Here is a 144,179-nt window from a genome sequence, read left to right as displayed (position 1 = left end):
ATTAATTATTGATATTGATGTCTATGCCACTCCGCCTGCAGTTTTCTTGGGTGGATCGAGTAACTCGACAGAACTGTTGTCGGTTCCAAGCCTAGATAAAGGAGGAGGGGATTTCTATGAGCTGTATGAAATCATACAGCTCATAGAAACAAGATTATGCCTCGAACAGGAATGATTTCATTACGACGACTAACGCGAGAAAGAGGAAAACGACTTTATGGAAAACGAGAAATATACTTCGCATCGGTACTTGTAACGTAAAGTCTCTAAACACAAGAGAGCAGGAAATTACAAAAGAGCTTGTAGAAAAAAATATAGACATATATGCACTACAAGAGACGAAGAAAAAATAATTTACTATATAATGATTTACAGTGGTATTGCGAAGAAAACCAGAGCCAAAGAAGGAGTCACCTAGTTAGTACACAGAAAATTTTTACTCCAAGTACAAGAATTTAAATATACCACTGAAAGAACAGTAAGTATAAAAGTTAAACTGGATGTCAAACCTCTGAATGTGATAGCAATCTATGCACCAGAGAACAACAGAGATACCACCACAAGGGAAAATTTCTAGGAACACCTTCAGACTGTAATAAACGAGATCCCAAATAGTAAATACATAATTATTATGGGTGATTTTAACTTCAGTGTTGGTAATGCTTTAGTTTCACAAATAAAACAGCGATATAATGAAAATGTCAGACATGAAAACGGAAACCTTCTGACGGACCTCTACTTTTTTTTCTTTGAGTGCCTCTCCTATCGGAGATTGGATATCATTAGGGCAATTTTAATTTTATTTACTGCTGTTTTGAATAATTTGTTAGTGGTACAGCCAAACCTCTCTCTCTCCAATGGCGCTACAGCCCAAATCGGGCCTTGGCCTCCTCTAAACTATGACTCCAACCTTGTCGGTCCCGCGCCGATCTTCTCCAAGTTCTCACGTCTAGCAAATTTTGCGCGTCCGCTGCCACTTCATCCTCCCGTCTTTTTCGTGGCCTTCCTTTTGGTCTTGCGCCCTGCATTTTACTATCAAGAGCTCTTTTCGGCAATCTTTCTGTCTCCGTTCTTACTACATGACCAGCCCAGCGAAGTCTCTGAAGTTTAACGAATTCTGAGATCGGTGTCTCTTTGAACAGTTGGTAGAGTTCATGGTTATACCTGGATCTCCATATTCCGTTTTCGTTAATAGGTCCAAATATCTTTCTTAGGACTTTTCTTTCGAAGACTTCCAGTTTTCTTTTTGTCTCTTCTGTCATCAACCATGTCTCGCATCCATAACATACCATTGGTCTGATAATAGTTTTGTAGAACCTGTTTTTGGATCTCCAGTGTGTGTTTTTGGAGCGAAACACATGATCGAGTGAAAAATAAGCTTTGTTTCCCTTTACTATTCTTTTTTGGATTTCTGGTTCTTCTGTTCCATCCGTGTTTAATGTAACTCCTACATATGTGAAACTTTCTACCGTTTCAATATCGTCCCCTAATTCAACTGTGAGTCTATTTCCCCTAACTCTTACCTGTGTTAACTTTTTTGTCTTTTGAATATTTATTTCTAGTCCGGTCTCTTTTGCCTTTGATTTTAATTGTGAATATATTTCTGCCGCCTCTTCTGTTCTGTGAGACATGATGCTGATATCATCGGCATAGGCGGCAATCTGTATTGATTTATTTGTTAGGAGATTACCTCTTCCTATATTCAGCTGTTTTATCACATATTCCAAGGTCAGGAATAGTGTCGGTGCCAGCCCGTCTCCTTGATTTAATCCTTGGGCTATCGTAAAGTTTTCAGTGAGCTCATTTTGGACTCTGACAGTTACTATTGACGAATCCATTGTTGTTTTTTATCAATCGGATGTATTTTTGGAGGATATTAAAGCTCTGCAATATTTGATATAACTTTATCTATTCTGTAAAATTCATTTCTATAATTTTGCATTAGAAATTCAAGAAATCTACTGCGAAGGAGTGTAAATGGGACCAGATCTTAGCACATTTTTCTTCCGTTTGTCAATCAGTGAGTGCATGTTGTCCCCTTCATTTTGCGTATGATTAACAACCAAAAACTTTAAAGTGATTGAAGGAATATTGAGTTTGCTTTCTGCATAAATAAGTAACGAGGTTATAAATTTGTTTTTGTTTTGACCATAGCAATTGTCGCAGTATAACACAAGAGGAAGGCCTTTAGAGCGTTCATTTTTAAGAAATGAGTATAAACATGATCCTATATCGTTAGATCCACGGTTACCTTCTTCTTTATACCAAACGTAGTAGAAACCATTCAATAAGGCTAACTCAAATATAGTAAAGTTATACCTGCTTAACTTTGACTTATAGTAAAAGGAGTTGATGTTCGCACAAGGTGTCTGGAGAACTGCCTGTAAATCAAAACAGACAGTAATACACTCACGTACTTTACTTCTTTTCTTATATTTATCTTTTTTAATACGTGACAGGTCTTTTTCCTTTAAATGACGATCGTAATTTTCCTGTAAATGGACCTTACTCTTTCTTAGGATGTTCCGCACTGATCTTTCTTAGGATGGAAAAATGAGATATTAAAATCATTCATACAAATTCGTGAGCATATGGTGACATTCTCATAACATTTATTTTCTTCCATACAAATTGTTTTATAATCTCTATAGATGTCAGCTATTTGCTGACAGCTATCTCGATAAATGTATTTTGACTGATTTTTCTACTATAAATTCACAAAAACCACATTTTTTACAAACAGGAAACACACACAACGTGGCTTTCAGGATAATGTGACAGTGTTGTTGTCAAGACCTACCGTTATTAGTAAATAATAGTAGTATAGCACACTTAATTTGAAAAAACTATATATCTAAATGTTACTGCAACACTGTCATAAGTGAGTTGTTACACTGTTGCTGAATAGTTCTACAAAAATACTTATGGATATAATAGACATAAGTGGCCATCTAGCGCTTATATGACAAAGTATCTTTTCGGCAGTGATGTTGACGAAAGTTTAACAAAATACCCATTTAATGCAACAAAAATAAAAAAAACACTGAATTTCGACTTGTGACAGTGTTGTTGCCGATGTGCGATATAGACCAAGCGAATACAAAATCAACCGTACACAGTTTGGTTTTCGGAAAGCAGTGGGTACAAGAGAGGCTCTCTTTAGCATACAAGTGCTATTTTAACGATGTAGAAAGGTAAATTATGATATTTATGCATGCTTCATTGATTACCATAAAGCATTTGATATAGTAAAACACGACAGGCTGATAGAGATATTAACAAATATTGGAATAAACACCCTGTCATTTAAGAATTTTTAGCAATCTTTACTGGAATCAAACATTATCTATCCGTACAAAGGCAGGAGAATCGATAATATCAAAATCAAACTTGGGGTCCGACAGGGATGTGTATGTTATTGAATACTATTTGTATAAAACACCTTTGCTGTTTAACATATACTCTGAGGAAATCTTTTAAGAAGCAGTAGAAGATGTTGAAGCCGGAATTTGAATTAACGAAGAATGTATCGTAGAATATAACGGAGAATTAACATCAGATATCGTATGACACGGTGGTATTCGCTAACAGCTATGAAGCCCTCCAGGATTTAATGAATAGAATCACAGAAGTAAGTCAGAGATATGGACTTTCACTGAACATTAAGAAAATAAATTGTATGATGATCTCTAAGAAGGAACAGCACATTGAAAGAATCAGTGTGAATGGTCAATGAATAGAAAGAGTAAAAACATACACCAACAAAAAAGTGATGATGTAGGCTTTCAAAATGTGGCTTATCGTAGAATCCTAAAGATTACCTATACCGACCACGTTACTAAACAGGACGTTTTATTAGCAATGCAAAAAGGAAAAGAGAAGCAGAGTATCCTCCGGTTGGGAGCACCCCCTCCACTCCCAATCTGACGTCACAAGATGGCGGCTGCCAGCTGTCAACTGTCATATCAACTGTCATGTCAACTGTCTTCTTTTCGTTTGTCATCCCTCAAACGTGAAGATGGCGTCAATTCTTCTTCTTTTCGTTTGTCATCCCTCAAATGTGAAATGGCGTCAATTCTTCTTCTTTTCGTCTCTCATCCCTCAAACGTGAAGACACCGTCAATTCTTCTTCTTTTCAGCCATCGGTTCTTATAATATAATACAGGATGTATACGTAGACAGAGAAAAAACATGGCGGCATTGCCAAAAGTACACTAAGCTTGTAACGTCTAAATGGCTCAGCGTACAACAACATCCAAGGTATCAATATGAAGGGGAGGGGCCAACGAATACGTTAACACAAAAAACAAAGATGGTGGCATTGCCAAAAGAACACTAAGCTTGTAACGTCTAAACGGCGCAACGCACAACAACGCTCAAGGTATCCATGGAAAAGAGAGGGGCCAAAAAATAAGCACACAGAAAAAAAACATGGTGGCGTATTGCCAAAAGGACACCAAGTTTGTAACGTCCAAACGGCTCAACGTTCAACAATGTGCAAGGTATCGATGGAAAGGGGAGTTGGTAATGAATATGTTAGGATAAAAAACAAACGCATTTTCCTCTAACTAACCACAATAAAAACAGCCAAAATTGGATACCTTGGTCACATCATAAGGAACAGCGAAATATATGGGTTTCTATAATTAATTCTTCAAGGAATAGTAGAAGAAAAACGGGGACCAGGAAGTCGAAGAATTTCTTTGCTGAAAAATCTACGTACGTGTTTCAACACAACAACTACAAATCTTTTCAGAGCAGCAGTTTGCAAAATACAGATTGTCATGATGGGCGCCAACATTCGAAACGGATAGGGACTAAAAGAAGAAGAGGAATTTGATACTGTTAGTCCAAGTACCAACAACTGTTGGATACTTTGGAGGAACTTGCAATCGGAGGTGGTACCACACTTTTTACTACAAAGTTACCTAAATAATAAAACGCAAATGGTCAAAATTAATGACAAACTAAGTACCGAAAAAATATTAAATAAAAATGTATTACTGTTGTAACATTTTTCGTGGAAGTAAATAAATATTATTATTTTATATTACTTACACACTCTATTAGGATCAACAAAATAGCCCAAACTGGAGTATTCTTTTCCTTAAATAACATATCATGTATCAAGGAGTCGGCTACAAAGAGAACGTCATCCAGATTGATTGCGAATAGCCCGAACAGAAATTTCCAAGAAATTTCATTAAACATCTCAACAGCCTCATAGCCATTTGTGTGTACCATCTTAATATCATTAATTTGTTTAAACAAGATTTTAGATGATTTAGTTTCTGTAAAGGTTGTTCGCGTTAAAGTAGTAACTTCCAAAAAAACGTGATATAAATGGTCCGTTATTATCAGAGTGAAGATAACCAAGAAGAACACTCTAAACATAACGAAAGTAAAGAAGAATGTACCGATATTTTGTATAGCTGTAGACTTAATTGTTATTTTGTTTATGAAATAAAAGGTATTCCAGACACTAGTTGAGATCAAAAATAAGAAGAGGGTTAACTGAGCAGTGGTTACTTTTTTCTTGTACTGTCCCAGCTTGTTTGTGACTTGTTTAAAACATTTCTCCAGACCGTACAAATATTTTTGACCTGTAGCAACAGTGTACCAACTGGAAAATTCAATGGACATGTACCCTAGTACTGAAATTTCTCTTAAAAGTGTGTTACTAGCTACATGGTATGTAAAAATTACCATACCAGCTATACTACTAGTGTAAAATATATTATAGATCCATCTGTGAACAAAAAACCATTTGTCTTCTCGTGAAATACCTGGAAAAACTCCTATGAAGTAGCCAAATTTTAACACTATCTGCGATATACTTGTAAAATATTTTACTGTTACACACGACACCATTTTACTTTTATTGCTTAATAACAATAACTAGATGAAATATCTAATCGAAATATCATTAATCTAATGGAAAAATTAAGTGCAGAAATATATTTTGTTACTGACTTTTAATATCAATTAATACACTTAACAAACAAAACAATTTTTTAATTAACTTCATGTATTGTCTTGAAATATTTTTGAAACGAAGCTTCTGTACTGGCGTTTTATTTTACACTACTCTCGATTAATTCGTTTCTAGTCATCATATATTTACTCTAAGCAGGTTTAAAGGTTAAACTAAGTATATTGACGTTTCAATTTCCACTTCGTCAAATTGAAATTGAAACGTTAATAAACTTACTTTAACCTTTAATTGTGCCCTATTCCCATTTAACTAGTAATTACTTTAAAATGTCACAAGAAAATATCTTCAGAACAATATTCAGAATTAAGTTTAGGCAACAAATGTGAAGCATTTAAAATATGCCTAAAAACGCTAAATTTGAACTCTCACATTGCAAGCAATCTAAAACGTTTAAAACTGCTACTTTTTGATTACAAAAGTACGTCTTTTTTCAAAATGAGTTAACTTCAGCTACAAATTCCATCTAATACGGTTTTCGTGAAAGCACTTCCCGTGACGTGCGATTGTTTGTTTTAAAAATGTTTAAATTTAGCGAATTTTTGGCATATTTTAAATGCCTCACATTTGTTGCCAAATCTCAAAGTTGATATTTCAGGCTATATGTTTTAAAGAGATATTTTGGAGTAGGATTCATAGTGTCTGAGAAAGTAAACAAAGCAGTTGTAAATTTTCAACCAATAACAGACAGAATATGTTACTTGGGAGTAAGAGGAAAGTATAGGAAGATAAGTATCATTAATGTACATGCGCCCACTGAAGATAAAGACTTAGAAACCAAAACAGAGTTCTAAGAAAAGCTAAGCATCCTAATAGGGAATATACAGAAATACGATATAAAGATAATCATTGGTGATATTAATTAAGGCTCGTCAAGAATTGCAATGTCTCTGAGTTTTGACAAGAATATAAATTTGGAGGGGAGGATCCGTCAGTAGCCCGAATATACTCAGTTCCATTTTGTTAGCAGAAGCAAACAGATCAGACGCATATCAATTACACTGGTGTAGGACTTATTAATCCGGTTCCGTTACAATGGAATTTAAATCAAAAGTTCATCGTAAAGTTTTGAGTGGTCAATCTCGTGAAATTATAGCAAATGTGATATATTTTATGAAATGAGAAGCGGAGGCTAAACATCCGATAATAGCAATCCGCAACTGATGTTAGTGTTGGTTCTGTAAAGCAAATTTCAAAGGAAAAGAGATCAGTTGAAGATGGTGAAAGTGATTCGTTCCATACACCTAATATTAAAAGACAAAAAAGTGCGACCAAAACTAAGTTGGATAATATGGATAAGGAAATTCTTTTGGAGATTTGTAATAAATTTTCACGTCCACGAAAAAAAACTTGTGATGATGATTCTCACAAAGGTTTACGTAAGCCTATATCTAAAGGACAGAGGTTAATAATAGTTCATGCAGGAGGAGAAATGGGGTTCATAAAAAATTCCTACTTAAAATTTTCATCAAATTTAAAAACTGGTGATTACCATAATCAGATGAACTTTCAAAATTATAAAAAATGGCTAGTGGAAATGTTGATTCCGAACTTACCAGCACAAACTGTATTAGTAATTGTTAATGCCCCATACCACAATGTTCTAAGTAAAAAAAATGTAAGGACTGCATCAAAAAAAGATGAAATAAAAGAGTGGCTAAGAAAGAGAAATATACCATTTACAGATGATATGTTAAGAGCCGAGCTATACACTTTAGCAAAATTTTATCAACCTCATCATAAATCATATGAAATAAATAAACTTCTAGAGGAAAATGGACATTCGGTATTAAGACTACCACCTTACCATCCCGAGTTAAACCCCATTGAGTTAGTTTGGGCATCCATGAAAAACTATGTTGCACTACGGAATGTAAGTTTTAACTTTAAAGATATGGAGGTTTTATGTGATCAATTTTTTGAGACATTTTCAGAGGATGAATGGAAATCACGGTGTGAAAATGCCAAACAGGCAGAACAGTTTTTTATGAAAAGCCACCGTCGGTGGACTTAGTTACGGAGAAAATGATAATTAACTCGGATGATGATGATGACGACAACGATGACGCCGATAGTGATAGCGAAGATGATCTAGAAGATACAGATTCGAGTTCCGATCCAGATATTTGAGGCATTGAACAATTGTAACGTTATTTTTTAAGTATACTGTTAGAATACGGACGTTATAGAGGAAAGAAAGAATGGTTAAACAATTTATTTTATTTTTATATTTCAATATGATGTATGCAATGCTAAAATGATCATATAAAGAAAAGATGATGGTTTAGATAGAGATTATTTCTTGTTTACTTCAAAGCTACTTTGTCAATTTAGACAAAAATTTATTAAATGACCATTTATATATAAATCTTTAACGACTGCCACTTTTCTAAAAGCCAGTTTACTTTCTCTTGTTTTGTTAAGGACATACCTAGAATTACTTAGCTATGTATTTCTTTGCAATTTTGTGCAATATCTGTATGTGAACTTTTTTATTGCTTTTAGTTTTCAAACATGTTAAATTATATTTATATATATATATATATATATATATATATATATATATATATATGTATATATGTATAGTTATGTTTTATAATACTACTATAATTATATTTTGACTTGCTACAAACGTGTATTTTATATGTGTAATGTAATGAAATAAAATAAATCTAAATCTATTGTACTGTAGAAGCAAACAAAATTTGAAATGATTTTATTAATAATTTGATTTCTAAATATCAATTTTTTACAATATATTTCATGTTTAAAAACAATAAAAATCGATAATTTTCATCACATAATATTACGTGGAATAATTACTCCTAATTATTTAAATTTCAATACCCATTGAGTTCAATTCACCCTCCCCCAGTCGTAGTTCCATAATAAAATAATTTTAAAATCCGAACACATTTGCTATCTTCTTTACTCCGAATGCGTTCTCTGGTTATTTTTCGCATCGCTAGAGTTTAAACTGAAAGACAGAGTTAACTTTGATGAACTGTAAGTAAAAAGAATTTGCAGAAAACAGAAAAGAAAGAAGCTAGAAAAGCAATTAAAAAAACATAGAAGAAGCCTACATAAACAAAGAGGTGAAGAATTTCTACCAAGAAGTTAAGAAATCCAGAGAAACTACAAAGAACAATCCGCAGTATTGCAGAAACAAAGAAGGCTTACTTTTAGGTAAAAAATTAAACAGATGGGAGGAGTATTTCGAAGATCTATTAAAGGCAAACCACCAAGAGGAACTTGGGGGAAATGAGAATTGGCAAGAAGATGAAGAAGGGATGTGCGAGGAACCAACTCTGAATGAAGTCAAAGAAATAAAGAAAGACGTAAAAAATAACAAAAGTGCAGGAGAAAGTGGTATCCCAGCTGAGATTTTTAAGGATGGTGGCGAAAGATTGAAGGAAAGGATATTTCACTTGACACTAATAATTTGGCAAAATGAAGAAATGCCGAAACAATGGAATAGTGCTCTTATTTGTCCTATATATAAGAAAAAGAAGACAAGGAGAAAAAAACGGAGTGCGAAAACTATAGAGGTATAGCGGTACTAGAAGTAGTCTATAAAATACTTGCAAAAATTATTAGGAAAAGAATAATAAAATATAATAACAAAGTGAGTAGAATACCAGGGAGGTTTTAGATCAGGAAGAACAACTACTGATCAAATAAGTATGTTAAAATTAATACAAAATAATAGCTACGAACAAAACTTAGGATTACATATGCTATTTATCGATTTTAAATAAGCATATGACTCCCTAAAACGAACGATGTTATATCAGGCCATGAGAACATTAGAAATACCAGAAAATCTTATAAGGCTAGTGAGAATGACGCTTAGGAACACGATGAATAGGATAACGATGAAAGGAAGTTTTTTAAGACAGTTCACAGTGAATAGAGGTTTAAAACAAGGAGATCCGCTATCAACGAATTTATTTAACCTAGTATTAGAACAAATCGTAAGAAGATCAAATATAAGCACAAAGAGGACTATTTTCAATAGCAGGGAACAGTGCATAGCGTACGCGGATGATGTGGTGATACTAACAAGAACAAAAAAAACATTTTGAAAAAGTTTCCCAGAAATTTGAAGAAGAAGCGAAAAGATACGGATTAATAATAAACCAAACAAAAATGCAATATATGGAAATGAGAGTAGACATAAAAAATAACAACAAATATATCAAAATGAAAGGAGCGGAGACTGTCTATAGTTTTGAAAAAGTGTCAAAATTTTAATACTTAGTAGTAACCATAACGAACACGGCAAAAGAAGGAAAAGAGATAGACAAAAGATTAATGAAGGGAAGCAGAGCGATAAGGTCACTAAATTAATTACTGAAAGCAAAAAATTAATCAAGAACAGCTAAACTGCAAGTCTACGAGACAGTCATCAGACCCACAGTGATGTATGCCAGTAAAACGTGGATTATGAACCAGCAGGAAGAAAAGAAAGTAGAGATCTGGGAAAGAAAAGTGCTCAGAAAAATCTTCGGAGGAATAAAGACGACACAGAGAATATTTGGAGAAGACGAACGAATAAAGAAATAATGAGGATGTATGGAAAACTAGCAAATACGAGCCCAAAGAGCTAGATGGCTTGGTCACATTGTACGAATGCCAGAGAATCGAAATGTTAAAACAATACTGAAGGAGAGAGAAACGGGCAAAAAAGAAGAGGATGTCCAAAGAAGAAGTGGTTGGAAGCAGTAAAGCAAGAAATAGGCGTGAGAAATTGGAGAGAGAAAGCAAGGGACCGAAAAAAATGGTGGGAAATAACCAAATTTTTAGAAGCCAGGGGCCTACAAGGCCTGTAGCGCTGTTATATATATATATATATATATATATATATATATATATATATATATATATATATATTATGTTTTAAAGATTGGGCTCTTAGAATGAAAATCCCATACTGACCAGTTAATGGAACTAATAAATTTTATTGATCTTATAAGGATCGTACTAAATGGTAAAAATCACTAAACGTTTATTTATTAAACAACTTTATAGCAACTGAGTTCATTTGCTACAATATACAAAAATTTGAGGACAATTTTATCAAAAGATATCTTAATAATTTTATAAACGATAGTTTTTAAGAGAACGGGTCATTCTACGAAAAAAGTGCTAATAAACATTTCTGTTCAAAATTATCTCAGCTACATTTTATATTTTAAACATTTTATTCTACGACGTATAGATGTATGTAAATACGTCTTGGTAAATCGAATTCCCCCCCCCCTTCGATGGGGAGTTATAGAGGGAAGCCTTAAAGTAGAAGTAAAAATTAACATTCTCAGCAATTTTCAGCAAAATTCAGCTTCAAAAAAAGGAGATTAAAATGAGGTTTTAAAGTTTCTACGCTGATTAGATCCGAAGATATCGTCAAAAACAAAAAAAAACATGTTTTGATTTTTGTTTCAGGTTAGATTTGGGTCTAGGGCTCTAAAAATATTTTGGTCGAATAAATAAATTTTTCTGATGTAGAACAACATGGTATTTTTATTTACTAAACATCGCTGGGGGCATTTTTCACTATCTTTACTTAGTGGAAGTGACGAAATTTGGATATACTTACACATTCGAATGTTGTCAAAATAATTACGTAAATAATCCGAATTCGATCTTTACCTCCTCTAAACTCTATATGCAACAAACCATCAACTGCGCAGAGGACATCATTCAGATTTAATGCTAAACATATTAACAAAAAATCTCCAAAAATATTATTAAACATCTCAACAGCTTCAAATCCCTGTTTGTGTATGGATTTTATTTTGTTAATTTGTTTAAAAAATAAGATAGACTGGTTTGATCTTGAAAAATTTAATTTTGTTAATTTGATCACTGATAAAAAGATGCTGGTTAAATTATCAGTCATGATTAGGGTACAAAGAACGAAAAAATTCACTTTAAACAAGCTGCATGTCCAAAAAAATTTGCCTGCAGTTTCTAGTATCGAAGATTCAAAGAGCATTCTGCTTAAGAAGAAGGTTGTATTACTTAAAGAGATTCCAGTAACAACTAGAAAAGAAATTAGTTGACCATTAGCTAGTACTTTTCGTTTGTTCTGTCCCAATATATTATCAATTGCTGTAAAATTCTTATACAGCTGGGACAAACAATTCTGATTAAGCAAAATAGAACGCCAGCTGTTAAACTCGAACAAGATGTAAGTACACACTGAAAAACTTTTTAAAATGTTTATTGAATCTGTATCTTTTACAAACATAGACATGCAAGATAAAGAAATCACATAGAAGCAGTTGCAAATCCATCTCTGAACGAAAGTTGATATGCCTTTTCGGGATCTGCCCGGAAAGAATCCTATAATAAATCCAAATTTTAGGATTCTATTAACTGAGCTTTTGTAATTTGTAAATGATTTATAGAAAACCATAATGCAACTTGTTCTTAACAAAGACGAATAAATGAAATGTTTATGCCATAAAACTGTACTTGTGTAAAACAAACAACGTGTTTATCTAGATGCTTTTGACTTAATTAAAAATATATCTACCATTTGTCATTAAAAACCAGTAATATACTCCAGGGAACTAAGCAAAATTTAACCATGTTGAGGACATCTTAATAGCCAATATCTGAAAATTTATCCGTTAATCTACAGAGTGTAACAAAAAGGTAGGTCATAAATTAAACCACATATTCTGGGACCAAAAATAGTTCGATTGAACCTAACTTACCATAGTACAAATGTGCACATGAAATGTACAGCCTGTTGAAGTTACTAAATGCAAATCGATTTTTTCAAAAACACATTGTTTTTAAAACTTTTTTGTCTCTTATGACTTTTTCAATAAGCCAGTTTTTATCGAGATGGGGCTACTTTTTTATTATGTTTTAAAAATTCTCTAATCGGGTAGGTAAAAACTGAAAAATAATTGGGGTTTACTTAGTAAAAAATGTTTGTAACGCCATCCGTTTTCAAGATACAGGGCGTTGAAGAAAAAAAATTTTAGGCATTTTTTACGATATTGCCGAAGCTACTGGCAACATTGTAATGAAATTTTATACGAATATGTTTTGGAAGCTGATACATCCCATGAATTTGTTTTTATATCTGATTCTCATAGAGGGCGCTGAGAGGGTACACGGATCGTACTGAGTATTAGTCAATATAACTTTTTTAAGAGTATAATTATTAATCAAAATTTCAAGTAAACTTAAACATTATTCAATTTTACACGAAAAAGGTACTCTTGGTAAAACTCGATACTGTGTACCGTTTTCGGAATATTTTGATTTGAAAATTATGAAGTAATAATTGATGCTGGTAGTAATGACAAAGTTCTAATAGGTATACCTCTATTTTCTCCAAGTGTGCCATGAAGATCTGATATTTATTGATTGTTATGACGATAAATCAACAATAATTAGAGTTTTGAAACCTTGTTATTTGTAAAATCAAATCAAAATGTACTCAAATGTTGAATACACAGACATGTTATTAGGCGAATGTTTAGGATGTTCTAGTGCAGCTGTGACACGTTATGCAGAAAAGTTTCCTAGAAGAAACTTACCAAGTAAAAAAACATTTAGAGCCGTTGAACGACGTTGTCGAGAAACTGGGAATGTGAGACCAAATAAAATAAATTCTGGTAGACCAAGAACAACAAGAACAATTAATAAAGAAAATAATATTTTAAATTTACTTGATCAAGATCCAACAGTTATCGTAAGGAATATAGCAAGACAAACAAATACTTCTTCTTTAAGTACTTGGCGGATACTGAAAGAACAGCAATTACATCCTTATCATTACACATAAGTCCAAGAGCTCTTGCCAGATGATCTACTGGTTAGAGTGGATTTTTGTGAAACATTGCAACAAGGGCAGCCCACAATCCAAATTTTTTAAAATGGACGAGGCCATCTTTACGCGACAAGGTATGTTTAACTCCCATAATGCACACTACTGGTGTGATGAGAATCCACGAGTCAAAATGGTATCACATTACCAACACTCATTTAAAGTTAATGTTTCGGCAGCAACTTTAGGTATCAAATTAATAGGTTATCATATTCTACCTGGAAATTTAAATGGTGATATGTATCTTTATTTTTTAAACAATTCCTTATTCGAGATATTAGAAGATTTAACGCTAAACGAGCGAAGATCTTTATTTTTTATTCACGATGGAGCTCCACCACACTTTGATAGAAGGTGTCGTAATTGGTTGAGTAAACATTTTCCGAATCGATGGATTGATAGAGGTGCAGAAGCTCCGATTCATTGGCCTCCTCGGTCATGCGATTTTAACCCTTTGGACTACGCAGTTTGGTCGTATATTAAGGAAAAAGTCTATGCTACAGAGGTAAATTCACGCCAAGAATTGGAAGAAAGAATTCAACGTCAATTTAATGACATCATAGCTGATCCCCTACCGTTTAGAAGGTTAATGGAATCTTTAGAAAAAAGAATAGACTTGTGTATTCGCGAAAACGGAGGGCATTTTGAACACTTACTGTAATTGAATTTTATTTTATGTTCTTAGTCATTAATTTAATTTTCTTCTTGTGAGTTTTGTTTAATTGCTAACTATTTTATACCAGCATCAATTATTACTTCATAATTTTCAAATCAAAATATTCCGAAAACGGTACACAGTATCGAGTTTTACCAAGAGTACCTTTTTCGTGTAAAATTGAATGATGTTTAAGTTTACTTGAAATATTGATTAATAATTATAATCTTAAAAAAGTTATATTGACTAATACTTAGTACGATCCGTGTAACTAGCGCCCTCTATGAGAATTAGCTATAAAAACAAATTCATGGAATGTATCAGCTTCTAAAACATATTTTTATAAAATTTCATTACAATGTTGCTAGTAGTTTCGGCCAAATCATAAAAAATGCGTAAATTTTTTTTTCTTCAACGCCCTGTATCTTGAAAATGGATGGCGTTACAAAAAGTTTTTACTAAGCAAACCCCAAATATTTTTCAGTTTTTCACCTACCCTAGAGACGGGGTTACCTTTTTTTGAAACACCCTGTATAACACTTGCTATTTTATTATGGTTACTATGTATTAATATCATCAACAATAACATCAACAATACATATTGTCAGTAATAAATATTCCAATTATTGTGCATTTAAGATTATTAAGAAAAACTAAATTTTCTATGACAACGGTGTAGGGGAGCACGGGGCACAATAAATCACAAATTTGTTTTTTATTTTTCCTGTTTTTGCGTGTAGGTATATCAGTTACAAATGTGTTTTAAAAGATGTCATTCGGTACTAGGAACAGACTCATAGTAGCATCAAAAACTTTTTATTAACTATTTTGAGTAATAATCAATTCAAGTTAAAAAAAATCATTGTTTTCCACCACTGAGGCACAATGTAACATACAATACAATGTAACATATATAAAAACGACCAATGAGATTGCTTTATAAGTATGCCTAATAAAAGTGCTATGCTATAGTTTTATTCCAATATTAAAAAAAATATATAAAATCAAATGAAAAATAATTCAAACGTTGAATATAGTAGTTAGCCAATATTTAAATTAGTAAAGTCGACTCCGAAAGAAATAAATTATTTTTTAGCGTTGGATTGATTTCACTAAAACCAGGTTATCCAAGATCATCTTAATGCTATTCTAAGCGACTATTGATATATCTGGAACTGGTGGCTCGACAAAGGTGTTATATTCTTTTTTTCTGAAAAACTTCACTTCGAAATCTCCGCTCGTATTCTTTTCTTTCATAAAAAGTCCAACATAGAACTTACTGTTATGGCTGTTTAATTTATATTCCACCAGTACATAATCATTTTTATTGGGTGATCTATCCAGATCTATGAATTTTTCTTCATTAACAATAAAGAAAAAAAAATTTAAAAAAAAATAAATAACAAATAGTGTAGTTCTTCGAAGAATGAACAAATAACGGGAGCTGTTGATCACCATCAAAAGAAGAAAGTTGGAATATATTGGTCATGTGATGAGAGGAAAAAAGTACCGATTGCTCCAGTTAATTATCCAAGGAAAGATTCAGGGCAAACGAAGCGTGGGGAGACGACGTATATCTTGGCTGCGCAATTTAAGAGACTGGTTCCAGTGCACATCTAACCAATTATTTAGAACAACAGCTTCAAAGATACGAATAGCAATGATGATTGCCAAACACCGTAGCGGAGAGGGCACTTGAAGAAGAAGAAGAATGAAAATGTCTTCAATTTCGTCCAAATCGTCATCAGTCTCAATATAATTGACTACATCTTCTTTTTCAGATGAAAACTGAACCTCTTTGATTTTTTTGGATTTCTTTCTAGTGTCCTTATTAAAATGCGTTATTTTCCGTTTAACCATTTCTCTTTTTGCTATTAACACTATCGTTTTATTGGAACATGCAGTAATTTCTGGAGTACTGGTTGCTATCATAGTTTTTCCTCTTGCTCGACCGTTTCTATTGTTTTTCCTACTTCCTGCCTTGGCAAATCCATTAAAATCTTCAGGTCTGCATAAGTAAATTTTTACATTACTGACGGTAGCAGAAGTACTGTGGTCTTGAGAGTTGTTATTAAAACTTGATCCTCTTTTACCTGGTAAGTCCGCTATTGGTCGATCGGTAACATAATTACATAAATAATCGGCATCGGTGAAAACATGTCTATCATATGGGTAAATCCCTGTTTTCTTAAAAGCAGCAGTGATGTTTGATGGAGTCATTCCTCTCTCGTGAGCAATCTTTACAAAACCAGCAACATTGTAAATATTTGCTGTTTGTCCAGGATGCTGCATCATCCAAGTATCTATTGCAGCATTGTTATACGTTTTGAATGGTTTAAAAACTCCAACGTCTAAGGGTTGCAATTTATTGGTGGAATGTGGTGGAAAAGTTAACATAGTCACTCCATTTTCTTGGCACAAATTAAGTGCCTCCAATGATAAATTACTTTCGTGATTGTCGCATAATATCAGATTGCGTATCAGTGGGAGATTGCATGCTGCTTTTTGTGTGGTGGATGAAATGTTGAATAACTTCAATAATACAGAAGCCAACCAGCCTGATGAATTTGCCAAGCCAATAGTACCAGTAAGGGGTTCCTGCACCATGTGAGGCTTAAAGTGTACATGTGGAAATATCATGACGGGGGTGATACAGATACCGCTCGCGGAGATGAAACAACAGCTTGTAACATTAGCACACTTCTCAGCACTAGTGCACTTGCTGACCTGCTTAGCTCCTTTTTCGGCAATTATTTTTTGAGGCTTCTGAACAGGCATGTTCCTGTTTCATCCAGATTAGATACTCGTGCTCCATCTGCAAAATACGGATTCTTGTACACTGCTTGCAAATTGTCAAAAAATACTTCTACATTTACCCTTGTGAAAGAAGTAGCTCGGGACAAACTACATTCCCTAGGCGTTCTTTGAGTGAGCGATGGATTTATTTTCAAAAACCCATTGTTAGCGTCCCATGAAATTAAATATTTTATTTTATTTACTACTTCTATGTCATAGGCAACATTGTATTGCGGAACATACTTTAAATTTGTATCACATTCGTTGTCTTTTTTCTTTTATTGGTTATTGGTTCCGAACGATTTCCGAAGTGGAAATTGAAACGTCAATAAAGGTTTTTTAACCTTTAATTTTATTGTTTTCTAAATAGCTGGCATATCAATATTAGAAACCAAATTAAAAAGAAGAGGCGACTAAGGAAGATACGGCAAAACACAAGGTACAACAGCAAGATAAAATCAACTATAATAGAGCCGCAAGAAAACTAAAAATTACAAAAGTACAGCACAAAAACTACTACGACGTATAAGTGTGAGGCAAGGTTTTCAACACTAGTTATCTTCAAAAATAAATGTAGGAACCGTTTGGAAGTCGAACCGGACCTGAGGATAAAATTGACATATTTTTCTTCAAACGTTTTTACTTCAGAAACAACTGCATACTTTTCATTAATAAAGTATTTGACTTTTATTTTGTTTTATTACATTTTTGTTTGAGCTAATTCTTCTTTAATAAAATATACAAAACTATAATAAATATTTAAATATGCACACACACCAACACACACCAGGGTATTCATACAAATTAGTGGGTCACGAAGACTACAGTCAGATTAGACTACGCCAAAGCTAGCCATGACTGTCATACGCCAGAAATCATTATTTAAATGATAATACCAAAATATTATCTTTCGAGTAAAGTCAATTTCAGGTCAATTAATAAAAATCATCTTTGTTTTATTCCATTTCAAATTTCTGTACCTACCTCATAAAAAACACCCTTTATATTAATTAAATGAACAAAAACTATAGAGGTGCAAATAAGAAGAGTGGGAAAGGTGCAGAAACATCATGAAAGTTCAGCTGAAGAATTGCTAGGCATGAAAGGAAAACAAAGAGGAATAAGAACGAATGATTCGGAGAATGTCAGATTATAACCTAAACAAAGAACATAGTATATTTACTGATATAGTAGGAGTCCAGAACAGGACAATTTCCGATTTTTCTATTGCTTTTAATTATGTGATCTTATTGCATGTCATATGCCAGGGGTGGCCAAACCATGGCACGCGTGCCACGGTGTGGCACAGCGGTGTCTTAGAAGTGGCACGCGAGGACTTTTTGGAAAAAAAAATAATAAAAAAAAATTAACTTAGTAAAAAATTAAAAATTCGTCTTTTATTCTACGCCACTCTTTTTGTGTTTGTCGATGCCCGGTTGACTCAGTTCTCAGTTGATTCTCAACTTTTGTGCGAGACGCTTCAAGTCTGTTTGCCTTGTGAGATAGTGTTTTTACAGTTTATTTCCTTTTAAAACAATTGTTTTCGAAATGACCACGAGTAAGCCATCAACTTCAAAACGTAAATATGAGGACGATTTCGCGATTCGTGAATTTAAAACTGAGTGGGAAGAACAATTCATACTTACTCATCACAACACTTCCAAGCCTTGCTTTTTGATATGTGGAATTTGTGTGGCAGTGCCAAAAAAGAAGTAATGAAATGGAAACAATGGTGAAGACTTCATATGAACTCTCGCTGTTATTAGCACGCACGAAAAAGCCATATTTCGACGGAGAAGAGGTAATTAAAAATAGTTTACTAATATTCGCTCAAAATATCGGTGATTCAAACATAAAACATATGGTGGACCAAATCGCTTTGTCCAGAAACACCGTCATGCGCCGAATTGATGATATGGGCCAGGATGTTCAAACGCAGGTAATGCAGGTAATGCGCAGTTGAGCATATTTGTACGCTTCGTGACAGATAGTTTCGATGTTGTGGAGGAACTGTTGCGCCAACTGGTCTCCACAACAAGACAGGATGTCTTGGATCGAGTGAAAAATGTTATTGAAGGTAGCAAAGTGGAGTGGTCGAAATTGGAGTCGGTTTGTATAGATGGAGCGCCTTCCATGGTTGGTCGAATCAAAGGATTTGCAACGCTACTTGAAAACTTTTTAGGAAGAAATGTTTTCAAATTCCATTGTATAATCCACCAAGAAGCGTTATGTGCCAAGGACCTCGATCTATCATCGGTGATTGAGCCTGTATCGCGGTGTATAAATAAAATACATGCTCGAGCTAGTAATCGACGACGATTCCGAGAACTTTTTCAGGAAAAAACGGAGGAGGCAGGTGAATTACTCCTTTACTGCAGTGTTCGATGGTTGTCCAAAGGGAATGCAATGGCAAGATTTTGGAATTTGAAAGAGTGAGTTTTGCAATTTTTGAAGGAGAATGAGGAATTGCCAAACGAGTGCTCTCTGTTGAAAAATAAAGACTGGCTATGGGATTTAGCTTTCCTTGCGGACATAATGGGACATTTAAACTTTAATTAAATTTAAGATTACAAGGAAAAGATTGTATTTTTCCAACCTTAGTTAGCCACGTAAGCTCGTTTAAAAACATTGAACAAACAATAAATTCATGAAAGAATTACCCATAAAATTAAATAATGTTCCAAATTACGATAAATTTAAAAAATTAATGTCAAGTGTTAAAAGCTCATTTATTAGGAAATTTCAGGATTTCCAGGAGAAACATAAAAATATTCATTTTTTCAGAAATCCCTTTTCCATTTCACTTAAAGACGTTGAAAATTATCCGCCGGAATTCCAAATGGAAATAATAGATTTGCAAAGTAATATTTTGTTGAAAAATAAACATACCGACCCTGTTTCAAGTACAAGTAATTGAAATTATATTGAATTTTGGAAATACGTTTCCACAGCTGATTTTCCATATCTTCACAATTTTGCTTTGCGGTATTGTTGTCGTTTTGGTTCGACGTATGTTTGTGAAGAAATGTTTTCAATTATAAATGTTATTAAATCACAATATAGTTCAAAATTAACCAATAATCATTTGAAAAATCTAATTGTATTAGCTATAACAAAAATTGACCCCAACATTCAAGATTTAATTAAGAAAATTCAGATTCACAAGCCACATTAACCACATCAACCATAAACATGTACTGTACTACTAGTAATAAACAATCTCGAGTAGTTGATAATTATATTTTTTTACTATTTAAAATAAAAAAGGTCGTGGGAAAAAGTATAGTATTCTACTCGCATGTAATGGCTATTACTCACTCTGATGAATTACGACACCCGCTTTCGCTCGTCGCAAACTTCATCATCGTGAGTAATAGCCATCATTACATGCTCGTGGAATAATATACTATTGTAGCTACATATATTTTTTGTTATTTCATACAAATTCCACCTACCTATTAAATTTTTTGTTAGAAAATTTTTGGTGGCACGACTAACTTTTCATAAACAGATAGTGGCACACTGTTAAGAAAGTTTGGCCACTCCTGTCATACGTTAAATAAAAAATAAATTCTCCGCTACTGATATGTTTCCTGGTAAAAGTTTAACCCTAATTAGAAAACTGAAATACAGAGAGGATAGGTAATAGTAAAAACCAACCTAAAACTGACGGTTTAAGACGTTTTCGACTAACCCACCTTATATCTGAAGGAATACAATACCTTATTATCCTATTACGGGGGTATTTTGAATGGTTAGAGATGAACGACCAGTGTCGTAGAGTATATGATTGAAACATTTATTTGAAGTAAATAAATATATTTTTTAAATTGTACTTATGTAAATTGTATTTTTTAATAAAACTTATTTATTTTATTCAAAAATAAAAAGTTTCTTGCCATTTGTAAAAGATACATTTATTTAATTAAGGAAAAAGGCGCCAAATGTCGCCTGGCAAAATTTCCAATGTGTTTTAAATGTATCCATTATTTTCGAATCCGGAGAAAACTAATAAATATTTTTGAAAAATTTAAACGCAGAATAAAAGATTACATTATTACTCAGGGCAGAAAGTCCCTGAAAACTTCTACAAAGTTTATTTTAATATGTTATGTAACAGGGGTGAAAATAAAAGAGAAAATATAGTATAATTTTTAATTGAAAATATTGCATGCAAAAGAAACTTTTTATTTATTCTAACAAATATTTCATTCAGCCTTTAAATTTTTCAAAAATGCTTTTTAGTTTTCTCAGGATTTGAAAAAAAATGGATACATTTAAAACACATTGAAGATTTTGACAGGTGACATTTTGCACCTTTCCCCTTTAATACCTTACGATTACAACTACTATTACTTACCTTATATAATTATGATTAGAAAACTATTCAAATTCAAAATAAATAGGATCAACTTCGGAATCCGAGTCGTCTTGAGGGTTAATAATTAGGTTAATAATCTCTACGGTCGCATCAATTATGTTATCAAGATCCCACATTTTTTGTTCTTCTTCTATTACATGTCTTACTGCATCTTTCCAGTTTTGTTTTGTAATATGTTATAAAGACTCATATAACAATTCACGTACAGCTTGTATTTTATATGACGTATTTTTTCTAGCCACATAACTTTTCTTTTGTGCCCAAATGAGTTTAATTGGATTTATTTCGCAGTGGTAGGGTGAAAGTCTAAAGACTGTGATGTTTCGCCTTTCCGCCATTTTGTCAACTACGTATTTATTGAACTTAGATTTGTGTTGCCGGGCAATTTTTAAAAGTTCTGCTTTTACCATTCCATCTTCGTAAGGCAGATACTTATTCCCCAGCCAGTCAAGTATATCCTGTTTCTTCCACGCATTCGTTGGAAGTCTTTCTACTAGTCGTGAATGATAAGGTGCATTATCTAATACTATAATTGAATTTGGTGGTATGTGTTCAATCATCTGCTCAAAATACTCTTCGAAAACATCAGCTGACATCTCCTCGTGATAGTCTTTTGTGCTTTTGGACTGAAATTCCAACAAACCATGCTTAACAAATCCTTTTTCACTGCCAATGTGAGAAATTATTAATCTACTGCCTTTACCAGAAGGTGGGGAGATACCAGTAGACCAACCTTCCATAAAGGCTTGCCTGGAGCTTAATATATTTTTATCTGACCAAATTTTTTTTAGAGTATGACCTGAGTTTACCCACGTTTCATCCTGGTAGAATATGGGCCTTTCTTCAGCCCGGAATTTTCGTATGAATCTTAGATAATTTCTTTTCCAACATCATCTTCTCCTCCCGGTCAATCAAAAGTGATTTTCGGTCTGATTTCTCCCACCGGAAATTTAATTCTTTTAAAACTTGCCGCAATTTAGTTCGTCCGATATGAGGCAAATCCGGGTCGTCTCTAACTTCTTGTAAAATTTTGTTTAGGTTTGGTATTTCTTTTTTGAAAAAATATCCATGAATTTTCCTTCGAATACCATTTTTGGCAAATTCATCAATTTCAATAGGCTTTTTCCCTCTCTTTAAGTTTTCGTTTGTGTTTGGGTTAGCTATACCGTGCTTTTTTCTTTCTGATAGGAACCTATATAAAGTTGACTCTCCTACGCCAGTCATGTTGGCACAACATTCGACTATGTTGCGAACAGTGTTTGTGGGATTCTGAGAAACCAGAGCATCGTGAACATTCAGGACAATAGTCTTCTCTCTTGGTAAATAGACAGACTTACTGACCGTACACAACAGTACCGGTGTAACACTTGATGATGAAGCCATCACAAACAATCCAACAAAACGAGCACGAGCGAAAGGGACGTATATGTTCGTAGGTATATGGAATAAAAATCACTCACGCACTGCATATAATTCGCAAAAGAAATATTCGAGACGCTAATTACTGCCGTAGACGCGGAAACACCGACGAGCCGTAAATTACATGCGATCAAAAACGTACTAAACAAAAAAATTGTTTTCGTTCGTAATAACTTCACCCTTTCAAGTTAAGTTTCGAATATAATTATATTATTAAAAATCTGGGGAATTCCATCTTAATTATCTTGCAACGAATAGTACATTCGGATATGAATTCCAGGTTTTCTAGTAAAGTGATTAAACGCTAAGATTAATATTGAAATATCCAAAGAGATAAGGTATTTTTATTTACAAAATTGTTAAAGGTTAAATTCTTATTTTTATTAATATAATATAATAACCAACATTAGTCGTGAAAGTTTTAATTGTTTTTTTGCTAAATATATTAGTATTAAAATATTATCAATATTATGTATAACAGTATTAAAACATTATATTATTATTTAATGAATAAACACCTTAGGAACGCCTATGATTTACGACCGTTTTATGAGTTTGAGGCATATTTCGTGCTCTCAACAATTTGTGAACAGAGAATAAACGATACGACAAACTTAGTGATCACGCGTATGACTTATTTTATTTTTTATTGGCTGGAAATTGTTTATAGACAGATTCATGACTGAGTTCAGTGAATAGAGTATAATACTTACACATTCTAATACTATCAAACTGATTAAATAAACAGAACGAAATCGGATATGGCCTTCATGACGTGTCGTATGTAGTAAGTTGTCAGCTGCAAAAAGCAAATCACACAAATTTATTGCTAAAAATACAAGCAAAAAATTCCCAGAAATTTTATTAAACATCACAATAGCTTCAAATCCATTTTTATGCGTTGATTTTATTTTATTAATTTGCTTCAAAAATAAGATTTTTGGCTGCTTTGAACGTAAGAAGGTTGACTTTGTCAAAGTGGTCACTCCTTCAAAGGTATTTCTCAACTGATGAGTCATTAATAGGACAAAAATGACGAAAAAATTTACCTTAAATAAACTGCCTGTCCAAATAAATGTGCCAATATTTAATGGTACAGGAAATTTAAATGACATTCTGTTAAAGAAATATACTGTATTAAATCCAGAAATAGCAGCAACACCGAGAAAACTAATTAATTGAGCAATTGGTACTTTTTGCTTGTACTGTATTAATGTACTATCAGTTGTTTTAAAAAGCTTAGACAGATGAGACACACAATCTTGATTAATTAAAATGGAACACCAATTGTTCAACTCAAAAATGATATAACCAGATACTGATAAACGTCTCAAAATGTTTGGTGAGAGTACAGTATATTCAAAAGCAATCATGCAAGGCAACGATATTAAATAGAAGCAATTAACAATACATTTTTGAACCCAAGTAGATCTAGCTTCTCGTGAAATTCCTGGAAAAAATCCTATTATGAATCCAAATTTTAGAAACCATTGGACTGAACTTCTGCAGTTTTGAAATGGTATATTGTAAACCATTATCACTTTTTGGTTAAGAACAACGAATAAATGAAACGTTCTTTGCAATAATAATTCTATTAATGTCTAACAATAACAAAATTTACATGTCCTTCCAATGCTTTTTAGTAAATTAAAGACAGCAACTACTTATATTATACTTTGATATAATATATTTATATACTTAATATAATTATAATCTATAATATAAAAATGAATCGCAAAATGTGTTGGTAAGCGCATAACTCAACAACGCATGGACCAATCTTAACAATTATTTTTTTAAAATGTTCCGTGAAGTCTAAAAAATTGCTTCCACCGGAGGAACAAATAGCAACATGTAGCAACATTTTTGTTGCCTGTGTTTCTTCTTGTTTGTAAATTTAGGAACTTATTAGCAACAAATGTAAACTTTTTATTTCCACTGACAGAACTTTTTGTTTCCGGTCGTTTCTGATAACTGAGAGAGAGCAACTTAGTGTTTCCACCGCGGTTGGTAAACATGGATCAAGATGATGAAATAGCTGCAGCAGCGGCGGCCTATATAGTGTTGTCGGCAAAAAAGAAAAAAAGAAAGCTCAAATGTTGGGTGAAACCAAGTCTCTGTGATAGAAGTGAATATGGTGGCATGCATCTACTCAATGTATTAAAAACAGACGATGTATACATAGGAAATAATAAAAATAATGGTAGTGTCAAAAATTTTTTACGAATGTCCAGCACCGATTTTGAATGGTTATTATGTCAAATTGCCCCCAAAATACAGAAAGAAGATACAAATTATAGACAAGCCATTTCACCAATGGAACGACTACTGCTCACACTGCGATTCCTTGCAACAGGCGATTCTTACCATTCCTTGATGTACTTGTTCAAAATTTCGGTATCATCAATTAGTAGAATTATACCAGAAGTATGTAAAGTAATCGCTGAAGTTCTGAAGGATAAACTTAAGGTAAGTAGATACCTCGGTAGATATACAGCTTTTCAATCAAATGACAAAATGTAATTAGTAGTAGACATTTTATTAAATTTTAATAAAAACCAATTTTTTGAAGTGTGAGAAAAAAATTAACAAGATATTCTATTTAAATTCCTTATAAAAAATTTAAAAAATCTAATTAAAAAATTAAAGAGATATTCTTTTTAACAAATAATATTTTATCAGTAATTTACATCAAGTCCTGCATCTGACATGGCCAGACGTATCGCATCAGATATAGATGATTCTTGAAGATTTCTACAAGGCTGCTTTTCTTTTGAGAGTGTCGAATTGTTTGTCTCTGTTTGGGGAAGATAGTTAGTTTCATAACAAGAGCTATTTGGGGATGGCATAGGTGTGTGTGTGTTGTTGAGGCTGGTGATGTTACAGAATCATTGGTACTGGATGAGTAATAGTTCTGGTTATCTGAATAATATCTTGCTGTGTTGTTATTGGCCGAAGGTGTATGCCAACTTTGATAACATGGAAATGGCTGATCGTATTTACCCATAGATGCGTCATACAAAATATTAGAGATCAAATGCTCTACCGTGTTTTTAGCGATTTCATTTTGAAGATTTTCGATTTTACAAGCAACTAGTTCGCCGAAAATTTGGAACTGATTACGTGGCTTTTTATTTTGTAGCTACTTCAGCAATACATATGCCTCTTCCTGTCGTTCGTCAGTTTTCACATCAGCTTGTCTTTTCTTCATTGTTTTTGGACTTTTAAAGAGCCCAGGTCCCTGTTTACTTTTTGTAGTGCTGCTTGTGGAAGGCGTTGGAGATCTGGTTCTGTTTTCATTAGGCTTTGTAGGTGTTTCAGTAATAGCAGCAACAGTTTTGTTCAGAGTGTCGACGTCATTGTTCGCCTCTCCAACAATAAAAGAAGAATCAGTTACTGCATCTGCCTCGTCTGCTATATTGGAATCTTGCGATTCAACTTCCCCGCTGTCCGTTGCACTGCTGTCTGACCCATCATCTTCACCCTGAAAATTAAAAATATATTTTTACTTCTTACTCTTTTAATATAAAATACAAATTATATTTAAAGCGAGAGAAGTTTTGATTAAACAAATTTACCGGTTTTTAATTTTTCAGATGCCTCAGAGTAGAGAGGAGTGGCTTATTACGGGACATCAATTCGCTAATCTTTGGAATTTTCCTAAATGTGCCGGGGTTATGGATGGCAAACACATTATGATACAAGCACCAAAACATAGTGGCAGTGAATTTTATAATTATAAGTCCTTCTTCAGTGTGGTGTTATTTATTGTGGCCAACGCAAATTATGAGGTGATGTATCTTAATGTGGGCAGCCAAGGTCGTATATCGGACGGTGGAGTGTTTGACAGTACTCATTTCAAAAAAATGTTATATCAAAACACGCTCAATTTGCCTGAATTAGAACCATTGCCAGGAAGAACAAAAGCTGTTCCGTTTGTTTTTCTAGGAGATGACGCTTTTCCCCTATCACCAAACTTATTGAAACCTTACCCTGGCACTCAAGAGAAAGGTTCCTCAAAACGAATTTTTAATTACCGCTTGTCACGCGCTAGGCGTATTTCTGAGAACGTTTTTGGAATCATGTCTGCTAGGTTCAGGGTATTAAGAAAACCCATGCTACTTGAACCCGACAGAGTGGAATTAGTTGTTGCTGCATGTGTATATCTCCATAATTTTCTGAGAAGCAGTTTACATTCCCGAAAGTCATACTCACCTCCTGGCACCTTTGATTCAGAAGACAAAGATACGGGCGAAAGGATCCCAGGTTCTTGGAGAAACGAAATAAAGAACAATATGTTTGCATCACTGCAAAAACAAGCACGTAATATAACGTTGGAAGCTAAACAAGTTCGAGATGAATTTGCTCAATATTTTATGTCACCCGAAGGAATGGTTCCATGGCAAAATAATTTTTAACTTTGTATAAAAATTACAAATAAAACAAAAAAAATACGTACCTCACTTGTAGTTATTCCTTTTTCAGTACATTTTCTAACTTTGTTCCTGCCCGCAAGAAACAACAAGACTTCATAAGCAAACCATTTTGAAATAAATACGGCGCCGGCTCCCGACTTTTTTAACGTACGATATTTTTTTCTTTCTCTATAGAATTGTGCAATAACATTTTTCTTTTCACTTCTTCTATATTTGAGCCTGTTTTTTCTGCCAATGTTGTCCAAGCATCGTGTTTCGCATTTCTACATTTATACTGGGCGTGCTTTGTATTCCATAAACACTCACAAAGCTTATAGTTTTCGATTAATTCGAGTACTAACTCATTTGTCCACATGAACGGCATTTTTCTATTTTTTCACACGTCCGACCGACTATAAATTATTCCACGTTCGCCGTCGAGCTGCACTAGACAAAAACAAGTCACTACAAGTTGCTGTATCTGTTTCCACTCAGACAACAATATGTTTATGTTGCCTGTTGTTGCCGTATTTCTTTTGAAGTTTACCGCTAAAACTGGAAACCACCAACAATCGCAAACATGCAACATTTGTTGTCGAAACAAGAAGAAACACCTAGGAACTTTGAGGAACTTTGCGAAACATTTTTAAGCAACAAGCAACAGAACACACAAAAGTTCCTTCATGTTCCTCTGGTGGAAACTATACTTAAGAATGGTCTAAGAAAGTCATACAAATATTTTTGGAGCGGTCTGTACGGTCCGGTGAACACTTTGAAAGAATTAATTCAAGCAAATCTTCCACTATTGAAATGAACAACAGAAGTATGTATTTGATACACTTATGAAAGTAACAAATGATAAAACATGAGGGATTTATTTCTTAGGTGCACCTGGTGGTACAGGAAAAACTTTTTTGATTCCATTGATATTAGCAACCATTCGCTCACAAAATAAAATTGCACTTGCACTCGCTTCGTCGAGAATCGCAGCAACTTTGCTTGAAGGTGGAAGAACAGCCCATTTAGCACTAAAACTGCCATTAAACATGCAAAGCAACGAAACTCCAACCTGCAATATTTCGAAGAACTGTGCAATGGCAAAGGTTTTGCAGCAATGTGAATTCATTGTTTGGGATGAATGCACGATGGCACATAGCAAGCAAGAATATGCGAGTGCAAAATGACCAATCTGGAGACAGATTCTCGAAACAACTCATTGACATTGGTAATGGCAAATTTCCTATAGACACCTTGACTGGTTGCATTAACTTTCCTCAAAGTTTTTGTCAGTTAACTCGATCAAAAGATGAACTTATTCAAAAGGTGTTTCCAGATGTCGCTCAAAATTACAGAATACATGACTGGTTTAGCGAACGGGCTAGATTGGCTGCAAACGGGATAAAACATAGATGTAAATGCATTAAATTTCAAAATTCAAGAACCAATTAGAGGCAAATTGATGCAAAGATGATCTCGTCAACTATCCGCCTGAATTTTTAAACTCGCTGGATTTACCAGGATTGCCACCTCACAATCTTCAATTAAAGGTTGGATCGGTAGTTATAATGTTGAGAAATATCTACCGACCGTGTCTTTGCAACGGCACACGGTTAGCGATAAAAAAATTATTGAACAACGTGATAGAAGCAACTACACTGAAAGGAAAGTATAAAGGAGAAGACGTTTTGATACCACGCATCCCAATGATTCCGACTGATGTACTATTTGAATTTAAACGACTACAGTTTCCAGTGCGGCTTGCTTTTGCTTCTTCTTCTTAACGTGCCCTATCAAGTCCCCTTGACGTTGGCGATTAACATGGCGAAACTGTCTCTGTCTTGAGCTATTCTAAAGAGCTCAGCTTTCCTCATTCTTGTCCACTTCCTGATATTCTTCAACCAAGAGGCCTGCTTTCTACCAATTCCTCTGCGTCCTTCGATTTTACCCATCATAATAAGTTGAAGAATATTATATCGGTCTCCCCTTACTACGTGTCCAAAATAGGCCATCTTTCTACATTTGATGTTATCAAGCAGCTCGCGAGCAGCATTTGCTCTCTCAAGGACTGCCACATTTGTCAGCATAGCCGTCCATGGAATTTTTAGTATACGTATGTGCAGCCAAATTTCAAAGGCCTCCAGACGATTAATGGTGGATATTTTTAATGTCCATGCTTCGACACCGTATAAGAGGACTAACGAAATGTAGCATTTAACCATGCGCTTTCGAAGTTGAAGTTGCAAGTTATCATTACAGAAGAATGACTTCATTTTTAAAAATGTGCGGGCTATCTCGATTCTACGTTTTATCTTTTGATCTGGATCTAGTTGTTCAGTAATATGGCAACCAAGATAATTAAAACTGGACACTCTTTGAATTATATGACTTTGAATTTTTTATATGCTTTTGCTATAACCATAAATCAGTCCCAGTGGCAAACATTAGGTATTTGTGGTATTAATCTAGAAATAAAATCCATGTTTCTCACATCGTCAATTGTATGTTGCCTGTTCCCGTGTTGGAAAACCATCAGATTTGTTTGTATATTGTCCAGGTAATCAAACAAAAAACATTGTATATCATAAAGCACTACAATAAAAATTAAACAGATTTTTGTTAATAATAATTATGATTCACTTGATTTACAATAAAGCGATTACTGAAAATACTTATATACGTTTTATTTCATTATTCGTTATTACATCGGTTATTAACCCCATGTTAATAATAATAAATAATTAACTATCTCTATGTTTTGTCATTGAAACACACACTTTATAAAATATTTGTCACCTTTAGGTTTCTACTATCCCGTTAGATTATTTTTCAATCAGGTTGTTCCCCTCTTAGTTTAAAGCCCTCTGGCAGACATCCCAGTCGGGGTTTTTAGTGGGTCCAAAAGAGTGGCTAAAGTTCGTGGAAGCGAAGATGCTTAAGTCACCCGAGCTGACCCTCAGACACAGCCCTATCACCATGGTGACGGTTCTGGTCACGAAAATTAAAGAAATGAACTGCCACATTCCAAATCTATTTGACAGAATGAAGTCTGTCGGGTCTGCTAGTTAAACATAATAACCTACTTTCTAATATCACGTAAGATAATTTTGATCAAAATTATTCTCTTTTGACTGTTTTTAACACTGCTACACTAATGCCCGACTTCACCAACGATACTTAAACAGTTACCTTCGGAAGCAATTATTATCGAAAGTAACTTCCTAAGTAAATACTTAGGAACAATCGCATTTCACAACTAAAAGAACTGCTTATCTTGAAAATGTTTTCTTAGGTATTATCTCGGGTACATTTGAACTATTGAACACACTTTTGACGAAATCATGAATGGGTTTTTGAAAGACAACACTAGTTTGTTAGGTAGACTATATAATTTTTCTCTTTAGTATTAACTTTCGAGGTTAGAATTAATTAATTTAACTTTATTTTTTTAAAATTTGTATTATAAAAGATAGTCACATATTATTAAAAAAAAATTGGACAATAACATCTCTTTGCAATGCCATATTTCTTTTGATTATCAAGCGGTTGATCTATTTGGCCAGTTTCAATTAACTGATTAATGTTTTCTGTTAATGTCCGTTCAAACATAGAAAATGCAGCATTAATCGCCACTTCTACCGAGAACAACATCCACGAGGTAACTGTGAAAATAGGCAATGTCATAATAGCTAACATATACAAACCTCCTGCTATTACCTGGCCTGTCCAAGTTCTTAATCCCTATGAACACCCAGCCATATACGTAGGGGATTTCAACAGCCACCATGAGATGTGGAAATACTCAGACACTGACAGAAATGGCACGTCCCTTGTGGAATGGGCAGAGAAACATGGTGCCCACCTTCTATTCGACGCCAAAGATAGAGGCACTTTCAGATCTGCGGCCTGGAGGAGAGAATATAACCCTGATCTCTGTTTTGTTACCATTGACAATAAAGGCCAACCGCTAGCAGCATCACGAAGGGTTATGCCTGACTTTCCACATAGTCAACATCGCCCCGTCCTAATCAAGATCGGTATCAGCATTCCGATTATAAGATCGTTCCCACGCCCCAGATGGAACTTCAAGAAAGCTAACTGGTCTGCTTTCACCAGTAACCTTAACAAATGCCTAGGATGGATTCCACCAAAGAGCCAGAACTACGGGAGACTAACAGGAGCAATAATCACCTCAGCAAAAGCGACAATCCCTAGAGGATACCGCAAAGAATATATCCCTGGTTGGACAGAACAGAGCGAAAAACTGTATGAAGAATATTGTGAAGATGGAAAACAGGAGATTGCAGACGAACTACTCCACAGCATTGATGCTGCCAGGCGTGAAAAATGGACCCAGACAGTAGAAAACCTAGACTTTCAGAAGTCAAGTCGACAAGCTTGGTCCCTACTGCGGAAACTCGGAAGTAGCAACCCACCCGTTCGCCAAACCAACCTAGTAACTCTAGACCAAATAGCTACGCACATAGTGTCAACCTCTAGGGCACCTCAAAATCGTTTACATACAATTAAAGTTAAAAAAGACCTCAAAACCATAAAATCTAGTCTTGCACACTCAACAGAATATTCCAACCCATTTACGCATGAAGAAATATCGCAAGCCCTAAATGAAATGAAAACAGGAAAAGCGCCGGGTTTCGACGCCATTTACGCTGAGTTGCTCAAACAGAGCGGCAGATTCACTAGGCAATGGCTCGCAGAATTCTTTTCTGACATCCTTCAAACGGGAAACGTCCCCCACCAACTCAAAAATGCAAAAATCGTCTCCATTTTAAAACCAGGGAAAAGTAATAATTCACCGAAAAACTACCGCCCCATCGCTCTCTTAAGTATGGTGTACAAATTGTTCGAAAGACTGTTGTATAATAGAATCAGCAAAACCATATTCCAACACTTACCAGTCGAACAGGCAGGATTTTGGCCAAACCGCAGCTGCACAGACCAGGTACTCGCCCTGACCAATTATGTGGAATCAAACTTTCAAAAGCAATTAAAAACAACCGCTGTCTTCATCGATCTATCTGCTGCTTACGACACTGTGTGGCGACAAGGGGCAATATATAAATTAATGCGAATAATCCCATGCAGAAAGACCACTGAGGTTATTAACGCCATGCTATCCAACAGATGTTTTAAAGTTATATTGGGAGACAAGACTAGTACCCAAAGAAAACTGAATAATGGACTTCCACAAGGATCCGTGCTGGCTCCCATGCTTTTCAGCCTCTACATAGCAGATATGCCAGAAACCACATCAAAAAAGTTTGGATACGCAGACGACTGGACGCTTGCCGCAAGTCATAAAGAATTCAAGGTCACTGAACGCATTCTAACAAACGATTTAAATGCCCTAGGGAATTATTTCCGCAAATGGAGATTGCAACCCAATCTAACTAGGACAGAAGTGTCCTGCTTCCATTTGAACAACAAGATGGCCAAATATCAACCTCAAATCCATTTTGAGGATAGACTCCTTAACTATAATAAACACCCAAAATACTTAGGTGTTACACTTGATAGAACGCTAAACTTTAAAGAGCATCTTACTAAGACTGCTGCAAAACTCCGAACTCGTAACAACATCCTGCAAAAGCTCTGCGGCACTACATGGGGCTCCTCAGCACCCACACTTAGATCGACAGCATTAGAACTGGTATACCCCGTAGCGGAATACTGTGCACCAGTATGGATAAACAGTCCACATACTCACCGTCTTGATGTCCAACTCAACCAAGCCATGCGAACTATATCGGGCACAATCAAGGCCACGCCCATTTACTGGTTACCAGCTTTGAGTCATATAGCTCCACCATCCATCCGCTGGGAACATGCCCTTGTCAGAGAATTTACAAAAATCAATACTGATCCTGAGCTCCGCTCCCATGTCGGAACTTCCGCCAGAGACATAAATAGGCTCCGTTCAAGACACCCGCCTCTAAAAACAGCAAAAATGCTAGTAGATCAAAACTTTAATGTAACTGAACGGTGGAGAGAACAATGGGAGAATCGCTGCACCAACTAACTGGAACATGCCATGTATTACACGCAAACCTGAGGGCTTCAACCAACCGAGACGAATTTGGACCACACTCACACTCAATAGAATAAGGACGAACTGTGGCAGATGTTCCGACTCACTTTTTAGATGGGGAAAAATACAATCACCAAATTGCGACTGCGGCGCCGAACGGCAAACAGTAAAACACATGGTAGAGGAATGCCCGATTAGATCCTATAACGGCAACCCTTCGGATTTCCTGGCTGCTACAAAAGAGTCAATCGAATATATTTATAATCTAGATGTTTGTTTGTAGAATAATATTTTTGTATTTACTGTTGTTTGTAATTTATATAATTTATATACATATATGTATATATATGAACCTGTGATGTAGCCATACGCTAAATAAATAAATGTTTTCTAAATCGTCTGGGGACTTTCATCTTCGTTTACTTCAATACAAATTATATTGTGTAAAATAGCACATGCTATTATTACATTTGTAGCTGTTTCTAAGTTTATTCTTAATCCTACACTAAGTACAGGAAACCTCCGTTTTAATACCCCATATTGTCTTTTAACAATATTTCTTGTACGAATGTGGCTACGATTATATCGTACTTGTGCTTCATTAAATAGATAAAAATCCTCTTTAAATATTTAATTTATTACTTCTTTATTATTTAGACATCTACTTCTTTACGTGCCACCTCCGCGACGAAGGTTGGCAATCATCACTGCTATTCTAACTTTTGACACTACAGCCCAAAAGAGTTCAGTTGAGCTGCATTCAAACCATTCTCTGAGGTTTCTCGGCCGGGACATTCTTCTTCTACCTATACTGAGCTTTCCTTGATTCTTTTCCTGTACTATTAGTTTTAGGAATTCATATCTGTCACCACGTGTTATATGACCAAGATATTGTAGTTTTCTTATTTTGATGGAATCCATTATCTCCCTGCTGTATGGCTCGTATGCCATGTGCCCCTTTTCTTTCTTCTTTTACAAGATTGTGTATTAACGTATTGGATTTATTTTCTTCTTTTGTCCTTTTGGGAGTTTCTTGACTTGGAAATTTTTCGTTGCGTTCGATCCCGGAAGATATTGCTATGGAACTATTGGTCATCCTGTTTTTCTTCTTTTGTGTTAGTTCGATTTTCAACCAGTAGTTGGAAGTTAAAAATTCATTGTTTGACTGTCATGGTCAACTTTGTTATTGTTTAAAGCTATCTTATATATATATATATATATATATATATATATATATATATATATATATATATATATATATATATATATATATATATATATATATATATATATAGCGAAGCTTGTTTAAGCTATTTTGTTGGCCATCCGCCTTTGTTGAGCTGGAAGCACCGCTCTTTTCGTTCCCAGAAACTTCAACACTAGTCTGTTCCACGTTTTTGGTTAGGCTGGAGCCATTTTTATAGAATTCTGCCATTGGTCGTTGTGCTTAAGAGCCAACCAACTGTACCTGGTGCCGATTCATCAAGTCGAGCATCCAGTTTTATTTTGAGTGTAAATATGTTAGTACCATAAGCAGTTATGACAAGTAGTCTTTGGTTACGATTTTTGTTTGTTTTATTTTTGTTTTGTTTGATTCACTGAAGTCGTTGAGCAATGTTACAATCGTTAGAAAATGCTACTGTTGTTCCAATCTGAATTATGTTTGTCCTAAACGAAAACTGTTCCTGTTTTTCCAGTTTTCGCTCTTACGTGGGGGTATTGTAGCATTTTTATATTCTTTCGTATGTATTGAAATCACCCAGTATGTATTAAAATACCGAAAAAGTATTTTTAATCCTTTTGCATCGCTGGAGTTGATAATAAACACATTTTTAAGGTTTGTTTATATATCACAGACACGTATTTTTTTGTATTTTCTTTGATCGTTAAGCCGCTCAATATTGCGCCTGAAATAAATATCCACTTAGATCGCTAAAAAGGTTTTGCGGGGAAGAGAATTGCATCACTCTCGCTGAAACCGCTGTCAGGGGTAGTTGGTTTCAGTGTTAGTCCAAATTTTTCTTCAAATTTGTAATGTTTTGTGTTTTTTTGTCTTCTATCATGGGAAAATGTGTACTGTAGTAGCAGTGTTAAGTGTTATGTGAAGTTATATGGTTTGGAAGAATCTGTGAACAATCAAGACGCTCCGAGTGTGTCGGCGTTAAAAAGCCGGCAAATTTGTTGAAAAAAGTGATTTATACTCAATGTAATGTGTCAGTTCTGATAGGAATAATCACTGTTTTTGTTTTATGTCGTCTCTCACCTAAGAGATTTGTATCTAAGAGATTTGCGGCGTTTCCAACAAATTTGAAAGATACCCACATGTGTTCCAGTTTTTAAAGAAGCAGAGTTTCAAAGTTTGCGTTCAGTGCCCAACTTCCAGCCTCATTTTTCGCAGTTTGAAGATAAATTTGTTCGTGTGGCAGAGAGTGTAAGTCCAGTTCTTAACCCCAGAAATTTTAGTGAAATCCAGGTAACTCTTTTGTGTTGATTTTTAAAGGAAAAATAAATATTTTCTAATAATAATTGCTTTCATCACAGTTTAAGAAATTGTAATAATTAAAATTGTAGTTAGAGTGTGGCTTATCATATTAATTGTTCTCAGTTTTAAAATTTAACACGTTCGCGGACACCTAGTTTTTATAGGGGGTCGCAAAAAACACGCTTGTAAAAATCTTAAAATTTGTTATTTTTCTGTCATAAAAAAGTAGTTTCACAATATTTTAGAATGTTTAGGTTGTTTTTTATAAAACAACAAGGTGCGGTAAATGCCGCTATGTCCCTAATGTCACAAAAGTTGTGCAACTGGACAAAGCGGTACATGCCGCTCTCGATTAGTAAATGCAACTAAATCTTTATATCTGTAAAAAATAATAAAGAAATATCCTTCTTCTTCTTCTGGTTCCTATCCGTTTCGGATGTTGGAAATCATATTGGCAATCATGACCTTGCTCGCTGCGGCTCGAAACAGCTCCGTTGAGGTTTTCTTAAACCATGTTCTTAAATTCCGCAGCCATGATATTCTCCTTCTACCGGGTCCTCGCTTACCTTTGACTTTACCTTGCAATATAGACTGCAGCAAATATCCTTACAACGAAAATATAATACAGAGATACGCTTATATTAAAAAATTTAATTTTTGTGGTACAGTTCAAAACAGTTTGTGGCACGGTACAACGCAAAGTGCTGGTTTATCGGCACACGTTTTACACAAGTATCTGGTTTTCTTGCGTTTTTTGTTTCGTAAACACCACTTGCACCTCACATGGTGAGTTTTGCGGGGGTCTGTAAGGTGTGGAATTATATCTGAAAAGTGTTGTTCATTGTTAGGGTTGACAACTATATTCGCTTCCATTAGAGGTCGTTTTCCACCGTACAAAGCTCCCTTATGCATCAGTTTTCTCCCATCATTAATATCTTCTGGAATGTTCAATAATTCTCTTACCAAATTTTCTCTGTATTCCAAAAGGGTCAGTTTTACATTTTTGTGCTTCTTCATTGCATAGTAGGAATTCCATACAGCTACATCCAGTAAGTGAAACATCACTTTTTTGTACCAACTGATAGTTTTCCGTGGAGAAGAATTATAACTCACCATTTGATCGCTCCTATCTATTCCTGACATGTACTCATTGTACCTGGCAACTTCTTCAGGTTTTATTACTGTCTTTCCAAACCTGTTCTGTACATTTATAAGTTTTGGGTGATATTTGGTTGTTATGCAGAGTACTTCCCTTTTATCCTTCCACTTTGAAATATAGATGCTACCGTCTCTTCGCCGTTTGTGTTCTCCTTTCTTTAGATTGGTGTTTACAAGAGCTTTTGGATTTCCTTTTCTGTTTCGTCTAAGAGTTCCTGTAGAATAAGTTTTTCTTTCCAAAAGGGATTTTGACAGCAAAATGCGGAATAAATGATGGCCTTTATCCAAAAAGGGTTCCATAAGTTGCAGTACTAACGACTCAATTTTAGATAATCCTTCTACATCTTCGGATTTTCCTTTATAAATTTTTATATTCAATACGTATCCGTCTGCTGTACATAGCTTGTAGAACTTAATGCCATATTTCACTTTTTTTCCTTTGATATATACCCGAAAACTCAGACGACCACGAAAGAGAAGCAATGATTCATCTAGTGACATTTCTTCTGCAGAGTAATAAGCTTTTTGAAAATTGAGTAATAGTTTATCGAGCAGAGGATTGACTTTTTTCAGTGGATCAGTTCCTGTTGTTTCCTCTTTACAAGCACAGTTAAAACATCGCAGCATTTCTTCAAATCTTCTACCAGATAGGGTGTAATGAAAAACTGGTGCATAATAAAGTGGATTCATTGAAAACAACTTCCTTACAGAGGGGTATTTTATTTGACCCTGTAATATGCATATAGCTAAAAATGATTGAAGTTCCTCCATAGTAAATGGCCTAATGGATGCTTGTCTGCTGTATTTTTGCTTGGGCCTATTTACATTAGTCAATATTTTAATGTATTTGTTCATTGAATCAAGAATTAGCTGTATAATTTCTTGATCCCAAAATTTAAAAAAATAGTCTGTAGCTTTAGGAGTATCTGTGTCAAAATTAAGATGAAGGCCACTTTGGGAATCGTCAAACAAAAATCTGGAATATCTGCGGCAATATCATCCCACTCGTTATCAGTTCCAATATCGCCCACCTCTAGCAAATTTTGTATATCATTACCTGTTTCGTCATTTTCTGCCTCAACTCTGTCTTCGTGATTTTCGTTTGAAAACAGATTCTCGTTTGCCAACGAATCTTCACCACTACTGGGTTGATATGATGGATCTTGTAAATCATTATCAGAGCTATAAGGTTATGATTCAGAACTTTCAAATTCATCTGTGCTCACTTCATCCATAAGTCCAAGAAGCCTTGCTTCTTCTGTAGAATCCATTTTCTGTAAAAACAAAAAATAGTATATTTACCAAAAATATAACTTCAACATTTTATTACTGTCTCTATTACTGATAAGCAGCATACAAATTACTAAATAACACAATCGTAATAAAACAATTACTTACTTTTATTATTCTCCAACAAATCTAGTCAAAATAAACAAAACACCAACAAAAAACAACAAAAATGAAGTGATATAGTACCACGTGCTCGCCGCCTAACACACGTCTAATATTTCAAAGCTAAACTGACCGACACGGACAGTTCACAATATTTTATGTTATTTGCTGGGACACCTAAGGTGCTTGAATAGTATTTCATGTACAAAAATGTGCGTGGTAAGCCGCTTTGCGTTTTGGCCGTTCTCAACATTAGACGGGATATCGCGCTTTGTCCCAGAAAGTAGAGCGGCATATGCCGCTTTGTCCGCGAACGTGTTAATATTGACATCTGACAGCTAGCCTTATTTTTTTGACATTTTCCATCTTTAGAACATAAGCAACACTATTTTTCCAGCAGAAAACAATATTATTGCGACAGTTTGGCGAAAGATATGGGCCATACATGGGTCCTCCTTACTATTGCATGTTCGATTCTATTGAACACATATGGCATAAGATAAAAGCATCGATAACGAGAAGTAATTTTCGCTTAGCCTAAATTCATCTATGGTTAGTCTAATTGAATTAGAAATGGAGAAAATAATCAATGACAGCTGGAAAAATACAGATAGGTTGCTCAAAGAAACAATTATTATACAGGGTGAGTCATGAGGAACTTTACATACTTCTACCATATGTAGAGTCATTCAGGGAGCATATCATATGGCCACTAAAAAATGTCAACTCCTCTTCTTTATTAATTAACAGGGTGATTTGTGTAATTGACCATTTATTTCATTTTACTGTAGTGTTTATACGGCTCATTTGATTTTTTTAATTTTTGCATGATACAGTACACTACTATCAAGCATTCGACTGGTATTAGCTAAACTAAAAAATTCCAGGACTGGCTTTGGAAAAATTAATTTAGGGATTCGTATTAAATATTACACCCTGTATATATTTTTTTTAAAATGCAATAAGTGATTTTCAAACTACATAAATAGCCAATGAAAACGACATATGCGACAATGTTGTCGTACTTTTATTAAATTTTTAGGGAACGATCAAATCTTACCAAAAATAGAACAACCATAATGAAGTATCAAATTATAAGGTATTAATTTAAACAACTGTTATAAATTTCAAACATTTTAATTAAAATGACTTCCTACAACATAATCTAATACGTAGAAAATTAACATCTTTACTGTTACTTTGTATTATCTCTACGATAGAATCAATTGTTTTTCAATTTTAAATTTTTACTCATAGATCGTATTGGGGCATTATTTTCGATAAATAATAAATTAAATTGATTAAAAAGTCAAACCTCTTATATGTGTTAGTTTTTGTTGATTGTAAATGATTAAAATTTTATGTCAAATAATAATACATTGCATCAACTGTACTAAATAAAAATAAATCTAAAAAAGTTTAAAATGAAGGTTGGCGTTGACCGTTTGACGTTTCTTGATATTTTATACCCATTGTCATTATTGTCATTATCAATTGTTATTTATGTGTACAAGAATACATATTTCTTCTGTCATATCTACGTTAAGTACATTGTGTTAGTTTTGGTAGAGCTTTTGTTACTTTCGTTCAAAATGCCACATCAGTTTTCGACCACAGAATATGCAGACATAATATTTGTTTATGGATTCTGTAATGGGAATGGTAGGACTGCTAGTAGAGAATATCGCAGGAGATTTCCTAATCGTCGAACTCCCAGTCATCCAACATTTGGGTCAGTTTTTAATTATTTGCGAGAAAATGGCACTTTTCCTAGTGGAACAACAGAGCGACATGTAGATGAAGTGCAGGAAGATGACATTATGGACGCCGTTACTATGAACCCTACAATAAGCACTAGACAAGTAAGTCGAGAACTCAATGTTACTCAATCAAAAGTAAGTAGAGTCTTACAAAAAAATAATCTATACCCATATCACATTCAATTGGTTCAGCGACTACATGCTGGAGATGAGATCGATAGGTTGGAATTTTGTAGATGGATTAACAATAATCGACCAACGCTATACAGGACACTATTTACAGATGAAGCCCAATTTACCAGACGGGATAAATAATTCACGAAATTCACATGTGTGGGCAGAAGAAAATCCCCATGCTATTCGAGAATGTCGTTCTCAGTTAAGGTTTTCGGTTAACGTGTGGATTGGTGTCATAAATAACCAATTAGTAGGTCCTCACTTTTTTGATGGTCCTTTAACAGGGCAGGTCTATTTGAACTTTCTACAAAATATTTTGTCGAATTTGCTTGCCAACGCGAACGTTGCTATCCGAGGGATGTAATTTCAGCATGATGGGGCACCCCCACACTTTTTACTGGCAGTGAGACAACATCTCAATAATGTTTATGGCAACAGGTGGATAGGACGTGCAGGTCCTATTTCGTGGCCTTCAAGATCCCCTGATTTCAATCCCGTTGATTACCATATTTGGGGACGATTGAAGCAACTACTTTACGCAGTGAATATTAATAACCGACAACAATTAATTGATAGAATTATACATTGTTGTAATACTATTAGAAACGATCCCCAGAGTATCCGTAATTCAATACGTCAATTAACAATTCGGCAACAAAAATGTGTACAGGCTGCAGGGTTCCATTTCGAAAATCTATTTTGAATTATTTTTATTTTGTTACCATTATTGTATCTTTTCCAGTTCTAATTTATGGGTTTATCATAACTATGTACATATTTTTAGTTTTTTTTAATTGTTCTTCGTTATTGTTAGTAGTTACTGTTTTTTGTTGTGCAGTGACTCAGTTTATCATTTCAATTAAAATGTTTGAAATTTATAACAGTTGTTTAAATTAATTACCTTATAATTTGATACTTCATTATGGTTGTTCTATTTTTGGTAAGATTTGATCGTTCACTAAAAATTTAATAAAAGTGCGACAACATTGTCGCATATGTCGTTTTCATTGGCTATTTATGTAGTTTGAAAATCACTTATTGCATTTTAAAAAATATATATACAGGGTGTAATATTTAATACGAATCCCTAAATTAATCATTCCAAAGCCAGTCCTGGAGTTTTTTAGTTTAGCTAATACCAGTCGAATGCTTGATAGTAGTGTACTGTATCATACAAAAATTAAAAAAATCAAATGAGCCGTATAAACACTACAGTAAAATGAAATAAATGGTCAATTACACAAATCACCCTGTTAATTATTAAAGAAGAGGAGTTGACATTTTTAGTGGCCACATGATATGCTCCCTGAGGGACTCTACATATGGTAGAAGTATGTAAAGTTCCTCATGACTCACCCTGTAGATCTAGATAACGACAGTGATAGTGAAACTGGCTTGTCCATGTAATATTTTTTAATGTAAGTACTTTTTGAATTGTATTTATAAATGGTAAACTTTCTATGTATACGTAATTTATGTAAATATTTTTAAATTCAGTTGATAACGGTATAAAACACCTCAATTTTGAAAATAATTTTCTAAAATATTTTTGCCTCTGCTCTTTTTGTACTCTATTTAGAAATGATAAAGTTTTGTAAATATGTGAATGTAGTGTATGTAAATATTTTTGCAACTATTTTAACTTTAGTAGACAATGATAAAGACCAGCTTTTAAACACACCTAACAATCAAATAAGTAATGCAAATCGAAAATAAAAGTACGATCCTGTCTAGAGGCGATCCCCCGGTGCCTTGCGGTAGAAAATTTTCGAATATAAATTTTGATGATTCTTAAAATTAAAAGTGAAACTGGAACAAACCATGAAGTGGAGATATCCAGGAGTGGCTAGTATACCTGTTGAATACAAAGCACGTGGTGTTCGTGTGTATTAAGGTATAAAAAATGCTTATTAAAAGCTTAAATTTTTTATTTTAAGAAGATCTTTTCGGAATTAAATCATTCCATCATCAGTTTACTAAAAGAGAGAGTAAAAATACCAATATTAAAAAACAAGTAAGTTAAAATTTAAATATATAGAAATAACACATTGGTTTTTTACTACTTACATAAAAAGTTGGTAAAAACATTGTATGGCCACATAAAAAACATTGGAAGGACATCCGTATTAAAATATAATCCTCATGGTATTTATCAAGGTAAAGGCAATAGACTTAACTTGTTGATTATTAAAAACTGAAAATGGGGGCATCTTACATGACCCCCTGTAGCTGGTGGAGTAAACTCCACAGCAAACGCAGTGGAGTTTATAAACTTCAATGTTCTGACTGTGATGCCACTTATATTGGTAGAACTTGTAGATCTCTAGTAACCAGGGCCATGGAACATTCTAAGTTAGAGAACACTTCTTCTTTTTCCCATCATCTCAAATATCACAATCACACAATCAAGGTACCAGATGATATTTCTCTTCTTCATAACATCCCAGGTAGAGATTATCTCAAACTTGACCTTTTTGAGGATTTGGAAATAGTCAAGGAAAAGAAAAACAGTCCCAATTGTGTTAATCGTCAAACCAGCATCAACAGAGGCTTTGTTCCACTTCATCGACAATTATTTTCCTGATCTAACTTTCTTTCTGTTAACTACACATCCAGTTTTACTTACTTCTACATTTTTTTCTATTTTCCCATAGCTTAATATCACCTTATATAATCCGCCATACTTAACTCTATTCTTCTCACCATTAATACACTAACATTCCCTTTTCCAATATCCCATTTCCCATCCTCTCCAATAACTACCATCTGACTAATCACGCAGGTTTTCTTATAAATACTCACGTTACATCTATCAATCTCTTATCACAATCAGTTTCAGTATCCCCAGCTTACATCTTTACATTCATCTCCTATTTCCTTTTCTTTCTTTTTCTTTTATTTCTTTTTCCTCGATTCATCTTCCATAAATTTCAAACCAACTTTTATCTATACCTACTTCATACAAGGAAACAATTAGGTAATAACATTCTTTTTATCGCCTTTAAAATGATTTATTAATTTCAACTACCTAACTTAAATTTTGCCTTACCCTGGTATACCAAATTTATTTTACATCACAGTCACTCATTGTTTTACATTCTACCACCTTTTTAAAATACCAAAAATTGCTATTGATCCTACTACACACAAAACACAATTCTTCACTAAAAACTGCCTATTCACAAACTTAAGCACAATGACTTTTGCTCCTACTACATCATTCCACTTGACATTGATGGGCACTAACTGATTTTTCATACCATCTTTCTATCAGTTAGCCCAAGACTCCAGAACAGATCAGAGGTAATGTAAGTCGATAAAACCTCACCAGCTACAGGGGGTCATGTAAGATGCCCCCATTTTCAGTTTTTAATAATCAACAAGTTAACAGTCTATTGCATTTACCTTGATAAATACCATGAGGATTATATTTTAATACGGATGTCCTTCCAATGTTTTTTATGTGGCCATACAATGTTTTTAACAACTTTTTATGTAAGTAGTAAAAAACCAACGTGTTATTTCTATATATTTAAATTTTAACTTACTTGTTTTTTAATACTGGTATTTTTACTCTCTCTTTTAGTAAACTGATGATGGAATGATTTAATTCCGAAAAAATCTTCTTAAAATAAAAAATTTAAGATTGTAATAAGCATTTTTTATACCTTAATACACACGAACACCACGTGCTTTGATGATTCTCTTAGATCTCTGGTACGACTATACTAACGTACAGAGAATGAACGAGAAAATATTACCTAAACATGAAGGACTACATAATCATCGAAAAAAAAGAGAAGAAAGAATTTAGAACGAGTGAATTCGTTAAGCCATGAGCAAGAGAAACTCGTAGGCAGAATATTGAAATTTAGAAAACGCATCCTGTCATTTGACTGATATGTTCACCCTCTCATAACAATTTTTGCATGTTAGAATGAACTTACTAACACATACACATAAAAATATAAACAACACTAGGAATTCTAAGGTTTCCTACGAATGTAAAAGAATTGGATATACTTACACATTCTAATATTGTCAAACTCATTCCATAAATAGTCAAGAAGAATCCTCCTTGAAATTTAGTATGTAAAAAATGATCTGCTGAATACAGCATCTCGTTGAGATTCAAAGATAAAAATATCAATAAAAAATTTCCACAAATTCGATTAACCATTTGAGTAGCTTCAAATGCATCTTTATGTATTAACTTTATTTTATTAATTTCTTTACAAACTAAGATTTTAGATAGGTTTGATATTGAGAAAGTCGATTGTGTTAAATCGATCACGACAGTGAAGAGACTGCTCAAATAGTCAGTCATTGTTAAAACAAAGAGAACGAAAAAATGCACTTTAAACAAACAGCATACCCAAAAAAATGTACCAATATTTTCTAATAGAAGAATTTGAAATGACATTCCGGTAATGAAAAATATTGTATTAAATAGAGAAATTCCAGTAATAGATAAGAAGCCAATTCGTCGACTAGTTGATACTTTTCGCTTGTACTGTCCCAATGTTGTATCAGTTGCTTTAACATTCTTATAGAGACGAGACACATTATGTTGATTATAAAAAATTGAACACCAGCTGTTAAACTCAAATGCGATATAACAAAACACTGATAAACGTCTCAAAATATTATGTGATGGTGCAAATTTTACAAAGACAATCATGCAAGATAAATCGATTATATAAAAGCAGCTATAAATCCATCTTTGACCCAATGAAGATCTATTTGATCGTGAAACGTTTGGTAAAAATCCTATAACGAACCCCAATTTCAAGAACCATTGAAGAAAAGTTTTAAAATTTTGAAATATGTTATAAAACATTACACGCTAGTTGTTTAAGAAACTCGACAAAAGAAAACGTTGTTATGGTTGGATTGTAATTACGTTAATACAAAAAGCAATTATCATTTATTCCTAATGCTTTTATTCTAATTAAAGACAACACCTAGATAAAACTTATTTAATATAGATTTCATTTTATTTCTATTTGTATCATTGCCATTAATTTAGTTTTTCATGTTGGTAATGAAAAATATATTAACATTTTAGTACTATCAGAGTAATATATTATTGGGTACAATATATATATATATATATATATATATATATATATATATATATATATATATATATATATATATATATATATATATTTGTACCCAATCGCCTCCCTATCCACCGATTTGAAAATATTTGGTTGAGGTACTGCCTGCCGGACATGGATTTGATAGTCGGGTGGTGCTTCAACCATATATTCGTGGAACTTGTGGATTTCCTGCATCAGGATACAAGTTGACCAACGTTGGCACTACATTATTTTGGAGCAATGCTAAATAATTGTCGCCATTCAAATTGCCATCTGCCATCTATTAAAAAGGGACCTACTATTTGATCTTCAATAATTCCTGCCGACACGTTAACCTTCTCAGGGTATTGAGTATTGCCATCTATCATCCAGTAAGGATTTTCCCTGGACCAATAGCGGCAATTTTGCCGATTAGCATAACCGTGAAGAGTAAAGGTGCACTCATCAGAAAACAAAACATGTTCTAATTGGATCACATTACTGTCTAACATTGTCATCATTTGTTCACAAAAATACGTTCTCCTGTCAAAATCATCTTCTATGAGCTCCTGAGTGTGTATAATTTGATAGGGATGCATTTTTTTCCTTGTAATATTCCAATAACCGATGAATAGCTAATATCGAGTACTGAGGCTGCTTTTCGAACAGATGTATGTGGGTGTTCCTTAAACTCAAGCATAACAGCCAATTTGGTATTCTCACTTATTGCATTAGCAGCTTCTTTTTTTACCTTCCTAATATGGCCCTGCTCGTGAAATTGCTTCTCTATTTTACTGATTGTCCCTTGAGATATGTGCTGGAAATCAGATGCTTCGTGAAATGAACGAGCTAGTTGAATTTGCGTCCGTATCTTATCTCCATAGCCAATCATCTGTATAATTGTAATTTTGTGCATTTCTGTTAAATGAACTATTTTTTTGGCTTGTAGTTAATGAAATTCAAATGCCTATAGCACTAATAACTACTTCGGTATATAAACCAAACCTGGTTATAAACCAAAGTAAACAATTTTTTGTTTTTTTTTAACATATCACTAAAAAGGAATACTTAAATAGTTTTTATTTACTTTATCATTACCAAGACCTAAATGGGCAAGAAGTATTAAGACAGTAGTAGCCATTTTCGACAAATAATAATTTTCTTTTCTAAATGTGAATTTTTGCATCATACTTAATATTTCCGAAACAGTCAAAGATAGGCATAGGACATTGTATTCAAAAAATGTCTAAAATTATCTGAGGAATCTAAAAATTAATTAATATACATGGTGTTCTATTTAAAATAAGCAAGTTGGTATTGGCCACCGTTATCTGATACACCCCGCATAAAGTTTTTATGGAAGAAAAATGCGCAACTATAAATACTAATCGGCGTGTTCGACCGTTTTTTCGAATACTCCCTCATTTATTTATTAGCTAATTTATTCCATTTGGCTGACACACAGTGTATATATATATATATACCAATTAAGGGTAACCATAAAATATTTACAGGAAAGAAAGGAAATAACTACAAACCATTAAGTTTATTTTTGTTATTAGTCTGTTGTAGTAGATTGGTAAATACAATGAAAAATATAGGCAAATATCCGATTTATTTAAAGATACGAAGAAGATATAACTCTCAAAAAGATCCGCAAATCAGATTATTACACGGCGATTGGCAACATTGACTTTGGGTGGCGCTATAGAATATGGTGCGTCCTAAAAGGAGACAGATAGTTGAACGATATTTTATACAATATCTATCACCGGGTATGGATTTATTTTTGTCCAAGTTTTATATTGGTCCACTATTTAAAATGCAGTTCAAACAGACATGTATTAAATTGTATGTTCCGTTTTAAATTCGTTCAATCTGTATAATATAACTTTCTTAAAAATAAACAAATTTTATTATATGCAAATTTTCTGGCATGAATTCAATTCTTTTTTATCAATTGCTTTATGATATGAGTTTAAATAAAATATATGGTGTACATACAACGCATTTGCACAACCAAATTGTCTTCCCGAAATACTGTCCAATTTTACAAAACCCGTGTGGCTCTGCTTCCTCCCTCTGTTACACAAAAAACAGTACTCGTTCAGTTTCTCTCCAAATTAAAAAAAAAAACACCTAAGACTCGTTTTACAATAATAATAATGGGACTCTTTTCGCAAATTGCGTCTCCTGCCTTTAATGGTTATCTTGTACAAACTTTATATAACTTTTCCTTTCTTACAGATTTAGGAGTCTCATTGGACACAAGGAGTTTGAGATTCTCGACCTGGGTGTCGATGCGTCTACAACTATTATACCCACCAACTTAAACTCACACACAAAAACTTATACTTCTTTTTCACACCCCATTCTCAAACTGGACTTCTTGTTCTGGCTGTTAAAAACACAATAATGATTCCACACACTGTTCTTAAAGTGGACTTCTCCTTCTCGATCTTAAAAACACAATGATTCAAATCTTCTGGTTCAATTTTCAAGTCGACTGTCCTATTCTCCTCCCCTAGTACTTTCTAGCCAATCAACATTCGTTCATACAAGTTTATCCCACTACCAAACTTCAAATTTTGCTAATTTTAAATTTCAAGAAATCAAGCATGTTTACTGTAATTGGGCTTTCACTCAATTAACAGGATATGATATCGACTAAGCTTTCTTTTGTTTTGCTACAGACAAATGCCTCTTTGTAAAAGATAACATCTATTCATAGCATTACCTTCGAAGAAAATTACAACCCATTATATATCTAACATTAATTTTGAATTCCCATCTGCTACAAAACCATGTATAATTATTTGTAAAATTTTAAACAATGCTTTCTTACTTTCTAAATAATCCCGAATTGTTTTTCTATGCAAATGTTCTAAGAAACTTTTTATTGTTTTAAATCCACTGTTCTCCGAAAACACTTATTACAAATAAAACATTATATTTATAAATTTTTAACCTATACAGGGTCTTGAATATTTATCATCTCATGGTATTTTTAAAATAAAATTTATTTTATTTTCGATCTGTTTAGGAATCATAATAAATCCCCGCCTTTGCAAACGATAAATATTATTCGCATATTACAACTGATTTTTTTGAGACAAACAAAATTCCCTGTATAGTTCCTTTTCTTTAATAATTTCATTTTAAGTCTTTTCCTTCCATTACTCGTAATATTTGTGTACATCGTGAATGTTGTACACTCCTCTGATCTTTTCTGAATCTCTTCATTTATTAAATTTTCATAGTCTTTTAAAAGCTAACGCATCTCCTTTTCTTTTCCTTCTTCACATATTAATTCTCTTTGTTTTTTATCAGTTTCCTGACACATGTTTATCGTATATTCTGCATTCTCGTTTTCACATTCCTCTTCTTCAAAAACCACTGTTTCTAATTTATTTTCTCTATTTCCGTTTATGCTCATCTCGTTCCATATCTCCCATGTGTGAATGTCTTTTGTTATCCTTCTTTCTTTCGTTGGGCTCATCTCTTCTTTTGAGAAATCCCATGTTTCATTTTCTTCTTCCTTTCTTTCTTCTTCTGGGATCGTCTCATATGAGGAATGCCAAGTTTTAGTTTCTTCTATCCTTTTTCTTCTTTTTCTTCTGGGCTCATCTCATCTTTTGAGGAATACCATGTTTTATTTTCTTTTACCTTTTTCTGCGGCTTTCTCCTCTTTCTTCTTTGTCCTTGTTTCGTTGCCAAATTCATCTCCACCGTTTGTTCTTCATCTGACTCGTCCATTTTCCGTTTCTCATGTTCCTTTCCCTTTTTCAATTTGTCCTGTTCTTCTTCTTTTTCTTCCGTGAGTTTTATCTTGTTATTTTTGAAAAAAATTACTACATGTTTTTTCTGTCAACTCGTCCACTCTTACGATCATGTCATGCGACATGTTTGGCATGATCCCACATTGTAGTGCATAAAATTTCTTGCTCAATCGTACCTTTATTCGTATGCCTTCATTTATCGTTGTCAATGTCCGTTTATTTGCGTCCACTAAATTTACCCTAGGTATTTTGTAAATCAAATTTGTTAAATTAACTTCTTCTATTAACTTTCTGTTGACTAGCGTTATTTCCGATCCAGTGTCTATCATAATTTTAATTGATTTCTTTCCTTCGGGTGACAAAAAATTCCTGTTTGATTCTTTGTTTCTAGTGAGCGCCTTCATGAAAAGACTCCTGTGGCTCTTCGGTGTTTCTCCTTCCGTCGCTCTGTGTTTCTTCCTCATACTCTTCTACCTATTTACCTCTCTTCTATTTTCTCATGGTCTATCGGATTTGTATCGATTTTCTCGATATTCCTGTTCATTTCGTCTATTATTATTTCTGTTGTCTTGATATGTGCGGGTGGTATTAGGATTCTGGTTTTCTCGATATCTGTCCTCATTCCATTGCCGATTTCTTGGTTCATAATTTCCTCTCCCGTTTTCTCTATTTTCGTTTTCATTCTCTTTTGGTATAGTCCCTCCTATAATTTTGTCCTCTATCTCTATATTCATGTGTTTCTCTGGGTCTGTAGTTTTCGTGCGATCTTCTTGCCTTTCTTTCTCGCACACGCGATTCTCCTATTTGTAGGAATTGGCCCAAGCTATCTATATCTTTGTGATTTTGCAGAGTGACATGGTCTTCTAGCGTTTGTTCAAAATGCCTTGCAATCAGTTCGTCTGACGAGTAATTATATTGCAAATGTTTTGCATTATTATATATTTATGCCGGTTAGATCATCATCATCGTTATAAACCATATCCAAGGCTTCCTGGTGTGTAAAACTTCTCCTGTAAATAAAAAATTAATTAGATCTTTTATTAGCCTAGTGTGACCATTTGGTAACAGTCTCATTTAAAATTTTATGTTATTGAGTGAGGTTGCCTGTAATATTTTTTATGTTATAACCTACTTACTTAACTATATCAATAATTATTTAAATTGCCGGAAAGTCTTACTAGTAAACTAATAAAACTACTTACTCAAATCTCGGTTCCATAATTTGCATTCTTTTCTTCCAAACTGTTGAATGTAATACAGTAACAAATTAAATACACTGACATCTAGTAACAAGTTGAACTGTGGATAGATTTCTAGCGTTAAGTTGAGTTACAATTAACATTAATTGATGGCATGTTTGCGTAACTAAGTGGTCACACAAGGCGTTGATGGGTTAATTTGAATAAAAAGTTCTGAAGTTTAGTAGTAGCAGTAAAAAAATTAATAAAGAGTTATAAAGATATACTTACGCTTTCAAAAATTGTTAAAATAATTGAATATATGATCAAAAATCCTTTATATCCTTTTAACGACTTACTGTGCAACAAATTGTCAGCTGCAAAGAGCACGTCGTTCAGATTTATTGCTAAAAATAATAACAAAAATTTCCCAGATATTGTATTAAACTCCTCAATAACTTCAAATCCCTGTTTGTGTAGAAACTTTATTTGATTAATTCGTTTAAAAAATAACGTTTTAGACTGTTTTGATCTTAAGAAGGTTGATTTTGTTAAAGCGCTCACTGCTAGAAAGACGTTCCTTAAATAGTCAGTAATCATTAGAGCAAACATAACAAAAAAATTTATTTTAAATAAAGAGCATATCCAAAAAAATATAGAAATATTTAGCATTATAGAAGATTCAAATGTCATTATGGTAAATAGGAATATTGTATTACTTAAAGAGATCCCAGTAATAGACAGAAAACAAATTATTTGAGCAGTTGCTAATTTTTGCTCGTGATGTCCCAATAGATTATAGGTGGCTTTAAAATTATTATAGAAACCAGACAAATTTTGATTAAACAAAATGGAACACCAGCTGTTTAACTCAAATAATCTATAGCCAAATATTGCTAAATGTCTTAAAATATTTATTGACGGTATAATATTTTCGTATACAATCATAAAAAATAAAGAAATTGTATAGAAGCAGTTATAAATCCATCTCTGCCATAAAGATGATCTATCTTTTCCAGAAATACCTGGAAAGAATCCTATAATAAATCCAAATTTTAGCAACCATTTAACCGAGCGTCTATAATTGTTTAGTAATATATAATAAAACATCGTACACTCCTTGTTTAAGAGACTAGACTAATACCTTTATGTGGATAGATAGTAATTATAATAATGCCAACAATAAATGAAATGTGTTTTGAAGCTTTTATTCTAATTACAATAACACGTAGCTGTTTTGTATTTATTGATGCACAGATTAACAAAACATAACTATTTATTTACTTATAAAACGGTTACATATAATTTAATTAATCATAGCAGCGTGGACATTCGGAGCCGCTCATCGACATGACATAACCTCACCCAAGCCTGTCTAATTTTTCCGATGCAGGATTAATGTATAACATCTCCTCCCTTATTAGAGATCAAGCTTAATGGGAGCTTTTACTAATCTTCCGGAGCGCGTTCTAAAAGCGGCTTCCCACGGTCGGCGATATTGCGGACTTAAGCGGACCAGCCCGCACCACGCACCGTGGGAAAGGTCTCGTCCGTGGTAGCACAGACACGTCCGTGCTGGTGCGTCCTATCCATCTAGAATCGGTAACATCAAAGGTGCGGTACATGCTCGTGCGACGTGATCCTAGTGCGTCTGTGTTTTGACAGACAAGTGCAAGTCAGAAGTTTTTCATTCGCTGTCACGAGTAGTTGTCTGTAGTGTTGTCAAAGTTGTTTTGCAGTTTTTACTTAAAAAATGGAATGGACAAACGAAGTTATTTTTGATTTTTTAAATTTGTGTCAAAATGAACCAAGTTTATGGAATTCCACGGCGCCAGAGCATAAGAACCGGAACGATGCATGTGTCGTACCGGAAGGGTAAAAAAATATAATGTTGTCCAATATTATCCAATATTGCGCAATATTGCAAAATACTGCGAAATGCCCACTCCGGACGCTCTGTAGATGATCAGGTGACCCCGTCTTGATAAAGACAGGATTTGTTTACTTCAATAACTCAGGTTAAATAAAACTCAGAATTAGTAAGTGTAGAAAAACGCAGCCACAGAGTCTAAATGAAAAATTCGCCCCTAGAGCGAAGTGCTCTAGGAGTGTCCGTGAAGGACCGACTTAGACTCACTGAGATCCAAAAATATCCCATATTTAAAGACATTTTAACTTTTATATGAGACCTTCGGACCTCTCGTCCAATAGAAAATTGAATAAAGTTCCAGAAGGAGGGTGATGCGCATCAGGGTGCGTATTAGTTTGCACAAGGATGACATCCCCCCGCTCTGGAGACTGTGAGGCTGGGAAAAGGTAATTTTTATTAAAAAAACTTAAAAAGCATACAAATAGTACAAGTAAAATGCACAAGAAAATGTGAAAATAAACGTACTTACAGTTATTAAAATACTTGAAAAGCACACAAAAATACAAGTAAAAATGCACAAGAAAATGTAAAAATAACGTACTGACAGTTTTTTTTAAATATAACGAATTAAAATTGTTCTTATTGAACACAACACTGCACAAAGACACCACACAAGAAGAGGTCGATGGTGGTGACAGCATCTGCAGGTTCATCCTCGGTCGATTTACTCACTCCTCCGGCGGGTTCGTCCTCTTCTAGGCTGTCTGGATCCCATGTAACCGTATCAAACGGGGTTTCGTAGGCCAAGGGCCCAAGCCTACGTGGTTACGACCACATATCTGTAGGGAGGCACTAGCTGGTCCTACTCCGCGATGTACGTTGGCAGGTGGGGCTTCTAACGTCAAAGAGGGCCGGCTCGTCGAAGGTATTTGCACATCGAAGGTTTCAGGTCTCCAGAAGGCTTGGATATCGGCATGTTAGTTTGATGCTAACATCCGATGCTTCTCCTCGCTGTTTTCTTGAATCCAGCACTCGGTGGATTCATATTTCTGTATCTTCTATGCAGGCGGGTCGTAGGTCCGGATTTTAATCCGTGTTGGGCGCCATGTCGTACCGGAAGGGTAATAAAATTGGAAAAAAAAATATAATGTTGTCCAATATTATCCAATATTGCGCAATATTGCAAAATATTGCGAAATGCCCACTCCGGACGCTCTGTAGATGATCAGGTGACCCCGTCTTGATAAAGACAGGATTTGTTTACTTCAAGAACTCAGGTTAAATAAAACTCAGAATTAGTAAGTGTAGAAAAGTTTCCTAGAAGAAACTTACCAAGTAAAAAAACATTTAGAGCCGTTGAACGACGTTGTCAAGAAACTGGGAATGTGAGACCAAATAAAATAAATTCTGGTAGACCAAGAACAACAAGAACAATTAATAAAGAAAATAATATTTTAAATTTACTTGATCAAGATCCAACAGTTAGCGTAAGGAATATAGCAAGACAAACAAATACTTCTTCTTCAAGTACTTGGCGAATACTGAAAGAACAGCACATACCACCCTGTTCATTACAAATAAGTCCAAGAGCTCTTGCCAGATGATCTACCGGTTAGAGTGGATTTTTGTGAAAAATTGCAACAAAGGACAGCCCACAATCCAAATTTTTTAAAATGCATTCTTTTTACGGACGAGGTCACCTTTACGCGACAAGGTATGTTTAACTCCCATAATGCACACTACTGGTGTGATGAGAATCCACGAGTCAAAAGGGTATCACATTACCAACACTCGTTTAAAGTTAATGTTTGGGCAGCAGTAACAAGTTAATAGGTTATCATATTCTACCTGGAAATTTAAATGGTGATATGTATCTTGATTTTTTTAAACAATTCCTTATTCGAGATATTAGAAGATTTAACGCTAAACGAGCGAAGATCTTTATTTTTTATGCACGATGGAGCTCCACCACACTTTGATAGAAGGTGTCGTAATTGGTTGAGTAATCATTTTCCAAATCGATGGATTGGTAGAGGTGCAGAAGCTCCGATTCATTGGCCTCCTCGGTCATGCGATTTTAACCCTTTGGACTACGCAGTTTGGTCGTATATTAAGGAAAAAGTCTATGCTACAGAGGTAAATTTACGCCAAGAATTAAAAGAAAGAATTCAACGTCAATTTAATGACATCATAGCTGATCTCCTACCGTTTAGAAGGTTAATGGAATCTTTAGAAAAAAGAATAGACTTGTGTATTCGCGAAAACGGAGGGCATTTTGAACACTTACTGTAATTGAATTTTATTTTATGTTCTTAGTCATTAATTTAATTTTCTTCTTGTGAGTTTTGTTTAATTACTAACTATTTTATACCAGCATCAATTATTACTTCATAATTTTCAAATCAAAATATTCCGAAAACGGTACACAGTATCGAGTTTTACCAAAAGTACTTTTTTCGTGTAAAATTGAATGGTGTTTAAGTTTACTTGAAATTTTGATTAATAATTATACTCTTAAAAAAGTTATATTCACTAATGCTTAGCACGATCCGTGTAACTAGCGCCCTCTATGAGAATCAGATATAAAAACAAATTCATGGGATGTATCGCGCCTCTATGAGATTCATTTATAAAAACAAATTCATGGGATGTATCAGCTTCTAAAACATATTCGTATAAAATTTCATTACAATGTTGAAAGTAGTTTCGGCAAAATCGTAAAAAATGCGTAAATTTTTTTTTCTTCAACGCCCTGTATCCTGAAAACGGATGGCGTTACAAAAATTTTTTACCAAGCAAACCCCAATTATTTTTCAGTTTTTTACCTACCCTAGAGACGGGGTTACCTTTTCTTAAACACCCTGTAGATTGGTATTATCCCAAATTCAATAATCTTGTTTATTGTCTTTCCAATGTACTCAGAAATGGGGCTCATCGCTAAAGATGATTTTTCGATGAAAATTGGGGTCGTTTACCTTCACTTCCTGTGTGAGCCACGTGAAATCGACAACGTCGGATTCTCCTGCACACTCTCCTCGACAGCGGTGATGTTTTCGATAGATCGACCTTTCGTCGAAACAGATGGTTGATTATTTACCCAACCAGCGGACTCAAATTTATCCACCGCTCTACGAATAATCTTCTCCGTAGAACCATTATGGAGACCGTACAATGGGAAATACACATCTCTATGAAACAATTTAATGATTTGATGTTTGAGACGAACATTTTGGTGAATACCTTAATACAGAACGCGAAATCTTGTTCGCGCAGGACAATTGGGTTTACTGTAAACTCCGTAAAATATAAACATTATAGTCTTAGATTCATCCACTGTAACGTTACAACGTTGTATCTCCTTTTTCTAATTTCTCCTATTGCTTTTCTTTTGTATTTCACTTCTCATATATAGCTTTTCTTTTCATTTTGTTTCTTTTTGTTTTAGTTTACATTTCATTCAGTAGTCTTTCCTTTCAAATTAAGCTTCCATTCGCTATTCAAATATTAAGTTCAACACTTCAATTATTCTAGCTCCTGTCCTATTTCTTAAACGTACTTTAAATAGTAGTTTTCTAAAACCCCGAACTATTTGTTGTAATTAGCGATCACACCTATTCTTTAGTACAAGTTTTTCTCCCATACTTTTACCGCTTAAAAACCGAGTGCCTTCGGGAAATTAGTTCTCTTCCAAACAAAATTTCAAAAGTTTAAAATCAATGAAAATATAGAACAACAAAAAGTTTTTTACAATTTACTGGGATGAGTACTTTCCTAATTTTAGTTTACCTTGTACTTTTCGTTTAATGTTTTTAGGGAGCGATTATTAGAAATGCTTGAGATTTTTTATTATCTTTATTTGAATTACGCTAATTGCTATCAGTTCTCTATTCAGCTTTCAACTGCAATTTTTACCTTTGTGTGTCTCCGTTGGGCAAGGAAATTATGTTCAGTGGTATTAGTTGCGACGGTTTGACTATAGTAAGACATGGTAAGACGGTCTACTTATACGCGAACTGTGTCTCCTTGCCAAACGTGGATATCATGTGCTCGTATGCCCATAGTAATACGCACTGAATTTTTTTCTTTGTCGCTGGGAAGAGGCTCATTACAACTATAACAAGAGAAAAATCCAGCCGCTCCGTTCCGCACCGATGCCGAAAATTTTACGATAAGGGCCTGCATCTGGGCATAGATTCATCCAACAGAGGCTACATAAAGATGATGTCCCCCCAAATCTGAGGACGGCAGCGGAGATCCGTCGCCGGAGTCAACGCAGATAACTCTTGAAGTCGAACATCAGCGGAAAGTACTACTGAACAATTAGTTCCTTTGCTTAATAAATTCCATTAATTAATAACTATTTTCCTTAAAAAAAAACAATAAATGCAGTGTTAATAATCGAATGTGTAAAGTTATTTTTGAATTTTATTAATTAACCTCCCTTAGACCCCTGGAAAGGTGATTTATTTTGGCACAGCATAGGACCTACGCTCGGCTGAGCTAGCCACTAACCGTAATAAGTGTTACACATCTCTGGGTCTCAGAGTCTTCATTTATTGTCAAATTTAAGTATTATAAAAAGTAATATTGAGAAGAATGATGCGCGTACCTTGGGTGGATAGAGTTCGAAACGATGACGTCCTTAAGAGAGCCGGCGTGGAAAGAGAACTCTTTGAATTAATTAAAAAACGCAAGATTGGTTACCTTGGGCACATATTGAGAGGAGCAAAATATGAAATACCACAGTTAATCCTACAAGGGAAGATCGAAGGTAGGAGGGGAGCCGGCCGCAAACAATTATCCTGGTTAAGGAATATTAAAGAATGGACAGGAATACACAATACAGGCGAGCTGTGTCACGCCGCCAAGAACAGAATTCTAGTAATGAGATAGTCGCCTACGCACTTTGGTGTATGGCATGTTAAGAAGAAGAAAAAGTAATACTTACGCATTCCACAGCTGTTGCACCAATCATATGAAGCTCCTCAACCAAAGTACTGCTACTTAGATCATTTTGATGTAAAGCAAAGTCTACCACAAACAGCATGTTACCAAGATTTGTGATTAAGATTATTAACAAAAATTTACTATTGACTTTATTGAACATACTGACTGCGACAAATCCGTTTTTATATATTTTTATTATAGCTTTAATTTGTTTAAAACCTAATATCTTAGACTGACTGTGTTGTGAGAAAGTCGATTTTGTCAAAGCGTTCAGTGCAATAAAGACGCTGCTCAAATGGTCAGTCATCAGTAGAGCGAAGACCGTAAAAAAATTTATCTTAAACCAGCTATATGACCAACAAAAATAAGCCACAGTATATAATATGGAAGATTCAAATACTGTTTCTCTTGAAAGAAAGTATACCATATAAGATATACAGATTGCAGCAATAAAAAAACAAATAATTACTAACTGAGTAGATTGTAGTTGTCGCTTGTATTGTCCCAGTGTATTATCAATTGCAATGAAACTCTTATATAGACGAGAACAACGTTCTTCATTCGTTAAAATAGTACACCAGCTGTTAATTTCAAAGAGAATATAACCAAATCCTGCTAGACGTTTTAGAAAGTTATATGAACGCATACTGTGTACTAACATAAACATGCAAGGTAATTCAATCACATAGAAGCAGCAACAGATCCACCTTTGAACCAAAAACGATGTATCTTTTGTTGAAATGCCTGGAAACAATCCTATAATGAATCCAAATTTTAGCAACTTTTGAGTCAAGCTTTTGTAATTATTAAACAAAATACCGTTAAACATTATGCACTTGTGGTTTAACCAAGACGAATGACCGAAATGTGTAATCGCATTTCAATCAAATTGCACTTGAGCTAATATACGAAGCAAACAACAGGCACTTAAGAGAATTAAAAACCGTGTAAATACATAAATAAAATATATTTCTGAAATATTAACTTAAATATATATTTATGTATATTGTACTGGGATATGTTTGCTTTGGGGGACCACTGGGGCTTGTGGCTTAACGCATAGTCTAATAAGGTCAAATCGCACGATATCGGTGACTAAAGATCATCGTAAGATGAATATGTCATCTGTATTAATCCTCTGTTGTACAAGTGCCGTATACTAAATATAGTCAGAGGAAAGGTTCAGCCCGGAGGTTTAGATATGCAAAATGACCAAAACATCGATGCAATGGGTAAAAATGATGTGTACAAATATCTTGGAGCAAAGCAAGAGCAGAAAATTATATTATAAATAAAAATATAAGAATTGCAAGTAATGACCACTTTAGCTTACCTTTGTGGCCACTGTACCATCTAGTTTGGTACAGTGGCCACATTTTTTGAAAGAACCAAATTAGTTAGGTACTCCTGCATAACCTGTATTTTTTTGGGATTACAAAGTACATTTTTAATTTACCAAATGCTTTAACGTTGTTTGAGTTAATACTCATTAATATATTATGATTTATATTAAAGTTATCTTGAATTTACTCGAAAGGTGGCCACTGTACCAGCCTTTCCCCTACCACCTCTATAAAGAATACTGCTTAAATAAAAAATTGAATCCAGAAAAACTGTGGTGTTACAGCCATATTTATGCGGAGTGTAACTTGTCATTTCATACGCCCAGGAAGTATTTGTACTGTATTGTCATTTCGCATTTGATCACTTGTCAGAAAACTAACAAGCTATAAGACAGAGTGAGCACGAAAGCCATTTAAAAAGGAAAACGTTAGCTAGAAATATGAAGACTTCCATAAAAAGGCACTTGCAGGTGATTCCTAGCTGAATTTGACCTAGAAGCAGTCCGCTATTGCCCACAAACTAATGCAAAAAAAACTTTTACAAACGTAGATAAGCTGTCTATAAATTAACAGTTTTTAATGTTGCTTCCGAAGAAACCCACAATTACGTTTGTCATAAAGCAATGGCTAAACGCGATTCAGTCGAGATTACTTCATGCATCTGGAAACATTTATCTAAAAATCCGCTGCACAGTGAACATAATTTTTTTTCAGACACCTGCAGTGGACAAAATCGAAATATTAATATGGTTGCAATGTTTCTTTATTTCGTTAAAAATTTAGTGCTTTTACAATTAACCACTTTTTATAGCCAGATCATTACATGATGGAATGCGATTCTGTCCATGCGCAAATAGAAAAAAAGTCGAAATGTAGACATTTTTGATCCATCTGGTTGGTATAAGATTTTAAAGAGCAACATCCAGAAATTTAAAGTACAGAGTAATTAAAATGGATCAAACAGCATTTTTAGATTTTAATAGCATTCGTAAAAGTTACAGAGTGGTTTATTTTATAGTTTATGGTTTATATAAAAATTTAAAAACTATTTGCACCCAGTATCTTAAAACTATTCGACATATCTTTGTTATACGTGGCAGGAAGTGTAGGTACTGTACACCCTACTAAATTATGTTAAATAAACGTTTCTGGCTACTACCAGAGGCGTACGACAGAGGAAAGTGAACGGTTGACCCTTCTCAAATTTTACGCCACTGGCGGAATTGCTATTTTAGCGCAATTTTTCGATTTTCCAACACTTTTTACTATATTTCGTACAAAAATGATTAAATGTATTAATTGTTATTAAATGTTAATGTTCTTATGAGTTACTTTTGGCGCTAGATCACAATTGTGGGGTTCGAGAGTTAACACAGTAAAAATCGAAAAAAAAAACAGACAGAACCGGCTATGTTTTTTGTTGCAGGAGATACAAGAAAGATTGGACGAACTTAGGGCTAATCCGGATAAAATTTATGAACTGATAGATGAATGTGGGTCCGATTTAGAGATTGAAAGCGACTATAATGATGATTATTTTGAGCCAAACATCGCTGATGAAGAGTCTGATGAGGAAAATAACATCGAAGAGGAAAATCCTAAAATTCTACGAGCAAAAATGTACCTTCCGTAGGCATTTCTATAACTTTCATAACTATTTTCCTTAAAAAAAAATAACAATAAATGCATATCTGATTTCTTTTACCAGTGTTAATAAACGAATATGTAAAGTTATTTTTGAACTTTATTAATTAACCTCCCTTAGACCCCTAGAAAGGTGATTTATTTTGGCACAGCATAGGACCTACGCCCGGCTGAGCTAGCCACTAACCGTAATAAGTGTTACACATCTCTGGCGTCTCAGAGTCTTCATTTATTGTCAAATTTAAGTATTATAAAAAGTAATACTTACGCATTTTACAGCTGTTGCACCAATCATATGAAGCTCCTCAACCAAAGTACTGCTACTTAGATCATTTTGATGTAAAGCAAAGTCTACCACAAACAGCATGTTACCAAGATTTGTGATTAAGATTATTAACAAAAATTTACTATTGACTTTATTGAACATACTGACTGCGACAAATCCGTTTTTATATATTTTTATTATAGCGTTAATTTGTTTAAAAACTAATATCTTAGACTGACTGTGTTGTGAGAAAGTCGATTTTGTCAAAGCGTTCAGTGCAATAAAGACGCTGCTCAAATGGTCAGTCATCAGTAGAGCGAAGACCGTAAAAAAATTTATCTTAAACCAGCTATATGACCAACAAAAATAAGCCACAGTATATATTATGGAAGATTCAAATACTGTTTCTCTTGAAAGAAAGTATACCGTATTGGATATACAGATTGCAGCAATAAAAAAACAAATTACTAACTGAGTAGATTGTAGTTGTCGCTTGTATTGTCCCAGTGTATTATCAATTGCAATGAAACTCTTATACAGACGAGAAAAACGTTCTTCATTCGTTAAAATAGAACACCAGCTGTTAATTTCAAAGAGAATATAACCAAATAATGATAGACGTTTTAGAAAGTTATATGAACGCATACTGTGTACTAACATAAACATGCAAGGTAATTCAATCACATAGAAGCAGCAACAGATCCACCTTTGAACCAAAAACGATGTATCTTTTGTTGAAATGCCTGGAAACAATCCTATAATGAATCCAAATTTTAGCAACTTTTGAGTCAAGCTTTTGTAATTATTAAACAAAATACCGTTAAACATTATGCACTTGTGGTTTAAGAAAGACGAATGACCGAAATGTGTAATCGCATTTCAATCAAATTGCACTTGAGCTAATGGACGAAGCAAACAACAGGCACTTAAGAGAATTAAAAACCGTGTAAATACATAAATAAAATATATTTCTGAAATATTAACTTAAATATATATTTATGTATATTGTACTGGGATATGTTTGCTTTGGGGGACCACTGGGGCTTGTGGCTTAGCGCATAGTCTAATAAGGTCAAATCGCACGATATCGGTGACTAAAGATCATCGTAAGATGAATATGCCATCTGTATTAATCCTCTGTTGTACAAGTGCCGTATACTAAATATAGTCAGAGGAAAGGTTCAGCCCGGAGGTTTAGATATGCAAGATTTCCAAAACATCGATGCAATGGGTAAAAATGATATGTACAAATATCTCGGAGCAAAGCAAGAGCAGAAAATTGACCACAAACAAATGAAAATCAAAATAACTTCCGAGTTCGTACGAAGGGTCAGACAACTAAATCGATCATATCTTAGTAAAAATTTGTTTAAGGCAATAAATACATACGTTTGTTCCGCGCTGAGCTACTCATTTGGTAATATAAAGTGATCAAAAAATGATATAGAGAGAGGAGCCGAATGTGGCACTGACCACCGATTAATAATTTCACAAATGGGGTTTCCCTACACGTTGAACACCCAAACTAGAAGGAAGAAAGAACACGAAGAAGACCAAGTAGAAAATGAACAGAAAGAAGAAGAAATGAAGTTTAACATAAGATTACTTCAAGAGGAATCCATAAGAGACCTATACCAGAGAAGACTGGACCAGAAGTTACAGGATTTCGGTTTCAGAAAATTCAGAGAAACGTACGAGCACGTCAAACACAGCATAAAAAAGGCGGCATTAGAAGCTTTGGGAAAACTTGAGAAAAGAAATACCCAACACAAAGTAAAAATAAACAAAGAAACCAAAAAATGTATTAAGGAGAAGAAAATTCTATATATGAAAAGTATGAGCACCCAATCCCCAGAAGACACACAGAAGTACAAAGAGAAAAACAGAGAAGTAAAACGAAGAAAGGCAAAAGAAAAAAATGAAGAATGGGAAGAAACATGTGCACAAATTGAACAATACATAGGAGGACCAAGCAATTCGGAATCCTGGAAAATACTGAAATCTTTAAGGAAGAATAACAACGAAAAGGTCAAAATACAATACCTATCAGAAAAAGAGTGGGAAGACTACTATAAAGAACTACTCACAGAAAACCGCCCGGATTTCATAGAGACAGACACAGAACAGGAACAACAACAAAATCAGAATGAAGAACAGACTGAGATAACATTAATTGAAGTAAAGAATGCCATAAAGACTTTAAAGAACAAAAAATCAGAGGGACCAGGAGGAATCGTTAATGAACTAATTAAGTACGGAACGGACAAACTACACAGGATTATACACAAAATGTTCAGTAAAGCTATAAACCTGAACGAAATACCAGATGAATGGTCCAAAGCATATATAACCTCGATACATAAAAAGGGAGATAAGAAGAAATGCGGTAACTACAGAGGCATCAGTGTGATAGCATGTATGGGCAGGTTATATGGAAAAATACTGAAAGAAAAACTGGAAAAATCTATCTCAAATAAAATCGGAGAAGATCAGGCGAGGTTCACGGCAGGAAGATCTTGCATAGACAACATATATACACTCTAACAATTAATTGAAAAAAAAAGGCAAAAAATAGACCAGTACACATGGCAATCATAGATTTAAAAAAGGCATATGACACGGTCCCCAGAAAACAACTATGGAACACGGTGAAGAAAATCGGAATAACTCCGAGGTTAATAGAAGCCGTAAAAAACCTTTACAACAACAACAAGGTAAGAGTTAAAACCGGCAATAAATACTCCAACGAATTTAAGACCACAAAAGGCTTATTGCAGGGATGCTCTACATCTCCGACACTGTTCAAGATATTCCTCGAACAAATATTAAAACCATGGAAAAGGAAATGTGAAGGGATGGGAATACCAATCCGGGACAACTTCTTATACACATTAAGCTTTGCAGATGACCAAGAGGTAACGGCTCAAGATGAAGATCTGTGCTATATGCTCCGAAAATTAGAAAAGGGATACACAAAAAATGGACTGGAAATAAATCTAGAAAAGACCGAATATTTAACAACAGAGCAAGAAACAGTGAGAAACTTGGAAATGGACGATAATAGGGAAATTAACGGCACTGACAAATTCAAATATAACCAGCAGATTAGCACAGACAAGAACATGTATTAAACAAATGAACGGGGTACTGTGGGATAGACAGATTACCAGAAATACAAAGAAGAGAATTTATAACACCTTGGTACGCAGTATAATGACCTATGGAGCAGAGAATTGGGTAATAAATAAACGAAACAGGTCCAAAATCACAGCAACTGAAATGGAGTTCATGAGAAAAAGCTGCAGAGTGACAAAAATGGATTGCATCAAAAATGAGGAGATAAAACGAAGAATGGCAGTAGAACAAGACATACTCAGATACATCGAAGAAAAACGTTTAATTTGGTATGGACATGTGAGAAGAACAGAGCATACAAGGTGGATAGCAAAGATTTTGGATTGGAGCCCAATAGGAAGAAGGAAAAGAGGTAGACCCCGAAGATCATGGAGGGATGAAGTGGACGAGGCCTTAGAGATGGAGAATGGCAGAACAGAAAGGACTGGAGACTTTGGCTGAAAGAAGGAAGGCGGCGACAGCTGTAAAAATCCTTATATAGATAGACAAAGGCGCAAAAACACAATCTACGCAGTGCAGTAGGGAGAACAACATTACCGCGATATCAAGGTGGAAGAGGACTTATGAAAATAGATGAGCAACTGGATAAACAGGTTGCTAATTGAAGAACTTATTTTCAGGTGCAGGCTGAGTCATGTTTACATCGAGCAATTTGCGCAGTAGACGACACAGCGCCGCTTAAACTGAGGAAACAAGAAATGCGCATTAACCTGAATAAGCAAGAAAAAATACGCACCTGGATGAGTAAATCTCTGCATGGGCGACATCTTAATGAGATCAGCCAAGAATAGGTCGACAATACAGCGTCAAACTATTGGTTGACATCAGGAAAGATTGAGGATTTCCTACTTGTCATTCACGATCAAGTTATTCCAACTAAAAATTACCTGAAAAATATTGTTAAAGATCCTCAAGTCCAAAATGACAAATGCTGTTATGGATGCCAAGCCCAAGAAACCATCCGGGGGCTGCCAGGCGTTTGTCAGTACTGATTATAAAGAAAGTCATGACTCAGTAGGAAAGATTATCCACCAAGAACTAGCTGACAGTCTGGGACTTCTCCAACCCGACTATGTTCCTTATTATCAATACATCTCTGACATAATGCTTGACACTGACAACTCTAAGCTATACTGGGATCATACTGTGCTCACAGATCAACCAGTGGCACATAATAGACCGGATCTCATACTAGTTAATGAACTTACTACGCAAACAACACTTGACTCACACACTCACTGATCTAGAGATACAAATGAGGAGACAATGGAGAACGGAAAGTACTCAGACAGTACCTATTATTCTATCGACTACAAAACAGCTAGGTCTAAATGAACATCTCTATAAGGTCATGCAGAAAGCTGTACTCCTTGCGACGTCCAGATGTGTACGAAAATTTTTGGGAGATACTCCAGTATACCAAGTTACCTAGGGCTCGATAACACGAAAAGAGTCCCACCAGAGCTCAATCCTTTTATTATCTGGGATGAGAATTTTCCCCTTAGAGGGAGTGTGAGCCGTATGGCTAAATCTGTATAATAATAATCTTAATTGGATTGGTTGACTGAGAAATTTAACATAAGATATGTGCCGGTAATATGGCTCTCTAACAAATCCCCTATTATTTTTATGTTAAACTATAGAAATCTTGATAGTAGCTTAGTAATACGCATTTATTGCCGAAATTGTCAAACAGATGGCCCCACATCACCTATACGTCGGGACGCTCATTTTAAATTTCTTCAAGTATTAGAGCCATTTTTGCTAGCTTAAGAAAACTGCTAGCAATAGAGTTCCCAACAACTGCTACAAAGAACCCGAAGAGGTTTCAGTTGTTTTTTCTTCCAGTTTGATTTGATTGAGTTATATAACTATTAAAAGAAAACAAACACTTATATATAAAAACACTTGTATTTGTCAAATCTTTCAAAATATAATACTTTTCAATAAATAAATTACATCAACTTGATTCAAGGTACGGATTTAATTTAAAAATCTAAATATTTCATGCCGCCAGTGGCACATCCTAATTGTGGAATATTATGCCTTTTGGTGTCGTTATTTTCTTGAATATCTGAAAACCAAAACAAAGATGTTAATACAGCCCTTTAATTATAAAATTAAATCAAGTTCAACAATCATCCTTTTTCATTATTTTTAAAATTGTGAATGGAAAAACAAATTATAAAAATTATTAATTATAAAATATAATTTCAAATTATTTTATCTAAAATATTTTAAAAAAATTTTCACGAGTAGAATCTAGCATTGATATTAACAGTAAATTCAGTATTATTGTGAAATAAACAACAGAGAAATAGAGAAAAATTGCATTCTTCTGTTTCCACTTATTCAAAATGTCTTTGTCCATTCGATTGCCGCAATCAGATTGTTAATATCACCATTAAGGTCATTCGAGCCGGATTTATCGATTAATGTTTAATCTAGCAGTTTAAATCTGACATATTAATGTTCGTTTCCGAAATTACACTGCTGTCTTTGAATTAGGCTCTTCAAATAATGTTTGATTATAAACATCCAACAATACCATTCATCCTTCGCTTTAATTGTTCTTTATCTTCTTGCCTTAATAATTACATTCCTTAACAGTGTACATGGCAACAACTCACCAATATCGATTGTAAAATGACAGCCCCTTACAAACTCTAATATAAATAATAGATATACAAGCAAATAGTTTACTTACCAGGAGGTAAATGGAGAACGTCTATAGAGAACTTTTTCCTCCTTAGTTTAAAGGCGTATTCCATAGATCCCGGATGCCTCGAGGCCAAAGAATTGATAGCCGCTAACTTGGTGAGGTAGAAGAAACCGTGGTATTCTGCTAAACTTTGATTATTTTCGAGTTCGGTTCCGCTGAAGGCTTGAAGTCGCATCGCGATGTCACTGGAGTGTATACACCGGTCCAAAGATATCTGGAAAAAGAAATGAACTCTATATATACATGCTTATATAAGTGGTTCGTAAATAATGGTTATTATATTAAAATTTATTGACACTACATCGTGCAACAAAAGCGAAGTCAAGTTGGGTAACGTAGAAGATAATTAAGAATGGGAATCAAATATAATAAATTATGTCTCATCTTATTCAACGGTGTCGTTAGTAAAAAGTAAAACGGTACCGTACCGTTAAAGTAAGACTCCTGGTAGGGAGTTCTCATATTCATGAATGTTCCTGTTGCCTGTTCAATTCTGCTACTTACTCCGCACCGTTGAGAGTTTACATTAGTTTTTTAGTTTTGTGTAGCAACTCGTCGCCCTTCTTCGGATTCACGGTTCCGATAAAGCTTGCTTGTCGGGTACACGGTTACCGTTCGTTTGCTTTGATTCGAGCGGCAACTTATTTCCAACCAAATTCGATTTGGTCAGAAGGGAAGTTTGACTGGAGCATCTACCAAAGAATAACGTAAGTGTTCTAAGACTAGCTTAGTAAGGAGGGAATCCTCGTGTAGATAAAAAGATAGCTGCATACTGATGTTCAGTATGCAAAGCATTTGAAAGCACGGCCTCTCGATTCTTTTGATCCGAAGAGTTTTCAGCAAGAGGTGTCAGAATAGTTATCGCAGGGATCACTCGCTTGGGGCAGTAATCCGTTCATAGCGACGTCGCTTTCTGATTTTTGGATGTGAGAATTTCTTAAAATTGCGGAGCAAGATGTGACAAACGTTTGATTGTTCACTAATAGACGAGAACATGAGATGGTTATAGACTGTCGTGAGTTAATTGTACTCTAATAATTTACTTGTTGCGATAGTAATCTTGCTCAGAACGAGAGCAATGTTTGATTGATGCAATAATTCGAACTAGTAATCATCTGTGAGATTATACCTGAATGCCTCTAAGGGCGTACCCTTTCTAGTCAAAAATGGCAACGGTTTCACCATTATATCTTAGAATTCCGAAAGTCGAAAAATATCTGACATCTTTTCCTTGGTACAGCAGTCCCAACACTGCGATCTATTATCAGTCAGACCTTCGTTTAGACGAGACTCTCGTATTGTCGGTTAGACAAGATCCCTGGTATAAGTTAAAAAATATAAAATATCTAATATTTACATTAATTAGGCACGTATTTATACAAATTTTAGATAAGTCAATATGCTTTTCGTATATGAAAATATCTATATAATTACATATCTTGCTATTTTGTTAAAAATATGCGAAACCCAACCTTTCCTATGAATCACCTCTGATATTCATTTATGATAGTTTAGATAACAATTCCAAAAATATATTTTAAATACTAATAAAGATAAAAACATAATAAGCAGTGCACACTGCATATTTTTCGCGTTTTGGACTTTTAAATTACTTTTCGTTAATTATACATTCACGATGTGGTCATAAAATGGATTAAGGTTATTATGAGGCTGTTAAATAGCTATGTAAGCTATGTAAGTTTAGTATCATATTATCATAAAAAATAGTGATACCTGAATATATGTAGCTCAGGCGTTTTTTCATGTTAACATTCTAGGTCTGGATCAGATTTTAAAGTCTAGATAATTATTTAGAGAGCAAAAATGACAGTAATTTACAAGCAGATGTTACTGAAAAACGTAAAACCGTCAAACTACCTCTAATATTTATTAGTGGAGTTAAGAATATCTCTCCTTTAATAGAATTGCTGGACGAAATAGCCAAAGATAGCTAGGAAATAAAGTTTCTTAGCTTCGACCAAGTCAAAGTCCAACCAGAAGCATAGGAAAATAATAGGATAATCACTAAAGCCCTAACAGACAAGAAAACATAATTTCATACGTATGCTGAAAGAAGAACATAGCTTGCGAGTAGTACTGAAAAATATGCACCAGTCAGTTCACGTAAATAACATAAAAGAAGCTTTAGAAGAACATGGACGCTGTGTAGAGAACGTTTGGAATATCAAATATTACAGAACTAAAAATCCACTGCCCATGTTTTATATTGATCTTAAACCAGCAGTAAACAACAAAACCATATATGCGACAGACAATGCACTAGGTGCCAAAGATATAGTCATACAAAGAATTATTGCAATCACAAGCCACCCTGCGTCCAAATAGAACCGCAAACGTTTTTTGTACAGTGTAAGCACACTGGTTTTCCACAAGAAACGTACACATAAAAGGTTTTTCAATTTAATGCACTTGGACATAAGTAACACGTCGTCTTTTTCTCAAGTCTTTCTTCAAAGTCTGCTTCTTTTTGGCGTTTTTGTCCTAGTATTCGTTCAATACAACATATAAATTCTTTCGGGATTCTGGGATTTTCGAGCCTTCCCTGAAGATGTGGTAAAACTAATTGCTTCGCCAACTCCTTTGTGTAGTTTAACCTCTCCGTTTTTTCTTCCTGTAGTGATTGGTACACAACACAACATACACAACGATGTGGTACAACAATGATGCGGTAAAAAACAGTAAGTGGCCATCGGCGAGAACATTTAACAGCATATTTGGCACACTTGGCATTTAATGTATCAACACCTCCTTTCGTAAGATTATAATGAGCTATAATCTCTGGTTTTCCAGTAATCTGATCGGTGCTTATTAAATGGTGCATCGAAGAAATAAGTAAAACAGCCTTCGATTTTTTTGGCACATGGGAAATTAGGGTTAAACTTTTCGTAAATCCGTAGAAGTCGAATTTCTTTCCATGCGTTGGTGTGGCTGGAATTCCGGAGGGATTTCCCGTTTATTTTTCTTAAGGGGTACCACATAGGTTAACCTTCTGCTGTACAAATTCTATAGAACTAAACCAATTATTTATCGGCCGTAATATTACGGTTGGTTCCATAAATAGTTTTAGCAAGCTGAAGAACAGATTGAGTTGGTTTATTTATCTTCTTTTCTTCCTTAGATAACCCTGTTCCGTCAGTGTCCTTGGCTCCATATATGTAGGCATTGTATAAGTAACTCGTTCGTGCAGTAGTCAGGCACATTATTGTAATGCCATTTCACAGGCTTATTAGGCATATACATTTTGAACCTACACCTTCCCCTAAAGCTGTCCAACATTTCATCAATACAAACACATGTGCCTACGGAATACAGTTTTTGACAATTTGATATAAATATATTAAATATGTTACTAATGGCTGCTGTTGGATCTATCTTTCTTCTTTCCTCTCTATTCAGAGGATTATAAAAAAAAACATTTTAGAAATATTGCAAATATTTCTTTTGAGATAACATCTGTAGCAAATATAGAGTTTATATCTTCGTCGTTGGATTTGAAAGCTGACGTGTATAAAAGCAATCCCAAAAAGGCTTTCAGTTTTATTTCATCAATTTCATTTAGTTCTGGTCTATTCAATTTTCTAGTTTTCACGAATTGCGCGTAATTTATTATTTGCTGATTTAAGTATTTCTTGTATTATATCCTCGTAAATAAGAAAATTAAAAAAACATGATGAAGTCTCGTTTCTTACATCTTTGGACCGAAGAGCTGGTAGTGTTGTTACAAGATTATCTAACGGAGTTTTTACATTTTTTGAGGGTTCTGTGGTAGACCACTTAAAACGATTTTTGCCGTACAAATATGAGTTATCAGTAGCATTTGAATCATATTCATCTTCGGAAACTTCCGATTGCTCACTTCCGGTGTCGTGTTGACTTTCAATGCCTACTTCTTTGCTTACATCGTCAATATCACTATCACTAAAATATTGTAAATCGCTAGGTACTTCGTCAGTACACTGAGCTAAAACAGCCTCAAAATCATAATCTGAAGGTATTACAGAATTGCGAGTAAATTTAGAACAACTTGATGAACTTGCTGCCATACTAATAGCGAAAGAATACCACCACTTGAAGGTACACATATGGTTTTCTATACTCGTTTTCATCGTTCTTGGCGTGTGCCTGAAATAAGCTACTACGGAATTTTTAATATTCGTCTCTCTCTGATACACAGATGCGTAATTCAATTGTACGAGTCACGTTCGTCATGGTAAAGTGGGATGAGAAGGGAATGAAGAGACCACTCACGTCTCTCAGTATTGTAGCAATAACACCGATGCGTTTGGCCGATACGGTGTCGGTGATAAGTTCGGCCTCTTTACGAATACAGACAGCTGGCAGTGACGTTTTTTTTTAACATGTTACCCTGATCTGTGCAGGTTTGAAGTAGCTGATGAAATAGTTTTTATAAGTAAACAGTTCTTAATTAATTAATAGTTTGAGCTCTTACTGTGTGGAATTCCATTACATAAAATAATACTCTCGACACCTTAAAAATTCCAGTTTATTATAAATTAACTCTCTCTCTTCCGATACCCATTGCAATAATGATTTGTGGCATTGTTCTTGAATGAGCTGGCTAATAGGTTTATAATTGTAGCAATTACCATTGATATTTTATGTTGTTTTAGTCGATTTTAGTCAGTCATTGTTGGAATTTGTTCCGAACAGTTTTACTTATTATTTTTTGTTGTGAATAACTAATTGTTCTATTTAATAAAAAAAATGCCGAGAAAAACGATAACAGGAGAAATGCGACAATGTGTAGTTCATTTATTGGAGTATTTTAAAAAAGAAAAAGAAAACAACGGACCTTTGCTTTCGTTATCATCGGTACATGAACGAGTAGCGGACGCTTTGAAAATCAGTCTTCGCACAGTGACAAGAATAAAGAGTGAATACAATACAGGGGCAGCTCTTACTACACCAGGAGAGTCACGTAATGTACAAAAAAAGACTAATGATGTCAGCGATACTATAAAAGGAGAGATTAGAAATGTACTGTATGACATGAAAGCAAAAGGAGAGCACGTTACAATTAAAGTTCTAAATACACAATTAAGAAACAAGCATCTCTATGACGGTTCTGATACAAGTTTGTGGCGTCTTATGAAAAATTGTGGGTTTTCATACAAACTAGAAAATAGTAGACGAGTGCTATGTGAGAAACCATGTATTGTCTCCAAACGACTGTATTTTTTGAGGCATTATATGAGAAATTTTTTAAGTCCAAGCCCAGTTCAGTTCGTTTTTTTTTAGATGAAACATGGATATTCCTAAAAGGGGCATATAAACGTACTTGGCAAGATGACTGTGTGAAAAGCATCAGAAAAGGACACGAAAATACAGGTAAACGCTTTGTTGTTTTACATGCCGGAAGTAGGCAAGGATTTGTTAAAGATGCTGGATTACTGTTTTCTACGAAATCGAAGAGTGCAGACTATCATGATTCTATGGAGAAAGAGTCTTTTAAAAAGTGGGTCTCCGAAAAGCTGATACCAATGTTGGAGGAACCATCTCTAATTATTATGGATAATGCCTCATACTATAGCTCTCTAATAGAAAAGTTACCGAATGCCAGTTGGAAAAAATCGGACTTACAAGAATGGTTACGAGCGAAAAAAATAATTTTTGACGACGATTCGGGCAAGACAGAGCTATTGAGTCTTTGTCGCCAGAATAAACCACAAAATACCAGGTACGTTATAGACGAGCTACTCCAAGAACATGGGCATCAGGTTTTGAGATTGCCTCCATATCACTGTCAATATAATCCGATTGAGTTGGTCTGGGCCATTTCTAAACAATACTATGATCGTCATATTGGAGAACATGGACGTGGAGATGAAACAGTGAAAAAAATTTGGGGCGATGCATTAGCTGAGGCAACACCTGCAGTGTGGGCGAGTTGTGTTAACCATACTGAAAAATTAATTCAGGACGACTGGGCAAAAATGGTCACATATGATGAAAATGAAAGTAGGATTATCATCGATTTGGCGGAAGATTCCAATGATGAAGACAGTTCCAGTGAAGACGCTGACTGATTAGCTAATTAATCAAGGTCAGTACGTTGTAACAGTTCAGAATTCGCTACAGTGCTTAAAACTTAAAAAATCTGTATCATTTTTTAATTAAAGTGGGTTAAATAATTAACACTTTTTTGGGTATATTTCAAAATCCTTTTAAAATGTACTTTTCGTTATATCCTGTCCTATTGTACTGCAAGCTAGAAAAATACTTCTTCGCAATTTATACGTATATTCCGTTATTAGAAATTTAATGAAAAATAATTTATAATTTTCTTTTATAACTATTATTTCGTTTGACATGCTACATTTTGCTCCGCCACTGGAGGAGGTAAACGAATCGAGCTTAGACAAGGAAAGACAGATGAAACAACTTATTGCAAGTGTTTTTACACGCACACGGGCTTTTATAAACCACGTTTTATAACAAAATATATTTTCGGCGCGGTATGGTATACCGCATGTCAGTGGTTAAGGGTTAAAACGATTTTCCAGCCTTTTCCTTTAGATAAACGTATTAATATAGATAATGAAATCCAAATTTATCTAGAATCTCCGTATCAACTTGAACTCCTCTAAAAAATTTAAATTGAACGGAGTCAATAATAATATTCACACTAAATTAAACCCCAAAAAGTCCCCAGGGTATGATCTAATTACCTTAATAATCCTAAAGGAACTAAGAAGAAAAGTTCTACTTTATCTTATACAACTGTACAATGCTGTATTAAGAACAGTACATTTTCCTCTAGCTTGGAAATTAGTTCAAATAATATTAACTCCAAAACTCGGAAAACCCTTGAAGGAAATAAATTTCTACAGACCTACTAGCCTGCTCCCTATTATGTCTAAAATATCCAGAATAGAGGATACAATACACTTATTGTTACAATATTATACTTATTGTTATTATATTAAAGATTGTAAATATATTGGGATATTCAATAAAAAAAACTTTCTGGGTACTTGTCCCTACTTTTGCTAATATATAGTCCGTATAAACAAACAGCAACTATTTCATCATCCATTTTATGATCAATATTATTGTTTTTGACACCAGGATGTAACACGGAATTCCACTAACGAGTAAAGCCCACATCGTGTAAATTATGTACCAGATTCCGGCCTTGGCATTAGTATTTCGTTTATTGTTTCAGTGCACCCGAATTATCATTTTTTTATCTTGTTTTAGTATGTTTAAAGATGCCAATGTTGTGATATTTTTGACAGGAAACGTGATAGGAATTTTTACAAAAACAGTGTTTTTATAGATTCGTTATATTAGATTAATAAGAGTCATATTGTTATTTGTCTCAGAGCATTGAACCCGACGTGTTGAACGAGGTTTTTTTTATATTTTTCGAATAACTTTCTCTGAAAATGGTTGAAAATAACTATGGTTATTTGTTGTTTGAGTTTATATGACTGTAACTGAAACTGTATCCTTTGTAACGTTATAAACGTCACATCTCTATTAATTTATATTTAAATAATTATTTCATTTTAATTTGTTTATTAATTTATTAATTTCTTTATCTTCAGTTTAATTTTTACTATTTTTTATTTACAAAAGTAGTTGGTGCCCTCTGTTTTTCTCTTCTTCCTCTGTCTTTATTTTTTTTTCTCTCTTTCTGTCCCATAGAATAAATATTCGCCCTCTCACTTTTGTTCGGCAGACTATTATGTTCCGTGTTGACTGACAAGCTAGTTTCATGATATCTATAGCAACATTCTATGACATCTGTGCTAACTTCATTCAGTCTCCCACTTTCTGCCAAAACAACTTTTCTGTAGTGGGATTATTTTTTGCCTCTTTTTGAAATTTATAAAAGAAGGCAAAAATTATTATAAGACTCATTTTTATGGACTACAAATTCTCTTGGGGTAAGTACTTTCATTATAATATTTATTCTATAATTCTGACCACATTTCCAATATTTGTAACCTTACTTTCTTTCGAAAACACATTTTTTTTTCTGATATATGCATTAGGACTCTTTAACAGAATTTAACTAAGTAGTAACATTCATATTTCATTTTATCCTTGCCATACGCTATTTGTTTAAGTGTAATTTTGTAAGATGGCAAGGAAGTTAAACCTTTCTTTTTGATATGTTTCTAATGCAAGTTGTTCCTTATCTTTTAGTTTATTGGACGTATCAAAACTTTATTGGTTTACTGGACAGTTTACTGGACATTTTATTGGTTTATTGGACATATCAAAATTTTATTGGTTTTATTGGCATATTTGGATTTCAACAATTGGTTAGGACATACAGCCACGTGTGACTGCAGCTCTCCAGAAGCCACAATTTCTAATTGGAGGACCCAACAGCTAGAACACACAAGCAGCCCATCGAATCAATAAGTAACACTTATTAACTGTTAAGCTTTGGCAGGGTTAATTATTGTTTTTTTATTCATTTAAATAAATATGTTTGGTTAAAATTTGTCTTATTTGCTATCAACTGAGAACTCAGGTTCAATCGCTAGTTTAAGACAAGACGAACTCACCCTTGAGATACTGAGCTAGGCAAGGTATAGACGATAAGCTCCCATGGTTAATTGATGTATTATTTTTACAATAGTACTTCAATTCTCTTTGGTAGTCTCATCAGAGAACAACCGAACACAGATAAGCGACAGTCCTTTGAAGTTACGTGGCCAAGCCGCCAATGACAGCTAACAACCAGAAAATTAATAGTCAGTGGGCATATCACACAATATAAATTCTTAAGAGCGTAGGCGCAAAATTTCGGGCCAATGTTTTTTAAATGCATTCATTTTTTTCGAATCCTGAAAAAACTAATAAGTATTTTTGAAAAATTTAAACGCAGAATGAAAGACATTATTACTGAGGACCGAAAGTCCCTGAAAACTTCTATAATGTTTATTTTAATAAGTTACAGGGGTGAAAAAAAGAGAAAATTTAGTGTGATTTTTAATTTCAAATATCTCATTCAAAAAAACTTTTTGTTTATTCTAAGGGACTTTCGGCCCTCGGTAATAATGTAATCTTTCATTCTGTTTAAATTTTTCAAAAATATTTGTTAGTTTTCTCAGGATTCGAAAAAAATGATTGTATTTAAAAAGCATTGGCCCGAAATTTTGCCCCTACGCTCTTAAGCGAAACAAAGAAATTAGTAAAAATCTTAAAATTACAACAGAACAAGACTTCAAAATTGCAAAAACATGGTTGCAAATAAACAAACTTACATTAAATTATGAAAAAACTAAATAGGTACTCATCTACTTTTTGCTATATACAAAAGTTGTCTGCCAATTTTTAATTCGTTAAATATAAATAACAAAGATCATTGAAGGTACTGCGTCATGCGCCAATATTTTTCTTCTATTTCCTTTTACAATAACATTATCTTCAAAATGCAGTTCACAAATCCTATAATTATTATAAAGTGAATCCATTTTGAATAACAAATCTTCTCGTCTGCAAGCTTCTATCCACACTTTGGCATTACAAATTTTTAACAGAACATATTTTAAACAAAGAACTTTTTCTGTATTTATAAATAATACTTTATTACTTACAACTATAGAGTATTAGTATATTCTAAGTATATTGTAAGTTATGAAATATTTAACTTTTGTCAATATCTAATCTTAATAAATTTACAGTTTTCTCCTGACTAAGTCACAAAAATGTCACTAAATATTGAGATATGCAACAAATAAAGTTTTAATATTTTTTATTTGTAATTCCCATTTAAAACTCCTAAATATTTTATGTACTTCGATCCATATATTTGATCTTTTTTATTTATATTTAACGAATTAAAAATTGGCAGACAACTTTTGTATATAGCAAAAAGTAGATGAGTACCTATTTAGTTTTTTCATAATTTAATGTAAGTTTGTTTATTTGCAACCATGTTTTTGCAATTTTGAAGTCTTGTTCTGTTGTAATTTTAAGATTTTCCCAATTATCGGTCTAATTATGTTTTCAACAATTTTTAGTTTCAGCATTTTAGTAATTTCTTTGTTTCGTTTAAGAGCGTAGGCGCAAAATTTCGGGCCAATGCTTTTTAACATTTTTTTTGGAATCCTGAGAAAACTAACAAATATTTTTGAAACATTTAAACACAGAATGAAAGATTACATTATTACCGAGGGCCGAAAGTCCCTTAGAATAAACAAAAAGTTTTTTTGAATGAGATATTTGAAATTAAAAATCACACTAAATTTTCTCTTTTTGTTCACCCCTGTAACTTATTAAAATAAACATTATAGACGTTTTCGGGGACTTTTGGCCCTCAGTAATAATGTGGTGTTTCATTCTGCGTTTAAATTTTTCAAAAATACTTATTAGTTTTTTCAGGATTCGAAAAAAATGAATACATTTAAAAAACATTTGCCCGAAATTTTGCGCCTACGCTCTTAAATCAAATATTCTTGTGTATAAAACCCTCTATATATTTTTATTTCCTAAAAATACTATATTCGTATTGTTGTCTTCGAGCGCGCTGACACCCGGCCACCATCTGTTGATTTTTTGACCTGAGCCTTCGGAGACTTGCGTCTTTCAATAAAAGAAATAGCACTGACACTAAATTTAATGTTTTCATTTTGAACTATCCCTTGGCAGACCAAAGTTTATTTTTTATAGCTCGGACAGACACGTCGGCGTCGGCTTACTGTTCGAAAGTCAAACCAATACTATTATGTAATAACTAATAATAATTACAAAGGAATAGTAATTACCTGTTATTATTCTTAGCAAATCTAAATAAACTTATTCCTTTTCCTGTCACAGATGAACATCCGCGAATCGCACAAATAGATCCAGACATTTTAAATATAAATGAAACTTTTAACTATAAACTATAACTATAACCTTTTAACTATAAATAAATTATATAAATGGTCAAATGCACTTGTTGTGTCGAGTATTTACCATAGACGCCTACGGACTATCGAAAACAACCAGAATTAAAGAATAAGCACGTGTTTTTGACAGTTAAACAACCAGAATCGGGCATGCGTATACAAAAATGGTACACGCTTTTGGACCGTTGTGTCGCTTCTATGTGTGTTAGGTTATTCTATGGTCTCATCGTTACACCTTAAAAGATAAGCGCATTACTCATCAAAAATAAATGATTTTATCGCAACTCACAACATTCAAAAATATTGATCAAAAATATTTAGATAAGAAGATAAACACAAGAGAGGAAGTCGTTCAGAGTCATCTCGAGGAAAATGGACGTTAAAGATATAGCTAAATAAAAGGTGGTAAGTCTATAGCTCTCGGGTTTACTTTCTGGTTTGCTGGCTTCAAACTCATGACAATATTTAGTTGTTTATTGTTAGTAGTGATTTCGCAAAACGGACTGAATAGATAATAGCCTATTTGACAGATGTAACTTCAACAATATGGTCGCTACCAACTGTCAAAGTTCGGAAGTCGAGATATAACAAATTACATGCCTATAAACAAAAGACTAGCCACTTGACAATGATTTCTTAGTCCCTCTCAATACCAAATAAAGTTTAAATCCATTGACTAATCTTCTAGAACACTGTAAAAATAAAGCTAACGTCTTTGTAAGCAAACATATGATCAAAGAGAAGATTAGAGAGGAATAAAAACTGTTAAGCAACTGACAAGTCGACATTACACAACCCTAGAATTACTTAAAGGCTTAAGATAGTTCCGAAGACGATTTAAAGTTATGCAAACGAATACTCATCCTCTTTGTTGTCATTTCAAAACTCACGCAATAGTATTACCTTAACAACAGACTATATTAACCGGTATCACGTTGTTGATGTTTGCATTTGTGTATTCGTAATTTGAAATAAATAAGTTTATCTCTTTTCGTATTTTTCTAACACGAAAACAAATTATACTCAAGGTGGAAAAACAAAGTTAATTGTTCAGTTACAAGGTCAGAGAGAGAGAAAACTCCAATTGAGAAATTGATTCGTAGGAAACAAGCTTTGGAAAATAGAAACTTTTGATGTTGATAGTTAAGAAACTGATTTTATACAAGATTGTTTAAGAAAATGTATTGAAGCTATTTGATTATACAAATACTGTTTGCTAGTGTTTGATGTACGAGGATATATTGATTATCTAGCAGTTCAGTGAATATAGAAAATATTGCGTTGCCACAGCAACGAAGAATAACTCATTATTATTTTTTTTATTTACAAAAAACCCGCTTCAACCTAATAAGGCTATTAGCGGAACGGTGACAGTTAATTACACTTTGTTAAGTAAAAAGTTTTGGTAAAAACAAAATTAGGTTATCTATATACTGTTTTTTGAATTTAAAATGTCTTAAAGATTGTTTGGTAAATGATATTTAATTCTGTGACGATTGGACTTTTCGCACTTTTCCACTAGCATTTATGTTTTACCGTAAGGGGTGAACCTCACTCATCACAAATTCGGCGTTCTTCTTTCTTAAACAAATGTTCATTAGAAAACTGGGTATGTTCAAGTCGTAGTAAAAGGCGTATGTCAAAGTAAACTGTCATGCATTTTTGATTATTTTTAAAAGCTTCGTGAATAGCGCTTTCTAGATCTATAATGTTGTCTTTTGTAGATCTGTCTAGTCTAAAGCCCGCTTGTTCAATGGTAAGTTGATCATTATGTTCTAGGTTCCACATTAATCTTTTGTTGACTATTTTTTCCATAAGTTTACATGAAGAACATGCTAATGATGTAGGACGATATGATTCTGGTTGTAATTTATCTTTATTTGGTTTAATAATAGGAATAACAATTACACTTTCCCAAATTTTTGAAAATGATTTTTGTGGAATAACTCATTAGAAGTGCTAAAGTAAAATTTTTAGTCAAACAGTCAAATGTTGCGCAACGAAATTTGAAAAAAGGGTTTCATCCGAAATTGTGAAAATTAAAATATTAAAATATCGAATCATCAGCAAGTACTCTATTCGAAGAGATTAAAAGGTGAGCAGATTTACGAAGAGGCAAAAATTAGATTGCAAGCTTCAAAAGTGGTAAACTTTCCACTGAAGATGGAAACTTTGAAATAAAGGCTGTATCATTGGTTCTAGAAGTTGAAGTAACTGTTGTTATTGTGGTTTTGTGTTAAAATCGATTTTTAGATACAAAAACAGTGAAACAATATATACATTTGGTACCTACGTAAAGCAGAAGCTTAGTTTGGATTCCGAGCAGCACACTCCAGCAAACTACAAGTACTCAGACTAACAGAGTATTTAACAGCTGGATTCAATGACAAGCAGCATATAGGAGCAGTCTGGACGTAAGCAAAGCCTTCGAAAGAGTCTCGCATGAAGGACTGACATACAAAATAAACAGCTGTGGATACAGCGGAGCCTCGATACGACTAATCTCATCGTACTTGTGCGGCCAGAGCTTTAGGGTTCGGATAGGACAAATCCTGTACAATATACACCGCCGATATTCCAAGAATACCAGGAACACTAGTCAGTATTTATGCAGATGACAGCAATTGCGGCTAAACACAGAAATATTGATGTAGCTTGCCTACGTAAAGCTGAAAGACTGCTGAACATCTGGAAATATTTACCAAAATAATTTAATTTTCAGTAAAAGCAAATTGAATTAAAATTTAAATGGTGCCAATAACTTTGGTTTTGGTTATCGTAAATAAAAAACAGGAACACATTAAGGTGATAACAAGAAACTCCATCATATCGGTGTCAAATAATCCAATGACGTTCATAAATATTCCCGAAGAATATTCGAAGAAGTAACTATGGCCATTAAGCGGATTAAAGATGGGAAATCAACAGGACCTGATGGGGTGCATGGTGAAATTTTAAAGTTATTAGAGGCACACCAAATCACAGCTCTTATGAAACTATTCAACAACATTTAGTATCAAGATACGCATAAGAATTCTTAGATGTTACGTCTTTAGTGTCCTCTATGGAGTAGAGCTGGAGCTGGAGCCTTACAGAAGATGCCATAAAACGATAAGAGGCATTTGAAATGTGGTGCTACCGACGTATGTTGAGGGTCTCATATATACACCACATAAGTAACATAACTATTCTCCAGAGCCTAAGAAAAGACAAAGAAATTATTAACACCATAAAAAGCAGAAAATTGGCTTACTTTGGCCACATCAGCGTAATGATAAATACCGACTTCTAAAGTTGATTCTACAAGACAAGATTGAGGGTAAGAGAGGCCCTGGACGTAGACGTAGAACGATTGAGGGTAAGACCAGTCTTAGGAAGTGGACTGGTCTAACGTCTACTGATCAGTTCATAAATAAATTGGATATCAGTAATCATATATATATAAGCGGGGATCCTACAGCTTCTGCCGCTTCCCGCATTTCGATCGCCATCTTTTTCTATCTCTCCAGGTGTCTTCCTCAATGGCTCTATCTTTCATGGTTTTCCATAACACCTTGTATCCAAGACTTGGCTGGTCTTCCTAGTTTCCTTCTATTACTTGGATTGTATTCCATAGCTCTTTTTGGCCATCTGTTGTCGTCCATCCTCTGTACGTGTCCATACCATATTAACTGTCTAGTTTCTATTCTTTCAGAAGTTGTATGTACTCTATCTGTTTTTCTTCTAATTTTAGCATTAGGTATACGTTCTACTCTTGATATACGGCAAGCTCTACTTAGGTAGTCCATTTCAACCGTGTCAACTTTAGTTCAGTAATCAAGTAATCAAGTAATCAGTAATCAAGAAACTAAAAATACCTGTAAAATGTATCATACAGTTCCTATAGCATACGAGAATTTGAAGGCAAAGAACATCGATTTATTGAGCTATCCTGTATACCTAAGGTTCCCAACCAGTGTGCCGCGGCACTAAAGTCCCTATAGGTGTGCCGCGAAATTTTACCGTCTTTTTACTAGTATTTACCTTTTTATTTTGCCTTGATAATAACGTAATAATGAACAGTCTGAATATGCCAATTTCCTTAGTGATGACACCTGGTGCAACAGAGTGGCGTTTTTGCAGATATTTTCGGGAAATTGTATGTTTTAAATCAGGACATGCAGGAAAAGCAAGAAAACATCCTCACCTCTACTGATAAAATCAGTTCCTTCTAGCAAAAGCTTTTACTGTAGATAAAGAAAGTTGAAAATCAAGACACGTGGGACATATTTCATGAAGAATCAGAGGCTCAGTCAAAACTGAAGAAAATCAAAGTTAATACCACCATAGTCACCGACCACAAATACCGCATTAGATATGGTGTCACTATTTTTAATTAAACGGGCATTCTGTTTTATACTCCACTATTTTTTATTATCAATTCGTCTCTTTTAACACAAAATATATGTTTGTAAGTACATGAAAATTTTGTTTTCTTAATTTTCCTAATTATCTTCCATAATGAGCACAACATTAACTCAATAAATTGTTTTAAATTATATTTTTAAAGAAAATAACATAGTAAAAAACTCACATAACAAATTATGATTATACTTATTATAGAGAAGTGTGCCGTGGCTGAACGAGTTTTTAAGTCGGTGTGTCACAAGCTAAAAAAGGTTGGGAACCGCTGCTGTATCCTGGCTGGGCATCGTTTGATTTCTTTGCGTTCCCGAAAGTCAAAAACAAGCGGTAAACTATTTAAGAGGCCAGATGAGGCAGTGGAAGCATACAAAAATCTCATTTCTGAGATACCTAATTCGGACTGGCATCAACGCTTCCACGATTGGTATGTTCGAATGGAAAGTAGGTATACTGTAAGTATATGAAACTTTTCATTTTAACGTCCCAGAAACAAAGCAGCAATCGACGGAATGACGAGACAAAAGTTCTCCAAGGTCTAAGAAATTTCACGTTCAAAAAGCTGCTGTAAAATTGTACTGCTCGAGAAAATTTGGCAAGTTGTCTTCCAATGAAAAGGTGATAGAAGCTCTGAAGGTCTCGTTTGCAGCTCTACATAAAAAATGGTTTTTGAAAGGTCTAAAGGCGTTGTATATAATGTCATTCAGTTAAAGTTAATAAAACTGTAACGATACTTTGACTTACAGAGATAAACTGCAGAATTTGCACGGCTAATAGATGCTATTTTGGGCTTAATCTCCTTTTTAAATCTCCAGTTATATCAAGAAATACAAAAGTAAAAACTCTACAAAACAATAATACGCCCAGTCCTAACATATGGTTCAAAAACCTGGACTTTAACAAAAAGCAATGAAAACATGTTAGGATGTTTCGAAAGAAAAATACTAAGGCGAATCTATGGAGCGGTAAATGAAAATGGTGTCTGTAGAAGACGATACAACTTCGAACTCTATAGAATATACCAGGAACCAGATATCGTAAAACACATTAAGATAGGACGTCTGAGGTGGGTAGGCCATGTAATTCGGATGGAGCAATCCGATCCAGCTAGAAAAAAAAACGCTCCTTGATAGACCTATTGGTCAAAGAAGAAGAGGAAGACCCAGAACAAGATTCCTAGATAATATCGATGAAGACATGAGAAATATGGAAATACGTGCTTGGCGAAGGAAGGCGATGGATAGGGACGACTGGAAAAAAATTCTTGGTGATAAAAAAATGATGATGATGATACTTTGACTTTCAAGCTGCGTTTGCTTCTACAGTAGGCTGAGAATCGTTCAACGTATTGGCGTATGAATAGAGTACCACACTCACTTCTAACGGAAAATTTCAAATCGCCACCTTATCTGTTTATTTAAAATGTCCATCGTAAAAAAAACAAATTCTGTCAATAAGTCACAAAACAAACATGAGCAATTTTGTTGTTTTGTTTTATCCTGATTAATATCGGTAGGTCTTTAAACTTTAGAAAAAATAAGTAAATATTCAAATAACATAACGAATTCAAGTAAATAAATTTGGTTGGATGTTGTTTTCTAACGTGTCCATTTTACAAGGTCCAATTTTATACAATAGTACAGTGACCGGAAGAGAAATAGGAGGATGCTAAGTCGAAGTCAATATTTACAGACCATAGTGACAGGAAACATGAATCAATAAGTTTTACATAGACATACAGTCCTTAATTTCTAATATTAATTTGCTTATCTATCGATCTATGTCAACTTTATTCGACCGATATTTAATTTTCGTTTTCAAAAATTATGACAATATAACTTCTGGATTCAAAAATATCAAAAAAAAATAATTTATTTATATTATTTTCTAATAATTATTAAAATAAACATTAATTAAAATACCATCATTAAATAACATATGTTTCTATTGACAGTACGCATACTTTCTAAAAAATGCACATTTAATGTATATTTTTGGATAAATTAGAATATATCAATGGCATATTTTTCACTTTTTTTGCATATTTGCCCATGTCTAATTATAAACAAACAGAATGAATATTGCCAAATATATAAGGGTGGACTGTTATCAGCGATCCACTCTGAATATAAAATCCACCACCCGCATTTTATATGGACTTACCTCGTGATATAGATGTGTAGGAATCGTAACGACAGCTACGGCATACGCCGATCTCACTAGCGCCCGCAGGCAAAATATGAATTTGTCCAGATCCCTCGTACTGTCTATCGAATGCAGCGACTTCCTGTGCGGTAACCACATGGGGGATCCCAGCGAATGCACGCCGATCCTGAGAACGGTCCTCTTCTCCGGGGAGTCCTTCAAGAAGAACTTTCCGTCTTTGATTTTGTTTCTGATTGACTTTAAGAGAGCGTTGTACGCCGGATTCGAGTAGGTTCTTGAACCTAGGTATGAAAATACAATTAAGGATGCAAATTATAAAGAATGGAGTCGTTTTATAAGAAGTAAGGAGATGGTATTCATCTTTGAATATAGATTACCTCGTATTCCCTCCCTCTTTTTTAAAAGACGACATTATTTGTTGATTATCTACTTATTTGAATCAACAGCAGAGGTATGGTATTAGTAGAAATCCTACTAATACCATACAATTGTCTTACCCAAATTAAAAAAAGGCATGATAAAAAACCATGCCTTCGCATTTTCTTTTCCATAGAAATGCGAAGGCATGGGAGTACCGGTACGGAACGAATACCTATATACGTTAAGTTTTGCAGACGATCAAGTAGTGATTGCACAAGACCAAGACGACCTCAGCTACATGATGAAGAAACTACAAGAAGAATATACCAAGGCTGGCCTAGATATTAACCTCGCGAAAACAGAGTCCCTATCTACAAGTGAAGAAGTCATAGAAGATCTACACATTGATGACAACGTAACAATCAAAGGAAAGGATAAATTCAAATACCTGGGGTTTATAATCACGAAAAAGGCAACAACAGAGGAAGAAATTACACAAAGATTAGGACAAACAAGAACAGCAATCCGACAACTTAACTCAGTATGGTGGGATAGACACCTAAATATGAAGACAAAAACGCAGATATATAAAACATTAGTGCGAAGAATTATGACATATGGGGCTGAAAATTGGATCATAAACAAGAAAAACAGCAGTAAGATAGTAGCAACAGAGATGGAATGCCTGCGAAGATGCTGCAGAGTAACAGGAATGGATAGGAGAAGTAATGACGAAATAAAGCAAAGAACATCAATAGAAACAGACATACTAACATATATAGAACAAAAAAGACTAAAGTGGTATGGACATGTAAAAGAACTAGCGACAGCAGATGGATAAAGAGAACCGAATGGAGCCCCATAGAAGGACGTTTTTCTATAAAGACGAAATGGAGGAAGAGAGTGACAGAAATGAAAATCAAAAAATATTTAGTACGCGTAAAAAATTAATATCTTACCATTTTCAATTCTTTGGCCAGTCCAATAACATATATCTGAATTTTCTATATCGCTAAATGACATATTTTTTGATAAGTCGTAAATATGTCCGATATGTTTGACGTGGTGTCTTGCACTGTCTCTGGTAGGTAAATTTTGATATCTGAATGCTATCTTCATTTTATCACTAATACCAGGGGATTGTAGTACCCTCTCTGGCTCTAGATCACTATCAATCACAGCAGGTAATTCTTTGATCTGTAAAAGAAAATAAACGTTTTGATATTTTTGATAGAATAAATCGATTTTTTTAAGCAATGCTTTTAATGTTAGCGTTGGAGCCATAGTTTCTGGAAAAAATAGAAAGTAAGCAGAGTCCTACTGCGCAGATAGTCAGGCTAATTATACAGTGTTAGTCAAAAGTCCCCTTCCCCCTCGTATCTTTTGAACGGTTATTGTTATAATAGTGAAATTTGGTGGGAGGTAATAAATAGACGTAGGCTTCTCAACTAGTCATAAAAGGTGACGTAATAATGATAGATGACATTACAGACTCACTCTGCCCGATAATTTTAAAAAAGATCTTACGGCAAGTGATATCTTGTTTGAAAGGTATTATAAATTAAATAAATACTCAAATCATAATTTCGCGTTTAATTAATAAAGATTTTAATGCCCACCTCTGGTTATTTGTCAAAAAAGCTGACATTTTTTAATTGTCTAGTTGTTTTTACTATGATAAGTCTTTGCAAAAGTACATATACATACCTTGAATATTTAGTTTAATTATTGCTTAACGAGACGTTTAAATGTACATTGGGAGAATGGTACGTACTGTAGCCGATAACGTAGCAGCTGTCTTAATAATTGGTGACTGGAGAAACAGTTTTCATGCAGCGGAACGTCTTTTTAATCTTTGTAATCCTTTAATAAAACAGGCTAGTCTCGCTCCGGGTTCCATAAATTGTCTTCTATACCATGTGAGCCCTTTGTCGAAACTCTGCTCCTGTTCTACGAACCTAAACTCTTGGTTGTTCTCTTTTCACCTTTAAAAATGTGTTTTTGTTTCATTACCGTTGTAAAAGTTAATGATAATCCGCCAAAGATGAAATCTACGCGGAGGAAACTTCGAATTGGTTGGTCGAAGTCCCTCTGTAAGGCACCATGGGAATGGATAAGTGGCCGTAGTATTCCAGGCCCTTTCTTCTCTCATGGTAATACGGCGCCCAACATACAAATCGAGCCTGCGACCCATGCTCCCACAGAGCTACCTCAAAGGCTCCACACCAGCAGCTAACTTTATCGTCGAGCTCTTCTGTATTTCCTAATACTGTTAAGTGCCGGATGTTTCGACGAACGAGAAGTCCCCGAAGTCACCAGTCCCAGAAACTACTGAGGCATGTGGTACGAACGCCACGTCACAATGGCCTAGAGGAGCAAGAGGATACCTGCAGAAGAAGAAAATGACCACGGAAAGCTAGTGTGTTGTGTTGTCTCGTGTGTATAAACATTAACAAACCATTTATTCCCTTGTGTATAAACAAATACAATTTTTTATAACTTCCCTGAACTGAAACGCTTAGCGACTTGTTTTTATAAACCTTTTCTTGAGCAAATGTGATAATTGTATTCTTGTTTTTAAATATGTTTATTAATAAATTTCTTTCCAGCCACAGAGTCTCCAAAGGAGAGGGGATGTCATCACGTGCTCTTAGTCATGGACTAATGCGCATCGACCCGCCTCGAAACATCTACAACTTTACTATTGGCCAATTGACATGAAAATACCCATATCAAAACATAAGAAAATGTATAAATGTGGCACATTTTCATGTCACAGGCTAGTCTCGCTCCGCGTCCCATAAATTGTGTTCTATACCCTGGGAGCCCCTTTGCCAGGGCTCTCCTCAAGTTCTACGAACCTATACTCTCGGCAGGACCATTATCAGCTTTAAATAATCCACCAACGATCGAATCTACGCAAAGGAAACTTCGAATTAGTTGGTCGAAATCCCTCTGTAAGGCACCGTGGGAATGGATAAGTGGTCGTGGTATTCCAGACCCTTCCATCTCTCTTGGTGATAGTGCACCAACTTTCAGATGACAACCCCGACCGAAGACTAGAATTCTGTGAAAATATTTCCAAAAAATTAACCAAGAGCCAGATTACATAAAACAATTTGTTTTAGTAATTAAACTACTTTTTCCCTCAATGGATATTGTTAACATAAACAATTAGTGAAGTGACACAAATCCTGACGTCTTTCGTGAAAACGTACTCAATTACCAGAAAAAGATGGATGAGACGACTAGGTTCGATAGAATGGCCAGCTCGGTCACCGGACCTCACACCATTAGATTTTTTTCTGTGGGGATACTTGAAATCCAAGGTTTACACTACAGTCCCCGACAGTATTGACATTTTGAAACAATGAATTGTTGAAAAATGTACACATTTGAACGAGTACGACAATACTTTAGTAATAGGATGCATTACTGTCAGGAAGTAGATGAAGTACATTTTGAACACTTAATATAAGTACTGGTTCTTAAATCTTTATTAATTAAATGCGAAATTACAATTTTAGTATTTATTTCATTTATACGTCAAAATCAGGTTAAACCTAAACACAATTAGTATGGTAGAATAGGTATTTTCAATATCTTTCAAACGAGATATCATTTGCAGCACCAGAAAGTCCCATTTAAAATTATCGGTCACAGTGGCTGTGTAATATCATTTATGATTATTACGTCATTTGGTTTGACTACTTTCCATTTGGTGCTAATCAGATGCCTTTGCGTGTATTTTTGTGCTTACTTCTAAGAGCCTTTTATGTTCTCCCTCGCTGTTCGCTGGTCGCTATCGAGCACAGTTTGATTTAATCTTGCCCAAGTACTTTCGATCCCTAGATCATCTTCAGGGGCATTTCGTCAATTGCGGCCTATCCGACAAGATAGGCATTTATGACATTTTGTTCTTGTCGGATAGGCCGCAATTGACGAAATGCCCCTGAAGATGATCTAGGGATCGAAAGTACTTGGACAAGATTAAATCAAACTGTGCTCGATATATGCCTTTTATTTCATCAAAATTCCGTCATATATTTAGTTACACAACATAAATTAATAAGCGATTTGGCAACACTGCTTTTTGATAATTGTGACGTCACGCCAAGCTGATAGTAAATAAAGCGTACTGGCGCATTTTTTTGCTTCTCTTATAGAAAGACCGACATGTAAACATAAAGTGTTACTATGAACAAAAAGAATATCGAATACTTACAATATTGGAAGGATTTACATCTTGACTAGCAACTAAAGTAGAATGATTAGAGACAATACCCTCGGCAAGAAAGTATTTTAATACTATCTTAGAGTAAGATCCGTGGAAATCTTCCTCTGAAACAAAAAAAAAAAGGTTTAATAAATGGTTCATTTGTTGTGCAAGTTGCTTTAAAAAATTTGTGTCGTTGAAAAATTGTATCATTTTGGTCACACGATGATAAATCTGGTAAGCAAATGTGACTATAAAAATAGGCTATCGCGTATGAAATATTCACCCAATAGGTATTCATTAGCAACAATCGTATTCATATATTTCTGAGTAATATATGAAACACGAGCAGTATTCTAGGACACTGATAAAAACTGTTGAGAGTAATATTGATCGTCTTGTTTCTATTCATCGCTTTATTTCATTTTATTTAGAACATTCAAGTGTTCAAATTTTGTACTCATAATTTCCTTAGGTTTTCCTCTACTTGACAATGGTTGTGAATTTGTGTTATGTGTACTCCAAATCCGCTACAGGTGTTTTAAACATAGATTTTTTCACAGAAAGAAACAGCAGGGAGTCAAATCACAGAATCGATGGGGGAATATAATAAAATATCTAGAGCAAGCAGAAAGGAAAAGGACCTATTATTATAGCAGCCATTCGTGAAATATGAGTAGATCTTATACAGAACTGCAAAACGACTTATAAGCCTGGATCATACCAAACAATCGACGAGCAGCTACCGACTGGATTTTAGGGGAAGTTGACCTTTCCGAATGTATATCCCAAACACGCCAGCCAAATATGGACTGAAAATAGTAATGCTGTGTGAAGTACGTATCAAATATATGTTCGATGCAGAATTGTATTTAGGAAAGGGAACTAAACGTTAAAAGGGAACTACGTGTGTACGTAACCGTAACATCCTAACAACACCATGGATAATTGGTTTTCATCAGTACCGTTAGCAAAAGGCTCTTAAAACCTCCTTACAATTTAATTATGATTAGTACTCTATGGAAAAATAAAAGAGAAATACCTTCTATCTAGAGAAAGATGATAAATCTCAAAAATCGTGAAATTGGCAATTCCCTATTTGCTTCGAAGGTGAAAAAACAATGATATCCTATAAGACAAAAGTAAATAAGTGTGTGCTTCTTCTGTCGACAATCCACAATGGTCCAGTATAATGCGATCCAACAAGAAAGTCACACATCATTAAATTTTATAATGCAACCAAGTATGGAGTAGACACATTTGACCAAATGTGCGGAAACATGAACATCTCTAGAAAAACAAAAAGATGGCCTATTTACCTATTATGTGGCATGTTAAATATATCATGCATATACTCTTGGATAATTATTTAGAATCATAACCAACAACGACAGCAGAAAACCACCATCATCAAAACAAAAATTTATGGCCATTTTGTCTGAACAACTGTGTAAATTGGCCAACTTATAATCGCTCGGTAAAGTTGCTTATTGAAAATATTTTAAATCTGGAGCCGCAGCAGGAACGAATATGCCCTACTGTGTAAAAACGTGTTACGTGCCAATTTTGTCCTCCTAAAAAACGTCGAATGACAACCCATCATTACGAGCACTACATTCGTCAGCCGTAGAAACTAAATAGACTATATAGCCCAGTCTGGTTATACAAAAATCATCGATTTCACGGCAAAATGTTTCGCAGATATCTGAAGCTTTTAAGACATAGTTGGGGGTTACTAGATGACGAATAGATAAAAAGATACTCCTATGTTTACCTTGCGTTTTTTTTAAACAATAATTTATGGTCAGAATTTGGTTTTTTATCTATAAGTTTTTTCCCTTATAATTTAAATAAACAATATTTAAACCATGTTTTTATATCAAGAATATCTATATTTTCCCGTTTTTTCAATTAAAATTGATAAATAACTTACGGAGATATTTGCAAAAAAACCGTTTTTTTTGTACTAATTTATAAATTTAATTAATTTATTTATTAACAAAATAAAATGTTATTAATACATTTCAACATTGAGGAACTACCGTCCTTTAAATTTGTGCGAAATTTCCCCCGATAGGTCAAATAGTTTAAAAGTTATTCAATTTGTTTATCCCTGGGACTAATTATTTAAACCATTGAACTTGCCCTATGAATGATGCTAGACACATTTAACCAATTTCATAGGATTTTTTAAGACTAATACTATCTCAGAAGTTAAATGAATATTGAGTTTTCATTGAAATTATTTACAAAATAAACGTTTGAAAAAGGGGTATGTTTTTTACTTATAAACAATTGTAATAACTTCTATATTTTTCAAGCTACAGACTTGTACGTACAACCATTCGATAGCTGGTAAAAAAACTCACACTCACTCACAAATAAACCTTTTACGAATAATAGGAACGAAGTTAGCGACAATTTTTTTGTTAATTATATCTCCATTGTTTATAAACATTAAGAAGTAAAATTCACAAATTTTGAATGAAAATCTAAACTTTTATATTGAATTTTATAGCTATAAAATTCATCCAATTTTTCGAAACTTAAAACCTTTCGAAACGAAGTTACTTTCTAAAGATCGACATAGGAAAGTGGAGGGGAAACTGTTTTAGCTCCTCGCTGCAAAATTTAATATTATGGTTAAGGATTTATCATTCAAAAGCTTCAACAGTTCTGTAGGAATTTCATCAGGTCCATTTGCTTTTCCATTTTTAGCGTTTCTTATTGCGTATTTACTTCATCTTTCAATATGTCTGGCCCAGTTGCATTGATTATCTGAGTTAAGTTGTTTCTATCGTCTTCAAATAATTCATTCAGGTATTCTGTCCATCTTTTTATTTTATTCTCTAGATCTACAATAAGATTTCCATCTTTGTCTTTAAGTTTACCTATTTGGCATTTCTTTATGCTTCCTGTTATCTCTTTTAATTTTTTGTGCATATTGAACGCATCGTACTTTTTCTCATAGGTTTCCATTTCTTCACATTGTTCTTTGATCCACTCCTCTTTGGCTTCTTTTATTCTCTTTTTTATGTGTTTATTTATTTTTTTGTATTTGTCTGGGTAATTCTTCATCTTTCTTCTTTGTTCCATCAAGTCTAGTATATCTTGTGTCATCCACCCCTTATTATTTGTTGTTGTTTTTGTAAGATGTTTCTTTCCTGCTGTTTGTATAGCTGTATTTATGTACTTTAATTTTTGGTTAACGTTGTTTGTATCATTAATTTGTTGCTGCACTGAACGGAGGTTTTCACTTATTTCTTCTCCTGTTTCTTGTCGTATATTTTTGTTTCTAAGTTTATTTAAATCTAGTGCCTTTCTGTGTGGTCTTCTAATCTTTTTTGGTCTCGCCTCTATCACAGTAACTACCGGGTTATGATCTGAGCCTATATCAGCTCCTGGGTACGTCTTAGTACATTTAACAGCATTATGATACCTCCTTGCTATCATAATGTAGTCTATTTAATTTCTCACTATTTTTTCTTTGGTATGTTGTGGAGATGTCCATGTACATAACCGTCGAGGAGGTAATTTGAAAAAGGTATTTGTTATTACGAAGTCTTCACTTTGACAAAATTGTTATTTAATTGTTAATGTATGGAAAGACTGACTTAATAAGTGAAGACAAACAACCTGCAACAAAAAGGTTCAGACCTGACAGTGAAGTCGAATAAATAAACCAAATTTTAACTTTTAAACCAATGTATGTAAAGAAAATAAAAAAAAGTAAAGTTCAATAAACATTGCAAAATTTAATAAGGCAAGTGATGAAAAAATCGACTTATTTTATCAAAGCAGTAAGGCAGATTAAATTAATATTGTGTATCATATTTGTAAGAAAAATAGAATAAAAATCAATATTGTTAATTATAAAAATACAAACAATTATAATTAATATAAGGAATATAATAATATCATGTGTAAAAAATTACCTGAAATTTAATTTATAAAATATATAAGTATTATTACATCATTGATATAAAATGAAAAAACACATGTTGATTTTCCGGAATTTTCCGAGGTTTATGGGGGGTGAAAATTATGTCATCATTATTAATACTGCGACAGACTATTCTTAGCAAATTAAAAAAAATAAGTATTTAGGGTGAATTTCAAATGGACTAAATTTTTCCAAGTTTTCCCATATTTTCCGGCCAGTGAAAACTATGTAGTTATTCATATTTCGACGAGCTATCCCAGAATAAAAAAAAGAGGCTTGCAGCTGCAAAGGAAGCCAAGATAATGTACATTTTTCCTACGTGTTGCAATTTGAAGTTCCGATGCCGAAAAAAAAAACGGAGCTGAAACAGATATCCTCTCCACTTTCCTATGTCGATCTTTCGAAAGTACCGTCGTTTCGAAAAATTAGATAAATTTTATAGCTATAAGTTTCAATATAAAGTTTAGATTTTCATTCAAAATTTGTGCAAATTTTACTTCTTAATGTTTATAAACAATTGAGATATTATTTTTTTAAAAACAGTCACTAACTTCGTTTCTATTGGTCATAGAAGGTTTTTTATTTTTTAATGTGAGCTTTTTTACCGGTTATCCAATGGTTGTACGTACAAGTCTAGAGCTTGAAAAATATAAAAGTTATTACAATTGTTTATAAGCAAAAAACATACGCCTTTTTCAAACGTTTATTTTGTAAATAATTTCGATGAAAACTCAATATGCATTTAACTTCTCAGATAGTCTAAGTCTTAAAGAATCCTATGAAATTTGCTGAATGTGTCTAGCATCATGCATAGGGCAAGCTCAATAGTTTAAATAATTAGCCTCAGGGATAAACAAATTAAATAACTTATAAAGTATTTCACTGATTGGGGGGAAATTTCGCACAAATCTAAAAGATCGTAATTCCTTGATGTTTAAATGTATTAATACCATTTTATTTTGTTAATAAAAAAATTAATAAAATTTATAAATTAGTGCAAAAAAACTGCTTTTTTGTAAATATCTCTGTAAATTATTTATCAATTTTAATTAAAAAAACGGGAGAATAAGATATTCTTGACATAAAAAAATGACATAAAATATTGTTTATTTAAAATACAAGGGAAAAAATTTATAGAAAAAAATCAAATTGTGACCATAAATTATTGCTTAAAAAAAACGCAAGGGAAAACTAGGAGTCTCTTTTCATCTATTCATCATCTAGTATCCCCTACCTATGTCTTAAAAGCTTCAGATATCTGCGAAACATTTTTCCACCTTTTTTTTTAACCAGACTGGTCTAATAATAGAAAAGGCACATCAAAAAGAAGTAATTCACAGATATAGTTGTTCTACACTTTAAGTCATATATTAATTTGTTGTTTTTAGGAATATATTTATCATGATTATTAAAGAAAATTCAATTATGAAAATTGGGAAATTACTAATGGCACAACAATTTCTTCTATAGTTCCACAATATTTATGAATTAATCAATTCGTTTCGATAACACCTATTTATAGCATCTGCTAATGGCAATAAAATTAAGTGTCACCTCCTACCGCTCACAGGGTAAACATTTTTTCGCCTTTCTCTGTTTTTATATGTCGCCGCGATGTTTTCCAATCATTAAGGTGTTGACGAAAAGAAAATTATCGTAGACTAAAAACAGATTTTCCACGAAATAATCCATAATCTTGAGTGATGTTTCTAAATTATTTATGATATAGATTATAATTTTTGCGTTAGCGATCGTTTTGTTTTTCTCTTAGCGGTAGCAACAGGTTTTTTGCATTTTAAAATAAACCAGATGGTGAATTGTTTAATTTCCGATAATTCCACTTATTGGGATTCGAAATTAGGAAAAATGTGGCGTGATCTGAATCCCTCTTTTATACTATAATATACAAATATATTTCCGATTTTTAAATATAATAGATATCATAGAAATTTACTTTAATTGCAACATATTTGCAAACATTCCGTTAAGAATCGTAACAGTAAGGGGTAAAATTATAGAATAAATTAATTTTTTCGAGAACTGACGACTTTGGAGACAAATCCTGAAACAGCTCGATTTCTGTCTTTAAATTATGATTCTTTGTTGTTGCGTTAAGTCTGAAAATTAGATTAGTGAGATGTTATATGTTCTCTACTCTTTTGTATGGTGTCGAAGGTTGGACTTTGACGGATACATTTCTCAAGAAACTGGAAGCCTTTGAAATCTGGTTGTATCGGAGAATCCTGAGAATATAGTTTATTACATGAAATAAATAAATAATAGCCCGATTAACGAAAACACAAACAATCGAAGTATTTCCAAATAAAAAATATTCTTATGGCTTCCAGTAAGCATTCAAACCCACATTGTCACCCAAACAGCCATTTAAACTAACAATTTTCAGATCCTTTTGTACATTGGACTGCGAAACTCTTATTTTAAAAAATATATATCAAATTATTCATCCTAACGTTGATACACTTTACAAAACCTGTTGTACGCAATATAAAACTCGTACCGGTCTTTTTGTAGTTGAAAGCAATGTAAAATAACATTAAAAAAATATCTCCCTAAAGAAAAGGTTCTTTATTGATATCAAAAGAACAGGTTTTTTTCTATACGAGCTTAAGAATTGGGCAAACGAAAAAACGGTAAACGATAAATTGATATAGAGATACCTATATAATTTTATTTTAACTTTTTAAAGTGGTGTACCTATATTAAAGAAATTAATATGCTCAAGAATATTCTTTGGTAGAAATAATTTTTAGTACCTAAGTTGCAGGTAAACTGCAGAAAAAAATTAATTTCTTCCACACCTTTCACTTTATTGCACACAGAGTTAGCACATTTCTAAAGCAACAAATGAATACCCATGAAAAGTTTCTGGGTTGAACCGCGAACACCTTCGAATTTGAGTACACAGAGTTTTCAACCTCCTCCCTGAAGTCTTTTTATCAGGGCTTCCAAGATCCTATTTTGATAAGCCCCTAGATTACTTTACTTGTACACTGCACACAGTAAGAACCCCTTCCCATATCAGTTGGCCCATCTATGGAATTTGCAGTTTAAGTCGATTACCACAAACAAATTATACTCTGCATGTTTTTATAAGTTCCCATATTAATTAATAAGACATTTTTATTAATATTTATTAAAAGATAATGACGGTATTAGATTTTTGTTTCGATACAGGGTAGCGACAGATATCGCTATGAGGAGACCTAAAGAGGTCGAAATACGTATAAGCGGGTTGTCGCTGCCCTGTATCGATTATGTTTTATACCGTCATTATGTTTTATTACTTTACTCCGTTTGGAGTAGCAGAAACTGAATTCACTGCGAATTTTGACCATGATGAACGGCATGTGGAATGCAATTTTAGATTCCCTTGCCGAGTAATTTATCAAGCTATTGGCTTTGCAAGAAGGCACAGTGGTACAAAATTTGAATTCGGTTTTTATTTTCAACAATAAAAAAAAATCACTAAAACCTGGCTATGCATTCACTTACGTCAACATACGATGATTTTTTCATAATTACGTTAAATCCAGAGGTAGATATGGAAAAATGACATCAAAACAATAATATTGTCAGTTAATGTCAAATGTATTTTGTAGTATTGTAAAGCTATTTGCCGTTTGTGGATTGTACAATGGGTCGAGGTAAAGTTATCGATGAGAACATTTGTTCAATCATTATTAGATTTTTATTATTAGAACCGAAGCAGATCGAAGGGCATTAAGACGCATTATAGTGAAAAATCCACGAGCAAATTATATGAAGTCAAGCGTTTTATGGAGTGACGTTATTGGAAGACATGTTTCTAGATCAACATGTCACCGAGGGGGCCACAAATTAGGATTTGGTACTTATAAAGCAGCCACTTTTAACATTACAGCAAAAGAAAAATAGACTAAGATGGCCAAAAGAGCATAAAGATTGTACTATGTCGAAATGGGATTCAATACAATGAAGTGATGAGTCCAGATTTGACGTGTATGTTGGAGAAAGTTGGAGTCGCGTCATTCGCAGGAAAAATGAAGCTTTCCATCCCGACTGTCTGAAGAGAAAAGTCAAATTTCCTGCATCTGTCATGATCTGGGACAGCATGTCATTAAAGGTGTGGGAAAGTTACATTTTATCAATGGGATTGTAAACACGGACAAATATTTGAATATTTTAGAAGAATCTCTTTTACCGATTATGGAACGCCGTTTAACATCAGCGGAAGATTTTGTCTTCCTACTGGACGGCGCAGGTTGTCATATCTCAAAAAAAAAGAGTTTAAAATGGATTGAGGACCATGGTATACCACTTCTGGAATGGGTTTCTAACAGTCCCGACTTGTTCCCGATAGAAACTTTGTGGCACGAAATGAAAAAGCTTTGAGAAAACATCCTGCCAGGTCCGTCAACGAATTGAAGGAAAAATTGCAAGAAATATGGGACTCGTTTACATTAGAATTTTGTTAGAACTTGTTAAAAACTATCCCTCGAAGAATTATGGATGTCATTAAAATTAAAGGGGATGTAACTCAGTGGTAAACTTTCACATTTTTTTTTTGTAAATATTACATATTCTATGCGTTTTTTTTTAATTTATTATTATTCTGTTTAATCAATAGTTTTCATTACGTTATAAAATATTTCCTAAAATTAGGAAATTCAAAAATGTTGTTCGGTTCATTCAAACTCTAAAATTTACGCTGCGATTTTATATTTGATCTGTAAAATTTAATTTTCTTATGAATCTAACGTTGGGCTAACTGATATGGGAAGGGGTTTGTAGTCGTGTACACAGAAGTGCAGTGAGCAGTCTATAAGTGAAGTGATCTAATACTATGATAGATAATGTCATAGTATTAGATTTCTCAGAACGGTGAAGACATTTTACAAGGCTTGATAGACAGAAAAATGAAGCTTAAAACAAAGAATAATAAACACTCAGAATGCCCACAACAACCAGTGACATTTTATCTTGTGTGCATAGAAACATTAACCCTGTTTAATTTATTTACGGCAACTATAGACATATTATGTACTATTTTATTCGTACTTTTCTCTCCCAACTCCTTCCATCGGTCTCTATCCTGAGCAACATATTTCCAATTTGTTCCGGCTATTCTTTTAATGTCATCTTGTTATGTCAAGTTGAAGAATAGATTAAATTATTTCAAATGTACTAAATTATTAATCTCTAAAAATTTAAATTGCAGTTCTGTTGTAGCTTGTCACAAATTTCTCAATTCGAGTCTATGTTTCCGTTCTGGAAAGGTGGCACCTGAGAGTGGGCATTCTGATTGTTACTTATTCTGTGCTTAAGATAAGAACTGAAAATCTGCTCTATAAATAAGTACTGGTCAAGGAACCTGATTTTAGGAATATTTCAGATTACCCCTTCAAGTTAAAGAAAACAAGACACACACTCGTGTGTTCGATTATTAATCAATAAAGGGATAAATTCAAGTTTTTTGATCATTTTCTGACGAATTATGGACAATTGCTGTGTTACTCTCGTTAGATCTAGGTGCTATAACCCGGAGTAAACAATTTGAACTTAAAAAATCAAAATTTATGACTACACCAGACTATAGTAGACAGCAGTGTCCGAAATTATGCCATATCATCGCTTCCTTCGAAAAATCTTTTTATTACATCTAAACATGCCTAATTATATAGTAAAAATAAATTATTCAAAAAATATCTGGGTAACCTTGTGTTATTGATTGTTCAGGTAGCAAGACAATTTCGATAATGACTCGTTAGGCAACCGAAGGAAACCGGTGATTAAATACCAATAAATAATATGAAAATATTTATTTTTAATCAATAGATAGTGGTTGGAGTATTTGGCAATGGCCAAAAAGTTCGTTATTGAAAGTTATGTCATAGTTTTTTTTTTTATTATGGGATGGGAATTGAAATATATTCGGGCCAGCTGTAACTCTAATGTGACATATATGTATCAATAAATATTTTTACAGTAACAACGGGCTTGGAGGTTTCCTTTTGGGGTACAGGGCCCATCTTACCTTGGCGGTATATTTTATTACTAATTAATTGCTGTTGATTGGTATATTAACCAATCCCCAAAAACTACTCCTTATGGGTAGCCCCTTTTGAGCTAGGGGATGATGGAACAGCTTTTGGTGATTGGTCAATATACCAATCAGCAGTAATTAATTAGCAATAAAATATAGCGCCAATATGGGTATTATAAATACTCATTTTCTAGTCGAGATATAGCTATGGCTATGCTAGCTTTACCCTAAAGTTACTGTATTGTAAAGTAAGCGTAATCATTGTTTCTCGAAAACGGTTGCAGCAATAGATTGTTTCTTGGCGTAAAACTTCGGCAATAAAATAGCAATGAATTCCTTATGGTTCGCTTTTTGGCCGATATCATGGTTTTCCGGGCTGACCCCTATACTTGTTTTTCTTGCGGAGATATAGCTATGGCTTTTTTAAACAGTTTTTTGACGCCTAGTGAACTAAATACATTATACAAAGAATACCACCGAAAGATTTTAAGAAGAATATTACAAAATAAAGTAAACAAAAGAAAAAGGAAGTATATTTCAAATGTATAGAATGGAGTAAAATATACTAATAAAATACAAAAAGAAAATGTATAATACACAGTATATTATTTTATACAAATATCTGGTAAATGTTTGCCTTCTTTTTCTTAAAAAATATGTTGTTCTAACATTCATATCTAGATAATATTGAAAGCAAATTCAACAAGAATATATTTATTATCTACTACAAATTTACTAAATATAGAGATATGGATATTCTTAGCATCAAAAACAGGCTTGAACTCGATCCCCGTGACGATACTCACGCTTATACTCATGTATATGCAATATTGTTTTTGAAATATTTAATTCTGTCACGGATTTTAATCCGTTTATTATAATCGACAAACAAGTAGGTTAATTTTATTTTGTAACATGATAAGAATTATCATTTTACGGAGACCTTGGATATGAATCATACTGAGGAAATCTCGCGTTAAAATACGCGTAATAATCCCATAATGCTATTTGGCTTTCTGTAGGCTGACAAGAGAATACTTAAAAGAAAATAATGAGATTTCTTAAAACGTGTCTGTTAATAAATGGGCTTGTAGTTTCTCTTAAAATATACAAATGTATTAAATAAATATAGAAATTACAAAAACAATGCAATCTAGAGGCTTAGAAGAGGGAGATTGGAGAGATAGGAAAAGATGGAGGCTGAAATGCGGGAAGCGGCAATCGCCGTAGGACCCCCGTTATATGATGATGATGATTAAATAAATATACGATTTTTGTATAATTTGCTTTCTTTTTTTTACAAAAAGGTTTGTAGACGTTTCGGCGACTTCTCATTGTTGCAACGTCATTGTAGACACGTTGAGTTCTGGAATTAAAAATAAGCAACAAACAAATATATCGGAGCAAAGAGATGACTCATTTAATCTTCAGAAAAAAATCAAAGAGTAGCAGGAATCTTTACAGCGTGTCTAATGGACAAAGGACGAGAGACCCATAATAGACATGAAATAATAAGAGATCTATAAGAGTTATGAAATACTTCACATGACAGAGAGCGGCGCCAACACAAAAAATCCGACTCGAAGGACTAAAAAGAATATCACAGAAGATTGCTGGGAATAAAATCTTAGGAAACGATAACATCGAGGAAAGCTGGGAAAACTAAAAAATATCATAATTACTGAAGCAACAGAATCGTTTGGAGAGAGGAAAGTAGCGAACACTAACATATCAAAAAAGAAAACCCCATCGTTTAGAAAGGAAGTGAAGACAAAATGTGAGGAAAAGAAGAAAGTTTTGTTACAAAACGGAACATAATAAACACAACAGGCATACAACTACTAGAAACGACGCAGAAATAAAACGAATACTTTAGTCACACACATAAAAATGGAACACTGTCAGAGCTTCTCAAAACAAACGGAACACAAAAAAACATGAAGAATGATCAGAGGACAAAGAAAAGATATGAACGAACTAATAAAAACGAAACACATTCAGAAGGAAACATGGGCAGACGACTTTCAATCCCTATTTGCTAAAAGTGGCGATAATGAACCATCAACACCAGAAGTGACGACAGAAATCGTTTTGAAATTATTCTCAAATTTCTGCACTTTGCTGGTAATGAGACTTCAAACAAACAAGATATATTGTATAAAGTCCGTAAAGCTTTCGCTGTGTTTATCAGAAACTATCAGAAAGTTTTTACCCCGGGAGAGAAAATGTGTTTTGATGAGTCTCTAGTCGCTTGGAGAGGAAGGTGCTCTTCCCACAGTATATATAAAAAGGTTATACATTGAACCTTCTGGTTTGTAGAGGCAAATCGAAAAACACTGAATTACTGAAGTGTCAGAAAATACAGTTAAAGATCTGTCGGGTTGTGATAGAACATCATATACTGCAGTTATACCAGTATACCTCTGGCTTATTGGCTGAGGAAGAACAACACCCATTTCGTGGTGAGGATTAGAGCAAGTAAGAAATATATCCTTACTTACTTACTTACTTACTTGCTCTAATCCTCACCACGAAATGGGTGTTGTTCTTCCTGAGAGTCCTTTCCTAGTAAGTAAGAAATATATCCCAAAGAAAACAATTAATCTGGTTCGGACATGTTAAAAGAATGCCAGAGTACAGATGGCCTAGGAGAGTACTGGAATGGATCCCTCCTGAAAGAAGAAAGAGAGGACGACCACGGAGAAGTTGGCGCAACGATATTGATGAAGCAATGGCGGCAAGAGACTTAGAAGAGGCAACTGCATATGACAGAAAAAGATGGAAATTGGGGGCGGAGAAGCGGCGACAGCCGTAATAAATCCGTTATTATATATAAGAAATATATCCCACAAGATGTGATGTGTGCCAAACTAAGAACAGGGGATTTCTCAGCCAAACAAACCGATGACGGGATTGTTGTTTTGAAATGGCGTGATACGAGGGATATTCGAATGTATTTTTGACTATAACAATGATAAGTCGTTGATTGCTATTAGCGATCAAGTGGCTACGTATTCCTCGTCTTACGGCGGTATACGAAATGGTATAGAAATTCTTTGGGAGACGAGTTTGGTCAATTCTCATTTTCTGTGTCACGAGAACACTATCCGTAAGAAACTCACTATAACGGAATTTCGTGAGCAGGTTATAACTTCAATGTTTACAAAGTGCTCCACACAAAACGTCAGTATTGCTGGACCATCTGGAACCATAAAACGAGGAGTCCGTCATCTACGGCAAAATAATCGGGGGATGTTGTTCAGAGTGTTACAAGAAATGCGAAAGGAAAGGAGTATCAAATGCTGAAGGAAAAATTGTGAGAGCAACACCAAATGTTCTGTGTGTGACATTATTAGTTGTACAAATATCAGATCAATTTTTTTTAGAGATTTTTATATCACAAGAGGCTCGCATACTACCGTCTAAATGGTTGCTCAACAGAACAGTTATCAAACCTCATCGATCGCCTTTTTACTGAAAAGTCGCACAAGTATCGATAAGCCACTCAATTTCCATGGTATTAGAAGGTTTCGCGCATACACTCAACTAAACAGTTGTCTGACTCCGTCTTCTACACAAGCAAAATTAATTCATGTAGCAGGCTGTATACCATGAATCACAAAAATTTTTATTTAAAAAAATTCTTTATAAAAGAAATATTAATATAAAAACCCTATCGGGCTACATCACAGAACGTTTTCGGAATGGCCATTCCATCATTCACTATTCAAGTGCTTTCTAGGTTTACCTAGAAAGCCACTTGTTTGAAGCCACTAAATGCATGGGTCTTCTTCTTGTAGTACCTGTATTTTGGCAATCTGTATTTTGCAAACTGCTGTTCTAGTGATCGAGTTATTCGATTTTGGCTGTTTTTATTGTGTGCTGGTTAGTAACGTGGTCGGTATTGAAAATCTTCAGGATGCGACGATAAAGGCATATTTCGAAAGCCTCAATTTTCTTGCAGGTAGCGCCTATTAGAGTCCACGACTCAACTCCGTACAACAGTATAGAAAAGATATAACATCGTAGTAACCTGATTTTTATGAGTACTGATAAATCATGGAATTTGAATAGAATGCAGATCTTGGTTTCTCTATCCTACATTTGGTTTCTAGGCAAAGTGTCCCAATTTTCATTGACGTTCGTACCAAGGTAGGTATATGTTTTTACTCTTTCTATTGCTTGACCATTCATACAGATTCTTCCAAGTTCCTGTTTCTTCTTAGAGATCATCATACATTTTGTTTTATTAATGTTTAGTGAAAGTCCATATCTCTGACTTATTTCTGTGATTCTATTCATTAACTCCTGGAGGGCTTCATAACTGTCAGCGAATACCAGCGTCATCCGCCTATCTGATGTCATGGATAGATTCTCCGTTAATTCGAATTCCGGCATCAACATCCTCTACTACTTCTTGAAAGATTTCTTCAGAGTATGTGTTGAACAGCAGGGGTGATAGTATACATCCCTGTCGGACCCCACGTTTGATTTTGATATCATCGGATTCTCCTGCCTCTGTACGAATAGACGATGTTTGATTCCAGTAAAGATTGCTAATAATTCTTAGATCACAGGTGTTTATCCCAATCTTTGTTAGTATTTCCATCAGCTTGTCGTACTTTACTGTATCGAACGTTTTATAACCCAGTCTGATTATGCAAAAATCATCGATTTCACGGCAAAATTTTTCGCAGATATCTGAAGCTTTTAAGACAGAGGTTACTAGATGCCGAATAGATGAAAAAGTACTCGTATTTTTACCTTGCGTTTTTTTTACCAATAATTTATGATCACAATGTGATTGTTTGTCTATAAGTTTTTTCCCTTAAGTATCTAAACAAACCGAGAATTAATTAACTTCGTTATTCTAAATATTTCGGTATTTTGTTTACATTATCTGTTATTAATTTCTCTCGTTACTTTTGAATAAGCCGCGCTCGTTCAGCAATTTTGTTTAGCCGAATGATCTCATCGCACACTTAGCAGAAACAATTTATAGTCTCGAACACTTTAATATTTTACATAAACAATATTTATATCATTTTTTTATATCAAGAATATCTTTATTTTCCCGTGTTTTAAATTAAAATTGATAAATAATTTACGGAGATATTTACAAAAAAGCAGTTTTTTGCACTAATTTATAAATTTTATTAATCTTGTGTATAAACAATGGAGATATGATTTTTTTTAAATAGTCCCCAACTTTTTTCCTATTGGTCGTAGACGGTTTTTTATTTTAATGTGAGTTTTTTTACCAGCTATCCAATGGTTGCACGTACAAGTCTGTAGCTTAAAAATTATAGAAGTTATTACAATTGTTTATAAGTAAAAAACATACCCCTATTTCAAAGGTTTATTTTGTAAATGAGTTCGATGAAAACGCAATATGCATTTAATTTCTGAGATAGTTTAAGTCTTAAAGAATCCTATAAAATTTGCTAAATGTGTCTAGTTCATTAATAGAGCAAGTTCAATAGTTTAAATATTTAGTCTCGGGGATAAATAAATTAAATAACTTTTAAACTATTTGGCCGACCGGGGGGAAATTTCGCACAAATTTAAAAGACGGTAATTCCTCGATGTTCAAATGTATTAATAACATTTTATTTTGTTAATAAAAAAATTAATAAAATTTATTTATTTATTTAGTGGAAAAAAGCTGCATTTTTGCAAATATCTCCGTAAATTATTTATCAATTTTAATTTAAAAAACGGGAAAATAAAGATATTCTTGATATAAATATTGTTTATGTAAAATATAAGGAAAAAACTTATAGACAAAAAATCTAATTGGGACCACATATTATTGTTTAAAAAAAACGTAAGGTAAAAATACGAGTACTTTTTCGTATATTCGTCATCTAGTAACCCCAACCTATGTCTTAAAAGCTTCAGATATCTGCGAAAAATTTGTCAACCTTTTTTTTAACCAGACTAGGCTATTATGATATCAATGAAGCATGCATAAATATCGCAATTCACATTTCTACATCGTTCAAATAGCACTTGTAAGCTAAAGAGTCTCTATCGTACCCACTGTGTTCCGAAAACCAAACTGTGCACGGCCGATTTTTTCTTCGCATAGTCTATATGAGGCTATGAGTGCAATAACGGCCTAACCCCAATATTAATAAGTGTTAGAAAATGGGTTTAAAAAAAAAAAGTGAAAATTAGGAGATCCACTGTAACCTTTTTTAAGAATATTTTGTGGTTTGAATGAATGGAAGTATGTTAGATATTACTTATCTAATAAATTTGATCAAAAATTTTGGATAAACACCTATATTCGATTTTTTAATGTGGGTTGGTCCACTTTGCATTTAAAATATTTTTAGTTAGTGAATGGGTTATCACACAAAATAATACACTCGATATTGCATCAAAGACCTTATTACCACAGAATGTGTATAAAAACAGAAGTTAAAATGTCTAATCCTCTTCGTCGTCAAATGGGCCAATTACTTCACCTTCGGCTGCTTGAGCTGAAGAACTCAGGTTTTTATAAAATTTATGGTGTATAGGGGGTATCAATTCCATTAACTGACGGTCTTTTTTAGCTTCATTAATAGTATTACCATTTGGATACAGAAGTGATAATTCCATTGTATTTCAACAGATTTCCTTTTATAAAGAAAATCCACTGCTTCAAATTAAATTAAAGTAATTTCGATTTTGCGAAATTCTTATATAATCTTCTTATAATCTAATTCTTCTTATATTATATAAAATATAATGTAGGATCCTACGTCTTGAGGACCCCTAGAGGCGACAATTTCATCCCCAACAAATATAAATGAGTTGTTAGTTCCCATTTTATCAATATTGAAGCAGTAGGTCTATAATTGCCGCTTGTAGTAACAAATTTCTGCGGTAAGCACAGGTGTAAGTAAAGTCTTCATCAGATCGAAATAGATGACCGACGCATTTCCTTTTTTGGCATTTCGGTGTCTCTTTTTAAAGAATCTCTAGCACTCTTTGCCTTCTCTTGATGAAGTTCTTTTTCAGTTTCGAGTTGTTTAGTTGACTCACTATTGGCTGCCTTTATTTTGACTTCAAATAAATCACACTTCTTACAAGAGTCAGTAATTGGTGGATCAAAGTGTAAAGTGTAAATCATATTCCTTGTTGAACGTTTCTCGAAAAATAAAATAGGATAGGGGATTCTGTGTTTCACCTTTATATAACTCGTACATTTACTCTACTTTTAACATCTTCATCGAAATTCGTATTAACAGAATAAATATACTTCGCAATAATTAAAAGTCACAATGACAATTTACAAACAGATCCAAAAAAATCAATTAGGAATGATAGAAAAACATCTAACTGTCAGAAGCAAAGTGAACTAACCGCACATGGTCCACTTTGCTTCTCTAAGATCCTATGAAATATGGAGTTCCAAAACTACTTTAGTGCAGCCATCTAGTAACAAATAGAAAAATGTGGATTAGTCCACTATGCAGCTGATAGATTTCAACTAGACAGTTCATACTTTAAAATAAAATAAATTTTGAATTTTTGTGGGTTGGTCCGTTATTGCACTCATAGCCTCATATATCCTTTGATGTATGATTTTTAAAAATAGCTTTAAAATGTGGCTCATTAAACTGATGGTCCGGAAATCACTGCAGGATACGGATTTTGTTTTCTTTAGTAGAATAATAAACGTTGACTTTAGCCATGATCTTAGTATTACTCCGTTTAAATATATATGATTCAATATTTTTGTTAGTCGTTGAGTACCGTCGGTATTAAATAGCTTTATAAGTTCAGCATATGCATTGTCAGGTCCAGGAGCTTTGTCATCTTTTAGTTATGATATTGCTTTTTCCACTTCATCTGATGTTATTGGTAAGTGGTCATTACATATGTAGGACGGAGGTTGTTCGGACCTATTATCATCAAAGAGAGTCTTGTATGTATTTGGTCTATATACATATTTCTTGATTTTTATCTATAATGATGTTCCCCTGTTGATCTTGTAGTTTGCTAGCTTGTTGGATTTTTAAAGACCAGCTGCTTGTTTTATCATTTTATGCATATTAAATGTATCGTGTTTTTGTTCCAACAACTCTATCTCTTCAATAAATACATATGTAAAAACCTTTAAATATAGTTTAATTAACTTTAAATTATATTTGTGATGATAAAATACTAGGATGTTTAAGGTATGTATCTTAAATATCGTTAAACGCTTAGTATGTGATGTACACAGAATTGTTTTTTCCTTTTTTCATTATCTTTTATGTACAGTAATACACAAGCAAGTAATTTTTTGTTATACGACATGATGACACACTGAAATCTCCAATGCAACTATCAACTGTATGCGCACCCTACATAACTAAATAGTTTAGTCGAGAATAAATCGCAAGACTGTCACGATTCGAACTGTTTGGTCGTGGATAAATCGATAGAATAAGGGGGGAATCTAATAGAACAAGTCATGGAGTTTACATATGTAGACATCACACTGTATAGCTACGGAAACCTCGAAAAAGAAGTGAAAGAAAATGGAAGAAAATTGACAAAACAGTCCTCGGACCAATAATGATATACGCGGCAGAATCATGATCTGACACAGAAAGGACAAAAAGGATGTTAGAAACAGCAGCGATGAAAACCTTTAGAAAAATTAATGGTAAGACACTTTGGAACGGAGCTAGAAGTCACTGCAATTCACGTCAACACAAAAATAAGAAGCAGAAGAACTCCATATACAAAAATATTCATATGTACAAACAACGAGAAATATTAAATCCATTATCGACTGCATAATTGTAAATAAAAATAGTATTGAACACTGAATAGAGTTACAGTGAAACGCAACAATTTTCCCGTGCTTGTTAAAAACTGAATCCGAAAATAAAGAACGACAGATAAGAACGAATATATAAAGAGGTTACATGCTGTTACAAATTAGAAAATGTACTTCAAGTAAAAACTATATTCAAGTAACAATCGCAGATTATTATGTTAAAGTAATTGTGTTGCATCATTACATCCTGGTGATTTGCTTAGCAACACGCTACATGTAATGATTGTTTGTGCTCTCCATTTTAAATATACTTAGTGAAAATTGCATAGTAACAATAACTTGGTCATATTGTTTGTTTTTAGTTGACTTGCCGTGCATTAACATGTGTTGACCTTCTTACAGTTTATTGCTTTTGTTGTGCATTAAACACACCAAAGTTTAATTTCAGGTGCGAGCGTTTTCGTTGAATTACCGGGCACGATAATACTAATAAACCTTAAGTACACTTTCGCTAAAAAATTGTTAAAAATTGAACAATAGGCTGTCTATTGGACACTTAAAATGGTTTGAGTAGGAATTGTTTAAACAATGATTTATAAATTATCTGATGATTATTGTTTAAAATTTGACAAAACAATAAAATATATTACAGTGCTTTACAAAACGAGATGAAAAGGCAACAAAAACACTTGTTTGGTGAGCTCTAAAACTTTTTTAAAAAAGATACACAAATAAACTCAAATTTACTTTAATAGGCATATATTATGTTAAGCAAAAAGCTTGCACGAGATTGAAAAAGGTATTCTACTAAACGGCTACCGATTGAACAACATCAGATACACAGATGACACCGTTATACTTGTCTATGTTGTACATATATAAATGAGAAAGGGTTTTACTTCTTGATCACTTTTGTAAGGGATGATCCTCGGATTTTTAACAAATTTTAGTATATCATCTTATCTTAAAAAAGTAGCCTATAGCCATTTTTTTTAGTCTTGTAGGTGCCCCTGAGCTGGAAATACGCCCCTCGAAAGAGTCAAAAATAGCCCCTTCTACCCTATATTTGAACAGCTCTATCTTTGAGCCTACTGGACCGATTTTAACTCACAAGGTCTCATTTTTTTGTCATAATGTAAACTTTTTGATGAAATAACTTACAAAACCGCAACAGTTTTATTTTATAGGTTAAGAAGATCGAAAAGAAAACTTACAAAATTTTATGATTTTCAATTCTTCTTCTTCTTCTTCGTCTAGCCATTCACGTCCACATCTGAACATAAGCCTCTTCAAGTCTTCCTTTCCATTGTTTTTTATTGTACGCTACTTGTAGCCAATTTTTCCCGGCAGTCCTTTTCAGATCATCTGTCCATCTCATAGGAGGTCTGCCTCTGGGTCTTTTGTGTTGGTATGGTCTCCAGGTTAAAATTGATCTGTGCCATTTGTTTAGATCGCTCCTAGCTACATGTCCAGCATATTCCCATTTCAACTTTAATGATTTTTGCACCAAATCGGTGACTTTGGTTTTCTGTCTTATCCATGTGTTTGTTTTCTTGTCCTTAAGTGATATACCTAGCATTGCTCTTTCCATCGCGTGTTGAGTGACTCTAAGTATATTCATATTCTTTTTTGTGATTGTCCATGTTTGTGCCGCATAAGTTAATATCGGAATAATGCATGCATCAAAAACTTTAGATCTAAGATGTAATTGAATTTGTTGATTTCTGAGTATATAGTTCAGTTTACCGAATGCTGCCCAAGCTAACTTTCTTCTTCTTTTTATTTCTTCAGTTTGAATTTCCCTATTTAGTATTATTTTTTGTCCTAAATATATATATTCTTCAACTTTTTCTATAACTTTATCGTTTATTATTGTCATGGTGTCTTCGGAGTGCATGACTTTTGTTTTGTTTAAATTCATTTTCCTATTTTAGAAGATTCGGTATGTAGTTCTAAAAGCATGGTTTGCATTTCTTTAGGTCAGTAGCTATCAGGATTATGGCATCTGCAAATCGTAGATTACTGAGGTAGCGGCCATTGATGTTTATTCCCTTATATTTCCAATTTAGGTTTTTAAAAACGTCCTCCAAAACTAAGGTGAACAGTTTGGGTGATAAAGTATCTCCCTGTTTGACTCCCCTGTTTAATGGTACAGGGTTTGTGTGTTCATTTTCATTTAGGTAGTATGTAGCTGTAGCTTGGTTCATAGTTTCTTTTATTAAGTTAATATATCTGCTGTCTATTCTACAATTTTGCATTGCGTTTATTACGGCCGTGTGTTCTATGGTATCGAAAGCTTTTTCGTAGTCTACAACTGCTAGGAAAACTGGAAACTTGTATTCGTTACATTTTTCTATTAATATTTTTGTGGTTAACAGGTGATCGGAAGTTGAATAGCCTTTTCTAAAACCTGCCTGTTCAATTAATTGTCAAAATTTAACCAAACGAGAAAAAATATTGTAAAACTGGTAAATTAAAGGAGAAGTGGTAGTGGTAGCAATAGTTACCATACAAGTTTAAAGATTATTTTGGAATAACAGTCACGCGAAATTGAGCGTTACGCACTTCAGTTGATCTCGTTAGTATCTCTGGTAAGAATGCATACCACATCAACAAGGAATGCGCGTGAAAATCAGATATGAAATTAAAAAATTATAAAATAATTTGGTAAGTATTGTTTTATATTATATTTAGATTGTAGTTTGAATTTCATTAAAAAACGGTGTTTTTTTTAACTAAACATCATTGAAAGGTATCTTGTGGAGACATAAGTTCTTGCATAAAGATCCAAATATTCAATTTTTTTGCAAAATCAAACCAGTTATGATTATTACATCTTGCAAAACTGATAAGAACTAAGTTTTAAAATTTATCGAATTGTTTTTATATAGTTATGTCCGCAGAGTTATTATAAGCTCATACAGGGTGTCCCAATTATTTCCATGCAACATTATTGTAAGTTGGGCTTACAGAAAGGTTATTGTTACAAAAAAAATGGCCAAAAACCTCTCAACGAAGCAGAATTTTAACGTTTACTGGAAACTTCCGAAAATAGTGCGTTCTATTATTCGACTATAAAGGAGATTTGATGATGTATACAATAATGTCTATTGAATTTCTTGGTCCAGACCTATAACTATTTTTTTACGGCCTAAAAATTTATCTTTTTACTTCATAAGTAAACCAACACATGTGGTCATTAATGATTTCTCTCATTTTGTTGATTATTCTGCAATATTAAAACTCAAAGAAATAATGAAATAGATAACAAAGCTTAAATTTCAAGCATTTAAGGAAGTCTTTAGGTGGTTGAAAACCAAAGTTATGGCAGTTTTAATTTTAACCCATATTCCCAGCAGTTTTAATTTTAACCCATATTCCCAGCATCGCTCTGAATGGCTTGATTAAGCTTGGGTATACAATTTACTTTAATTGCTATCGACACATTTAACTTCATATTTCCTCACTAGAGGTCTCTAGTAGCATACTTTGGTAATTGTTTTTCCTATAATTGCCAGAGTAGTCGGTGCGTTTTGATTTAGTTTGAGTCTTCTTAAGGTTGGCGAGGTGCTATGTTTTTTCGACCTTATTTTATGGAATGGAATCTTGGACCTTGAATGCTACATCAATGAAAAAACTGGAATCATTTGAGCTGTGGGTGTACAGAAGAATTCTGAAAATATCATGGACAGAACACGTCACAAACAAAGAGGTTCTGGGAAGGATGAACAAAGAAATGGAAATTTTAAATTCAATAAAAACAAAAAAATTGGAATATCTCGGACATATTACACGTGGAGAGAAATACACCTTGCTCCAACTGATCATGCAGGGAAAGATCCAAGGAAAGAGAAGCATAGGGAGGCGTAGAATGTCATGGCTGCGCAACCTGAGAGAGTGGTACGGATGTACATCAGATGAACTTTTCAGAGCAGCCGTCTCAAAAGTTCGAATAGCTATGATGATTGCCGACCTCCGCCGCGGAGATGGCACTTGAAGAAGAAGAAGAGTCTTCTTACAAACTCTCTCTGATGACGGGTAGACCCAGAAACACGTGTTAGGGAGTGGTAAGAGACTTAAATTAAATCGAAACGCAACCGTCTTCGTATATTTTAATTTTAACTTTTAGAAACTAACGAAAATTTAAATTTTAGAAAATGTAGAGCGCTTTATAATAATGTTGGTTCCACAAAATATTAAAAAATATTTACAAAGACTATTTCAAATCTAGTGCAGTGGAAAATGCACTTAAAATAAAAACAAAAAGAATTTCTAGTCCGTTAGCAGTTAATATAAACCCATTTTGCCCAACAATTGCATAGATTAAACAATTCCCAAATTAACTACTTGCATTTTTATAATATATGCAACAAGACACCCCAAATTATATAAAAAGAAAATCAATTTTCGTTGCTTAGAAAAAGAAATATTGCGACTTTTATAAATTTTAAGTTATGAATTTTGCCCAACAATTGCATAGATTAAAATTTTTTCAATATAATAAAGATGGATGACTATTATAAGGCCCTCTACATTTCCTAAAATCTAAATTCTCGTAAATATATTCTATAACAATCTTCACCTAAATTTTTATGCAATTTGAGATGCAAAAAAGTGCTCATCCGTTTACAAATGATAAAAAATGCGATTTCCGAAAAACTGACTATTTTTAAACAGGTGTATCTTCAAATCTTCTAAATGGATTTTGATTTACCAATGCTCGTTTGAAAGGTATTAAATTAAAAATCCTTTAATTTACCGGATTTACAATTTTTTTTGCTGGTTTGGTTAAATTTTGACAATTCATTAAAAATCATCAAATTTTTTAAGTTGTCTTTTCATTCTTTCTTGACTTATAAAATAAAAATTACCTTTTGCGGTTTTGTAAATTTACAATTCAGAATAAATCTCATCAAAAAGTTGACGTTATAACAAAAAAAAATGAGATCTTGTGAATTAAAATCGGTTAACTTCTCTCGGAGATATAGTTCTTCAAAAGCTATTTTGACCCTTTCGATCGGCATATCTCAGGCCCAGGAGCACCTAGAGGGCTAAAAAATATCTATAGGCTACTTTTTTTAAGCTAAAATCATATTATACTAAAATTTGGTAAACATTCGCGAACCTTCCCCTCCTACAAAAGTGGTCGAAAAGTAATATAGTATATATATATATATATATATATATATATATATATATATATATGGTCAAAGTTATAAAAATTTTGTGAAAAATTGTATAAGTTTTTTTCACAAAATACATGTATCGTAAATTTACAAAGACTGGTACAAAGACAACGCACAATTATTACTGTTGTGTTTTGGACAGAAAGAAACAAGAGTACACTTAGCCTATACTTTCAGCTGTGTTTACCCAAAGAGTCTCAAAGTTTATTTTCTAACTTAATCAGTTGATTAACACTACTTTATATTTAATATATATATATATATATATATATATATATATATATATATATATATATATATATATATATACACAAGTCCTTGTATATTTTGTGCTGACATAACGTATGGTCCTAAAGTTTTGGGAAAAATTTCACCTGGTCTGATTGAGAAGCAAAATGCATTTAACAAAGAAGGCCATGGAATTGAAATGTCATCAGTTATTGACATTTAATAAACAAAGCAGAATATTTTGGTTTGTGCTCTGCAAAATGTCTTATAAAATTGATATTCGTCGAGGTGTTTATAATATGGTTGGGCGAATGTCGAAACGAGATATTGTTAATATTTATCGAGATCAAAACATAAGCAAATCGACAATTTATCGCACAATCAGAGAATGTGAAGAAGGGATACCATGTGTTAACTTGCGTAAAAGTGGCCGACCGCGGATTTTGAACCATATAAGAGAGGCAAGACTGATTGAAGCAGGTAAGAACAAAATTGGGGTCTCACAGCGAAAACTGGCCAGAAGATTTCATGTTGGAAAGACAGGATTTCGTGTTGGTATACAGGACCCTATGGAGTAACAATATTATCTACCGGAAAAGAAGGAAAGCTCCAAAATACACAGAGGATCAATTAGAGAGAATTCCGAGATGTTGCCGCGCGTTAAGGCGAGTGCATTTCGTCAACAAGTTGATCGTGATGGACGATGAAAAATATTTTATTTTGTCCAACTCTGAGATGAAGGGTAACGATGGGTTTTACACGAACGATTACAAAAATGTACCTGATGAAATAAAATTCAAAAGTAAGAAAAAATTTGAGGACAAAATTTTGGTATGGTGTGCAATTTCTGAGGCTGGCTTTATCTCACAGCCCTACATTGGTGTATATCTCACAGCCCTACAAATTAGAGAAATTGACGGCGAGGTCGTCCAAAGGATGATGCAACGTGTCAGGAGAATTATTAGGCAAATCAAAAATAATGGTCCCTTGTCTGTCATTTGAATTTTGATTTATAATACGGATAGTTAAGTTAAATTGTTGAATAATTTAATAAAAATATAAGATTATTGTGGTCAGAGTTATATGCTTTTGAAATTTTTCCCAAAACTTTAGGACCATACGTTAATATCATCATGTCATCTTGTGAAGATCTTGGGTACCGAAAACTTAATATTTTCTGGTAGTTTCAATTTCATTGCACTAATAATATATTTGCAGATATTACACAAAAACTTCCACAATATTCAATTATTTTTTGTCACATTGTAATTAAGCAGGTGGCGTATAAATTTAATACTCTTGGGGTTTTTTGCATGTATAAAAGCAGGTGGGTGAGCAATGGATGTCTGTAGGCTATTCACAGAAGTATTATACATACGCTTTGTTGCCTTTGTTGAATTTTTTATGGACCATTCTACTAAATGCAATTTCATTTATGATTAGCGTTTTTTTTTTAAATTACATCATCGGTTTTTGTAAAACCTGCATTATTTATTGATTTTTAAACAGCTGTTATCAGTACAACTCTATAATGAAAAAATCTAATATACATTAAGGATTAGAGAAGTCCTTAAAGGAATTCTGCCTGCTTTTGTCTGTGATGACAAAATATTCTGCATTATCAGCAGTCTTACATTTATCAAAATATCTACGATATCTCTTTTGGTGTGTGTACATCTAGAGCAGGGAAGTAACGATTTTCCCAAGATTCTCTTTGCTCCAGGTAGCTAACAACTGCGTTTGATAAATTTGGTGATATCGGTAATATGTAATAAACAAAATATGCAAAAGAATAAATGCTCTTAAGCAGTACATAAACAAGGTAATAATGAAGATCGATAAATTATATGGAAAAGTGACATAATTTTACTGAAAAGTGTAGAAAATCCTTTAAAAATGAGTTTTTTTTATTAGTTATTTTTGTTAATTTTTTTTTTTCTTAATTATTACAAAAATATCTTCACAAGTTGATTTTTTGAAAATTATTAATAACTTTTTTTAAAAATGCACAAGACTTCAATTTCGGGTGAGAATGGGGACAATATCACAAATATTTAGCTATAAAAATTTCAAGAAGTTTCACGTAATAGTACAACAGTACTGTGAATTTAAAAATTGCATTACACGACATTGCAATTTTTAGATTCCCCATGTCTCTATTAAAATCTTTATCAACGTCTCTTTTGCCTTGCAATTCTTAGAAGGCACAGATTAAAGCAAAAATCTGAATTTGGTTTCGAAAATTAATTTACGGACTTTAATATCATATGTCGCTATTTGCGTTTATACGAAGCCATGTTAGAGTTGCTTCCTAAGACAAAAAAAATTATTTTCACTTTCAGAGCGACTGTGAATAGTCGTCTCTGATGATCCCTATTAGGGTGAAATACGTATAAGCGGATACACAGACGCACTGTACGTGAAATCGAATCTTAACTGTCTTTTCCTTTTAATTTATGAATTCAGTTTTTGAAATAGTGAAAAAGTGCTTTTTAAATTTATCAATTTTTCTAAACGAAGCCCCTGCCATATTTTGAGAAAAAATTTTGCCAAAAAATGCTAACATTTTGAATAAAAAAAATTAGCTTCCTATATGTTGATGCGTCTAAGTTATTTTAAATGTATATAAGCTTAAGACTTACAGTACTTTTGTAAACCTATATAAATCATTTAATTCGATAATATACCCCCTTTCTCTTCAATTTGGTGCTTTCAGAATTCATTTTGACCCAATAGTTTGCGCATAAGTCAAAAAATCGCACTTTAAAGCAATTTTTGCAATAATTAAACAATAAATTAACTTTACAAGCTCTCATTTTAAAGGATTTCCCATGCTTTGTCAGTAAAATTGTGTTACTTTTCCATATAATTTAATGATCTTCACCTTTAGTATTTAAGATTGATCTGCACCCCCCAAAAGACAAACTACACATTCAAAAAATTTGAAAAAATTTGAGAAGGTATATGTGATGACTAGAAGTATTTTGACAAATTTTAAGCAAACTTCATATTTTCGTTTTTGAAAAAACTCAAAAAACAATTAGCAAAAGATCAAATAGCGATCTTACATTGTTTATATATTGTTTATTGCATATTGTTATCACCGAATGTACCAAAAGCAGTTTTTTGTAGCGTATGTGCGAACTGGTACTTGTTTTGGGTGTTGGATTCGCTGGTGGTGACAGTGGTGGTGAAGTAGATAGTCTGGTTTCCTGCGGAGAAGGGTGTAGACCAGAGAAGAAAGGACCTGGAGAAAACGATTCAGAATTCTTTGTTTTTTAGTGATTTTTTATTTACTGGTCCTACTATTGCACGGTAAAGGCAGTGGACAGACATTCTGACGAAAGAATAGTAATCCTAGTATGGAAAAAATCCCAACTGGAAAAAGACTAGGTAGACGATCTCGATTCCGGTGACGAGATAATATAGCAGGAGTCCTTAAAGCTATGCTCGTGGAGAATTGGATGGAGATTGTACAAAACAGAAAGGAATTGATGCATGTTGTCAAGTCAGCTAAAACTCACGTAAGGTTGTTATGCCGAGGAATAAGTAAGCACAAAAATAGTAAAGAAGTGTTGTCTATAGAATATCGACGAATTTGTCAGGCAGAGATCAGCAGTTTTATGGACGAGAAAGAGTCTCTTCTAGGGTTTCGACATATACATGTCCAAAGATAAGCATGGAGTTTTTAGGATATTTTCCGCACGAATATTATGGTAACGGATGGTATTTAGGGGGTTATTCCTGTTCAGACAGAATAATAAACATGTGAACACTACTAATCAGCAATTTCAAGAAGATATATACCATTTTAACAGAATTATAGCATAAACAAATATTTTTATGATGTAAACAATGCTCAAAGATAGGAAGGAGAAGAGATAACAGCTACAGGTGCAAAACTTGTGTTAAAAACCAGTTCCTTGTTCAAAACTTTGCTTTGAATAGAATCATACTGGCTTTCTGTATAGAGTTTTTTTAATTACTATTTAAATGGGAATAAGCCACAATAAAAGGTTAAAATACGTTTATTGACGTTTCAATTTCCACTTCGGAAATCGTTCTCAAAATACAAACATTAGTAAAATGTATTTTGAGAACGATTTCCGAAGTGGAAATTGAAACGTCAATAAACGTATTTTAACCTTTAATTGTGGCTTATTCCCATTTAAATAGTAATTAATTTAAAATGCCACAAGAAAATAGCTTCAGAACATTAATAAAGTTTTTTTATCTCTTGGTCGATATGTGCCAGTCATTTTATGTCACCATGTAAAATTCACAATCTAAAAGACATAAATCTGGATGAAAAATTGCACATATAATAAAACAGAGCAATAACCTTATTCTTTTTAGGATTTCGTTAGGACTTCTAGGATCTCAACAACTCTATCTATGCTTTGTTGACCCAACATTGTCTCTCCAAAGGAAATTAAGAAATTTTGTAATTTTTCCAGTTTCTTCTATACTAAAATTCAATAACCTATGCAGGAGACGTAAACATTTAGGCACTTAGGATTATCTTTTCGTTTTGCCAGAAGTATTATCTTGTAAAGTACGAAATTTATATTTTAATTTTGCAAAAATTCGAGACAAAGAACATGTTTGTTGTTAGTTAAGAGCGTAGGCGCAAAATTTCGGGCGCAGAATGAAAGAATACATTATTACTGAGGGCCGAAAGTCCCTGAAAACTTCTATAATGTTTATTTTAATAAGTTACAGGGCTGAAAAAAAAAGAAAAATTTAGTTTGATTTTTAATTTCAAATATCTCACTCAAGAAAACTTTTTGTTTATTCTAAGGGACTTTCGGCCCTCTGTAATAATGTAATCTTTCATTCTGCGTTTAAATTTTTCAAAAATAGTTTCTTCTATACTAAAATTCAATAACCTATGCAGGAGACGTAAACATTTAGGCACTTAGGATTATCTTTTCGTTTTGCCAGAAGTATTATCTTGTAAAGTACGAAATTTATATTTTAATTTTGCAAAAATTCGAGACAAAGAACATGTTTGTTGTTAGTTAAGAGCGTAGGCGCAAAATTTCGGGCGCAGAATGAAAGAATACATTATTACTGAGGGCCGAAAGTCCCTGAAAACTTCTATAATGTTTATTTTAATAAGTTACAGGGCTGAAAAAAAAAGAAAAATTTAGTTTGATTTTTAATTTCAAATATCTCACTCAAGAAAACTTTTTGTTTATTCTAAGGGACTTTCGGCCCTCTGTAATAATGTAATCTTTCATTCTGCGTTTAAATTTTTCAAAAATAGTTTCTTCTATACTAAAATTCAATAACCTATGTAGGAGACGTAAACTGTTGCATAAACTGTTGCGTAAAACGAATGCATTTAAAAAGCATTGGCCCGAAATTTTGCGCATACGCTCTTAATATCCTACAGTATGAATCATTTACACAGGGCGAAAAAAACCAAAAAATGATTTTTTATCTCAAAAACGGCCAACAAATTTTACATACAGGGTATTTTAAAAAAATATAAGTTTTATTTATAATTTTTGTTGTAGATGTTTGTACGATTCCAAAAAGTTTAAATATTGCAAAACGGTTAATTTTTTTGGAATAACAATACAAAGTGGTTCATATTTCGTTTGGAGTTCGACGTAAATACATGGCAGATATCGAGATCTCGGCTTCTTTTAAACATTTATTTGATGAACTGCATAATATGTCTGTATTATCAACGGTTTTAACAGGTGGTTCAACACGGGTCTCAATTACATTGTCCAGCCGCCACATTTTCTTTTCTGCTTTGTCTTGAACATGTAAAATTCAGTTCTTTCATATTTCTGGTGTAATTGATAAAACTGAATTACAAAATAGATTTAGGGCATATAAAAATTTGAAGGTGGTGTTTTTTTCCTGCACTATCATTTTTAATATTTGCCCAGATGAGTTCTATGGGGTTTAACTCACAGTGATACTGAGGAAGTTTCAATACCAGTTTATTCTGGGTTTTTATCAATTAAGTATTCATCGTAAAAAATTTTATTTTTTTTATTATTGAAAGAAGCTGTACTTTAAGCATATGCTCATCAACTTTTATATTTATGGAACGGAGCCAATTCTGGATATTGCTTTTTTTAGATGTACTTGTTGGTATTTTCACTATTTTACGAGAATGGTACAGTGTGTTGTCAAGAACAAGGATAGATTTGGCTTCTAATATGGGTAAGAAATTGGAAATTTTCACCAATTCTCAAAAGAATAACCTGTCTCTGGATCTGAACATCATTTCATGGTAATCGCCAGATTTATTCAACTCAAATGTCCAGTGGACATTTGGAAAAAACCCCATTCTCACTGTTAATGTGACAAATAGTAAGGCTTTTACCTTTTCCCAAAAATTTAAAGTACAGTATACTCCCTCTATAACGAACACGGTTATTACGAGGTTTCGCTTATAACGAGATACATTAGATGTCCCGTGAAATTTCTATTGAACTATAACCGTCTATAGCGAGGCAAATTTGGTTATAACGAGAGACAATACCATCCAAAAACATGTTTTTTACGTTTTTGGTTCGGTCGTGGGGCTATAAATAAATACCTTTTCAAAAAACCCCCCAATAAACTTAACTGCAGCCCGCAATAAACTTCTTTACAATGAATAAATACAACTGTTTCACATCTTTAGAAAATATGATAGAATGATACTGGGCCATTTAAAGCAGTTAAAAATGACAGAGTTCTTAAAATTGCAGAAGCAATAGTTTATATTATCCTTGAAAATACGCTTTATACATTATGTAGTTGGAAAAAAATATAAGTACAGATTTTTTGTTTTAACGTATATCATTGACAATAAAAGTAAACAACTCTTTTATGTTTTAATATATTTCATTGACAATAAAAGTAAATAACTTTTTTTCAAAAACGCCATTCAAACAATATTTATTAGCATCTTATATTGCTCCGAACGGCTTCACTATAGGAAGTTAATGGTTTATAAAACTACAGATTCATATGTATGCACAGTATTATTATTGTCTGATATAACGAGATCGGCTTATAACGAGGTAATTAGTCTGTCATTTCAGTTCTCGTTATAGAGGGAGTCTACTGTATTTGTATCTAAGTAATGAGATTTGAAATATGTAGAATGTGATAAATTAGTTGAATAATTTTTTAATCCCGCTGTTAACCCATCCAAAAAAGCTTGTTCAACCATGTCATCCAGATCATAAATATTGCGCTTCTCTTCTCTATAAATTCTTATCTTTTAAAGATATTCTCGTCGCCATGCCACAATGTTGTCTCTATCTAATAAAAGGGCGTTTATTCCCCTGTGTTGAAATTGAAAATTAAGTTTTTTTAATATTCTATAAAATGGGGTTTTCGTAAAATTTGTCAAATCAGGGTCATCATTCATCTCATTTTATTTTGTTTTACATAAAAAATCAACTGTTTTATCAACCTTTTTTTCTGAGACGACATCCTTTTAGTCCAGAAAACTGATGATTAGTTTTACTAATTTTACTCTCCACCTGCGATTTTCTATTGTTTCATATTTAAATACATTTAAAATTATTTCTGTCAGTTCAGCGCTAAGAGAACTTCTTGTAGTTCGTTTTACAGAAGGACTCAATGTAAAATAAATACTTTCAGGTAGTTTTAAAACGCACAACAAATAATTTGACTAGTTCAATAATAAGAACAAGCATAAATTGTCCTTAAATGACAAATCATTACTAAAAAATCGATTCAAAATACAACACTTCAATATCAAAATAGTAAATCTAATCCGAGCCTATATTAGTTGCCAACGACATTGACTAGCAATTTTTACAGCAAAGTAGAGATGGTTATTTCATTTAGTTTTTGAATATTCTTGGACAATCGTTACTTGCATAATCATTTAAATTATTTATTAATTTATACACCATGTAATAAAAACTAATAATCGAGAAAGTTATATAAATATACTCTTACTAGTAGATAGTATTTAAAGTATATAAGTATATAAGTAAATAAATTGACAAATTTTGAAAATCTTTAACAATTAAAATAAGATTTTATCTTTGTTTACATGCCCTGCATCCCTTATTGAGATTTAGCATAGTTCTAGTTTCTCATAATACAAACAAGTGACTCAATTTGTTTAACTGTAACAAGTTTGATTGGGTCGCCTTTTCTTCCTATTCTTTGAAAGATTGCAAAATTCGTTAAAAATTGCCTTCTACAGGTAGTATGTAGTTTTTAATACATACTCATAAAAACATAAAATTAAATTTGTTTTTGTAAATTATAAATGCGATGTATTTTAATTTCTACCTATTATGTCCACTATAATGTTTATAGTAACTATTTCAATAGTAGTTCAATTAACTTAACGGTTTGATAGCAGTTTTATTGCCCCTAACTAGGTTTCTCAAAGTAAATATCTAAAAACACTATATCGATGGTCATTAAATGTTTATAAAATCCAGTGTCAGCAGTATATTCCATGATTTGTATTTTAATGATGAAAATAATATGTTTACTACCTATTTTATCACGAGGTAAGGCTTCTCTAAATGCGTTTTCTGTTTTGAAAGTTGGCAATCATCATAGCAAGCAGCTTTTGAAAGAGCTACTCTCATTTTTAGACCTTTTTATTTTGGATGATGATATTTAGCAGTTAATTTTATCATATACATAAATACTATAAATTTATTTTTCATATAATATTGACAGTCCTTTTCAAAATCAATTTAATTGGAAAATGAAAAATAATTTTGAAAAGAGAAAGAAAAGATTTCAAAATCAGTAGGATAATGCACATAGAAAAACAGATAATTTCTAATCTTAAAGGAGTTTTTAGAAATTTTTGTTTGACAAAACCATTTTCACTATCATAATAACTCTAATTTAAACATATCATTTAATAATAACAAGTATAATTAAGATATAATTACTTCTAAATAAGTAACAAATATCAACAATGTGTAATTAAAGAAAACCTTTTCATCTACTGATAACTGCATCTAAAAATTGCTATGTACTCATTCCACAGTACAGCTGCTGATAAGGACTGACTGACACATGTAAAATGATGCAAGAATAACACAATTTAGATAAGGGTGTATGGAAATTAGAGTTAAATACACACATGTTGTCATTATATAACAGTTTGAGATATTTTGTTCTTTGATTGTGGACAGGACTATGACTCTTAATTATATAACAATGTAAGGTAGGTAAAAGAAAATAGAATAAAGCAGAACAATAGGCCTTACTATTGATTTTCAGCAAAATAAGATGGATTTCAATACATTAATAATCTCTACAAACTAGGTGACTGTATATGATTATGAAGAAAGGAAAAACTGCAATTGTGGATTAGAAAAATGCATTTTAAGACTGAATTTTTAAGTATTTAAAGTTAAAAAATATATATAACTTGATAAATATTAATAAAAATGAGAAAAATTTTGTTACTCAAGAGTTTTTGAGCCCCTCGAATACCCAGTACCTGCTAAGGGTACCCAGCCATAAAATAAAGGCAGATGAAATAGTAAAAAGATTTTGGACTGGTGGAAATTCAAAATGTAATGTCATCTTGAGGAAAAAGAATATGTATTTACATGTTACATTATGGAGGAGAATCAGGCTGAGAGAAGCTCTCTGGTTGTATGTGAAGGATGTACGGAACAGCAGTTTAGAGTACCATCAGACTATATAGAAAGTACTCTTTTTGAAAAGTGGTTAGAGAATACATTAATAGGTTTAGAGTTAGATCAAGAACAAAGTAGGTAGTACAAAGTATAAGTAATCAGAAAATTATACAAGATTTCGATGGCAGAGGTTAAAAAAATAGCAAAAAAATTAAATAAATGGAAATGAAAAGTAATTAAAAATGAAACAAAATAACATTCATTTGTTCTGTAGCGCAAGTATAACCAATTTGGATGGGTTGAAAGTTATATCGCAAGTGCTTAATCAGCCGCAATGATTCAACATTTAAAAAGGATTTACCAGTACTTATCTCGTTAGCAGTGGTATTACTATCTGTATTTTATTTGTCTAAATTGAATAATGCATACGACAATTTATTAATTAAATTAAAACTGCATGTGCACTTACCTATCAATACCACAGTTCCGACCGGTATTCCACCTCCTGCAAAAAAAACAAGGACTTTTCAAACAGAGAAATGTAACTGACCTTCCTACAAATTAAATAGTGAGGTACTACACGGTAAATTTAAAATTAAACAAGTCTGTACAAGTAGCAAAACCTTTAGAGTTACCCTAGATAAAAAAAAACTGAGTTAACAAAAAATCCAGGAATCAATTTTCGTTTTCCTGGACAAAAAGAACAAAGAAATTTCCGTATAACCTACAAAACTCACCTAACAGAGTATCCAGGGACGGTATTCCAGAAGAAACCAGTAAATGACCATTTTGGGAACTGTACGCTGTACCCGGAATGCTTTTTAGAGTTTTCTTTTCCATCAAATTTAATTTTTTTCTAATTGCGAAAATCCCGACGTTCCGTTTCTCTTCCTGCTTCCACTTACACACTTTTCACTTTTACCTCATGGAACTCAAACTCGAAATGGCATTTCTGACAAGCAGCAGCTGTTTGATCACGAAACACTTGTTTAATCGATCGTGTTTCCGATTCGGCGCGTGGATACAAATGCGGTTCTTTGTCCTTTGTACTCTTGCACTCACATATTTTTTATTGAATTTTTCCGCTTTATATAAAAAGTCAATGTTTTGAATACAAATACTTTTGTTTTTAATACGCTATCAGAATGTCATCAATAAAAAACAAGTTATTAGATTTATTATTAGCAACTGAAATTGTTTATAAGTAATATATGTGGTAGTATATCAACAATTAAAAAAATTATAAATACCTGCCATATTAAATGTTATGTAAATCCTTAGATATTAAAATAAGTGAGTCATGTTTGAATTAAATACTAAAATTTCTTTGTCAGTTTAATAAATTACAAATTACAATTTACAACAAAAAATAGTATTAAATTTCTATAAAATTTAAGTCTGTTCCCACAACGCTGCAAGTCCTACATTGAAATTGAAGAAGACTTTGACATTACATAATATGACAGAAAAAATTACCTAACCTCTAATATGTGCTAAATGGAAAACTGTAAATAAAATGGCATTACAAAAAGAAAAATACAGTAAAATTCCTGAAGATGCAGTTATTTTAACAGAGGACCAAGCTTTAATATATCAAACCAGATTAATGACCAATTGGCCAAATACGAAGGATGTGTAAGCTGAAATTTATATTTACTTGTGTAGATAGTACTCCAGTGATTAATAATCTTGGAATAGAGGTGTTGGATGATACTTTTACAAATAATAAATATCTGAATGGAGCTTTTTCTATTGTGTACTGTAAGAACGGACTGTTAATGTTTCTATAAGCTGCAAGTGCATGTATTGTTCAGATGATCAGATCTGGATTTGATTGATTGGTCCAGCAATATTATTGATATATTGCTTGCACAAAAGGGCCTATGTTGTCTCAGTATGAATTTAGTGAATACCTGCGGAGCGACCAGTGATAACATTTATTATAGCATCAATATTGCTGTCCATAAACCTCATAAATGGTCATCTACTCTGATATTCACTCCAAACTTTAAATGATGGTAATGAGATAAACTTTAGGTACCATATTACTATTAAACAGATCAGCTCTTGAGTGTATTAACACATTATTAACTATACAAATCCCCAGTAAAGGGAAAGTCATTTAGACAGGAAAACCTTATGATACACTATAAAATTATAAAACATAATTGGTTTTTTGTTTCCAACCTACCTAATAAGATCTTACTTTGATTTCAAAACTGTATTTTGAAAACTACTTCCAATCTAGACATCAAAATAACTAAATATTTAAAACAATTTTATCTGTTTCAAAAAATCTTGATTTATTTAATATTTATGTCACCTCTCCTTTTTTGTTAAAATTTTTATTGGAATTGTCAGGTTTTTCAAAAACCATTTTCAAGAAATTATTCTTAAAACTTTAATTTTAAGATGAAACAAGGTGCTTTTTGTTAAGAAATAATACTGGCCAATAAATTTTTCTTGTAATTATAATATGTGTACCAGGTGCACTTGTTTCTTTAGATGGTGAAAATATTTTCTGTTTTTACCTGCCACTCTACAAATTCTGAAGCTCTTCTGAATTCTCTAACTTTAGCCTTAACATTGAAGGTATTATAAAATTTATTAATTTGATTCCCATCTGCTGTTGCCTTGAAATTTTAGAATTTTGGGTAGCTATTTTTAAAACTATTCTATGCTTACTCTTAATGAAATTATTTCTCAGAATTACAACCGAAGAAGCCTGGTAGTTTTGTGATCTATCAGATCTTGGTCTTTAACTTCTATTATCAGTACTATTATGTTCTCTCATGTCTGAAATGATATATACAATTAACACTAGATTATTTTTAGGTTTGGGTTTAAATATGGATCAATAGCAATAGCTACTGCTAGTATGGTAACAGGAATTTATTTTAACCAACATTTTAGAGGAATGTTCAGGTTGCTCAACTATGGTCAAATGTCATCCTATCTACCAATAACTGCTGTACCAACTGCAATATCCTTATTTGCTCACCAACAGGTAATGAGGGCACATATTATACAATTTACTATAAGTTTTGGTTATTCTATAAGAAGGTATAACAAATTTTTTAGTGTTGACCTTAAAAATGACCCCTGAAAAAGTTTTTTTTTGTGTCTTGTGGGGAAAAACGATCAATTATATAATAAATGTACATTTCAAGTGAAGTAGTACTGTTAAATATTGTACATTTTCATTTTAAATGAGACCTGACAATGCCAAATATATTATCTTCCCACTTAAGAATGAGAGTGAATGGTTGGTTACCAGTGCAGTGAAAAGACAGGCACATATAGACTCTTCGCCATTCAACACATATTGTATGTTCCGATGAAAACTGTACAGTCTCAAAATTTACAAACTTTTTTTTTGTTTTAGTTTGTATTAGTTGTATCTTTTATATGTCAAAAAAACATGAAAATATTTCAACCATATACATAATATTAATAATTTTTTTTTAAATACTCAAGATGTTTTGAATTTTGCTACCTTTTTAGAGAAAATAAACCTTTAATTTCCATTATTATTCAGATGTTTAAAAAGTACTATTATGATAAAATAGGGTATGTCCAATGAAAAGTTAGGCTTATAAGCAAATTTTTAGTCTCAAAAACATTATAACAAATAGTAATATGGCACTAACGCAAGAATTTACAACATACAAAATAAATTTAACCTTACAATGAAACTTAGTCTTAGAAATGACTGTACTGAAGGCAAAACATTTCATTTAACAAAATCACATTTACTATTATGTAAATACAAACAATCACTTATTAAAGTAAAAACAAATTAAAAGGAACGGGAAGGTTTTTCAAAGATTTCATAGAATCCAAGATAATAACCTGGAATGGTTTTCTTTTGCAGTAAACCCAATAAACCATTTTTTCTGCTCTGAAATTTTAATAGGCGTGTGGTATATTGATTTAAATGAATAGTTTTCTCTTAGAGCTTTTGAATTACCAGATGCAAGTTTTACCTTTTCAAAATGTTCTTGACTGTATGAGGTCTTATTCGCTCCGTGCGTGACTGACGCGACACCTACCGCCTTCATCTGACAGTTTTGGACCTACCAATTTTCAGGTTAAGTTAAACATATGACATTAATGACATATGTTTGACATTGTTAAATACAGGCGAAATTGACAATTATTAATAATTAACTTTTTTATATTTTTTCAGTTTATGTACAAAATAAATGTAGTATTAAAAACTGGGTTTCTCAAAATTCATCATAATATATCTTTTTATATCCAAACGGAAAAGAAAAGTTAAAAATCTAGTACTGGCAAATCAAGTTTTTCACGTGAAAGAGCATATAATTAAAAACAGTAATAGTAAAAGTTATGATATAAAAGCTAAAGTCATCAGGCACTCTTCAGTTAGCATGAAGTCTTATAAAATATCATTTAAGGTAAATTATTTAAATATTTCAATTGCATAAAAATGAGGTTAGGTGATATTTCCTTTTTAATATTAATAGCACGGATCCATCTTTTTCTTTTCTCTAATTTATATGTAATCTTTGGGAACCTATAAAAACTACACTTACTATTTTTGGTATTATTAGCACAACTAAATACGCAACATGTATTTGCACACATTTTTGATAAAGTTTATGCGTAAAAAGATAGTGTCCAATTTTGTCATATTTCGCCGCTACGCACGCTGGCATCGTTTCAAGGTACCCCTACCATGGTCACGCACGGAGCGAATAAAAAAAACTGCCACGATTAGCTTTTGTAACTTGTAAAATTTTTATATCATTCATTTTAACAGTTTCAATTTCTATGTTTTTAGAAAAGTTAAGGCCTAGAGCATTGGCAAGAATCTTTAAATTGATCGTATGTAAATTCATTTACTTTGTAAGGATTACTGGAATTCTTGGCTGTCATTAAAGAAACGTATTGATCAGGAGTATATATAGGTCCAGATTTAAGGGTTTTTTGATGTTTCTCTCAATTACGGAATAAGTAGAATCATTTTCATTTTGCGTATGCCCTTTAATGAGACATTTGTGAGTAACTGAATTAAGGATAGGAATTACTGCCACAACATGAATGTACCGTTCGCGTCATAAAAAACTGGTACAACTCTTATTACCGAAAATCATGTTTTTCAAGTTGTGTAAGTTGATCTTGTCACATGTGTCATTCTAATTTCTAGGGCACTGTTGCCAGTTCAACGAAAATATTATATGAAATCAGCTAAAAGCAGGGCTGTGTGACAGACCGCCAGTTTTGAGTATTCTAAAAACTAAAACATCGAGCATTCTCGATCAGTCAGTCACATTAATTTTGTTTAAACATGCAATCCTAAAAAATTCTCATATTAATTTTGTAATTTTTCATTATCTCAATTAAGTACTCATACCTTGATTTGTGTTTTATTATAATTTATGAAAATATTTCAATTCAAATATAGTGATAAATAAAATCAATCTAGACAACTTTAAATTATTATAATAAAACATTACAGTGAGGTATTGGATCTGTCACTTTATAATCTACGTAGGATAAAGTATAATGTTAGTTTTTGTTAATGTTATCGTTTATATAATAAATAATAAATTAATTTTGGTAGTTGGCCTGTGACTAAACGTATTGATACAAAATACAGTTCGTGTTCGCTAGGTAATTGAAGTAAAAAATTAGATACAGTAGATGCGTTCCAATGTTCCCTGTGTCAATAATCTAGGTTTAAAGATCCTTCAAATATTTTGGATATTAGCTGAACCCTATCTCTGGTTATTAAATTTATTAAATACGGTTTTTTATTGTTAATGATAAAAATAATACCTATCTAATAATAACTTTATTTTTTTTTAATTAGATTTAGTGCAATTCCGTTATCTGTGATGGCAACAGCGAATTAATTCACGAACCACTGTATCCAGTCTGAACCCAGGTTTACATTGGGAAAAAAAAGTGTACCAGTTTTATATGACGGGAAGTGTACATACTTATTAAAAGACCTGTGCGGTTATCACTGTAAAAAAAGATGTATATATCTTCATTTGCACTTGCAGATAATTCCTGGATATGCTTAAAAACGCATGCGGCTATGTCGTTAGCTCCTCATGCCAGAAACAACACTCAACATCTTTTGTTTTCAAATCGAAGATGGTAAAATTGTAAGCATTTACTTTCGAGACGTAATAAAACATTGAAATTTCGTCTTTTGGACAAGGCAATGATGCTTGAAAATCATACACAGCAGCGATTAGCGATGATCTACACTGAGCTTCGTTTTTGTCTTTTTCATTTTCTAATCGTGATTTTTCGTTTATGTGGTCTTCATATACCTTTCTCATTACTTCTTTTTCACTTCCAAAAGCATTACTGTAGGCAGTACAATCTTCACACGCGTCTTTCATTGGAATGAAAAAACTAATCTTAAATTATTAGAAATCTTTATTATTACCATATTAAAGATTTTATGAAACATGACATAGTTAATATACTTTTCTTTTTTTTGTCAGTGCACATTTTAACATACCTAATCCTTATAAATACCACTAAGATTTCTACCTCCTGGGATATATTCTCTGCTAGACTTAGCTCGAATATAATGGCCCTCGACACGAGCAATTGATTGAATAAACACTAGCAATATTTTTAGTGACTCGTCAACAGAGTGATGATGTTCATGTATCCGAATAAAATGAAAAAGACAGTCAATATTTGTCGGATCTACTCTGTATGAGTACAAGAAACCAATTCGCTAATGATTTCTGCTTAGTTGAGGAGACATGTCGTGGAATGCAAATTTTAGATTCCCCATGTCTCTATTAACATCTTTATCAACGTCTGCTTTGCCTTGCAATTTTTTGAAGGCTCAGATTAAGGCAGAAATCTGAATTGTGTTTCGAAACTATTTTACGGATTTATTATCAGGATGTCGCTATTGCGTCCATTTCGAAGCCATTTTAGTGTTGCTTCTTAAAGACAGAAAAGATTTATTTTTCACGTTGAGAACGCCTATGAATATCTGTTCTGATGAGCCCTATTATGGCGAAATACGTATAAACAGATACATAGACGCTTTGTACGTGAAATCAAATCTTGACTGTCTTTTTCATTTTATCTAATTAATAATATCATATTTATAGCAGTTGAACAATAAAAAATATAATTTAGAGACTAACCCACAGCGGCATTCAATTCGTTTTAAAAGCAGACCTCAATACTTTTACTGGCGCTAAAGGTTCAGGCTAAAATGTTGTATTTGCTGATTGCTCTGAATAAACTAACTCCTCACAAAAATAATTATGCTGCTGATCTACATGAGAACCTAAAAAAATAGGTTAGGTGATATATAGAATCTAATTAACACAATAATTTATAGGTATTTACCTAGATTAGATTAGAAACAGCAGAGCACATTTTATGTCAGTGTGACAGTGCGGTTCTTTGCATTAGGAGAAGAAAATTCACCGGCAAATAGCTACATGGAAGGTACAGTCTCGAAGCTACTAGACTTTATAAAAAGGGTCAGACTAGAGAATGTTATCTAGGACTAGAGGACCACAATAGATCTAAAGAAGTCGCAGTGGAATAGGCCGAAAGGCCACCTCTCTTAATCTAATCTAGGTATTTATCTAACTCTTTAATCATTATGTTTTGGCTGCGAGATTCATATAATATTTTATCAACAAAAGGTACATTCCCATTTTCCTTTGACTCGGTTAATGCTTTTCGGGCGTTAATATTTTCTTTAAGATTTTCCAAAAATACTCTTCTGCTTGCCATTTCCAAAAATTATATGGACCTATAAAAAATAACTTTATTAGATACTAATATTTTCTTTTCAGCAAAACAACCAATATAAGTAAATATGCGACATTAACGAAAACGTAACCGAAAACTAACGTTAAATAATACGTCGAAAAGAATACAATATCATAATTAAACACAGTCTGATGTAGAGTTTGTGACTAAAACAATACACTTACGAATTTAAATCAATTTTTTGTCCAACTTTATCTGAAACAGTAGACAATTACGGAAATATACTATTACACTGATAAAGATTGCGTCATATCCAAGTAAATTTTTTAACGAAAACTATGCAATTTCAACATTACATGATTTTAAATAGAAGAATGTTTGAAAATATTATGAGCAAAGTTAAGTAAATTAGAAATTATATACTATTAATGATAACTAAAGATTTTACCGTTTTAGAGTGAAAGAGATGCACGATCTTTCAAAATTTAAAACTAACCAATGCGATCCCTAGCGGATATTTCTTGAATTACAATTCCAGAATACTATTCCAGATAAAATATTGATGATACTGAGCGTTCTTATTCGCTCCGTGCGTGACCATGGTAGGGGTACCTTGAAACGATGCCAGCGTGCGTAGCGGCGAAATATGACAAAATTGGAATCATGGCATCTTTTTACGCATAAATTTTATCAAAAATGTGTGCAAATACATGTTGCGTATTTAATTGTGCTAATAATAGCAAAAATAGTAAGTGTAGTTTTTATAGGTTCCCAAAGATTACATATAAATTAGAGAAAAGAAAAAGATGGATCCGTGATATTAATATGAAAAAGTAAATATCACATAACCTCATTTTTATGCAATTGAAATAGGAAATATTTAAATAATTTACCTTAAATGATATTTTATAAGGCTTCAAGCTAACTGCAGAGTGCCTGATGACTTTAGTTTTTATATCATACCTTTTACTATTACTGTTTTTAATTATAAATATGCTCTCTCACGTGAAAAACTTGATTTGCCAGTATAAAATTTTTCCTTTCTTTTCCGTTTGGGGTTAAAAAGATATATTATGATGAATTTTGAGAAACCCAGTTTTTAAAACTACATTTATTTTGTACATAAACTGAAAAAATATTAAAAAGTTAATTATTAATAATTGTCAATTTCGCCTGTATTTAACAATGTCAAACATTATGTCATATGTTTAACCTGAAAATTGGTAGGTCCAAAACAGTCAGATGAAGGCGGTAGGTGTCGCGTCAGTCACGCACGGAGCGAATATACTTAACTCAATTTCGTAAAAAAATTGGAGATTGTATACTTTTCATGCGAAGAGACGATATAGTTTTAAGCTTGTCATTTTGTAGTACTTAAGGTCAAATAAAGTTTAGTTTGTTTTTATGAATATAATTGCTAAATTAATAGGCTTTAAGTGGCAACAGGGTAAAATCAAAGGCAGAAGAAGCGTAGGAAGACGTAAAATTTCGTGGCTACGCAATCTCCGTGAATGGTTTGGATCCAGTTCAATTGAACTATTCAGGCGCGTAACCAACAAAATTATAATTACCAGAATGATTTCCAATCTCCGATAGGAGCGGAACTTGAAGAAGAAGGCAACGTAAACAAGAAGTATAGTTAATTATTTTATAAATTTATATATAATCATTAAAAAATAGGTTTTTCAAAAACTCCTTTAAAACTATATAATATGTATATTACTTAGAACTGCATATTGAAAAACTGAAACATTTTTGCAACTAATCCAGGAAGTAAGTTTAACTCAAGCCAACCAAACATCTCAACTACTCAATAGAGTACGTTAAAGGCACACAGAATTTGGAAAAAGAAAAGTTTTTAGCCAGTGGTTTGGCAGTCTTCAGATATGTAGCAGAAACCACAATGCTTACAAAAATATCAGTAGAAAAATCCTGATGAACTGTGTGTTCAAAACAGAGAAGTGTAGGTAGATGGTACGATTTGCAAGATATGAAGGACATCATATGAACAACAAATTTGCTTGAGTATAGACTACTGACAGACAAGAGAAGCTGGGGAATGGAACAGGATGGAACAACAATGTTAAAAGAATTGCATTCAACTAGAAATACCTAGAGGAGGCTAAGCTCAGCAGTGAACAAACCAAGGCTGATTGATGATGTCATATCTGGGATAGCACAATGTCACAATCACAGTTTGGCACAGAAGTATTAAGCTTTTATATATCCTCTAGCATAGCAAATGTTATTATTAGCATTAATTTTAAATTTTTTTAGTTTGTTCTAGGTCCTCTTTTACTGGACCGAAAAGACTGTCCAGTATGCTTACAAACAAGAGCCTCAGCGATACAGGCATTGTGTGGATGCTTACTGCCCTTAGTTTTATCACCAATTACCTCATTAGCGGTAGGTATATATAGGCTGTAGTTAAAACTAGCTAAGGTGTTGCTCAATTATTATTTTTATTTAGAATTTTCTACATAAGAATTAGAAATTGGTGTGAAGACATACCAGTACAGTATTTGAAAGGATTTGACTAATTTTTTTTTTGTTTTTTCTTTTACTAAATCAATGGTTTGTTTCTTATTCGGAGTATGCTTCTTTGTGAAATGGAACATCAACTGTCTTTTTAGTTATCAAAGAAATGGTACTAAATATATTTTTGGCTTACCTTTCATGGCCTGCACCTTATCTGACATGTGAACTAAATTAGATCGTTGTGATTGGGCTACAAGATTAGACAGTTGGCAATTATTGGTGAACTCATATTTTTAGTGACGAGTGTGCCATAGTAATTGGTGTCATTAAGTCTCATTTTTTACTTTGGTACAAGCACATCCTTGCGGACAGCAGAGAAGGACTACAGATCTTGGTTGATCGCATTACCCAATATTGCGAAGGGTATGGAATGGCACTGAATACAAATAAAACAAAAATCATGGTGGTAAGTAAGAACAAGATTGAGGAAGACAGTGTTAATGCTAAAGAGTATTGAGATGTTACGTGTTCTCTGTCCTGTTGTATGGAGTTGAGGCCTGGACAATTACAGAGGCGACAGAGAAAATACTCATTAACTTTGAAATGTGGTGTTATCGAAGAATGTGGAAAATATCTTGGACACAACACATAACAAATGCGGAAACGCTACGAAGAATGAAAAAAGATAAAGAAATACTCAACACTATAAAGAAAAGAAAAATGAGGTACTTTGGTCACATACTAAGAAACGAGAAATACGAATTGATGCGGCTAGTCATACAAGGGAAGGTGAAAGGCAAAAGAGGACCGGAGAGAAGACGCACGCACTAGCTGAAGAATCTGAGACAATGGAGTGGGAAAACGTCAATAGAACTTTTCAGAACGGCTGCAGATAGAGTCAAATGGGCCATGATGATCGCCAATGTCCTTAGGGATGGGGCACGTTAAGAAGAAGACAAGTACAAGCACTTACATTTTCACACTTAGAGCAACATTGGTACTAAAAGTGGTTTTTGGGACTGTTAAAAATTAAATTACTCAATATGATCATCATGACATGACAGGTGACCGTTAAAAAAGTGCATGAGAATATTATCTTGCTCCTATAGCATGGGTCAAGGGTGCATATTCGAATATATATTATATATTCACACTTATTATAATAATCTCAGAATTATTGAGATGCCGGCAGTAATTCAAGACTTCTAATATTCCCATCAATTCTGCCGAATATATTTTTGTGTTTGTATTTTTTACCATTGTGTTTTACCATTTTTTGATTTTTAACGTGTGGATCATATATTGCACAGGCTGCTCCCTCCCTACTTTTTGAGGTATCAGTGTAAATTTGATATCAATTTGGCACTAACTCTTACATCTGTTTCAAACATTAGATTTCTCATTTGTTTTGGATATTTCGAATAATCCCATAAAATTTATCCGTATTTTCATTTCTTAAAAATTATAGGGTGAATACTTTCCTTGGGTTGAGTTTACCGAAAGTACAAGCTGATAATAGCCACAAATGTCAAACATGGAAAAAAAATTTCGGTTTAGCAGTGTTGGCATGTTTTTGTAATGTATATATGCTGTATGCTTCAAATATAAAAAGATAAAACTTTTCTGGTACTTTGTCTCCAAGTGTCTATAGTATTCTGCAATACAAGGTGATTTCTTTTTGCCAGTATTTATTCGTTAAATTTTGTACTGCTAATCAATGAATTTTATCAATTATATTTGATTCTTTATGAATTAGTTTAATTAAAAATTGACCGCCTATTTTGCATCTTCTCATTGCCATTGGCATTTTAAAACACCCTATAAATAGTAGACTTTAGAGCGCCTTAACACAGCCTTAAAAATTTGTCCACAACGACTATTTTTACTCCTTGACTAATTTCAGTTTAATCATTATAAATAACTACGTCATCTGCGAATTGTAAAAATTTCGAAAATATTTTTCTGTTACCATACATCTTAATTATTTTTTTATTAAAACATTCTGGATGACCAATAAGTGACATTTTGTTATAGAGAATACTATGGTTGAAATTGTCGTATTCTCTTCTATGTTCATAAATACAGCTGTAACTGCCTTCTGTAACTGTTTCAGTAAACCTGATGACCTATATTTTCGGTGTTACAATATCCTCTCCTAAATCCAAATTGGGAGGCCGATATTTTATGATTATTTTCTAACCATTTTTCCAATCTCCACTTAACCATTCTTTCAAATGTTTTATTAATACATCCTAAGGAGATTCTTGCATTTCTGGATTTTTGTAGGGCTTTTTTCTTCTTATTACGCCGTTTCCTTTCGAAGATTGGCGATCCAAATGGCAATTGTAGCTTTGGAAACTGCTTCACGAAAGATTTCTTTGGATGAGCGGTCAAACCATCTCTTCAGGTCTTTCAGCCACGAGTTCTGGCATCTTCTAACTGATCATTTGCCCTTAACTTTACCTTTCAATATGATTTTGAGTAATTCATATCTTTCACCTCTCAACACATGACCCAAGTATTGTATTTTTCTCTCTTGGATTATGCTGAGTAATTCTTTTTGTTTACTCATGCGCCGAAATATCTTACCATTGGTAACTTTTTGTATCCATGGAATTCTCAGCATCCGTCTGTATATATATATTTCAAAGGCAATATTCTTTTTTCTGTTTCAGAGTCCATTGTCCAACTTTCACAGCCACTCAGCAAAACAGAGAAAACGTAATATCTGATCATTCGAATTCTGAGCTCTAGACTAAGGTCTGATCTTGTAAAAAATGTTTTTATGTTCATGAGTGTTTTTCTCGCTTGTTCGACTCTTGATAGGATTTCTTTTTTTTTTTTTTGATTACACTGGCTGTTGATATTTGCTCCCAAATATTATATGGAAGTTATCTGTTCTATTATTTGTCCCTTGACATACAAATGTACGTTTTTTGGTATCTTTGAAAATACTAGAATTTTAGTTTTGGAAACATTTAGATGTAAACCGAATATTTCGCTATGACCAACTACCGCATTTATTATATTTTGTAGTTCTTGTGCGTTGCTGCTATTAGGACGGTATCTGAATTGTTGCCGTTTGGTGCCAATATAGTTCTGAGATAATTCGCAAGTCTTGTTCGTAAATTCCAGTTGTTCCCAGAATTTCGATCATCTTTTTATGGTTAACGCAGTCAAATGCTTTTCGATAATCAATAAAACATGCATATACATCTACATTCATGTCTCTGCATCGTTAACACATTTATTTCAAAATCCGAATTGAGTGTCACTCATCAGAAATTCACACTTCTTGTAAATTCGTGTATGAATGATTCTGAGAAAAGTTTTAAGAACATGAGACATCATGCTTAATATTCGATAGTCATCGCAGTGTGAGGCATTGGATTTTTTTGTTAATGTTACGAATGTTGATTTTAGCCAGTCTGATAGTATTTTACCTGTTTCATATATCTTATTGAATAGTGCTGATATTAAGTCAAGGCTTTTATTTTCGTTCTCAGCAATTAATTTAAGTATTTCGTCATTGATATTGTCTGGACCGGTGGCTTTTCCATTCTTCTGAGCTTTTACTGCATAAATAACTTCTTTTGTTATTTTTTGACCTTTTTTATTTATTGGATGGTGGATCCAGGATATGTTTAAGTAGATTTTATATACTTCTTGAAGTTGTTATCGAGTAGAATGAAGTCAATTTGATTTCTAACTTTAGGGCTTTAGAAATGAAAAAAATAGAAACCCACTCCAACTAGATGGATAACATTCGGTATTCTATATTTGATTGTAAATTGCCAGTAGCATATTCTTTGCCTCTTCTCCCAATTTACTCTTAATCATGATACATTGAACATGTCTAGCTCTGGAGCTGTATTTTTATTATATTAGAGCTATACTTTTATACTAGCTTCCAATTCAGTCATAGTAAATGCTTTTACTAATAATGTTTTTTCTTCATTAATCGAATATATAATCTTTTGAGCTTGACCCGGTTGACAAATTTTATTAAAACAATTTGTTATCCAATTTCTTTCCATTATTGTTCTTATGGTTGGTTTATAGCTATTATTTAACTTTTGGATTTGACTCCAAATGGTTTTATATTTGTACTAGCTGACACGCCGAACTTCGCACCGCAATAAAATTAAATTTTGTATCAAAATTCAATAAGCTCCTCTTTCGAGTCTGTGAAGTAACAAAAACCTCGTGGTAGTGAAATGAACCCGGTCGAGCTCTCAATAGCCACTTTACCATTTCCAATATCTAACAACTGCTTTGAAAACACAATTGCACTTTGATGTTAAAGCTACACCCAAGGAAACTGTACACCTGGAAATCTCCACATGATTCTGTGGGAAGGATTGTAAGAAATCATATTGTTTACATGCTAGTAAACAAGAGGTATAGAAGGTTACAAGTAAGTCGATGAAGAAGTATGATGTTATAAAACTGAAAGATCCCAATGTTCGACTGAAGGTGAGTGAAAACATCAATACAAAGACAAAGGTGCTAAAATGCAGAAATGCAGGATTTATAGAGGAGCGTCTGACCATTATACAACAAACAGTGAGAGAAATAAAAGAACAACACCTGAAGAAAGATACAGAGAAACGGAAATCGTGGATGACCGATGAAATACTTGAACTTATGGATCAGAGAAAAAAAACAAAGAAAATCTCAAATAATATAAAGGAATACATACCATCGTTAGAAAAAAGATAAGAGAAGCCAAAGAAAACAAAAAACAGAACAATTTCAAGAAATAGAGGAGTATCAGAGTCGATATAATAACTTTAATGTCCATCGAAATTTGAAGGAAATAGGTGAAAAGTTCCGAAAACTCAACAGCGGAAAAATAACAGATAATGAATGCAATCTTGCCATAACCAAAGAAGATAAAAAGAAAGTATGGAAAGAATACTTGGCGAAACTTTTCCACGACCTTAGAACAATACAAGAACCCACCATTGAAGAAAATTCAGGTCCTGATATCCTACCCGAAGAAATTACGGCAACCGTCAGACAAATGGAGGATGGAAAGGCAACCGGGATTTAATAAAATTCCTGCAGAACTGCTGAAGATATTAGATACAGAACAAATAAAAATAATAACTGAAATATTTAATGAAATATACAAGGCAGGAAAAATGCCAGTAGTGTCGCTCAAATCGAGGTTCATACCATTGCCCAAAAAATCAGGAGTAAAAGTTTGTGAAGACTATAGGACCATAAGTCTAATGAGCCATCTACTGAAGCTGTTTGGTACGAGGAAAGCTTTATTTAGCGTTCAGGTATTGTTTCAGAAATGTTGAGATGTCAGCTGTGATGTTTTTGCATGCCTGATTGACTACAAGAAGGCTTTCGATAGAGTCAAGCATGAACAAATGATGAAAGTGCTGAAGAGGACACGGATTGACGAAAGAGACCTAAAAATAGTAGCTAACCTGTACATGATACTATGACTAACAAGATAGGATCTTCCCGTAGCACAAAATCGGTCGTGTTCGCGCATGCCGTCATTGGAGAGTAGAATTTGAATTCTTGTTAAAGTTAAATGGGATTTTTATGCATTCTGTGATGAAATTATTCAATTAGCAAAATAATAATATTAAATAAAGGTTTAATAATTACAATAATCGTACACAAAAGGATATCTCCAAACTATTTATTAAAGATTATTTATTGACACATACAAAAAACTGACATTACGAACGTGCAACTCTCCAGTTACGTCACGACTTATGCGCAATATCTTATCTTTTTAATCATAGTATCATGAACCTGTATTGGAATCAATCAGCGGTGGTCCGAATAGATGGAGAATATACAGATCAGGTCAAAATCTTATCTGATAATAACCATTTTTCCTCGTAAAAAAGACGTTAAATATTAAGTAGAAGCATAAAACGATGCAATAAAATTATAGATAAACTTATAAATAACATGTCTTGTGAAGAAGAGGAATGCTGATAATAAAACGAAAATTTTTGTAAAGTTTCCAGAATTTTGGCCAATGGCTGTCAAAATAAAGGTGATATATATAGGAGATAACTCTTTATTTATTTTATGAATCATAGCTTCTTTGTTAGTCATAGTATGGCGCCATCTATTAGTGATATTGCGATTTAAAATGACTGAAAAAATTATGTTAAGGTGTTTCAGTACAATTTTTTGAAAATTATATTTTACATTATCTGAATTTTAGTATCGATCTTTTGTTTTTCAGCTTGTTTTACCATATTTTATTGACAGATATACTTTTAATTTTTTACTTTCCATTTAATGCCTGTATTTTGTTAGTTATTTTTTATGTAGTTTTTATTTTAAACCTGCTTAGAGTAAATCTATGATTACTAGAAACGAATTGATCGAGATTAGTGAATCGATTCGTGACGACGCCCTCTTGTGACGCTAGTTCCGTGACACTCTCCTCAGTATTTTACTATAGAGAAAAAAGAAAATACAATGTCAGTATTACAAGCTTCGCTTCAAAAAATATGTTATCCAATCTCCTTTCATTATTGAGCTTATAGTTTATAGATATTATTTAAATTTTATATTTGACACCAAATGGTTTTTATATTTGTATTTCTATTTAAAGAGACACAAAAAGATTTTATACGCGCATTGCATAGATTTGTTTCTGTTTTAGCTAGTCCATCGATACCACACATACGACATGCCCTATATAACGAAAGAACCACGAAAAGCGTTCCAGGTTCTAGCAAAAATGTTCAAACCGATCAAGAATGTGACGTTTTACTTGTTTTTGGGACACGCGTTCCTCGGCAGTCTGGTGACCTACTTAGAGGCTGATTCGATCAACACAGTTGACATGAAATTAGCGCTAGCAGAAACAGAAGAAGAGTTTCATAATTGAAGGACAATGAAATGCATTGATGTGATAATTGTTTTTGTAAATATATTTAGTGTTTTTTAAAAAGTGATTTGTTTTTTATTATACCTACTCAAGAAAATCATCGTTAATTTTAAAAATAAATAGAAACTTTGGCAAAAAGTAAAATCTTGTCTTCGTGACTGTTTCAATATAGAGTATTTCTGCATTTATATGATATGGTGAATTATTATTATGCAAATTTTAAAATACTAGTAAAACTTTAATAATGATTTCTATCACGACAACAAGGAAATGGTAGAACAATATAAAAAATAATTCCTTAAAAAAAAAAGAACAAATAATATAGATATCAAGCTATTGACAAATCTACTTAAATGTAAATACATTACAATTATAATGAGAATTCCAAAGTGGGCAAAAGTAAACAAGAAAACGTCATAAGCCAAAGGCAATATTTTCCTCAGAATTACAACTAAAATATGGTGGGGTTGCGAGGTTGCAACATCTTTGTTGTTTTATCCTACTTATATTCAATACATTTTAGGTTAGATTAGGTTAGGTACTTCTTTTTATGGTTCAACTTCCAAGAATGTTCCAACAAAGATTTTTCACTTAGGGTTTAGGGACGATTAAATATTGGAGGGGCACTTTTTACAATAGAAGTTCTCTTTCAATGATCTAGAAACGTTAATCTTTTTTTTTGCGTTGCATGACGCTTTTCCAACGTCCAATTGTCCATGCGCTAAACATAGAAACTCTTAAGTTAAAATCCGCAAACTTCCAACGGTTGGATTTGTGCTTTGTTTATTGTCATTGCAAAAGCCAAACGCACGGGAAATTGTAAACGTTTAAAATCAAATGATACGTTAGTTCAAATCATCGATATACGCGGGATCAAGCCATTTTTCCTTGATGATGGTTATCTCATTGATATTAATCATTAGTCTTTTCACAGTCAGTCTCATTCCAATTCCATTCTTATTGTGTGAGAGACAGGAGACCGGCTTTGTTCTCATCCCTACTCCATACTGTTTACTGGGTGCGAAGTGCCTTTGGTGGTGGACGCCTGGTGGGAATAAGTAATCTAGTGATAATTGATCAGTTATCGACTAGGTATTTTTTCATTAACTCCAATTAAAATTACAATCGATCCAAAAATAAAGAATAATAAGTAATTTGTTTGTTTACATAGCATGTAGGAGCCTCTTCCAGTGGATAGTTCCTTTTCTTTATTTCTTTTTCTTAATGTGCCTATCCGTTACGAATGTTGGCGATCATCCTGGCAATCTTTATCTTATCTGAAGCAGGGGAAAGCTGCAAAGATGTTGTATTGAACCAGATTCTGATGTTCTTTAACCAAGATGTTCTTCTTCCTGGACCTCGTTTTCCAACTATTTTTCCTTGCAGGATGGCTTGAAGGAGAGCATATCTGGATTTATTTCGCATAATATAAAAAAGGAAAGAGAAGACGTAGCATCGCAGCATTCTTGCTTTTGTATCAAGAGAGAGGTTGTGACTCTTGAAGACATCCGATTGAAGGTGGATCTAGCTTTTCCGATCCGTGCTCTAATCTTCTGATTGTTTGTCCATTCTACAAGGGATTGGTTGACGTAGAGTTGACCTTCTGTTATCCTTTTCTTGCTTATTGCCATAAGCTTTGTCTTCTTAACGTTTATATTGAGTCCATATTGTTGACTGTAACACGTGATTTTGTTCATAAGAACTTGTAGGTCTTCTAAGTTGTCCGCAAATACTATGGTGTCATCTGCATATCTAATGTTGTTTAGCCGGTAACCATTTAGTAGAATACCTTTTTCAGTTTCGTGCAAAGTTTCGATAAATATTCTTTGAGAGTACAGATGGAAGATTAGAGGAGACAAAATACAGCCTTTCCTCACTCCATGATTCTCACATAGTCAGTGTGTTCACCTTCAACTCTGAGATTTGCTGTCTGATTCCAGTAAAGATTTCTAATTATTTATAGATCTTGGTTGTTAATTCCTGTTTCTTTTAGTATTTACGTCATCTTGGCGTGCTGTACTTGATCAAACGCTTTCTCGTAATCAACCAGACACGCGTATACGTCGCAGTTGATGTCTCCGCATCTCTGGAATAAGACTTTTACTGAGAACAAAGCCTCTCTAGTACCAACAGCATTTTTGAACCCGAACTGGTTGGGGGAAATTTGACTTTCACACAGCTTGTAGATTCTCTTATGAATTATTTTTAGGAACAATTTTAGGAGATGAGTCATGAGACTTATAGTACGGTAATCTTCGCATTTTCTGGCTCCTAGTTTTATGGAAGTGCAATAAACTCAGATTTCAGCCATTGTGTTGGTATTTCTCCAGAGTTGTATATGTTGTTGAATATCTTTGCTATTATTGCTATTGATTCATTGTCCATTAGTTTGAGTAATTCTGCTTGTATATTACCAGGGGCTTGCCGCTTTGCCATCCTTTAACTGTGCTATTGCGGAATAAACTTCCTGCTGTAATATTCTTGGTCCATCATTTACCTCTTCTTCTAGCTCAAAGGTGTTATCTCTTTGGTTTTCAAATAGTTATTCTAGATATTCTTTTCACGTTCTTATTTTACTCTGTTTGTCCAAGATGATGTTTCCGTCAGAATCAGTTATATTTCCTTTCTGCTTTCGTCTTAGTCCCCCTGTGAGTTCTTTAACTATCCTGTGTACATTGTGACTATTGTACTTTGACTGCAGAGTCTCAATTTCTTCGCATCTTCCTTTTGCTTCTTTTTCTTCCGCTTCTCTGATTTTCGTTCTTATTAATATATTTATGGTTTTCTCATTCTGTTCTCATCTGTCATCCACGATTTTTTCTTCATTATTCTATCTGTCTTTAAGTGTTTATACTTTACATTTTGCACTATTTCTGTAATATGTTTGATCGTTTGTTCTTCGTTCGATTCGTTTCTAATTGTCACTTGCTCGTTTAACGTGGCTTGGACTCTCATCCTCGAATCAAGGTCTTTCAGCATACGTAGGTCGTATGATTGTGCTTTCCTTTTCTGCACTGTTTTGAGTTTGACTTGAAATACTCCCACCAGTGGAACGTTGTCTGTCTCCAAGTCTGCTCCAGAATAAGTCTTGACAGATGTAAAGCTGTTTCGGAATCTTTCATTTACTAAAATGTAGTCTATTTGATTCCTAATAATTCTCCCGAGTCTGTCTGGGATTTCCAGACTGTTCTGGGATGTACAGCTTGCGAGGTGGTAATTGGAAGAATGTGTTGGTGACACCTAGTTTTGAGTCTCCTGCGAATTTTTCTAGGAGGTCTCCTCTCTTGTTTCTGACTCCAAGTCCATGTGCTCCAATGTACTGTCTTATCTCCAACTCCAATCTTGGCATTAAAATCGCCCATACTAATGAGAACTTCCTGTCGAGGAATTTTCTGTATGATACTGTTGATGTTCTGCTAGCACTCAATTGATTCTTCCTTCCCTTTGTCTGCAGTGAGAGCATAGGCTTGGATTTTGTTTATATTAATAGGGTTGGCTTCTACTTATAGTAACATCACTCTCTCATATATTGGTGTAAAGTTAGTAACGCATTTGGCAACCTTGGGTGATACGATTATTCCGACTCCATATTCATGTAATCCATCACTTTTTCCCAATTAATATACCTTGTGATCTTCTATTTGTATTTCTCCAGAATCTGGCCATCTCATTTCTGCTATTCCCATGATTGCAATATGCATTCTCTTCAGAGTGCGTTTCATAAGCGTATGAGTATTTATGCACCTTGTGTTCCCGCTCATACCTCGGGGTGTTGACTACAGACTGTATGGCTCGTCCAGCATGCCATAGCATGGAGGATAGAGTGCGCGTCATTTTTACAATGGAGACACCCCACTCCATGGCCTGACTATCTTTATTTAGCAACTGTGAATGTTACTAATTTATTGTAAATAGTTACATTAAAAAGTATGTAAGTTAAAAGCGATAAAATAATAAAACACAATCACAACTACATATCACATAATTAAGGTAGAATTTAAAATACAGTTGGTTTTGGTTAAACATTAAATCTGTTTGGTAGATCATTTGGTTTAAAACGTTTCAGCCTACGCACTTCATTATTGTCATCAAATAACTGCTTCGCGAGTACATTGGGGCGCACTTTTATTCGTTCACCATAGTTGACACTGTAACTTGTTACAACTTCTTTTACCCAAGGCACTTCCAGATCTTTTTCTATAGAGGAGGATGTAACATAACATGAAGCATTTACTATAGACCTTAACACTTTATTCTGGAAGCGTTGGAGGATTCATCATTCAATCTTCGCTTATCCACTGCTGGACATAGATGTTCCTCATAATTTTCCATCTATTTCGATCTTGTGCCTCTTGCATCCAATTCCTATGACAACGTTTTAGATCGTCAGTCCAACGTGTTGGTGGACGACCTCTGCTTCGGTAGGCATCATCTCTTGGTCTCCATTCCAGTATCCGCTTTGTCCATCTATTATCTGTCATTCGAGCCACGTGACCTGCCCAGTTCCATTTCAGTGTTGCTACTCTCTCTACTGCATCAGCCACTCCTGTTCTTTGTCGTAGCTGGCGATTTGTGATCTTGTCTTGTAGTGAAACGCCCAACATAGCACGCTCCATCGCCTTTTGACACACACGGATCTTTTGAACTGTTCTCCTTGTCATGGTCAACGTTTCCGCACCGTAAGTTAACACTGGCAAAACACACTGATATAAAAAAATATATTAAAAAGTATATTAAAAACATGTAGCTCCTCAAGTATTAAATTTATCCATTGTCATC

The 144,179-nt window shown here is 33.4% G+C and overlaps 2 protein-coding genes across 2 annotated transcripts; one reads left to right on the top strand and one right to left on the bottom strand.

The window, feature by feature from the left end:
- Nucleotides 1–65,662: 65,662 nt before the first annotated feature.
- On the bottom strand, nucleotides 65,663–123,268 carry LOC140431245 (elongator complex protein 4-like). Its single transcript, XM_072519181.1, has 7 exons — nucleotides 123,043–123,268; nucleotides 122,775–122,810; nucleotides 88,540–88,655; nucleotides 85,274–85,511; nucleotides 83,952–84,235; nucleotides 66,478–66,706; nucleotides 65,663–65,844 (listed from the first exon to the last, which is right to left on the bottom strand). Exons 1-7 carry the CDS (start codon nucleotides 123,143–123,145, stop codon nucleotides 65,759–65,761), a joined length of 1,092 nt encoding a protein of 363 aa, XP_072375282.1. The 5' UTR covers nucleotides 123,146–123,268; the 3' UTR covers nucleotides 65,663–65,758.
- Nucleotides 123,269–123,754: 486 nt separating this feature from the next.
- LOC140431246 (uncharacterized) lies at nucleotides 123,755–139,444 on the top strand. The gene is made up of 4 exons (XM_072519182.1): nucleotides 123,755–123,940; nucleotides 125,141–125,312; nucleotides 132,320–132,448; nucleotides 139,173–139,444. Exons 1-4 carry the CDS (start codon nucleotides 123,822–123,824, stop codon nucleotides 139,398–139,400), a joined length of 648 nt encoding a protein of 215 aa, XP_072375283.1. The 5' UTR covers nucleotides 123,755–123,821; the 3' UTR covers nucleotides 139,401–139,444.
- Nucleotides 139,445–144,179: the final 4,735 nt, after the last annotated feature.

The sequence above is a fragment of the Diabrotica undecimpunctata genome, unplaced genomic scaffold (assembly GCF_040954645.1).
Source record: "Diabrotica undecimpunctata isolate CICGRU unplaced genomic scaffold, icDiaUnde3 ctg00000602.1, whole genome shotgun sequence".
Lineage (NCBI taxonomy): Eukaryota > Metazoa > Arthropoda > Insecta > Coleoptera > Chrysomelidae > Diabrotica > Diabrotica undecimpunctata.
Note: the sequence above shows the minus strand (reverse complement) of the source record. Positions and strands in the feature narration are given on the sequence as shown.

What these genes read in the sequence shown, in the direction of transcription:
- LOC140431245 (XM_072519181.1), bottom strand. Translation starts at nt 123,145, where the DNA reads ATGGAAAAGAAAACTCTAAAAAGCATTCCGGGTACAGCGTACAGTTCC. An exon ending in CTACACATCTATATCACGAG is followed by an intron (nt 66,707 to 83,951) that starts GTAAGTCCATAT and finishes TTCTTTTTCCAG; the next exon opens with ATATCTTTGGACCGGTGTAT. An exon ending in CGTTCTCCATTTACCTCCTG is followed by an intron (nt 65,845 to 66,477) that starts GTAAGTAAACTA and finishes TTTGGTTTTCAG; the next exon opens with ATATTCAAGAAAATAACGAC.
- LOC140431246 (XM_072519182.1), top strand. Translation starts at nt 123,822, where the DNA reads ATGGCATTACAAAAAGAAAAATACAGTAAAATTCCTGAAGATGCAGTT. An exon ending in TGGCCAAATACGAAGGATGT is followed by an intron (nt 123,941 to 125,140) that starts GTAAGCTGAAAT and finishes GATTATTTTTAG; the next exon opens with GTTTGGGTTTAAATATGGAT. An exon ending in CACCAATTACCTCATTAGCG is followed by an intron (nt 132,449 to 139,172) that starts GTAGGTATATAT and finishes TTTCTGTTTTAG; the next exon opens with CTAGTCCATCGATACCACAC.